The sequence below is a fragment of the Chiloscyllium punctatum genome, chromosome 10, assembly GCF_047496795.1.
Source record: "Chiloscyllium punctatum isolate Juve2018m chromosome 10, sChiPun1.3, whole genome shotgun sequence".
NCBI classification, from domain to species: Eukaryota; Metazoa; Chordata; class Chondrichthyes; order Orectolobiformes; family Hemiscylliidae; genus Chiloscyllium; species Chiloscyllium punctatum.
Genome location: NC_092748.1, coordinates 54135777 through 54278276, shown reverse-complemented (window position 1 = coordinate 54278276; position 142500 = coordinate 54135777). Strand labels below are relative to the sequence as shown.

The 142500-nt window shown below is 39.0% G+C and overlaps 1 protein-coding gene across 3 annotated transcripts; it reads right to left on the bottom strand.

The window, feature by feature from the left end:
• Positions 1–48736: 48736 nt before the first annotated feature.
• Positions 48737–139814, bottom strand: LOC140482160 (endoplasmic reticulum junction formation protein lunapark-like). 3 transcript variants are annotated; one of them, XM_072579170.1, is made up of 13 exons: positions 139738–139814; positions 138646–138751; positions 129047–129088; positions 119798–119985; positions 107350–107408; positions 107175–107215; positions 88369–88452; positions 78304–78355; positions 66866–67081; positions 65507–65612; positions 65226–65325; positions 53004–53162; positions 48737–50560 (listed from the first exon to the last, which is right to left on the bottom strand). In XM_072579170.1, exons 2-13 carry the CDS (start codon positions 138670–138672, stop codon positions 50441–50443), a joined length of 1194 nt encoding a protein of 397 aa, XP_072435271.1. In that variant the 5' UTR covers positions 138673–138751; positions 139738–139814; the 3' UTR covers positions 48737–50440. The 3 variants fall into 3 exon arrangements, with proteins under 3 accessions (XP_072435271.1, XP_072435269.1, XP_072435270.1); XM_072579168.1 differs by having other exon boundaries at positions 65255–65325; XM_072579169.1 differs by lacking the exon at positions 139738–139814 and adding an exon at positions 139406–139645 and having other exon boundaries at positions 65255–65325.
• Positions 139815–142500: the final 2686 nt, after the last annotated feature.

Here is a 142500-nt window from a genome sequence, read left to right as displayed (position 1 = left end):
CTGGATTATCTCTGTTTCTCTTCTTTAACAAAGGAACAACATAGGCCATTCTCCAATCCTCTGGAAGCTGAGGCCAAAGAAGATGCAAAGATATTTGTTAAAGCCCGAGTTATTTCTTTCTTGCCTCCCACAGTATCCTTGTCTACCTTAATACCTTTCAAGATACCCAACACTTTCTCCTTCATTATTTTCACCTACCCAAGATTATTCACATATCTTTCCCAAAGCTCAACATCCCCTATATCCCTCTCTTTGGTGAATACTGATGCAAAGTACTCATTAATGATCTTACCTATTTCCTCTGGTGCCATAAATAACCTCCCTCCTTTATCCTTAAGCGGGCCTACTCTTTCCCTTACTACTCTCTGCTCCCAATATATGTATATAAAATGCCTTGGGATTGTCCTTAACCCTGCTGGCCAACAATACTCCATAAGAGAAAGTGACGACAGCAGATTAATCCACTTTCACAGTGGAGTACAAATGATGCCTTCCCACTTCAAGTCATCATAAGAAACAGAGACCCGATTCCCAGATTCCTGATGAAGAGCTTATGCTCAAAACATCAACTCTCCTGCTCCTCGGATGCTGCCTGACGAATGTGTTTCTCCTGCACCACACTCTTTGACAACAATATTTCATAGTCCCTTTTAGCCATCCTAACTCCCCGGTTGTGCTCCTTCCTCTGTTCTCTATACTCTTCAAGCACTTTGTCTGTTTTAATTGCCTAGACCTTAGGTATGTTTTATTTTACTCAGAAGCTCTGACTGTTTGGATAAAAGCATCTCTGAAAATGCTTGTGAATATTAACCATTTGATTTTTAATGTGCACTGACTCAGAACAAAGTTCAGCATAAATCAGCAATATCAAGCGTAGAAACTTAATGTACAGATGATATGGTAATTGGAAACAAAAATATAGATGTATAGATCATTGCCTTCAGATCTTAGGGGCAAAATGCACTGTTACTCTTGTACAATTGGTATCATTCTCGCCTTCTAACCCATACTATACCTGACTGAGAAGTACTTTGATATTGACAACAGATGCAAAAGGGAGAGAAGTGCTCCCATCCCATCATTACCTGTCTCCCATATAAAAACATTTACTTAAAAATGCATTTGAAAATATCAAAACATACAAGGGGTGAAGGAAGAACATCCAGTAACCACTATGAACAGTGTATATATCTTCAAAACACTCATAATCAGGATCTGGCCATTGCTCTTCACATAAAAATGAATATTCTTGAAAAAAAAAGATTTTTCAAAGTTTTTCAATTTGCAATCATAGTGTCAATTTGCAAGAATAGCAATTTGAAGGGAAAACCAAAACTTCCACTGCATGAAGAGGAGAGTGCCAATTGTTTGGGAGACACAGAAACAGCATGGCCAGCATGGAAACAGGCGCCCTTCTGCTTAATCTGTCCATGCTGGCCAGGTTTCCTAAACTAAACTGATCCCATTTGCCTGCATTTGGCCCATATCCATCTAAATGTTTCTTATTGATGTACTTGTCTAAATATCACTTAAATGTTATAATCGTACCCTATCTCATGCAGCTTGGTCAGTTCTATTTGCTGATGCTTTGACCTCTGATTGTTTCAAGTACTGTCTTAGACAACGCACCTGTTAATGAATCGAATTGAATTGAATTAAATTGAATTTATTGTCACTTGTACCAAGGCACAGTGAAAAGCTTTGTCTGGCGAGTATTACAGCAGATCACAGATTTAAGTAGCATTGATAGTAAATAATAAGTAAACGGTGGCAAAAACAAAATCATAGGTACAGGCGAATGTTAAGAGTTTGTGAGTCCATTCAGTATTCCAACAACAGTAGGATAGAAACTGTTACGAAACTGGCTGGTGCGTGTGTTCAGGCCTCTGTACCTTCTCCTCGATGGTAGAGGTTGTAGGAAAACATTGCCAGGGTGGGATGGATCTTTAAGAATGTTGGCGGCCTTTCCTTGACAGTGGGTCTGGTAGACGGATTCTATAGATGGGAGGTTAGCCTTTGTGATTGTCCGGGCCGAGTTCACCACTCTCCGATCTTAAATAGTACAGTTGCCATACCAGGTAGTGATACATCCAGACAGAATGCTCTTGATGGCGCACCTATAAAAGTTTGCAAAGGTGTTCACCGTCATGCCAAATTTCCTCAGCTGCCTGAGGAAGAAGAGACGTAATTGGGCCTTTGTAACCAGTGCATCCACATGAAGAGTCCAAGAAAGCATGTTGTGGATGACCACTCCCAGGAGCTTGACTCTCTCCACTTGTTCTATCTCTGTGCTGTAAATATCTAGGGGGCACGAGTAACATCCCGCCAAAAGTCAATAATGAGTTCCTTGGTTTTGTCGGCATTGAGAGCTAGGTTGTTCTCAGTGCACAATTTTTCCAGGTCTTCCACCTCCCATCTATAGTCTGTTTTGTTGCCATCTGAGATTCGACCAACTATGGTGGTGTCATCAGCGAACTTGTAAATGGCATTAGTCTGGTATTTGGTGACGCAGTCATGGGTATACAGTGAGTACAGTAGGGGACTGAGTACGCACCCCTCAGGGGCTCCAGTGTTGAGTGTTAGTGAGGATGAAATATTGTCCCCAATCTTCACTGATTGTGGCCTGTGGGTCAGGAAATTGAGGATCCAGTTGCAGAGAGTGGGGCTTAGTCCATGATCACCAAGTTTAGTAATCAGTCTCGAGGGGATAATAGTGTTGAAGGCTGAACTGCAGTCAATGAGTAGGATTCTTATGTAACTGTTCTTGGTGTCAAGATGTTCTAGGGAGGAGTGAAGGGCAAGTGATATGGCATCTAACGTGGATCTGTTAGATAGGCAAATTGGAGTCAGTCAAGAGTAGTGAGGAGGCTGGAGTTGATTAATGCCATGACCAGCCTTTCAAGGCTCTTCATGACCACCGAAGTTAGGGCCACTGGGCGGTAGTCATTGAGACATGCTGTATGAGCCTTCTGAGGCACAGGGATGATGTTGGCTCTCTTGAAACAGGCAGGGACATTGGCTTGCAGTGGAGAGAGGTTGAAGATGTCTGAGAAGATCTTTGCCAGTTGATCTGTGCGTGCCCTGACTGCACGGCCTGGTACACCATCTGGTCCCATCGCTTTCCTTGGATTCACACGAAGGGAAACTGATTTGACCTCTGATGCAGTGACTGTTTATCAGGACTTGTCAGAATAGGTGTTACCTCTCCACCGAAATTCTGCTCAAAGCGAGCATAAAAGCCGTTGAGACGATCTGGGAGGGATGTGTCATCATCTGCTATCTTGCACTGTCTCTTTTTAGAACCTGTGATGTCATTCAGTCTTTGCCATAGTCGCCGGGTGTCTGGGTCTCGAGTTTGGATCGGTATTGGTCCTTGGCTGTCTTAATGGCTCTGCAAAGGTCACACTTGGATTCCTTATTTTTGAGTGGGTCTCCTGATCTGAAGGTCTCATGCCTGGTGTTTAGCAGGTTCTGTATGTCCTGATTCATCCAGGGTTTGCTGTTGGAGAACACCTGGATTGACTTCCTCAGTATATTGTCCTCCACACACTTGCTGATGAACTGTTGACTGACAATTAACAGCCAGGTTTTATTTAAATTTTAAATCAGGCAATTTGACTTTGATAGGTTAATTTCTCATGCTCTGACCAATAAATGGCTGTCTCATACAGGCACAGTGCAGAACATTTGCTTCAACTCTACAAAATAGATGACAACCATTTGCTGGTTAATTTCTGAGGGCAATGTCTTGACCAATCAGAACAAACCTGGATACTAATTGTTATTCAGCATTCTTCATTATAACACTTCTACCAACCAATCAGCACTCCACTTGTCACACAATACAAGTATTGGTGTCCTCTAGAGTTGGTATCCTTGTGAATTGAGCTAATGAGCGCTAGACAAAATGATTGATCATGTGTATCTTTTCTCAGCCATACTCAAGTGGTGTGCCATAAAACATCTACTCATACAGATATATCCAAGAAAGTAAATGTTCATGAGACCATTCTGGGTAACAGAGTTACTGAAATCAGAATCTGAATCGAATTTTGGTTATTGAGGAAAATAGAAATTTTCATTCAATTCAAACTACGCAAACATGAATGCAGATGATGGTTAACTAATCCAAAACACTCACTAATTAGGATCATAGATGAGAAAAGATGACTGTTGGATTGCCCCCATTCACTCTGAGATGAACACTTTAGGAATCACCACTTTGAAAAAAAAATGACAAATAGATAAGATCGATAATATAGATAACATAGATCATTAAAACTATATCATGCTGCTCCAATCAGTAATACTGTTTCTGTCTGCCAACCTTATTTCCTTTTCTCCCCACTCATGGAATCATAGAGTCATAGACATGTACAGCACGGATACAGATCCTTCAATCCAACTCGTTCATGCCAACCAGGTGTATCATGCCAAGAAACTGTTCCTTGTACTTACCCAATAATATTGACTAACCTAGATATTTGCACTGTACATCACACATCTTGATCAGAAGAAACACCCAGCCCATAAAAAATTGATACATCCCATCCAACTATATTGAGGTGACCTGACTGAGACTCTGGCTGAGGTCAGACATTACATTGTAATGAAAGCAAAATACTGCAGGTGCTGAAAACCTGAAAGAAACCCAGAGAATGCCAGAGAAACTCAACAGGTCTGACAGCATTTGTGAAGAAAGAAATAATGTTGCGTGTTCATAATGACTCCTCCTATCCTGAAGAGCTAATATATTACAAACACAAAATAGAAATTACTGAAAAATCTCAGCAGGTCTGACAGCATCTGTGGAGAGAAATCAGAGTTAACATTTTAGGTCCAGTGACTCTTCTTCAGAATTGATAGAGACCAGCGTTCTATAGAAGTGTTGCTGGGCCTGAAATGTTAACTCTGATTTATCTCCTCAGATGCAGCCAGACCTGCTGAGCTTTTCCAGCAATTTCTGTTTTTGTTTCTAATTTGCAGCATCCACAGTTCTTTCAGTTTTTTTAATATATTATAAATCTTGTCTATATGACTCAGTACTACACTATGTGGTTGAACCTAATAACTGTACACCAGTGGGGAATTGAACTTCGGAGTAATTCCGATTTTAACAAACTTTTGCGAACAGATAATGATTAAAGCACTTTTTTAAGAATTAAAATATTCACTTTCCACATTTTTGGAGTAAATGTGGATGTTTGATTGGGTGGGTTTCTGCCGGAAATCCTTGTCAGTTTGCATGTGTAGAAACAACAGCATTTGAGCTCCCCAGGGCTTTTGTGGTCAAATGGCATTCTGCGACTGAATTTCCCAGCTGTGCAATCGAATGGGGGAGGGGTGACACATCCCAGTTTCTTAGTAATCCAGAGAGGTTCCCCCTGATTATTCAGTGGCCTGCCTGTTTGAATAAATAGAACCAGTAAGGGAGGACGGTTCCTTAGTACAGAATTTTCTTCAATCAGATTGTTTAGTGAAACACCTAACCAACACCTAGTTTTCCAGCTTATTTGCAACTACATGAGGAGTCAATTGAATAAAAATACATTGGGAGTTTTAAATATTTCTACAAAATTGAACAAAGATTAGATAGAGTGTTGAATGAGCAGCTCTCAAATAAATCAGAATAGGCTCATGTAACGTTTTAATGGCTGAGGCTCTATAATCAAATTCTACAGATATCCAGACCTTATTTGAACTGTTGCCAATGCTCATGTATCCTTTCTTAAATAAGGGGACCAAAACTGTGCTCCAGGTGTGACCTCAGCAACTCCCTGGTTTTAGAACTAGCCTCTGTCTGGATAATAAAATGTTAACATGTTGTGATTTCCTCATTACTATCATTTACAGTGCCATTTTCAGGTTGGAAATATGAACTGAGTAGAGTGCCACAATGATCTGTCCTAAGGCCTCATTTATTTATTGTCTATTCTGATGTTTTGGAGGAAGGCTCAGTGTAATGTATCCAACTTTGCTGAAGTTACAAAAAAAAGGTGGGAAGGCATGTTGTAATAAGGTCATAAAAAATCTGCAAAGGGATGAGTGAGTGGGCAAAGACTTGACAGATGGAACTTGATATATCTTAATGAAGGCGTGAAGTCATGCACCTTGGTGGAAAGTATTACTTAAAGGGAGAAAATTCAAGAAAGTATGGAGGGATCTGGGTGGTCTTGTGCCTAAAACATGAAAATATAAGCATGCAGGGTACAGTAAGTAATTAAGAAAGCAAATGGAATTCTGGCCTGTATTGCTGGAGGAGAGGGGTTGGAATTTAAAACCAGGGTGCTGATGAGATCACACCTGGAGCACAGTTTTGGCCCCCTTATTTAAGAAAGGATACATTAGCATTGGCAACAGTTCAAAAGAGATTCATTAAGTTAATTCCTGCAATGAAGGGGTTCATTTACAAAGAACAGCTAGATAAGCTAGGCCCTTATTCATTACAATTCTGGTGGAGCTTTCCGAGATGCTTCCTCTAATGGGAGAATCTTGAGCGAGGGGATGTAGTTACAGAATAAACAGACACTCAGAACTGAGGTGCAGAGCAATTTCTTGTCTCTAAGACCTTTACTCCAGTGAGTTGTGGTGACTATTTCACTGAATTATGTAAAAGGAAGTGGATAGATTTTTGAAATATTGATGAATTGAGGGGAATGAGGAGGTGACATAGAGCGGGATTTAAGGCTGGTGAAGATCAACTTTGACCTTATAGAATGTCTGTGCATGTCTGAGGGCTGAATGGCCTTTCCTGCTCCTATTTTTTACATTTGTATGTTCTCTATCCAGGTCAATTTTCAACTAGCATATTATATTACATCTAGAACCAGCCTCTTTGTAAGGTGAAGTAAATTTATATAAGAAGAGCCATGAACGTTGTTCATTTTCATAATGCGAAGCACTGTCTATTCAAATTGTGTGATCTACTCTTTTCTGTAAAGTAATGAGACACAAGATGCAATAGTTAACACTCCTTTCTATTTTGCACAACAAATTGTGAATATTTTTGTCTTTGTCCTTCAGTCATTTTGAACTACCATTTCATATCCAAACAAATAGACACATTATTTCCCCCCAAGGGTTCAGAAGGGCACACTATTTCATTTCTTCAGAAGATTGTTTCCCAGGATTTCAATCTCTCTTGTTAGAGATTACTAAACAGGTTGTATAGAACACTTATGGCTTTTTCATCTAAAAGATTTTCCGACCATAAATAAAAGATTTCTACACATTTTAGTCAGATGTAGGAGAAGGCACCAGATATTAATATCATCTATAAGGCAGACACCATAATAAAAGCAATGGAATCTCAGATGCAGGTAAATTGAGGTAACAGCTGAATCAATAACATTCCGCTATCATAAGCTATGACAACAACCGAACTGTAGATTACAGCACTTGAAAATGACACTTGTACAATCCCAAAACAGCAAATAAAAATCTTTTCTTAATACTTTTGCCACAATGAGCTAATTAAATTGTTAGTCATTTATTTCTAGCTTATTAATACAAACATTATAGAAAGAATATTTATGGCCATCTTAGGGCTAAGTTTTACAAAGAAAATCAGCAAAGTGTCAATTTTGAAGAATTTCAGAGAGGGTTTCTCGCTGTCTGGTTTAGCCATGTGACTTGCACTATTGTCGCCCACTCACTTCATTATATATACACAGTGCATCTAGCTAGCATCATCTTGTGCTGACTAGCAACGGGCGTACTTGACACTGCCATGACCTCCCACTATTCCCAGTGACAGTGTCATAGCTGTGCAGCACCGTCAGTCAGAAGCTGACCTTCACAGTTGTGGTGTTGGAAGGAATGCCCCAGAAATGTTCAACATGGACAAGTTAGCACACTGGATTTCCGATTGTGAACCTTGAGGATGGAATAATGGAGAGGACAACTGTCCTCTTTCCTCAAGAATGCCAAAGGAGACCATGGTGCCCAACCTTCCCATACTGCTGTGAAGTTGTCATGGACAGTCAGTTCTTCCATAACGCGATGGTTAGGCTCTTATGTAACCCCACATTAGAGAAAAATCATGCTTTAGAAGGAAAATCTAAAGTGTTGGTGCTGTAATCACCTTACAGCCAACATATGTTTAAAAAGTTCATGCTTTAGAAACAGCAAGTCAATTCACCAATCGCGTTACAGCAAATTTGCGTTGATGAAATGTACGTTATAACAGAACGACCTGGAGGCCAGTACAGTGTCCACAGCCTGGACTCAATTCCAACAATGCAGAAAGAAAGTTAATGGCACTCTCATGGAGTGGAGAGAAAGTGCCATTATCTTCTCTCTATTATCTCATACGCACTCAAATTCTGCTACTTTACCCAATACATCTCATGATCTATCACTGTTAGTATTGCATGCAACACCTTCTCTCACTCATTGTCACTCACTGCAAGAACTAACTCTGCACTGCCTACTCACCCACTCAGGGCATCTTACTGGCATTCCTCCACCTACACCAAAAATAGCAGCTGTACCATATGCTTTTACTTCACTCAGTACATCCCGTTGTCTGATTCCAGGACAAAACAGCCTACTATAGTGCAGAACCAGATAGGGCGGTGGGGTGCCCGAAATCTGTCTCTCAATCACCACAAGGAGCACGGCTATTTTCCCTGGAGCATCGGAAGCTGAGGGGTGACCTCATAGAAGTTTATAAAATCATGAGGGGCATGGATAGAGTGAACAAACAAGGTCATTTCCTTCATGTAGGGGGAGTCCAGAGCTAGAAGGCATAGGTTTAGGGTGAGAGGGGAAAAATTTAAAGGGACATTAGGGCCAACTTTTTCATGCAGAGGGTGGTGCGTGAATGGAATGAGCTGCCAGAGGAGGTGGCGGAGGCTGGTAAAATTGCAACACTGAAAAGACATCTGGATGGGTATATAAATAGGAAGGGTTTAGAGGGATATGGGCCCAGTGGTGACAAATGGGACTGATTAGTATCGTATATCTGGTCGGCATGGATGTTGACTGAAAGATCTGTTTCCGTGCTGTACATTTCTATGACCATATGACTCCAAGTCCTTGCCCTCGTGCCCTTACTGCTCATGGACGATGCTAAGATTTCCACATCCCAGTAATAATCATTGACAAGCTGTGCTGCTTTCCAATTATTGCCACTGTGAATGTCTTTTTAAGACGTTTAAGCTCCTATACCAATCACTTTCGCTCTTGGTCTCCTGCTGACACCAATAGTGTTTGCAGTGTCTAAGTCCTAGCTCCATAATGGCTCTGACAAGTGAGCATCTGGCTGCATCCATGGACACCATGGAAAGCCAGATCCAACACACTCAGTGTCTGCCAAATACATACGGACATGCACTCCATCTCAGTACTAAAGGCAAACAAACAGAGGGACAAGAAACATTAGTCTCGGTGCCCCTTCCTTAGGAAACAGTTTGGTGCAAGTTGACACCCAGTTGGAGGAGGAGCCACGTACAGTACCCCCCTCCTAAAGTCTCCTCTCAGGACACTTCAGGGGGGCCAGGCCCTTCAGCTCCACTCTCAGACCTCTGTGGGAGATCAACCTTGAGGACAGCGACCCTTTATCTGGTTATATCACACTCAGCATGTCTGGGCACTAGGATACCTACACTACTGGGGTCACCTGAACAAAATTTCAACACCAACAGCTCTACTGTACACAGGTTCCCCTCCACCCCTGTTGTGGCCAGCAGCACTGCATGTGGACATAATGGGAATGCAAGGTAAAATAAGACCTTAGGAGGACACCTAGGTGACATGGATGACACTTCACCATCAATATGTCATCACACTTGTAAAGGTATTTTCACTTTCTATCATCAGCTTTATCAGCAAATGCCATTTTCGTTGGAACTATAAGAATGGGCTTCAAATGATAGCCATCATTGATGCCACACAATATTCTAACTCTTGTCTGTGTGATAGCTGTCTGTTCTACAGCATCCATACCAATATGAACCTTTGTCAGGATTGAATGATGGATTATCAAACATTATGAAGGCTTCCATAACTTTGTAACTGCTTTTAAACAGGAGGAAATGTATAGAAAGATCGAAGTGTTGAAGTTGGGATTATCATCCGTTCCGTAGGCTTAGTGTATCATCCAATTGTCCACAGCAGTGATTTCACGGATCAAGTGGTGTCATCGGTTTACATGATGTCTGTACGCTGTCCAGACATGGTCGAGATGAAAACCTGATGTTCAGCATTCATCTTATTGCTGTCAGTAGCTCCAGTGGAAGACAGTTTTGCACTGTACATATTCTGTACAGTTTACCATGGCATTCTGACCTTTACCTCTGGACAGACACCACTGGCCATCTCTTATCAGCACACCAACTCCATAACCTGCCTATGCCCTACAACCTCCAACTCATCCCAGCCTCCATAACACTCCTTTCTCTAACTCTAGAACATAGCTTCTCATGCATTACCTGGCTAACTTCTCCCGTTTCCTCACCTTTTTAACCATATGATCACTGGCAGCTGTCCAGTTTCCAGTTATCAAACTTCTCAGAATTGCCTCTCCTCTATTTCTTTCTTACTCTCAAACTAGTTGCTAGATCAAGCTATTGGATACCTGACTTACTCACTCTTTTTGCAGTTCAACATTTCTTTGCATGTATAAGGAGTTACAGGCTATTTTTACAAAGTTATTATAACATATTTACCTCACTTTTAATTTTCCAGCAAAGCACCTGCCCTTATTTGCGAATATCTTTGTTTATGTTTCATATTGTTGATTTCCACCAACAATGGTTATCCTTCTCATTGTACCAACTTATTCTCAATATCTAAAGCCTTGTGTTTGGTAGAAAAATGACTTCTCACTGGCCTCACCTTAACAACAAAAATAATTCTTTAAATACTTACAGCAATAAATTTGCCACTTCCATTATTGCTTTCTTTACAATATTGCCTTTCCACCTGAGTTCAAAGACTCCTTAGTTTTACATTCTTCTTTCTGTTTATCACCTTTATACTTTGTATTATTTCAGATATTTCCTTCTTTTTGATATATCTGCCAAATCTACAGTGCTCACTTCCTGCCTTTTTCCTCCTCTTGTTACTGTCTCTTTAAGTTTCCCAGCAAACATTTCTTTGGTCCACTTCACCAGTCTTATCTACTAAATCCAATGCACATAATAATCAAGAAACTGTTCCCACTAGCTACATGTGCATAATCAAACTTGTTCTTTAACAATACTATCCGTTCTCTCAAAAAACTAATTAGCAGCCAGTGCTCAGAGTGTACACAAACTGTTTGATACCTTATCATTGACTGCATTAGACAAATGACAACATTGAAAAATAATGGGTTTCATTTCATGGTCAAAATACTGAGTTATTAATTTAAGGAGCAATCAAAGCTCAAAATCAGAGCAAGTTTTTGTGGCTCGTCATCATTTACTGGCATTTATTTTTACTCTAATAGGTGATGTTAAAATTATTAAAATACCAAATACCACTGGTGATGAAAGTTATAAAGTCTATCGCTATGCTGCGTACCTTGTGAATAGTGTTGAAAAATGCTTGGAATTTGTGGAGAGAGCAAATCTTCTATTCATGACCTTTACTTGAATAATTCATGTCCAACATCATTAGAAACACTCAATGTATGCATTGCATTATTTTCCTAAACTAAGCCATAAACAATAATTCATTAAACCCCCACATGTTTGGACTCAGTAATGAAATTAGAATGGGGGTGTTAAGTTTATATTCTTTTTGAACACATCATTTCCACTGAAGAGTCATCAGTTCAACTGATCTATAAAATTATTAGAACCATTTATCAGAAAAGGTAAGCTGAATCTATACCTGAGCTTCCCAAATTGATCATGCTTATTTTATAATTTCTAACGATGATTTAATACTCTGACATAGCAGAATTCATAAATGTGGAACATGAAAGTAACTTTGAAGACTGGAGACCTCGTGTATTTCATTTTGTTTGAGCCAAATTTGATCAGAGAGAGATCTGGCAGCTGATGACTATAATGTGCAATATTTTATCTAATTATTTAAAAGTTTGTTCTGGATTTAATTTTAAAACACTACAGTTATGTGTTGGGTTCACGATATTGCAAAGGGGAGGGAATGGAAGGAGGAAAGTGGTATGGAGAAGTGACGGGTCGGAAAAGGAACAGAAGAGAAAGAAGGCAGAGAGGAGGGAGCGAAGGCAGGAGAAAAACAGAAAGAATTGATGGAAGATGAAGAGGGGTGGAGGGCTGAAAATGAAGTAGTCATTGAATGCAAAGGAAGTTTGCATTTCTTTGGCGCTTCTCACAACCAGATATCTCAACGTGCTTCACAGCTAAAGAAGAATGTTTGAAGTATAGCCAATTTTACAATGCAGGAAATGTAGCAGCCAATTTGTGCACATCAAGTTCTCATAAGTAACAGTGATAATTACCATGTAAACTTCTTTGTGACATCAGTTTAGGTATAATTATAGCTTACAGAAAACCCCTCAGCTTTTCTTCAAAACACTAATGTGGAATCTTTTTACATCCACTTGATAGGTTAGATGGACCTTCACTTTTAATGTTGCATCTAAAAAATGGCAGCCTGAAGACTGTAGCACTGCCTCAGTACTGTACTAGACTGGCTACCCTGATTTTTCTGCAACTTAAACCTAGAACATTCTGGCTCATCAGCAAAATGATGGAAAGTGACATGGACGTTGATTTCTGGAAGCACTTACTCAACAATAAGTTCATCACAGCTGCTCAGTTTGGTTTCTGACAGGCCTGCTTCAGCTCCTGACTTAATTACAACCTTAGTCAAAACATGGACAAAATAGCCACACTCAAAAGGGGAATGAGCATGGGTGCTTTTGTCATCAAAGTCATAGTTGTTCAAGTAAGGCATCAAGAAGCCCTAATAAACAGCCCTGGAAATCTGGGGATGCCTGTCCCCTCGTTGGAGTCATACCTGGCATGAAAGAAGATGATTGTGCTTGTTGGAGGTCAACCATCCTAAGCCCAACCATCTTGGCCTTCCTTCCATCCTAAGGTCAGACAGGGATGCTTACTGATGACTGCACAAACTTCAACACTGTTTGTAAATCCTCAGATATTGAAAGATATTGTCCAAATGCAGCAAGACGTGGACACATTTATGCTTAGCCTGAAAAGTGGCAAGCAGCAACAGCACCACATATGTGCCAGACAATGTCTATCTCCAGCAAAAGAGAATCGAACAATTGCACCTTGAAATTTAAGTTAAAAATCACACAACACAAGGTTATGGTCCAACAGGTTTATTTGGAAGCACTCGCTTGAGGCGCTGCCCGTTGATCAGGTGGAAGAGACAGCACCTTAAAAGCTAGTGCTTCCAAGTAAATCTGTTGGACTATAAGCTGGTGTTGTGTGACTTTTAACTTAGTCCACTCCAGTCCAACACCAGCACCTCCGAATCTTGAAATTTAAAGCCATTACCATCACTGAATCTCCCACTGTCTATATTCTGGTGGTTACCATTGCCAACAAACTGAACTGGATCAGTCATATAAATCTATATAAAACAAGAGAAGGTCTGGTGGTTGGAAATTCAGTGGTGAATAACTCAGCTGCTAGTTCCTCAGCTTGTCATCATCTACAAGATACAAGCGGGTGATGGAATATTCCACATTTGCCTGTATGAATGCAGCTCCAATAATACTCAAGAAGCTTAACAGCTTCCAGGGCAATGCTTGATTGTCACCACATTCACCAACCTCAATGCTCATTTTCTTCACTGCTGACAGACAGTAGCAGCAAAGTACATTATCTTACAGATGCATTGCACCAACTCATCATGGCTCCTTGGACAGCACCTTCGAAACCAATAATTTTCATCAGTATTCAAGGTGGAGAATACTAAAGGTAACAGGAAAGCAAAATTGTAAGCGATGGACAGAACTTTTAACAGTCTCTATTATAGGGATTTGAAAAATCATGGGTTGAAGACAGAAAGTCTTTAAATAGCCTGTATCCAAAGGTTTTTTTTTAACTGGCTGCAGAGATAGTGGTGGCACTGGGTTGAAAAATTCCAGAACTCACTGGATTCTGGGAAGGTTCCAGTAGACTGGAAAACTGCTAAGGTAACTCCCCCTAATCAAGAAGTGGAGAAACAAAAAGCAGGAAACTATTGGCCAGTTCGCCTAATAACTGTCATTGGGAAACAGTTTGAGTCCATTATTAAAGAAAAAATAGCAGTACGTTTAGAATACCTTAATGCAATCAGTCAGCATGATTTTGTGGAAGAGAAATCATGCTTGATAAAAGTTGCTAGAGTTTATTGTGGGTATAACTAACAGAGTTGGTCAAACAAAACTGGTAGGTATTTGGATTTCCATTATAGTTTTCAGGGATGTCATTTGTTGGATGCATACTAATGACTTGGATTTGCAACTTCCACAAATAGGATTGTATTTCATTTGAGACTTTTGTTCATTTTATGGGATATAGTTTGAGCTCTTTATATCCTCAGGGGCAAGAGGAAACAGGATCTTACCTACTCTCCAGATGTTCCTGAGAGCAAGTCTGAAGGAATGGTGGGAATGATATTTCCAAGAGTGACATTACAGAAAGGCCTTTGGCTGATAATGAAAGAGAAGGATTTGAAAGCAAGAAGGTCAAACTAAACTTCAGATCAAGGTCTGGTACGGACATTTGATTATCAGGAAATGGAACATGAAGCAGAGAACATATCCAGACTCGCCTGTTTGGGGGAAGGGCGGCAAATACAACTTAACGCCAGGGATTTTCATCATTCCGGTGTTCACAGCATTTTTCATTTTGTTTTAGAAAGTGAGCTGTGGTCTGATTGGTTGGTAAGGGGCCTATATTAGGGACTAGCCATAAATAGTAATAGATTCAGAAAGCATATTATAATTTAGAAACTATCCAAGAATAATATTTTTAATAAATAAAACCTCTAACTATTTTAGAAATGGTAGAACAGACAATGTGTTTCTCTTGCATGGTGAGAGTGCTGGTGGATTCCATTGCGAGCCACAGTGAGCACATCTGCAGTAAAAACCTGCGGCCTGAAAAACTTCAGGCTTAGAGTTGATGAGCTGGAATCTGAGCTTCCCAGCACATCTGGGAGGGGGCGAGTTACCTTGACACTAGTTACACCATGTAGCTCAAATATTTCAAATTTTGCCATTGGTCAGGGTGTGACAATAAGTGAAGCAAATAGACAGATCATGAACTTGGTATTAGAGGAACCTCAGCTCTTGATATTGCCCAACAGGTATGAAGTACTTACTCATGGTATTGGTGAGGAGAGAGTCTGCAGTGAAGATGGTCAAACAGGTCCAGGAAGGCACTCAAGTGGAGGGAGCACAAAGAAAGGTAATAGTGGTTTGGGATTCCACAAATAGGGGCCAGATAGCATCCTTTGTGAGCAAGAATGAGGGTTCCACATGTGCATTGACTACCTGGTACCAAGGTGAAGGACATTGAATCAGCTTGAAAGGATACTGGCGAGGAAAGGAGAGGACCCAGGTGTTGTGGTCCATATTGACACCAACTACACAGACAAGAATAGGCAAGAGAGCTGTGTGGGGAAAGTCGGAATAAGGAACAAAATTTTAAAAAAGCACCTCAAGAGTCTAATCTCTGGATTATTACCTGAATCATGTCCAAATTGACAGAGAGACAAGATTATGGAAGTACACCTATAAACACATGGCTAAAGGAATGGTGTGGGAAAAAGGCATTCCATTACATGGGGCACTAGCATCAGTATTGGGACAGGAAGGACTGTACCATCAGGAGAGGCTCCACCTGAACCAATTTGAGTCCAGGATTCTAGCAGGAATGCTGCAGAGTGACCACAAGAATTTCATCCAGATAAAGAGGGTGAGAGCTCAGGAGAGGTTGTTAAAGTTTACAGAGTAATATGACAGGGAGTTTGGAAAGGGTCAGGAATCTAGCTTCAGGCACATTAGATAAGGGCATGACTATGAGAAGGGGGGGGGATGGTGAACACAAACAAGGGTGCTATACTTAAATTGCACAGTATACTAATCAAGATGAATGAGCTTGCAACGCAGATTGAAATTAGCTGGTTCAATATCATGGGTTTCACAGAGACGTGGCGGCATAGGGATCAGCATTGGGAACTAAGAATCCAAGGACACGCATTCTATCAAAAGGCTCGTAGTCCCTGATAGTAGTTATGAACAGGGGGAGGTCACATCTGACAAATCAGTTAGAATTCTTTGAAAAGATAACCAGCAAGTTAGACAAAGGACAGCCAGTGGACATGATCTATTTGGATTGCCAGAAGACCTTTGACAAGCTGCTATACAGCAGGCTTCTAAACAAAATAAGGGCCCATGATGTTACTAGCAAGGTACTGGAATGGATACAGGACTGGCAGAAGGAAAAGGCTGCAGATGAAGAGGTCTTTTTCAGGATGATAGCAGGTTATTAGGAGAGTTCTGTAGAGGTTTGTGTTGGGATCACAACTATTCATTTTATATATTAAAGATCTGAACAAAGGAGCTGAGAGTTTTGTTGCTAAGCTTGCAGATGATACAAAGATAAGTGAATGGACGGGTAGTGTTATGGAAGCAGGGAGCATGGAGACAGGCCAGGAGAGTGGGCAATGAAGTGGCAGATGGAATACAATGCAGGAAAGTGTGAGGTTAAACACTTTGGTAGGGAGAATAGAAGCATAAACTATTTTGTAAATGGGGAAAGGCTTTGGAAATCTGTGGCACAAAGAGACTTAGAAGTCCTAGTTCAGGATTCTCCTAAGAAGCAGATTCAGTTAGCTGTTAGAGGCAAATGCAGTGGTAGCATTCATCTTGAGAAGACAGAATATAAAAGTAAGGATGTACTGATGAGGCCGCATAAAGTTCTGGTCAGACTGCATTTCGAATATCTACGGAAGGATGTGCTGGCCTTGAAGGAGGTCCAGAAGAGGTTCACAAGTACGCTCCCAGCATTGAACGGCTTGTCATATGAGTAGTGGTTATGACTCTGGGTCTATACTCGATGGAATTTAGAAGGATGAGGGAGGGATCTCGTTGATATGTGTGGAATAATAAGAGGCCTGGATGGAGTGGCCATGAAGGAGATCTTTCCACTAGTAGGAAGACTAGGACCCAAAGGCACAGCCTCAGAGTGAAGGAACAATCCTTTAGAACTGAGATGAGGAGGAATTTCTTCAATCAGAGGGTGGTGAATCATTTCCACAGAAGGATGCAGAGGTCAAGTCTTTGAGTGTCTTTCAAACAGAAATAGATAGTTCTTGACTAGTAAGAGATCTCAGGTTACTGCAAGAAGGAAAATAGGTTTGAGAAATATATCAGCCATGAATTAATTGTTAACATGACTCAGTGGGCTGAGTAGCCTAATTCTGCTGCTATATCCTAAGGTCTTATGGTCCTGTTACAGCACGCGACATCGGAGGTTTATGAAGAAAGAGGAATGATGCACAGTCACTTACTTAGTTGGGAAAAGCGCAGTTATGAAGAAAGAAGCAAAGCTACCTCAATGTTCTTAGTTGGCAGCGGTGGGGTGGAGTTACAGATCTGATTAACAGGTTGATTATCCGGCATTCGATTATCTGAATATCAGATTATCCAGCAAAATCACAAGGTCCAGATGCTCGGCTAAACTACATTATCCGGCATTCGATTAACTGAACGAAATACTGCGCACCCATATCCTTTGGATAATTGGGGTTCATCTGTAATTTGTTTAGAATGGGCAGCTAACCTCAATAGGGAGGAACAGGAAAAAGGCTCCATTGTTCATTGCTCCATTGCATGACTTCAGCTCGATGCCTTTTCTATATTTACTTGATGCCCTCTTCATGCCATCGTTAGAAACTTGGTATTTTGTGTGACTGGAAACTTCCACTTTTCAGTTTCTGAACCCTTTGTTTTTAGTTCTGTTTTGTTTGGGATCTATCATCTGTCTCCCACTCAACATTTGTTAAGATTGGCGGGAGGAGTAAACTGGAAATCAAACCCCATTATTCCATGAGTCATACCAAACGTGTAAATGTTTTATTTAATCACCAAACTAATCGATTTACTTCTCTTTACTACTGTTTTCCAGAACAGAAAAGCATTTCACCAGGTTTCTTTAATAAACTCAAAATTTGTTTTTATATACAAGTATATTCTTGCAATAAATAGTCAAATTGGTTAAAAAAATAGAATTAAAATTGAATTTCCTTAATCCTAAAACATACATTCACACAACACAGATCATCCAACTCTGCAGAGATGAAAAGAAATCTAAAAAGAATGCAAATGGGTAAATGTCTCAGGGGACCAAAAGTTCAAACTTAAAGGATCAAAACAGGGACAGGTTTCTCACAGTCTAGTCAACTTCTTGCTAACAAGATTGCAGTACTGACAATCATCTTACTAACGGGAGATCTTTGGGACAGACCTCAAGTTAGGTGAATGTCAATTATAAGTAACATTTCAGCTATCAAAGTCTACTCCAAAGTTAAAGAAAGTGAAGGAACTTTTTCAAATTTCCAGAAGGGAGATCTGTTTCTGTTTGATCTGTTACAAGTTTTCTTCTTTTTCAGGAGAGAGATGTTTCCTCTTGCTGCTAGCTTCTTGGAGGATTGTCCCTTCAACTGACAGGTCTGGGTGTGTACAGAAACCATGGCATTAGTTCAGAGGCTGTTACTAGGTAACCCCCATCTCTTCTAAACCAATTTTTGAAGCAACTGAAGCCATAAAACCCATTTCTTAAGTCTCTTGAAAGCTTTGGTTTGTACTTTTTCAGCAAAGTCATCTGACTGCTACTAAATAACAGCTTTCTTACAGCACCATTAAGCTGCTGGCTTGATTTCCTAAAATACATAGGTTGAATAGCTTTTTTTAATCCAGAATATTCAATTAGTTCCATATTCAAGCTTCCTTCAAATAGACATTTTTCAAGGTTATATATTCCCAACATATTACTTTATCTAAAGATGACTTTCAGTCATTTCCCAGCCTCCTTTCTGCAAAATACTTTTCCTTTTGAATTTTATTGTTTGCATTACTAAATTGCAATCACTTGTATGCTTAACAGTATATTTTCCATTTGACAGTCCCTTTATTGTGAATATTGATTTATGTTTCAGTAAGGCGTGGTGGGGAAGGGGTAAATAGAAACTATTCAGGGTCCCATCTGCTCTGACATGTAAATTTACATCAGCATCATTGCATTCAATGTGAGTAGTAACCTTAAACTAACATTCCCACCTACTTTGGAATCTTGAAGTTGGCAGAATCCTGTCAGCACAGTTACAGGGTTTTCTCTCTTTATACCGTCAAAACATTTTTAAGTAATATGAACGAAAGCCAGAGAATGAAGTTTAAAAACCTTACAGGTGCCAAGTCATTTTTTCCACTTCAGATAAAGAAACTGTCAACAAAATGCTGTGTAATTTATATTTTCTCTTACCTCAAAGGAAGAACAAGAATAATCATGAACAATTAGGTAACCTATAGTTGGACAGTACAGATTCAATATTATGATTTATTTACAGGGATACTTGACTAAGCAGCTGTGCATGAAGAAGGGCTGATGCCCGAAACGTCGATTCTCCTGTTCCTTGGATGCTGCTTGACCTGCTGCGCTTTTCCAGCAACACACATTTTCATGCTGATTATCTGCCCAGCTACTATGTATAAACGAAAATTAGCTAGTTTTTGAGTTAAAATTCTAAAACTCCATTGTAAAGCTGCTAAAAACGAGGGTTTCTTCTGCAAAACACCGCTCCCCACCATCTGTACATTATGCACTGTCTTAGATTGGGCCCAATTTGATCATCATCTGCTGTGGACTCTGGGTCTTAAAAAAAAGATAAAATTTGAGTAGATAATAAATGAATGTATAGCAATCAGGCAACTGATTTATGCAAATCTAGTCAGTTGTGGAATTTTATTTTCCAAATCCCTGCAAAATTCCAAGATTACCACGTAATAAAGATGCACGTTAGTTTATTCACTTTTGCTGGATAAATGGTACTGAAAACATAGGTGTGTAATACCATGTAATTTACACTCTCATGAAAGTGCAAAATACTATGGGAGACCTCTGCCTAATATGCTTTTTTCTCCAACATACCTGAAAGTGTTTGGATCATGTTTTGAACTGACTGTCTCAAATTCCATATTCCAAAAGCAATAATCAATCATAATCATCTAGATGGGGAATGATCAATAATTAAATACCAAGCAGAAATAAAACCTGCTTTGAACTTTAAAATCTACAAAGTAAAAATGGCCCTCAACAAGTCAAAAAAGTGAAGAAATAAGTCCAAAAAATTATTTGAAAATCTTAGCCTGTCAGTGCTCTTGCTCTGTGTTAAATTGAGCATTGGCTACAAGAAATAACATGAATAATGGAAGAAATAAAAATAAAATTGGACATGCTTTTACAATATCATTTCCCATGCTTGCAAGTGCCTTTAAGCAATGGCTGCTGTGGGAAACAAGTGATGCTTGTGTTTTTCCAGAGTTTCAGATGCATCAATTATTAGGTGAAGACACTCAAGACGTCCCTTGTTCCTCTCTAGAACTGAATATATAAATGTAATGTCTTCCTATATGATTCACAAGGCTAACTGTTTAGAAGTTGACAAGACCTGCTATTCATAAGAATCCAGAAATCCAGTCTGCTCTGCTACTCAAATGTACGAATGGAAGGTTGCTGAAAATAAAATTCCTCAGGGAAGCCATTTTGACACTTTTGGATAAGACATCAAAACCAAAATAAAACATACTTCCAACTTTTCATGACAAAGATTTCTTTCAAACATTTTCCAGATTACCATGCATTATGCACGGCATACAAAGCACTAATATCAAATTTCAAAGTGGAATCTACCTTATACAAATTATATATCAGCTACTTTTTAAATTGTCTTGAAAACTCAAGGCTTGACTTATTTAAACAGGTGTCAGGTTCTGGAAAGACAGCACCATTAACTTAGTTTGGAAGAATTAATGCATTTAAATATTTTGCCAAAGAGTTATGTTTTAAGATCTGTAAAAACTCTTTTTAAGAAAGAAACTGCACTTATGAAAACATTTAACACTTCTCGTTTTTTTGGTCTTCATTATTAAAAATTACATCCTTTTTAAACAAACTGTCAACATAGAAAGCTGCTGCCATGTTACGTGCAGTGATTTATTAAAGTCTAGTATTCCAGGTAACTTTTTTTCCTATATTAAGCTAATAAAATAAACTTCAGTGTATATAACATTTCATGATCTTGAGACATCCTAAATTGTCTGGTAGGTAAATTTTTTAAAACTATAGTCATTAATGTTCTGTAGGTAGATGTGAGTCCAGTTTGCATGTAGTAGGGTTCCATAAAGAGCAATGTGATGAATAGCCAAGTTGTTCGTGCTTGTGGATTTCTTTAAGGGATTAACATTAAGCAAAGTATTGGGCCAACTCCTTCACTCATTAAAGAAAAATGAGATGGAATCTTTGCACACACTCACAGAAGAGTTACAGTGCTGAAAGACATGATTTAATAACAGATTATCTCAATTTGAAATCTTGATTATAAGGTGGCACCTCTAACTTTTTCACCTAGCACTGTGAGTAAAGGCAGATCTGGTTGAGGTCTCAGGCTATTGTGAGGCTGACCAGAAAGCCGGAGGGAGACTTATGTTGCCTCCTTTTGGAATCACATGACAATCAGACAGTAATAAAGCCACCAATGAGCCTTCTCATGGAATCAAGGCACTGGGAGCCAGCAGCTCTGTGTTCAGTGATGCTGTGGGGAGGTAATGACTAATATACAAACATCACCGATCAGAATCCTGAGACTGTAATGTAGTTCATGCCACAAGTAAATAATGAGAGGTGTGCGCGGACACAGGTTAGAGTCACAGAAATAGGGGCTAACAAGGGTTATCAATAGGAGATAGCGAGGACTGCAGATGCTAGAGAGTCACAGCCGATAAAGCATAGCACTGGATAAAGCACAGCAAGTCAGGCAGCATCCGAGGAGCAGGAGAATCAACATTGCAGGCAGGACCCTTCATTCATGAAGGCAGTCAACAGGACAATAAGATTTTTTTTTAATTATAAATTTAACTGAAACTGAAACCTTTACCAATGAAAACTAACTGGCTTGCAAACATGCATTAACATTTATAACGTACCCCAGTAGAAACTATTCAGTTTTAATGGGGCAAAGAATAATGAGCTAACAATGTCATTTTGTTACAAAGATCTTTAATGAACTTCAAATTCATTTGTACCATTTATAAAATATAATTGTAGTATAATAACATGTAGTTCAGTTAAAAAGAACCTTTCAGAAACTTGAGGGAAATTGGATTTTCCCCACAATGTTTAAACTTAACTTCAGTTAGAATTCCAAACTGCAGCGTGCAGTTTAAAATTACAATAAGTTATTTTAATATTTTGTCATTTTTATAAAGTATCTTTAGGTAATTTGTACTTCATAATCTACTTAAATAAAATTATTAAAGTTACTAGAAAGCATGCCAATTTCTCCATCGCCTTAAATAATAATGCAATAGTTGATTGTGTTTGTTATGCAGAACCATTATACAAAACAGTTTTTGTTTTTTTAAATGCCCTTGGGTCCTAACAATTAACCACATTGTTTACTGATGGTGATTACAAAAACTGAAGAATTATGGCCATTGTATTTCATTGGTTCTCTGCATATTATGTAAAAATAGTCAACCTTGTCACTTAACCTTTAATGCTATAATATACCAAATGGTAGTTGGATAATGGTAATACGTCATAGGCCAATTTCTGTTTCCGCTCAATATACAGCGTGAGTTGCAAACACGATAATGTTCTCATCAGGGACTCGCTCTCTCTCTTTATGAGCGTGTAGCTGACTAGATTCATAAGGGCTGAGCATCATAAATGCTGCAGCTTTTGGACTTATCCCCAGAGTGGTGAGCATCAAGGCACTCTAGGTGCAAGTATACAAATAATCTTTTTAGCCCATCAATTCAGTACCAATAAAAACTTCCTCAAAGTACTGTCTACCCAGAAAAGAGAGGACAATTGCGGCAATGTGATTAAGAACAGAATTTTCTAAACAATTAACCAATGCAGTTGTAGATTAGCCAGTAGAGACTTGATCTGATCATGTAATTTCTTCCAACAACAGCACATTGAAGACCTTATGGCCCTCAAGCCTTTTTGCTTTTTAATAATGCTGTAGAGGAAAAGTTTTCTTATTATCTTCTATAGTTTAATGCAATGACTTTATGAACAAATACTAAGTAGATTCAAAGCATATTTTGAATTGATAAATATCTGAATTTTTCATCCTAGACTACTATAATTTGAGCATAACAACATTTTAAAGATCAACTTGTTTACATGGATCCAAATAAACAGGTTTCTTCAATGTGTCATCTCCAAATTTACCAGAAATAATTTGATTCAACTACAATGCTGGTCTGAATAGAGCCTGAATATAACACAAACCTTTGCTTCCATGAACGGAAAGTCAAAATTGCTTTATCACCATGCATAGTATGCAATTAGACTGGTGCAACACTGCAGTTAAAGTGTCAGGTCAATGACAGGCCAGTTGCAAGTGATGGATGTCAGCTGCAGTGGGCTAGGGAACCGGTTCAAGAGTGCCACAGTCCCAGAGGCTTCGTGCACTGACTGTCCCATACAATATAACAACTAACAAACCTGGAGCATAAGTATTAATATGACAACCCATAAATGTTTGCAATTTTACTACTTTTGATGCCAATTGAGATCTTTAGTGGACTGAAGCCTTGCAATTTTCAGATGGTTAGACTTGGAGATGAAACATCACCAAGCCAATCTTAAAAATAAATATATATGCTATGTAATCCTTTGGCAGATGACAGTTTTCTTTTGCAGCCTCACTGTTCCTTTGATAAGAGTTTCTATCTTTCTGCCCTTAGTTTCAGACAGAGAAACTAAGATCTGGTCTGCTTTGCTCTGTAGGCCTAATAAAAGGATCTGAAACCTTGCTAGGGAAAGGCAATTGACCCCAAACAGGATTGACAGTCCCTATGAGGTCGACTTACCAACAGTGAACAACCCAACTGGGATTTGTTACAATGAGAATAAACATCCTAAGTTCTAAATTAATTATTAAGAACTCGTCATTAAGTCATGAATTAAGAAAAATAACTAATGAGTATTACTGTAAAAAAGATGCTTAGTCAAAGCTTTTTATCTTACATTCCTCAGGACAATTCAAAAGAATGCTAATTTAATAGACTCTTGAAACCAATATTCATACTGTATGAGAGAAGTGTGCTAATTGGTTAGGAAATGAACACTGATTCATTGACGCATTGCCATGAAACATGCACCAGTTAGATGATGATTGACAATTAACTGAGAAAGTTTGTTTAATTTTTAAACCACACAGTTAACTCTGATTGGCTAAAGCACTCGCTGAGAAATTAACTAGCAATTGGCCATCAACCACTTTGTTGACTTGTAATCGAGGTAGTGCATGTGTAAAAATCGGTCTGTAAAAATCAGGGTTCTTTGCATCAATGTATGTACAGCAGTTTCCACTATAAACAAGTGTACCACACTGTAGCCCAAGTCACAATCCTAAATTGATCGTCAACATAATTCTTGCATAGTCAGGATTTTCTAGCATATTTGTCCAACATCTAATATTGGATACAATGTTGTGGGTTTTACAAGCACAGGCTGGTTGGGTACAATCAGTATCTTGGCGAAAGTGCAGACTGCAGATGCTGAAGATCAGAGTCGAAGAGTGGTGCTGGAAAAGCACAGCAGGCCAGGCAGCATTCAAGGAGCAGGAAAAGCAACGTTTCGGCAAAAGCCCTTCATCAGGAATCAGTATCTTGTTTGTTACAAATAGCTGAAGGGATATGCTGTCTGATACAGTCCATCTGTCTGGGACATACATCCTAATAACCTGCCATCATTACCAACAATGAAATTCATTTACTATATTACTTATTTGTGAGTTAGGTGAAACTTTCTTTTGGCTTGACAACAGTATCCTATTAGGGGTAAACATATTTTTACTTTGTGGTTCAATTAATTTGGGTTTAAGACAAACTGACTAAGGAAAAGAACTGTCTTCAGGAACAGACTTCAAAACTATACTATTTTGCATGCATCAATATTAAAGACTGCCAGGCATATGTACCACACTCTGATCTTATATTAGGCAAGGAAAAATTTATCTTCATGTATGCATATCATGTGCTGACACGCATTCTAGAGTCTATTAATTCTGCCCACACAATGCTATTTATATCCCAAGATATGCACTCCTGTGACATCATTGCAATGTTTCTCCAGGGCCCTAAAATCATTACATAATAAACACCACTTATGGTGCCACTACCAACAAGTCTGTGCTACCAAGACTCACAACAGGGTCTAACAGTCGATGTGATTCTATGTTGGACAATATTTGCTAGACAATCCCAACTGTGCTAACAATTATGCAGACAACCAATTTAGGATGGTTAGATGGGCTCGTAATATGATATGCTTGTGTGTATGCACCTTCATATATTAATATATAGATTACAGTTTGTTGCAAACAGGAAGAACGTGTAAATGTACCGTGCCTGTTTAAACTCAGCAAAATACGTGATAGCCATTCACTGGTTCATTTCTCAGAGCAATGGCTTAACAAAACAAAGTGAACTTGCTTGGTTGAAAATTTAAACATTTGATAGTTAGCTGATAAGCATCATTAACTGACACATTTCCCACAGCAATATCTCTACCAATCAGAATCCACTCACCACCCAATCAGTTCTCTCCTCCCATACAGCATGTTACTTTCACTTTACATTTGTCTTGTATCTTATCTTGACAATGGCAAGATGGAAAGCTTTGACAAAATTTGCCTTTTTCACCAATACTCAAGTTAGATGCTATCAAGAAACTATTAACAGTTTCATGACTCACTGGGACAGTGCACTGGAAATCAACTGCTACCAACCCAGAGTTGTTAAAGAATTTAAAAGTTCTTAAAAGTAGTATGTAACACCCCCAATCTACCTGATTCTCAGATCTAAGTTGAGAGAAAGCATGGACTAGGCTGCTGTACTTAAAAAGGAACCACTATTTATTACAGATTATTAGGCTGTAGCTACTGGTAAACAATTCAACTATGTTAACATCTAAAAGATAAATTCTACAGAACAAAGCTCTAAACTCAAACATACCCTCCTACACACAGACAACCAGATATAAATACATGGGTAGAAGGAAAAATGGGGAAATAGTTCCACAGTCTTTGTTGCCAAGTTCATTGACCTGGTTCTTGCTGATCCAAAGATTTCTCTTTGACCTTTGATTTTCTGAATGCTTCCACTGGTTTGCAAGAGGCACACAGTGGCTGTTTGCCTTATGACAAATCTCTGACTTGTCTAATTCAAAGTCACAACCTGCATTAACTGCTGAAGAAATGTGAGCTTGTTTTCTTCTGGTTTAATGTGACTTACAGCAGGGAACTGAGAGAGGGGTTTTTGGTTGCTGCGGACTGGCTGGTTTCTCTCTGGCCTGAACTAGCTTCCCTTTGTCTTGTGCACAACCCGATCTGTTCAGCTACTTGACAAACAATTACAGGTACCTAGCTGTTGGCAGGCAGTGGGCTTTGACATTGATAATTGGTCCCTTGTCAACAAACCAAGCACTTCACTTGTAAACAACCCTTCAGTTCCAGTTCCGCTGCACATTGGTGGAACCCACAGCTACACAAAGTTCACAAAAGGTATCAAATTGCTTACTTTCAGAACATGCAGCCATCTTTGTAAATGCCCATTTTTCAAAACAATTCTTTCTCATTTCAGTCCACAGTTTATTAAAAACACAAAAAAATGTATTTACAAAATTGAAACATTAATGACCAGGTATTGATGGATCCATGACTTTGTACAGAATTCTTCAAAATGATAACAAAACTTCACAGACCATACATGGACAGATAGTTTCTGGGAGAATCTACACACTGAACACCATTATGAAAGTACCAGTGATAATCCTGGCAGATGGGCTGTGCTCTCATACTCCTGTATTAAAATGAAGCCCAGAACCTGCAGCAGTTTATTTTGATCTGACTGAAACAGACTCCCTTCTGGAAAGGGAAGTTTACTCTTGTAGTGACAAACAGATGAGATCTTAATCCATGGAGGTGGCAAAGTAAATCAAGGAATGAAGGAAACTCTATTAAATAGGTAATATTTTTACATAATTCTATATCAACCAAATGTCATAGAAAATATTAAATATACATCATCTAATGCAACCTAGTAATATATGTGTCTTTTACTATATCAAACATTGGAAGTCAGAATTCATGATGTCTTTGCAATGAAAAAGTTCATGTCCTCAGTGCCCAAAAACTGTAAGTGTAAAAAAATCCACATTTCCCAATCAATTGTTATCAAGGAACTCTTGCTGGAAAATAATTGTGTTGAGAGTATCAAGTTCATTGATGATGTTCTCCATATAACACAGAATCACCTAGGATCACCTTATAAAGAACAGGTAAGATACTGGAGAGTTTGAGCAGCTTGTGACACTGGACTCCAGTTGGAATTGTTCGCTCTCACTGAACCTAAGCAGCTTGAGAAAGTAGGAAGATGGATGAGACAGTGGTTTCATTGATATTACAGGAACAATTTTAACTCACTCACGTGGAATTTAAAACCAATCCTTACAGTTGCAGCAAAACAGGAAAGGCTTTAAGTGTTTTGCCCAAAAGCTTTAAGTCAAAAAAGTGGGTTCAAGGAGTGTCTTTTTAAACAAAAGGAAAGCAAGGTAGAGAAGGATAGGAAGGGAATTCTGGAACCTGGGAGTGCAGCTGAGGCATGGCCACCAATGGTGGAATAATTGTAATTGGGAATGCACAAGAGGCCAAATTAGAGGACGACAGATATCTCAGAGGCTTGTGTGGCTTTGTAGGATAAGGAAAAGCAAGGCCATGGAGCATGTTAAAATAAGGATGGTCATTTTAAAGCTGAAACATTGTTTGACAAGTCAGCAATTAGACATGGGAATGCAACTTACAGTGAACCAAGACATGGGCTGGAAGAGTTTTGGGTGACTTTAGTTTTACAAGGAGTACAGCCAGGAGTGTATTGGAATAATGGAGTCTGGAGTTAACAAGAGCATGGAAGAGTTTCAGGAGCCAATAAGGATATTACAGTGTGGCAATTAGGTGTTGTTATGATAATTTCAGTCATACGTATAGAAAATCAGAAGATCAGCACTAGATTGTACATGACACCAATGCAAACAAAATGGTACACATGATATAACATGATATTCTTGGATAAAATCATAATGATTTATGGAAGGGAAAGCATATTTGATAAGCCTGTTGGGATATTTTGAGGATGTTACTTGCAAAATAGATAAATAAGAATCAGTGGATATTGTGTTTGGATTTTCAGAAGGCTTTAAATAATGTTGTACCCAGAATTTTAATAAACAAAAATAGAGCACAGGGGACAAAGGGTAATCGACTGCTTTTGATTGAAAATTATTTAACAGACAGCAAACTGAGAATAAGAATTAAGAAAGTCAATCTACTCCAGACAGCTTGAAACCTCAATTATTGAACAGATTCAATGTAGAAACTGATAGATTTCTGGATACTAATGACAGTAAAGGATGTGGGTATATTGGGAAAGGTGATGTTGCAATAGATCAACCATTATCTGTTTGAGTGCATAGCAGGCTTGACAGAGAGAAGGGCCTACTCTTGTTCCTTTCTAAAAATGTTTTCAGGTATTTGTTGTCTGATTCTTTTGACTCCTTGGACAAATTCTGCTGTAAAGAAGAAAGAATGATACTCACTTACTCAGGTTTACTTTGAAACTAAGATGTAGACAAACAAGGACTCTGGTTTCCATGCTAGCAATTATTCAAACAAATTCAACTTGCTTAACAAGCAAGTTTTTCCTTTGCAAAGGTAATGTCTGAGCCTTACATTTTTGTAGGTGGATGGGATGACATTCACAAGCAAAATAATCTGTAGAGAATGATTCCTTGAATTGCTACTGAACATTCAGATTAATGACAGAATAGTGAAATTGCAACAAAAATTGCCAAGTAGGTCTTGCATCTGTGGCAGGTTTCCAACTGAAAATCTCTGTTCTAATCTATTTTCCCACCTCTCCACACATCCAATCATACACTCTCTTTCTAAATACTTACATAATTCCACATATATATAAAATGGCGAAATATATCTTGTCTATATCCTTTATACCCAAGTCACAAATTTGTGGAATCAAAATTACTGTTTACTCTTAATCACTTATTCCTTTTAAACATTTTTCACTAATAAGATACCTTATATTTGCTTAGTGACTTTAATGAAGTAAGACAAAGCTAGACATGAGTATTATGGAGCAAAATTAGAGAATGAGTCATATACTTGGGAAGATGTTCAAGTGTTTGGTCAGACTTAAAAGTTTAAGGAACAGCTTATCAATGAAAAACGATAATGAAGCAAAGAGGTTTAAGAAAGAATTTCCAAAGCTTAGGGCCAAGGTAGCTGAAAACAGAGCCACCAAAAGGTGGAGCAATGAAGCGTGAGATGACCAAGATGTTTGGAACTAGATGAGTGCAAATATCTTGCAGAAATGTTAGACTGGGGGAGATTAGAGTGGTTGAGTGGGGCAGACTATGGAGAGATTTTAAAGCAAATATAAGCATTTTAAAATTTCAGGCATTGTTTGCCTGGGATCCAATTTAGATCTGAGACCTCAGGGATGATTGGTGATTTTGAATACATGGCACAAAGGTTGGTTTGGGAATAATACATCACGTGTCAGCACCAGTACAGGGCAAAGCTGGTGCTATACCATTGGGCTGGTTTTCACCTGTGCTATGTTGGGGTCAATGTTTTGTTGATTTTATGGGCAATTTAGCATGGCCAATCCACCTAACCTGCACATCTTTGGAGTGTGGGAGGAAACCAAGTCCACACCGACCCTCCAAACAGCAACCCACGCAGACACAGGGAGAACGTGCAAACTCCATACACACAGTTGCCCGAGGCGGGAATTGAACCTGGGTCCCTGGCGCTGTGAGGCAGCAGTGCTAACCACTGAGCCACCGTTGGCCAATGATCAGCAAAATGATCAACAGGGATAAGTGCAGTGTAATGTATGTGAATGGACAAATGACGAAAAGTTCCAAAGCCAATACAGACAGTAAGTGAATAGGGTGTTCTGCTGCACTGTCTCATAAATCTACTTGAAGAGATCAATGTACTATAAAACAAAGTATATGACTTTCCTTATACATTACCTTGGGTCAGCCCTTAGCTACGACGCTGTGTCCAGTTTTTGTCACCACACTTGATAGGTAAAGCGTTTTTCCATAGACAGAAAGGAGGGTTTACAAAATTGACACGTAAAGTCTCTTGATTATCAAATTGGCTCAGGGCTTAGAAAAGATCTGAAGAAAAATAAATTGACTTAAAACATTATTCTGTTCCTCTGTCTAGATACTGCCAGACCTGCTGAGTTTCACCCAGCACTTTCTGTTTTTGTTTTGGAAAAAGTGTGGATTTGGGTATGTTTTGATTGAGATTCATACAAAGATGGAAGACCAGATTTTATTTGCAACAGATACTTTTGCCTAAACATGTTGAGAAAGAAGGGTCAATTTCAAATAATGCAAAGCCAGGACCAGGTTAAACATCATGAGGTGTTTTATTTCCCACACAGTAACAGACACATGGAATAGGCCCCTGAATCTGTTTCTGGCTACAGGAATCACCACATACAAGAGCTAGATTTAAATACTAGTCTAGTTTCTAACACAAGAAAGCATTGACGGAATTTTTCCAGATTTCTTTTCCTAGCTGGCAAGCATTTTTATCTTTTACCATCCTACACAAGGAAATTATAAAGTAGATAGGAATTCATGTATAATGATATATATCTATTGATGTCTGGATGGACCAGTAATAAATCAGTTTCTCGCTGTTACTTTTATATGTTCTTGAAGTCATTCATAATTTTGAAAGCCTTAAAAAACCCTCCATGAATGTCATTTTTTTCCAACTTGAACTACTTTAGTTTGTTTTCATCTTAATCTGCCATCTTTTTGCCACAAGCTGTCCATTGCTGTAATTCTCACCGTATAATTGTGCCCAAAATTACAAGCAATAACAACTGTATCTCAGAGAAAGAAATAGATCTTGCTCAAGGTTAACGTAAAATCCTTGCTCTTATATCCAACATGTCAAAAGCCAGAACGTCTCTTACCTTTTGCAAGGCATTTTCATCACCTTGCATTTCAAATATCTGCAACTGAAGAGCAATTCTGCAGCATGTTCTTTCCTTTACCTGTTCTATTTCAGGGAACATACTTTATATTTCTCTACACTGAAAGCAATCTGTCATCTACTTTACATTGCTAACCCTTCAAAATGTCTTCCTGCATCTTCCTCAGTTTGCCATTTTTCATGCTTTGTTATCAGATAATATCAGCAGTATGCTCATAACATTAATGTGAATAGATAATAAAAGCTGCTGACCAGATTGCTGGAAACGGAGACTAGGAGCAGGAGTAGATCAATCAGCCCTTCAAACCTGCTCTGGCATTCAATTTCATAATGGCTGATCATCCAACTCAGTATCTTTTTCCAACATGTATCTACAATCCATACTACAGTAATCCAGAAGCATCCATTCATCTCCTCCCCTCATTTCCAAACCTTAGCCTTTCCTCTATCCAAATGGGTCCATCCCCCTTGCCACCATATCTTTTTGTTTTGACACATGGAATCTTGTCAAATATCTTCTAAATACAAAACATACATGCACTGCAAATAGAAGCATATATACAGTAATGATATAAATGCAATTAGTGAAATTAATCAAGCACAATCTGCCCATTACAGATTTATTATAACTGTCCCTGGCTAGCCATGGTCTTTCTGGATGCTCTGAATTTTGGTGGACTGAAAGTATACCAAAATGAAGTGGAGTAACTGTCCCACAATCTGCTATCTTTCCTATGTAGAAGACAATGAGGCCTACAGATGCTGGAGATCAGAGTTGAGTGTGCATTGCTGGAAAAGCACAGCAGGTCAGGCAGCATCTGAGCAGGAAAATCAATGTTTCGGGCCTGATGAAATGCTCAGACCCAAAACATTGATTTTTCTGCTCCTTGGATGCTGCCTGGCCTATCTTTCCTATCTCCTGATTTAATTTATCTCTGTCCTTCAGCAAAATCTAATGTTTCCAAAAAAACTTTTAAATGAATTATGGTTAGTGGCTCCAGTGCTTCCATTCTCATCCCTTAAACTTCAGCTGCATGCCATATGGCCTAGTACTTTTGCTGCAATAAATTCCATTAACCTTTTTCGAGAATGCAGTTGCCTTTCATCTCCAGAAGTGATTCTTTCATGTCCAACTCCGAAACACCTGCTGTCCACATAAGGAATGAAGATGGAAGGGCTAGATCAGCTGTCTTGTCTGTTAAGTCCATTTATACATTGATGTCAAGCCAGTTTAGCATCTGGATACCTCTATGAAAATATATAAAAGCATTTTAGTCTTTGAATGAAATGCTAGAAAACCCTGAGGGGCATAAGAATACTGCACACCACCAATTTTATTTGCGGACATCCGCAATCCTTATCTTGAGTATTAGGTAAGTCAAGGTAACCAAGTTCAGGTTGTAAACACCGGCTCCTAGCAAATCAGCCAAAGCCACAGGCTCAGGGAACAGACAAGGTGCAATTCCAACACCTAGATCAGCGTCAAAGCGATACATATGATCACTTCTAAATCAAGATCTTCAATTAGGATATTCAATCAAAAATTGCCAGAAAGTCCTTAGGTAGTGATGTAATTACATTTACAAAATACTGACTTTGTGCAGAGACATTAGGAGATAGAATCCTTTAATTATGTACTCAGTTTATTTGTGCATCAATCCAGAATGAAGAGTAATGTAGGTGACCTTGTGAGTAACAGAGGTCTCAAAGGATTTTAATGGTTTACTGGCAGTAAGATATAACAGGGCATTACTGTACAACTGCATGTTTTGTAGACAGTCACCACCTAAATTTGTGATTGATGCTGGCAAGTGTTACATGTGCATTGAGTTCTTGGTCACATTACTAGTGAAATAGAATTTGAGCATTCTTGAAGTCCATAATTGAACTGGATAGGTGATATTGGATATTTGTTATATTTCATATATCTTACAACAGGAAACCAACAATATTTGGAAGCTATAAATGAATCCACTGGAATTAAGCTGAAACAGGTCAACAAAATAGGAAGCTATTAAAAAAAAGTTTAAAGGACTATTACACATCTGAAACCATATATTTAATAGAGAAACTAAACATTTTTTTCTAGAGCCAACTGTCGAAATTTAAGTTGAATATGTGTGGAAATATAATAGGGCAAATACTAAACACTGATTTATGAAGTTATGTAAAAATATTACAGTCCTGTAACAGAGTCACCTGTCAACTTAAATGAAGATCTATCAATGGTGATCCTAAAATGTAACAGAGTCACTTGTCAACTTAAATGACAATCTATCAATGCTGATCCTAAAATCCTAAAAACATTGTTAGAGGATTTATTGGTTTAAAAAGTGCTGCTGTAAAATGCTGATAATATTAACTTTTTCCTGACAGTCTATCAAAGTAAACCAAAGACACCAGTAGCATTACTTGACCTTAAAACACTGATTTATGACTTGATTCGCTTCTATAGGTCCATTGCTAGACGACTGGGGTCAGTCATACAACCCTGTCATGATAGGCGCTGCAAGACGTGTCAGAGTGTGGACATAGATACCACCATTACGCGTGGGGACACCTCCCACCTTGTACATGGCAGGTACTCATGTGACTCAGCCAACGTTGTCTATCTTATACGTTGCAGACGAGGATGCCCTGAGGCATGGTACGTTGGGGAAACCGAGCAAAGGCTACGGCAACGGATGAATGGGCACCGCACAACAATCAACGGACAGGAGTGTTCCCTCCCAGTTGGGGAGCACTTCAGTGGTCCAGGGCATTCAACCTCGGACCTTCAGGTGACCATCCTCCAAGGCGGACTTCGGGACAGGCATCAGCAAAATGTGGCCAAGCAGAGGGTGATAGCTTAGTTCGGTACCCATAGGGAGGGCCTCAACCAGGACCTTGGGTTCATGTCACATTACAGGTGACCACCATTGCACGATACACACACACACACAGACTCTCTCTCACACACACACACACACACACACACACACACACACACACACACACACACAGGCACTCCTATACACACATACACAGACGCACACACTCACACATGCACCCCCTCACAGACTTAAGACATTCTACACTCACTACACACATACACTTTGTCACACTCATAACCCCCAATCCAGACAGAAACACACACACATACACACAGACAAAGTCCAAATGCACACATATATTTTGTGGGGTGAATTTGTACTTTCAGGGTTACATTGTACTTTGCTCAAAAACTGCATGAATTCATGTAAAACTCTGTTATCTCACTTTTTAGATTAGAATCAATCTAAACATCATGGCATAGACAGAGATCACAGGGGGCCAACACCTTCAACATATTGTCTAGCTTTCACCCATTGTTAACAGCTAACCTGAGAATGCAACGTTTTTAAAAAAAGGTTTTGTGATTTACACATGAAAGTAGTGAAACAATCATGGTATTCAAACAGATGAAAGACTTAACAATCAATTTTTCAATATATAATTTCAGTTACATCACACTATAAATTTTTGCGATAAATTCTGTGTGTTAGGATCGAGCCCTCCACTATCACCTGATGAAGGAGCGACGCTCCGAAAGCTAGTGTGCTTCCAATTAAACCTGTTGGACTATAACCTGGTGTTGTGTGATTTTTAACTTTGTATACCCCAGTCCAACACTGGCATCTCCAAATCAGGGTCAGTCATGTAAGTTCTATAATAAAGTTCTACAAATAAAACTGAATACAAATTAAAACAATATATAGAATAGTACATTATTACACACACAGAGTGAGGCAGTACATGTCTGCAAGGCAGGAATTCATTTTGTGCTTCCTTTTCTGTCAGTTTCTGTTTTATGGAAGTGAGGGTTGGAAAAGCAACATGATGGGGGCAATAAAGGAGAACTAGGAGGAGATGGTTAATGCGAGTTCAGAGGGATATGAAGGAGAGACCAGAGTGGGAGGAGAGGCAGTGCTGGGGTGAAATTATTACGGTGTGGATAATTGCCATGCTTGTAGGGAAGTTATTAGGGCATGGAAGTGTAAGAGGTCCCAACAAAGGATAATGGAAAATAAATGGCAGACATTAAAATATGGATGTTGGTAAGTAATACAAAAACAGATGGTAAAAATTTCAGCAAGTCCATAAAGATGAAGAAAGTGGTTGAAGTAAACTTTGATGCACTACAGATGATGTTATGTCCAGATTGGAGAGTCAAATTTATGCCATGATCTGGCTGCGGGTAAATAATTTATTTTCCCAGAAGGAGATAAAGTGTGAGATGCCAGCTATTGGCAAAAAGAATACAGCCACAAGTTTGAGGTTTTGAAAAAAATAACAATAAACTTTACGAGACCAAGTTAGAACAGTAATACAATTCACAATATTCATATAACTTCGATACCAACAACCAGAATAAATTTAAGGTAAATACAGGCACAGACAAACTACAACTGAATACCCACACAGCACATCAAATTGAAAATGCAGTCAACTCAGATCCCACGGATGTCGCAACTATCCCCAGATATTAGTGAGTCCCTAGTCATCAAATCTTATTAAAATTTCCAACAGATTCCAATTCTTCTTTCAAAAATATAGCTTTGCAACTTTCTCACTGTCACAGATGGCCTTAATGACTGCTAATATCCTGGTAGTTCACTTTCCCAATTGGGAACCCATGCCCCTGGATTCTGAAAACTGCACCCTAACACTTACTTGGCAGCAAAATTTCAGCTTACCCACAGAAAGCTAACTTCACTGAGCCCTGAATTTCTGCAAACTCAAGTCTTTCTCAGCAGCACCAAGCAAAAATTTGCCTGTGGGCTTATTTCACTCTACTCTCTGCTGCACATAAATGTTAGTGGCTCACTGGCTTCAACTGAGTCCACCTAAAACATTATTATAGAACTTACGTGACTGACCCCAGTCTTCTTGCAATGGACCTATAGAAGCAAATCAAGTCATAAATGTTTTGAACGACCTATTGAAAACCTCTCAGCAAACCCCTAGCCATGTTACCTTATATAAATGACATCTCGGAACTAACGGCTAGACTTTTCCAACCACTCGGACAGCCATGCTCAGACAACAATTCAGCAAAACAAAAGGCCCTACACCCATGTGCAAAACCAAGTAATTTACAAGATTCCATGCAAAGACTGCATGAAGCACTTTATAGGACAAATAGGCAGACAACTAGCAATCCACATCCATGAACATCAGCTAGCCACTACACGCCATGACCAACTGTCCCTAGTAGCCATACATACAGATAACAAGGATCACAAATTTGACTGGGACAACACAATGATCATAGGACAAGCTAAACATAGGACAGCCAGAGAGTATCTGGAAGCATGGCAATCAACAAACACGTAAACCTAGTAAAACACGTAAAACTGGCCACTACAACGAACAACAGAAACCGGCAAATGGAAGCAGCAGGAACAGAACCAAATAAATTACAGAAGACAGTACAGCAGCGCTTCACAGGAGGTTCCAAAGCACTGAAGATGTCACCAAGACAGGGAACAAAACATCTGCAAATCAACTTCCCAGCCCAGCAAACATACCCACAACCACAGCAACTGGCACCACAGCTAAAAATCATTACGCAAAGCTTAGTTTTCATGCTACTGATGCAGTTAAATTTCTGGTCAATAGAGACCACCCAAGGTTTCTAGTGGTAAAAGATGAGCCAATGATAATACTATTGAAGATCAAGGCGAGAAAGGAAGTGTTTTTTTGTTGGAGATGGTCATTTTCTAACAACTGTGTTCCACAAATGTACTGCCACTTAATGACAAGCCTGAATATTACCCCACATCTCCCATCATGCTTCATTTGAGGAGCTGCAAAAGTAACTCAATTCTCTGTATATCAGGGAACATCCCTATTTTTGATCTTATGCTAGAGGAATGTCATTGATGAAATAGCTGAAGATAACTGAACCTTGACCCTTGCTCTGAGGAACTCCTGTAATAAGGTCCTGGGCCTAAGATGAACGAGCACCAATAGTCGCAAACATCTTCCTTTTGAGGTAAGTATGAATCCAACCAATCGAGTTTCCCAAACCTCATTTTACATGTGCTCCTTGATGTCATATCTGGTCAGATGGAGCCATAACATCACTCTGTCTTCAACTCTGGAATTCAGCTTTTATCATGATTGCATCAAAACTATAATGGATAGAGTCAAGTGGAACCCAAACTGAGCATTAAGTATACCATCATCATTGCAAATTGCTTCATAACATTGTCAATGAACGCTTCATTCCTTTCACTCAAGAATTTACCATATTTATTTGATAAAGAACTTTAATCACATGGATACGAAGAAGAAGCTGGGGCTGCTCTTCTTGGGGAAGAATGCCAAGAGATTTGATAAAGAAGTTCAAAATAATGAGCGGTCTGCGCAGAGTAAATAGGAAGAACGTGTTTTCTCTGGCAGAACCTATGAACAGAGAAATTAGGAACAGAATTAGACCACTTCAAGTCATCAAGAGGTACAGCACAGAAACAGACCCTTCTGTCCAACCCATCCTGGCTGACCAGATATCCCAATCCAAACTAATCCCACCTGCCAGCACCCAGACCATGTCCCTCCAAACCCTTCCTATCCATATACCCATCCAGATGCTTTTTAAATGCTGCAATTGTACCAGCCTCCACCACTTCCTCTGGCAGCTCATTACATACAAGTATCACCCTCTGCACGAAAAAGTTGCCCCGATGGTCTCTTTTATATCTTGCCCCTTTCATCCTAAACCTATTCCCTCTAGTTCTGGACTCCCCCACCCCAGGGAAGATTTTGTCTATTTATGCAATCAAAGCCCCTCATAAATTTTGCAAACCTCTATTAGGTCACCCCTCAGCCTCTGACCCTCCAGGGAAAACAGCCCCAGCTTGTGCAGCCCCTCCCTACAGCTCAAATCCTCCACCGTGGCAACATCCTTGCAAATCTTTTCTGAACCCTTTCAAGTTTCACAACATCCTTCCGATAGGAAGACCAGAATTGCAGTATTCCAACAGTGGCCTAACCATAGTCCTGTACAGCCACAACATGACCTCCCAACTCCTGTATTCAATACTCTGACCAATGAAAGCATACCAAACACCTTCTTCACTATCGTATCTACCTATGAATCTGCACTCAAAGGTCTCTTTGTTCAGCAACACTCCCTAGGACCTTACCATTAAGTGCATAAGTCCTACTAAGATTTGCTTTCCCAAACTGCAGCACCTCACATTTATCTGAATTAAACTCCATCTGCCACTTCTCAGCCCCTTAGCCCATGTGATCAAGATCCTGTCGTAATCTGTCCACTACACCTCCAATTTTGGTGTCAGCTGCAAACTTACTAACTATCCCTCCAATGCTCACATCCAAGTCATTTATGTAAGTGATGAAAAGTAGTGGACCCAACACTGATCCTTGTGGCACTCCACTAATCATAGGCCTCCAGTCTGAAAAACAACCCTCTACCACCACCCTCTGTCTTCCATCTTTGAGCCAATTCTGTATTCAAATGGTTAATTCTCCCTGTATTCCATGAGATTTAACCTTGCTAACCAGTCTCCCATGCTAACCTTGTTGAACACCTTACTGAAGTCCATATAGATCACATCTACCATTCTGCCCTAATAAATCCTCTGTTACTTCTTCAAAAAACTCAATCAAGTTTGAGTGATATGATTTCCCATGCACAAAGCAATATTGACTCTCTCTAATCTGTCTTTGCCTTTCCAAATACATGTACAGGCTGTCCCTCAGGATCCCCTCCAACAAATTGCCCACCACTGACGTCAGGCTCACTGGTCTATAGTTCCCTGACTTGTCCTCACTACATTTCCTAAGTAGTGGCACCACGTTAGCCAACCTCCAGTCTTCCGGCACCTCACCTGTGACTATCGATGATATAAATATTTCTTTAGAGGCCCAATCACTTCCTTAGCCTCCCATAGAGTTCTAGGGTACACCTGATCAGGTCCTAGGGACGTACTCACGTTTATGCGTTTCAAGATATCTAGCACTTCCTTCTCTTGGAGATTTTTCAAGACATTTTTCAAGAGGTCACTATCTATTTCCCTACATTCTATAACTTCCACGTCCTTTTCCACAGTAAATACTGATGCAAAAGACTCGTTTAGTATCTCCCCCATTTTCTGCAGCTCCACAGAAAGGCCGCCTTGCTGATCTTTGAGGGGCCCTATTCTCTCCCGAGTTACCCTTTTGTCCTTAATGTATTTGTATACATCCTATGGATTCTCCTTAACTCTATTTGCCAAAACTATCTCATGTCCCCTTTTTGCCCTCCTGATTTCCCTCTTCAGTATACTCCTACTGCCTCAATATTCTAAGGATTCACTTGATCTATCCTTTCTATACCTTACATATGCTTCCTTCTTTTTCTTAACCAAACCCTCAATTTCTTTAGTCATCCAGCATTCTCTATACCTACCAGCCTTCCCTTTCACCCTGACAGGAATATACTTTCTCTGGACTCTCGTTATCTCATTTCTGAAGGATTCCCATTTTCCAGCTGCCCCTTTACCTGCAAACATTTGCCCCCAATCAGCTTTTGAAAGTTCTTGCCTAATACTGTCAAAATTGGCCTTCCTCCAATTTAGAACTGGTCTGTCCTTTTGCATTACTATTTTAAAACTAATAGAATTATGGCCGCTGGTCCCAAAGTGCTCCCCCACTGACACCTCAGTCACCTGCCCTGCCTTATTTCCCAAGAGTAGGTCAAGTTTTGCACCTTCTCTAGTAGGTACATCCACATACTGAATCAGAAAACTTTCTTGTACACACTTAACACTATGGCAGTCCCAATCTATGTTTGGAAAGTTAAAATCCCCTACCATAACCCTATTAATCTTACAAATGACTCGGATCTCCTTATAAATTTGTTTCTCAATTTCCCTCTGACTATTAGGATGGCTTATAATACAATCCCAAAAAGGAGATCATCCCTTTCTTATTTCTGAGTTCCACCCAAATAACTTCCCTGGATGTGTATCCGGGAATATCCTCCCTCAGCACAGCTGTAATGCTATCCCTTATCAAAAACACCACTCCCCATCCTCTTTTGCCTCCCTTTCTATCCTTCCTGTAGCATTTGTATCCTGGAACATTAAGCTACCAGTCCTGTCCACCCTGAGCCATGTTTCTGTAATTACTATGATATCCCAGTCCCATGTTCCTAACCATGCCAGAGTTCATCTGCCTCCCCTGTTAGGCCCCTTGCATTTAAATAAACGCAGTTTAACTTATCAGTCCTACTTTGTTCTTTGCTTTGTCTCTGCCCGTTTTTGATTTGCTTCTGTTCTCAACTGTACCAGTCTCAGGTTGATCTCTTCCCTCACTATCGCCCTGGATCCCATCACTGCACCCCCACCTTACTAACTTAAATCCTTCTAAGCAGCTCTAACAAACCTCCCTGCCAGTATATTAGTCCCCTTCCAATTTGCAATCTGTCCTTCATGTACAGGTCACTTCTACCCCAAAACAGTCATAGAGATGTACAGCACGGAAACAGACCAAATATCCCAATCTAGTCCCACCTGCCAGCACCTGGCCCATTGGGGTGGCACGATGGCACAGTGGTTAGCACTGCTGCCTCACAGCGCCAGAGATCTGGGTTCAATTCCCGCCTCAGGCAACTGACTGTGTGGAGTCTCTCAGTCTCCCAGTGCCTGCATGGGTTTCCTCCGGGTGCTCTGGTTTCCTCCCACAGTCCAAAAATGTGCAGGTTGGGCGAATTGGACATGCTAAATTGTACTATCCTCCACCACTTCCTCTGGTAGCTCATTCCATACAGGTACCACTCTGAGTGAAAAAGTTGCTCCTTAGGTCTCTTTTATACCTTTTCCCTCTCACCCTAAACCAACGCCCGCTAGTTCTGGAATCTCCCACCCCACAGTAAAGACTTTGTCTTTTTATCCTATCCGTGCCCTTCATGATTTTGTAAACCTCCATAAGGTCACCCTCAGCCTCCAGGGAAAACAGCCCCAGCCTATTCAACCTCTCCCTATAGCTCAAATCCTCCAACCCTAGCAACACATCCTTGTAAATCTTTTCTGAACCCTTTCAAGTTTCACAACTTCGGAGACCAGAATTGCATGCAATATTCTAACAATGGCCTAACCAATGTCCTGTACAGCCACAACATGACCTCCCAACTCCTGTACTCAATACTCTGACCAATAAAGGAAAGCATACCAAACACCTTCTTCATTATCTTATCTACCTGCGACTTCACTTTCAAGGAGCTATGAACCTGCACTCCAAGGTCTCTTTGCTCAGCAACACTCCCTAGCACCTTACCATTAAGTGTATAAGTCCTACTAAGATTTGCTTTCCCAAAATGCAGAGATTCCAATGATCAAAAAATGTGAATCCTTCTCTCATACACCAGCTCCTCAGCCATGCATTCATCTGCTCTATCCTCCTATTATTGCTCTCACTAGCTCGTAGCATTGGGAGTAATTCAGGTATTTCTACTCTCGAGGACCTCCTTTGTAAATTCCTGCCTAACACTCTAATCTCCCTTCAGAAGCTCAACCATTAAGTCTATTCTGCCACTCAATAAGACCATGGCTGATCTTATGAACGTGGTCTCAATTCCATTTTCTCACCTACATCCCCACTTCCACCCTCATCCCCCAATATCTCTCGTAATAAAGGATAACATTTCATTAGCTTTCTTTATGACTTGCTCTATCTGCACACTAACATTTTGTGACTCATGAATTAAAACACTTGGAGGTTTTCACCTCAATTCTGTAGGCACACTCAGTTAAAGTAATACTCTACCTTTTTTTCTTCTTGCTGAAGTGAACAACTTTACAATTTCACACATTACATTTCATCTGCCAGGTTTTGCCCACTCATCTAACTTATCCATTTCTGTCTGCAATCTCATGGCCACTTCACAACATGCTTGCCTATCTTTGTGTCACTTGGAAACTTAGCTCTGTGCCTTCACTCCCCTTCAATAATATATTTTAAAATCAACCTACACATGTTATGACACACTTTTGGCATTACTGCACCATAAGATCCCTAATACTCATTTCATCTAAGTTATTGATACAAAATTACAAAAAGCAGAGGTCCCAGTTCAGGCTACCTGCCAATCAGAAAAAGATCCACATATGCAAATTCTATTTTCTGTCAGCCAAAATCCTATCTATGCTAATATGCTTCCACTATACCATCATCTTTTACTATACATAATGACTTTTTATGTAGGACCTTCTCAAATGCTTTCCAGAAATCCAAACACAGAATGTTGATAGACTCTTTATCCTCAGCGAATGTTACTCCTTCAAAAGAAATTCAATAGATTGCATAAACATGGCTTCCATTTCACAAAGTAGGCAGGCAGGAGGCTGGAAGAACACAGCAAGCCAGGCAGCATCAGGTGGTGTACAAGTCAACATTTCAGGTGTAACCCTTCTTGCGGACTCTTTGCGACTACCATGAGTATCAACAACTACCTTGTAGTTTCCAGTTATAAACTTTCATGATCGATTCTAACTACATTCTCCATGACAAACATTAAGCTAATTGATTGTTGTTTTCCTGTTTTCTGATTCACTCATATTTGCTACTTTTTATTCTGATAGAACATTCAGGAATCTAGTGAATTTTGGAAAATGAACGCCAATAAATGTACTTCCTCATTAGTCCCCTCTGTGAAAACACTAGGTTAAAGTCCATCAAGACCTGTCAGCTCTAACTCCATCAGTTTGCTCAGTGCTACTTCTCTAGTGTTTGTAATTCTTACAAGTTCCTCTCTCCCTTGCACCTGATTTACAGCAATCGTTGGAAAGCGTTTTGTATTCTCTATCGTAAGGACAAAAGCAAAATATTTGTTTAGCTCATCTGCCATTTCATTATTCCCCATTAACTCTCCATTCTCACTTTCTCATGAACTAATATTCACTTTACTTTCTCATTTTCTTTTCAAATACCCATAGAAAACCTTGATACCTGATTTTGCATTTCTAACAAAGTTCCTTGCATACCCTAGTTTCTTTCCCCTGATTAGACATAGACATTCTATGTCATTCTTCATATCCTGGCTAATCACCTGAATCTATCATCCTTATAAAATTATATTTTTCCTCAAATTGATGCATTAAATTCATCAGTTAACCACAAATGGTGAGTTTTTCCATTAAAATTTTTCTTTATATTAGGAATAAACATATTTTGAAACTTCACTTAAAAGGTCTGCCTCTGCCTCTTAAATGATTTGTCCCCTAGCCCAGTACCCCAGTTCCCTCCAACTAGCTCAGCTTTCATACCATATCCTGGTCATTGCTACAAATAAGTGCCTTTTCAGGGAGGTAGTTAATGAACCCTGTCACATTACCAAATCTAATATAACCTGCTCTCAAGTCAGTTCCAGTTCCAGACCGGCTCGAAGAAAGCATCTCAAAAGCATTCTAGAAACTCTTCAATCAAGGCTACCATTCACAATCTGACTTTTAAAAAAATTAGTTCACAGGATGAGGGCATCACTAGCTAGGCTAGAATTTAATAGGAGACAGTGAGGTCTGCAGATGCTGGAGATGAGAGTTGAGAGTGCGTTGCTGGGAAAAGCACAGCAGGTCAGGCAGTATCCAAGGAGCAGGAAAATCCCCGTTGCCGGGTGGAGCCCTTCATCAGGAGTCCTATAAAGGGTTCCGGCCCAAAACGTCGATGTTCCTACCCCTCGGATGCTGCCTGACTTGCTGTGCTTTTCTAGCAACACACTCTCAGGCCAGAATTTAATGTCCATCCCTCATTGCCCAGAGGACAGTTATGAGTCAACCAAATTGCTGTGGATCTGAAGTCACATGAAGGCCAGACCAGGTAAGGATGGCAGTTTCCTGAAGCACATTAGTTAACCAGACTGGCTTTACCGGCTATAGTCAATGGAGTCATGATTATCATTACACACTTAATTTCAGATTTTTAAAACTGAATTCAAATTCACCATCTGCCATTGTGGAATTCATACCCAGGTCCCCAGAACATTAGCTGGGTCTCTGGATTAACAGCCCAATGATAATACCATTAGGCCATCATCTCTTTCCAATTTAACTCTAGATTAAAATCATTCATTATTGCTGTCCCTACATCACAAGCATCCATTATTTCTTCTTGCATGCTCAGCCTAGTGTTTACTATTACATGGCTTACAGACCACTCCCACTGGTGATTTATTTTCATTTACTCTTCCTTTTCTCCACCCAAACCAACTCTATGTCCTGGTGTCCCAAAATAAGGACACTTCTAACTATTGCACCAATGCTATCCTTATTAAATATTGCTACTCCTCCATCTTTACATCCAAGAAGAATAGAAAGTGAGGTAATGTATTCAGGATCTTCCATATTCAGGACAAAATCCTTATCATCGTGCAACCAAGTCTTCATAATAGCTGTGGGTCTGGGAGTGACATGTAGGCCCATGCTGGGCAAGGCCGGCAAATTTCCTTCCCTTAAGGATATTAGTGAACCAGATTGATTTTTTTTTAACAACAATTGACAGTGGTTACATGATGACAATTAAGTCAGCTTTTCAATTTCAGATTTTTATTACTGTATATATTAGAGTAAAAGTTGGTCTCATGTAAAAGTCAGCCTCCCAATTTTTGGCCAAAAAATCTGGAATTTTCCATGTGTCTTGTGTAAAAGTCAATCCTAGTTCTTCACAGATAACAGATCAACATTTTTTTCTTTATTAATTTAGAAATCAATTGGACTTCTGCTCATGAAATCGTATTTTGGACTGCAGCATGAATTTCAGCTCCTCAAAAAGTAGCATCCATGTAATAGTCAACCCCATATATCTAAACTTAAAAAATAGTCTAAAAAAAAAATCAACTTTTACATGAATAAAAAGGGTAATTTAAAATTTTATTATCTACATGGTTGGAATTTAATCTATGTCATTAGAACACTACTAGCACAGTGACAATACCACAATGCCACCAGCATAAAGTAATAGACTGGAACTAAACAAAAGATTGGTGGAAAAACAAAAAGTCTGGAATTTTCTGTTGAGAAACAGAGTTAACATCAAGTCCTATGACCAAGCAGTGAGCTCATGGCTGTACAGAGCTATGTCTACCAACATAGTGTCTATGTACACTATGATCCAAAAGCATTACATTCATTTTTAATCCCCCTCATGACCTCTATACACCCATTTGAAAGGCATCCTGAACCGATCAATCAGTTTACTTCTCCTCCCTACAGATCTTGCTTCCATTCACAGGTGAGCACTTCAAACTTGTTAGATCATTAGGCTGTAGCTTCAACTCCTTACCCATCCTAACCATTATAGTGAAATTTGAATCTGTGACCCTCAACCATCAGCCTGGACCTCTGAATTACTAATCATGATATTATCACCATGCCACGACCTACACAGAAAGGATCAAGAATTACAGGATTCCAACCAAAGGTGATTGGCAAAAAGAAGCAACAGCATAAAGGAAAGGCTTTCTCCACGCCACGTGATTAAGGGTCTGAAATGCACTGCCAACAAATATAGTAGAGGCAAATTCAATGAGGGTTTTCAAAAGAGAATCAAATAATAATTAGTAGAGAGTATCATGCAAGTATTATCATATAACATTATTTTAAACAATCAAAAATAGAAAATGACAGAGGAAGAAAGAACTAAATTAGAAATGCACCACAGTAAAACAATGACACTCATCACTCCTGGAATTTGAGTTTTAAATCAGCCCAAGACTAAGTTTTTTCAGTGGCAGCTGCAAAATTATAACATAAAATTCATTCTAACTTGTATCTTTCGCCCATTCTGCCTCTTGAGCCTTCACTGCCATTTGTAAAAGCAGACCACTGGCCTTTACTCCACTTTCCTTTCCTGCTTTCCATATTTCTTGATTTCTTCAAAAATCAAAAACTTGTCTCTATTTACTATATCCCATAATCCACACAAAATTCTAGCACATACGGTTCGAAAGATTCACAATCCTTTAAGTGAAAAGAAATCTCGTATTCCTAAATGATCAGGCTCTTACTCTGACCTTATGTTCCAGACTGCCCAGCTACAGGAGCAAATTGTCTACCCAGTCGAGATTCTTCACAGCCTGGAATGTTTCAATTGGATGACCTTTCATTGTTCTAAATTCCAGAGAATAACAGCCCAATTTACTCAAATTTTCATCCTCAGAATAAATTAGTGAATCTTCACTGCACTGTGGATTACCAGACTAATTTATTGTTCCTTGTATGAGTCACTCCCAAAATTAACATTTACAACTTGTACATCTTTTAAAAAAAAGTTCAGCCTTCTAGTTTTAAGGCCAAACCTCTCATTGCCCACATTGTATTTTATCATCCATCCTGTTGCCTACTCAATGTCTCTATATTTCTTTGCATCTTATATTTCCACCTAGCTTTGTATTGCCAGCAGACCTAATTGCAGTTACATTTTGCTTCTTTGTCTAAGTAATTAATAGATTGCAAATAGCAGAAGCACTAGCACTGATTCTTCATCAGTTAGTGTCAAGTTCTGGAACAGGGTAATATCAAAGCACCATAACCAGGGGCCAGGACTCTTTGGTGCTCACTGTGCTTGGGTCAGAGTTTGTGAATCCAAGCCAGAAGCAGCACGGAGGACTATGATGTCTGTCTTAGTCACAGCCTAGTTAAAAACAAGGACTGCAGATGCTGGAAACCAGAGTCTAGATTAGAGTGGTGCTGGAAAAGCACAGCAGGTTAGGCAGCATCCAAGGAGCAGGAAAATCGACGTTTCGGGCAAAAGCCCTTCATGAGGAATAGTCACAGCCTGTCAACTTGAAAGATGCTGAAGTTACAGCCAATTACTGCAGATACCAGTGTCCAAGATTGCAATGCATTCCACAGACACTTGCACACCACCTGGCCTATTTTGCCTATTAGGAGGGGGAGGTTCACTAGGTTGATTCATGAATTAAGAGGGTTGGATCATGAGGAGAAATTGAGTAGACTGGGATTATACTCATTGGAATTTAGAATATGAATCGGGGAAGGGGGTGGGGGTGTTTAAAGGAACATAAAAAAATATCAAGGGAGTAGATAAGGTAGAAGCAGGGAGGTTGTTTCCACTGACAGGTGAAATCAGAACTAGGAGGCATAGCCTCAAAATAAGGGGGATCAGATTTAGAACTGAGTTGAGGACAAACTTCACTCAAAGGATTGTGAATCTTTGGAATTCCCTGCCCAATGAAGCAGTTAAGGCTACTTCGTCGAATGTTTTTAAGCCAAAGATACATAGATTTTTGAACAGTGAGGAACTAAGGTTTATTATAAGTAGGCAGGTAAGTGGAGCTGAGTCCATGAAAAGATCAGCCATGATCTTACTGAATGGTGGAACAAGCTCCTACTTGATACCTACTCTGGCTCCTATTTCTTATGTTCTTACTTATTTGAGTAGCTAATTACTAATTTAATCAACTAACAGCATGATACAGTCACCTAGCTTGGAAACAGCAGGAGGATAATCACCAACTACTGGAAAGAAAACAATGGATGAAAAGCAGCATTACATATTAAAAGGTCCTTTATTGAAATTTCCAAAATTCTCCACAACCTAACAGGTTTGCTCATGGAGCCAAGGATGCTGGGCATGAAGTAAAAAAAAACACAAAGGTGCGGTTAGGGTGTGTTTCATTGTCAGGTCAGAGCACAAGCACATATCACTGCACTACTAGAGCTGTTAACCAAAACTTGGGAGGATTGGAAAATGAATAAAGAATAAAGAAGGTGGACAGACAAAGGAGGGAATACATTCCACTAATCAGTATTCAATTTCCTGAGGGCAACGATTTATTAAAAATACAGAAAATGAAATTTATTTAATGGAAGTACAAAAACAAGCACATTAAACACCTAATTTATTTAGCATGTTTTTCTGATACTGTCAATACAAAGAAATTTGAGAAGAAACAGATAAGGGGATTTGGGAATGTACATTTATATAAGTCTACTAAAGATAAGCCTCTTTTGATGCTTCATGAAAAGCTCGAACTTAAATTGTATGCACAGTAGCATTTCTGGGTTTCAAAGAACAGTTTCATTAAACAAATTTTTGAAAATACTACAGGAATCAAAAGAACAACCTTATGCCTAATTATGATTATTCAAAAATAAATTGGTTCCTTAGGAAGGTAATTGATTCTGCACATGGCAACAAACAGAATTTGTTACAAAGAAATCTTTAAGAACGTGTCTATATAAACACAAGATGCTATAGTATCAAAACAAAATAACCCATTTAAACAAAAATCACAAATGAAACAAAGAGAATAAATTACAAATTCTGAGGAAATTCAATTCCTATCTGAGTGAAACCCCAAGTCGTTAATTTCCCACATTGTTTTAAATATATAATTAGTGTGTGCATAGTAGACCAGAGGGAGCATTTTCAGTAATCTAAGTTCTTTATGAAGAGAAAAAGATCAACAGCAAGATTTTACTCAGGTAGACAGAAAACAGTTTATTATAGAAGTCTCTCTGCGGCAAATTATTATTACCCAATATCACAACTTTTAAATGGTATACAAGATCACCTTGATTATATCCTGTTAATTGAACATGCTTTATCTTAGCCTCCTAGACATAAGTTTGAAACATCCTGCAATAAATACATGAATCTTGCACCTTGCTCCTCAAAAAAAAAAGTCTTGTACATCCTGAACACTCAACTGCTGCCTGCTTATGTTTCCATCCCAGCATGGCTTGGCCCAATGGCAATTTCATGGACACATTATTACACAAGATGTAAATATATTATTTTCCTCACAACCATATCATTAAACAACAAAATAACATTTGTTGTACATGAAACCTGAAATGCATGCACATCAAAACTGGGATTAAAATCTGAACATACTAGTACAGATCCCAATAGTCAATCACTGAATTGAAGCATAGCTTTAATGAAGCACTTATTTTTACAATTTATTCTAGAGATACTACTTTACCAGAAACTAAATATACATCAGTGTCGAGCAGTGGTCATTCACACAATATACTAAGTGGCAAGCTGGAATTTCAGATTTGAGGAATAAAATTCATTTTTTGACTTAGGTGGAATAACACTTAAAAATTATTCTTTTATGGTTATGAGCATGGGTATTTTAGCATCAACTAAATAAGTACATCAAAGACACAGGATATCTTATTGAGGCATTATTAATTTGATTTTTATATGGGGTAAAGTAGAATTTAAATAGTTTAAAGCACTTAGTAGATGCAAACATGGTAATTACAATTTATTTAACTTTCAAAATTTTTAAAGCGCACATGCACACCGTACAACACCGGGGATAATCCCTGGATCATTATTTTGTCCCTGTAACACAATAGCTTTTCATATAAGCTCAGTAGAAAAATCTGCAATGTACCTCCTCTACAACAGCATGTGAATTCATCATCCACAGACAAAGAAAACACATTATCCAAGTGAACAGTTTTTAAATATTAAATATACAAAGGACTGGGTAACCCTACAACCAAAGGTTCCAGGTTTAAAAATATAAAAAGCTAGATTTTAATTTCTGAATGTAAACATCAAGTCTTATACACCTATCAGACAAGTAAATGTATTTTCCATTAAATTATCTTTTTCCCTAATCCAGCTTAAACCTTTCAAGACTTTAAAGCATTATAAATTAAATAGTCTTTAAAATATAAAAAAAGACCTCTGTCCAAGTAAATCTCATTTCAAGTGAAATAGGGTGAAATGGTCAACCCATTTTAAATAGCAATTGGATTCTAATCCTCCAATTTTGTACAGTACGTCTGAAAACCAAAGGGCGCTGTGACCTGACAACTGAAAAAGCAGCCTTTGCTATTTAATATTACTGGTAATGTGCAGATTTAACACAAAGAATTACATACAGTGAATCTATATATTTTTCTGCAGAAACAAAAAGACTCGTAACGTTATTTTAATACTGACAAGTCGAATTTTTAAATTTTTACCTAATCTGTTAACCCATTGCATTCAACATCTGGCAGAACCAACTGGTATGCTGTTGTGGGAAAATATATAAAAGCTTCAGCTACTTGCTGAGTTGCAGGACACTTTGCCATTCAGTCTCCATCAGTAGACTTTTCAACTTTAGTCATTTCAATATCATTTTCATCTTCTTTTAGTTGTTCCTCAGGCTCTATTTGCTTGTCATCACGTCTGTCAACCTCCACTGAAGTAGATCCTTCTTTACCACTCTCGACTTGATTGGTATCATCGATAGGTACAACATTTTGTGTTTCGGCATCTGCATTTTGGTCTAGAACACAAAAAATGAAACTAATTCATATAAGTTGAATGCATTGACACCATAAAACTTCCAAATTCATTATCTAACTGATCCAAAAGTATATACTAATTACTGAAACAATCTTTTTTTAACCTTTAATTTGCTCAGGGTGCAGGTGAAAATGTTTGCAATGACTTATCCCATAAAAGATGTATGTAGCCTTATTTTCTTTTTCTCGCTAATGCCAATATTTTAATTCTAAAATTTGTTGTTCTAAATTATTTACAATGATTGCAAAGGGTGCTTCCCTCCACTGATCCCTTCCCACATCTAACTCCTAAAGTGAATTTTCAGTTCTTGCAATTAATGTCGCACTGGAGAAGCGCACTGGAAATCATGTCCTGCTGTTCATGGAGAAGTCTAGAAAAAAGATATTTAACCACAGAATTCCCCAATTTACCTGCCATTTGGACTCAAGTTGACAGAAAGCACAGATTAGCTTTCTGTACTTTAACAAGAATAAGAATATATTATTTCATAATAAATTATAACTGTAGATAAACAATTATGGACTGTTGACATACAACTCCCCCTCTATATGTACATACAGAATGGCACAACAAAAAAGGTGTTATGGGTGGAGGGAAAGACTTGGAAAGCAAGTCAATGGACTGTCTCCACAGAGCTGACTGAAGTAATTCTTTTGCTGATCAGAACTCTGTTTCTTGACCTGCCTGCTCTAGGATTTACACTTGTTCATAGGAGGCACAGAGTGATTGGTTCACACTTAAAAGGTCACAGTTACAAGAAACTAATAAAAGGAAAATGAACTGGTTATCTTCAGGCTTGATGTACTTTTCTCATTGTCAAGCAAAAGCAGCTCCTTCTAGCACTCTGATTGCTTCTGACATGAACATTCACACCCCAACTTGTTCAGCTACATAGGAGTCAATCACATACTTGTTGGCAGGCAGGAGGCCCCTATCATCAATACCTGGTCACCATTTCACAAGCAAATCAGTTACATGTTGCTTGCAAAATCCTTAGTCATACACAGTCCCATGGCTCACGTTCATCTGTGACTAGGCTTTCCCCACTGCTAGACTAACAGCTGTGTATAATACAGCATGAGCAATAAGAATCAGCTTTCTGTTTTTAAAAAAAATCCAGTAAGCCTTCAATAATCCTTGGTTTTAAAAATCGTTCTTTTCCAGTTCCATCCACAATTAAAAATACAGCAAGATAAAAAAGGTATGGTCTTTACATTGATCATCAGAACTTGCTGGACAACATACACTGCTATAGTTTAGTGCAAACATCCTGTCCTGGATTACTTGTTTTTTTTCCTAACAACTTCAGATTTGTAACTGAATTACCCTGTAAATGTGTTATAGAAAGCTAGGGCTGGAGTTTGACAACCCAAGATTTTCTCTCAGCGAACTGTTAATGCAATCCCACTTAACTAGTTGAGCTCAGCAAGGGAACAAATTAAACTGTTGTACCTTATCCCTGTATGTGGTAAAAGTCAAATTTTAAGTGATCTTTTTTCTTACACATCCATTGTCTCTCACCAGTTCTCTGTACCAATTCGTCTTCCTCTTTCATCGTTATTGTAGCATTCTTACTCCTTAAATCTTACTGGTTAAGGAATTATACATTTAATTACTTTACACTTCAGATGTCCCAGTGTCATCACTATCATTAGCTTATGCCTCAAGTGAGTTACTCCTCCAGCCATGGTTAAAGATTGGACTTTTCATAGAATTTTTAATCTGGTGTTTTGGGGTTAATATTCTAAGATTGCAATTTTCTCTGAGCTCACTTCCAATATTTGGCAGATCCTCTTCTTGCCCCACTACAGACACCTACTGCCTTATTAATAAAGTTTAAGGAGTTCTTTGCAAGCAAGGAAGCAGACACTGAGTGTCAGGAAGCTAATGAGGGAAATAACAAATGAAGTGGCAGGCAGGCCAATAAACGCAACAGCAACACTATGGAAATACATATATGCTGAGCGGGTGCCGACTTCCTGTTCCAGGCACTAAGCACTGATATCAAAAGCTACCAACTTACTGCTCCAATGCAGCAATGGGCAATACAGTGAAACACAAATCAAGCTAAAGGAGGAAGGAAAATATCTCAGAGTCCCAACTCACATTTTTCAAGAACTTGTACTCTGTTCCCTCACACTTTATTTTAATCTTCAGATTAGGAGACAAAACAAGATTTTTAAAAATTAAAAGTGTGAACTATACTATATACTAAGGTACAAATTTGTTCAAAGTCTAATGCCAGTCTGCAATTTGCTGATTAGGGAGATAACATGTAGAATTCAGTAAAGTGAAGGGATAACATTAAAGAGAATTAAACTGGGAACAAAGCTTTTGAATACTCGAGTAATATATCCTTCATTAATTATAACACATTTGTCAATGCTTTGATTATAAGTAGAGATTTAATCACAAGTATATACCGTTAGCAGGTTGGCTATCATGAACTGCAGACTGAGAGCCAACAGAGCTTTGAGAATCACAACATGTTCTTTTTTCAAAGTTGAAGTCTGGAAGTCTTGGAGCCTGAGGTCGTGTTCTCCGTGCCGGATTAAGAAAGAAGCAATACGCACATCTGAATGCTAGTGAAGGAAACAGAAAGAAAAATTTCTAAGATCATAACACACTTTTTATAAAGTCAGTACAGCACAGAATGAGGCCATGTGGCCCATCCGGTCCATGCAAGCGTGATGAATCCATCTAATAAGATCATAAGCTATCGGAGCAGCATTAGGCCATTCAGCCAGTTGTGTCTGCTCCACTATTCGATCACTTATATGTTCCTCAGCCCCATTCTCCTACCTTCTCCCCATAACCTTTAATCCCTTTATCAAAAGCCAATCAACCTCTGTTTTAACCACAGAGAGTGACTTGGCATCCACAGCCTTGTACAGCAATGATTTTCATAGATGAATCACTCCCTGGATGAAGAAATTCCTCCTCATTTGAGTACTAATGGGTCACGCCTTCACTTGGAGGTTGTGCCCTCGGGTCCTGATCTCTCCCACTACTCTCTCACTATTCTGTAAGTAGCAATGGAGGTATGCCCCGCGTCCTTCTAATTTCCATCGACTGTGGACCCAGAGTCCTCAACTACTTCTCATTATGACAAGCCCTTCATCCCTGTGATCATTCTTGCAAAGTCTGCCTCCAAGGCGATCACGCCGTTGAACAGAAACGGGTCCAAAATCTACTCAGAATATTCCAATGCGGTTTGACCAGAGGCTTATATATAGTCTCAGGAGTACATCTCTGCTAGTGTTCTAGCCGTCTCAAAATGAATGCTAACATTGTGTTTGCCTTCCAAACTGCCAACTGAACCTGCATGTTAACATTGAGAGAATAAGATAAGATTATAAGACATAGAAGCAGAAATTAAGCCATTCAGCCCATCGAGTCTGCTACGCCATTCAATCATGGCTGAAAAGTTTCTCATTCCCATTCTCCTGCTTTCTCCCCAGAACCCTTGATAATCAAGAATCTATCAATCACAGTCTTAAATATACTCAATGACCTGGCCTCCACAGCCTTCTGCGGCAATGAATTCCCTAGATTCACTACTCTCTGGCTGAAGAGGTTTCTCCTTATCTCCATTCTAAAAGGTCTTCGCTTTAGTCTAAGGTTGCGCCCTCGGATCATAGTCTTTCCTACCAATGGATACATCTTCCCAACATCCACTCAGTTCAGGCCATTCAGTATTCTTTACAGGCTGTCACCCTGAAAATGCATTCTCTGCCTTCTGCCAGTCAGCCAATACTCTATCTTGCCCCTAACACTTTGGACCCTTATCTTATTTAGTAGCCTGCTGTGGAGCACCTTCATAAAGGCCTTTTGGAAATGTAATTACATCACATTCACTGGCTCTCCTTTGTCTAACTTGCTTATCACTTCCTCAATTTACTCTGATAGATGCTCTGCAATCGCACCCTTAGTAACAGACTCTAAAATCTTACCAGTGACCGAAGTTAGGCTAACTGGCCTATAATTTACCATCTTCTGCCTCCCTACCTTTCTAAACAGGGGGGTATTACATTAGCTGTTTTCCAGTCATTTGGAACCCTCTTTGACTCCTGAAAGATCACCTTCAATGCCTTCATATCTCCTCAGCTATCTCCTTCAGAATTCTGGGGTGGATGCCATCCAGTCCAGGTGATTTATCCACTTTCAGCTTTCCCAACCACTGCTCCTCAGTGATGACCACTACACTCACTTCTGTCTCCGATCTCTTGAAATTCTTGTATGCTACTAGTGTCTTTCTTTGTGAAGACTGGTGCAAAATACCTAATCAATTCCTCATCCATTTCTACGTTCCACATTACTACTTCTCCAGCCTCACTTTCCAGAGGTACAATACCCACTCTTGCCCCTCTCACTTTTTATACATCTAAAATAAAACTCAAGTTTCTTTTTATACTACTAGCTAGCTTACACTCACATTTCATCATCTCTCTCTCCTTATTACTTGCTTTTCTAGATGTCCTCTACTGAGTTTTAAAGGCTAGCCACTGATCTTCATTACATTATATGCTTTTTCTTTTATATTGTCCCTGACTTCGCTGGTCAGCCACGGTTGCCTCACCTCACCTTTGTATATTTCTTCTTAGGATGAATTTCTGCTGTGCCTCCCAAATTACCCTCAAACTCCTGTCTTTGCTGCTTCACTGTCTCCCATACCTAGGCTCCCCTTCCAATCAACTCTGACCAGCACCTCCCTCACATCTTTGCTGTTACTTTTACTCCACTATAATACTGTTACATCTGATTCCAGTTTCACCCTCTCAAACTACAGGGTGAATTCTATCATATTTCAGTCACAAGCATTTCCTCCACATTCCACCTTCAGTTCCATAATCAAGTCTGCCTCATTGGGCAGTATGGTGGCTCAGTGGTCAGCACTGCTGCCTCATGGCACCAGGGACCTGGGTTCAATTCCAGCCTTGGGCGGCTACGGCTACACGTGTGAAGGTTGCACATTCTCCCTGTGTCTGCACGGATTTCCTCCTGGTGCTCCTGTTTCCTCCCACAGTCAAAGATGTGCAGGTTAGGTGAATTGGCCATATTAAATTGCCCATAGTGTTCAGGGATATGTAGGCTAGGTGCATTAGTCAGGAAAAATGTAGTGTAAAGGGTAGAGGAATGGGTCTGGATGGGATGCTCTTCAGAGGGCCAGTGTGGACTTGTTGGGCCAAAGGGCCTGTTTCCAACACTGTAGGGACTCTATGATTCTCATTACCCATCACTCAATCCAGAATTGCCTGTTCTCTAGTGGACTCTATCACCAACTGCTCAAAAGAAAACGATAATCATTGACAATAAACAAATTCTGTTTCTTGGGATTAGCTACGAACAAGATTTCCTAGTCCACCTGCCTATTGAAGTATCCCATGATTAGTGTAATAGTGTCTTTGTTACAGCCCTTTTCTATTTCCCAATTTATTTTCTGCCCCCCATCCTGACTACTGCTCGGAGGCTTTATGTAACTCTCATCAGGGTTTCTTTCCCTCTGTGGTTCCTCAACTTTACCTACATATTCCATGTTTTCTGATCCTATACTGATTCTTGTTAAATCAATTTAATTTTATAAGCGAAACATACTTCTTTCCCTCTGCACCGAATTCCCACTTTGCCTCCAAAGTCCCCGAACTATAAGCTCAATCAGGCTGTGTCTGGATGTGATCTCTCCCTCCTCATCGTGCAAAGCTTACCTATTCTCCACCCAAAACCCTGCAAATGGAAGAGTTCATGAGCTTAACCAACTCCCTTTTGAAATCATTGATCAGATCTGCATCCAACACTGTAGGCTGCAAAATCTAAGATAATACTAAACACTGCACGAAAGAGCTCTTTATTATATTGTCCCTGCAATCCTGGTCCAAAACATTAAATCTGTGCTTCCTAGATCTTGTACCAACAGCTAATGGAAAAGGCTTTTCATCGGTTCCAAGATTGAAAAACATTCAGGCAAATCTGAACCCTCAAATGCTTCCGAAAGTAGATGAACAAAACTGGTTGGAGTACTGCAGAGTTTTATAAAGGTCCAACATAATTTACCTGATTTTGTACTTGATGCCTCTCTGAAGTCCAAGACCCCATATGCTATGCTAACTTCCTCAATACATCAGATAACCTTCAAAGATCTATGAAATATGAACAGCCAGGTCCTTCTGTGCTTTTACCTTCTTTATAACTGTACTACTAAGTCCATATGGCCTCTCCTTATCCCTGCTGCCAAAATGCATTATTTTGCACTTCTCCATATTAAATTCCATCTGCTCAATCTGTAGCATAACTCTGCTGCAGTATCATTCGAACTGTGCGTCACTCTTCCAACTTCAGTATAATCAGCAAATGTTAAAATTGTACTATTCATTTATGAAAAAACAGTGGTCCTAGCACCAAACCTTGGGGTAACACCATGGCTTTCTGCCACAAATTGCTGCTTTCTGTCCTTAGACCAATTTTCAAAATCAGGCTGGTACTAACCCTCCTTTCCAATGAAGCTCAATTTTGTTAATTAGCCTTTTGTATGGTAATTTGTCTAGCACATTCTTGAAACTGATAAATGTTTGGTACTTCCCTTTCATTTATTTTCCTATTCCTTTTCATATAATTCAAACAGATTAGTCAAGCTCAATCCGATTTTTAAAAACAAAAACAAATTGCTGGAAAAGCTCAGTAGGTCTGGTAGCATCTGTCTTTATTTATCATGCCCTTATTTTTCATTTTTGCTGGAATGTATCTAACCTGCACTTGTAGTAGTACCGTCTTTAAAAAAAAATCAATCGTAGTTCCACTTTATTTCCAATCACTGTTTCAGTTTTCTCTTTTTCCCTTCTCATCCCATTAAAGTTAGCTCTGTTCCAAATTAGATATTTTACTCTACAAGTTTTTCCTAGTTTTTAAACTGTTGCTAATTTAAACCTTATGATAAAATGATCACTTCTACCCATGTGTTCTCCCACAGATACTTAGTGTAGTTGGCCCACCTCATTTTCCAACAGGAGATCCAGCATTGCCTCATTCCTAGTTGGATCGAGTATGCACTTCCGAACTTTTTTGCCAACCTCAAAGTACTCTAACACCTTTTATAGTTCTTGAATATCACCCGGCAGATTTGCTGCTCTATTTCTCTCTCTCACTATCTGGAGACACTCAGTAAGAATGCCCTCAACTGCCTTGATTACTCCCCTTTGTATGACTCTAAATAAATGGATTGTCTTTGCTCACTTTCTTTCCAACACTATAGTCTCTTCATCAATTAGTACTTCAAACCAACATCTCTTTCTTCCATCTAGCTTTCTGAATATTTGAATATTAAGCTCTCAGTTTTTACTTTTAAGCCATATTTGCCCATGATTACGATCATTACATCACAGTACCACTAGTTTATTTAGATTTGCGCTCAGCAAATTTATTCGCAACACAATGTATTTGCATAAATTCACTGTAAAACGATACCATATTTTCCTTCTTAATCTGGTCCTATTCGATGCATTTGTCCTTCTCTAGTACAACTTGGCACTCACTGTAGAAAAGAAGCAGGTGGTGTACAAAGCATTGTTATACTGCTGCCCTTTCCTGTGAGAATTTAAACCCTCCCTAGTCACACTCATGAACCTGCCTATAAACACAATTGTACCACACCTGTTGAGGCACAATCCGTCTCTGCTGAATCAGTGTCTCTGTCCAGAATTGTCCTGATGGCCCAGGAATTCAACACCTCCTGCCTGCATCATGCCTGAAATCAAGTATTAATCCTCTCTATTTCACCACTTCTACGGTTGCTAGAGTAGACCATTGGGAAAAATCCAAAATTACTACTTTTGGAAGTTTTTTTAACCATAAGCCCCTGGTCAAAACTCCACAAATTAATAGGAGTTAAATTGTTTTGGTCCAAAAATCCATTCATTAGCAGCCCACAGCTGACTTTACAATTCGTGTGCTTCACTGAAAGATCCATATTATGACATATTCTCTGGGAAGGAGAATGGTGCCAATGTATTCATACATTTCATGTCATTATTACATTAACGTATACTAAATCATTAGGAGTGCTTAATGCTTGCTATTTGTCCACTTGGAGGACAAATATGCTGTTGCCATTTCTTGATAAGTAACTTCTTGAGATGGAGAGTTCCAAAAAAAAAATGCATTAAGGGTGGGGTTCAGGGGAGGAAGTGGGAGTCTCTTTGATGTCAAATTACTGTCTGACAATGAGAGATCTGAATATGCTAGGTACTATAAATCAGATTCTTGCATCCAGCACGTCCAATTATTGTTGGGTGGTATGGAAGTTATTTTGACAGTAGTTAACTTTGTGTTGCAATGTATCCCCAGGATCATGTTACAGGGATCCATTAACAGATAAGGGTAGTGCATTGTGATAGGTTAGTTAAATCACTGGGAGATGAGCTAATTAGATTAGATTACTTACAGTGTGGAAACAGGCCCTTCGGCCCAACAAATCCACACCAACCCATTCCCCTACATTTACCCCTTCACCTAACACTACAGCAATTTAGCATGGCCGATTCACCTAACCCGCACATTTTTTGGACTGTGGGAGGAAAACGGAGCACCCGGAGGAAACCCACACAGACACGGGGAGAATGTGCAAACTCCACACAGACAGTTGCCTGAGGCGCCTAATGCTGAAGATGATGGTGTTGTACATAGGTTAAATGTGATGGAGAGAACCAGTGTGGCAGATGATAACTAGGTTAGAAAGGCAAAGCAAGCCAGTATGTTTGGGTATGCTAAATTGCAGGAGAACAAAGATTGTTGGGAGTCAGGACGACATTTTGCTAGCTCCCACAGCTTTGATTTTGTAAGATTAAAGCTTAATTTTGTGAAGGATTTTCTGCGTCTCCCGGTAATTTTTTTTTTAATATAGAACATTAAGTGATTCTTCCACAACAGTGGCAATGCTGACTGAACTGGCAGTCTGATGAAGCTTGGAAGGTAACTGGGATACTGCAGCAGGACCTTGCACTTGAAGATATCCAAGCCTAACCCTTGGGAATATGCACATAAATTTGCATGGTTTTAGTAAATGATTCCTAAAAAGGCAGTACATTATCGATCCGGCAGATATACTTAGAAATTCTCAAAATTTCGGCTTGAAAATTCTAAGCAACATTAAATGAATAATGCGTATCTGGATTCTTAAATGATCAATAAAAACATAAGGACATGTTTAAATTGGACAATTCAGAGCATATCACCCCAATAACTCTAGCTAATACGCATAAAAACATTATTTGACAATTACATTTTCATTTTCATAGCCCTCATGCTTTTACAAGATACTAAACCCATTTGCAAGTTTTCTTGTAAACAGATCATTTAGAATGAGGTTAGCGTAATGAAGAAAAGAATTACTAAGAATAACTTAAAATGTTTTCACATGACCACATTTGCCATTCAATCCTACTGGCTTTCCACTTAATTGCAGACCTTCCTTTTGCTCTCCCCTTCCCCTTTTCCAATATTTGCATTTGTTTAAAACCTTATGCATCTCTAATTTTTGCCACTTCTGACAAAAGTAATTATTTGAAACATGCAAGCATAAGAGGTACAGTTACTAAGTTTGCAGATGACACCAAAATTGGAGGTGTAGTGGACAGCGAAGAGGGTTACCTCAGATTACAACAGGATCTGGACCAGATGGGCCAATGGGCTGAGAAGTGGCAGATGGAGTTTAATTCAGATAAATGCGAGGTGCTGCATTTTGGGAAAGCAAATCTTAGCAGGACTTATACACTTAATGGTAAGGTCTTAGGGAGTGTTGCTGAACAAAGAGACCTTGGAGTGCAGGTTCATAGCTCCTTGAAAGTGGAGTCGCAGGTGGATAGGATAGGATAGGATAGGATAGTGAAGAAGGTGTTTGATATGCTTTCTTTTATTGGTCAGAGTATTGAGTACAGAAGTTGGGAGGTCATGTTGTGGCTGTATAGGACATTGGTTAGGCCACTGTTGGAATATTGCGTGCAATTCTGGTCTCCTTCCTATTGGAAAGATGTTGTGAAACTTGAAAGGGTTCAGAAAAGATTTACAAGGATGTTGCCAGGGTTGGAGGATCTGAGCCACAGGGAGAGGCTGAACATGCTGGGGCTGTTTTCCCTGGAGTGTTGGAGACTGAGGGGTGACCTTATAGAGATTTGCAAAATTATGAGGGGCATGGATAGGATAAATAGACAAAGTCTTTTCCCTGGGGTCAGGGAGTCCAGAACTAGAGGGCATAGGTTTAGGGTGAGAAGGGAAAGATATAAAAGAGACATAAGGGGCAAAACTTTCAAGCAGAGGGTGGTACGTGTATGGAATGAGCTGCTAGAGGATCTGGTGGAGGCTGGTACAATTGCAACATTTAAGAGGCATTTGGATGGGCATATGAATAGGAAGGGTTTGGAGGGATATGGGCTGGGTGCTAGCAGGTGGGACTAAATTGGGTTGGGATATCTGGTCGGTATGGACAGGTTGGACCGAAGGGTCTGTTTCCATGCTGTACATCTCTATGACTATTAACTGATTATCTTTCCAGAGAGATGTCTCTCCTGTAGAGCAATTCTAGCATTTACAGTTTCGTATTTATGCATTTTCAGTTCTTTCCTCTATACATTTGACTCAACGTCAAGTTACATGAAACAGATTTGTCCCTCAGTTAGGATAAAGAAATGTCGAGAACCCAGGGACAGAAACTTTCACATGGAGGTGAAATTTCAAAAGATTGAGCATTGTCAATAATTTCAGCATACATCAGGAAAGAATGCTTTCTCACCTGAACATTCATAATACAGTTTCCTACTGAATTGTACTGATACGCTGAAAATTCCAACATTGCATTTCCTACAGTAAAAAAAATTCCTTGTTCAGATAGCCCATTTTTCTCTTGAACCACACCCTTCAATCACATTTGTCATAATTTTTCTCTTGCACATACATGTGTATGCCTTAATTGTCAAACTTTCCCAAAACACTATTCGCAGGACCCCTTAGGTCCAAACATCTGTCTTACACGTCGTCTCTAAGTCTCACGGTGTTGAAAACTCATTATTTCCAAAGACTTCAAAAATGGAGAGTTCCTCACGACCTCAGACATTCCTATTCTCTATATCTACAGACTTCAAATCAAAGCTAGGCATCAGCTAATACAAACATACAATTTATGAACAAGAGCAGTCCATTCAGTCCCATCCTGCTCCATCCAGAGCATGACTGTTCTGGATGTGGCCTCTTCTCCACATTTGCACCTACCTTCCATAACCATTGACTTTTATGATAGTCAAGAACTAATCTACCTCTGTCTTAAAATTATTCAGTGACCCCACCCCCAATGTTCACCAGCAAAGAGTTCAAAGCTTAGAAAACATTCTTTATCCCCATTCTAAATCAGAGACTCTAATTTTAAACTGATTAATTTGTAATTTATCATCTGCATTGTTGGTGATCTGAACTATGGACTTTGAACGTTCACTTTGGTTTATTAATTGTAAAGCACAGCAATGTATGCAGGATTTTTGAGTTAATTACCACAAACTAAAAGCAATATGCATTGCTCAGAGCTGGTAAGTTATTAATGTCTTGAAACTGTTACTGATTATTACAACCAGCAACCTGGAGAAGCCCACAGCACACCAAGAAATGGCCACTGTACATATATGGCAAGCTCCTGTTGAAACCACAGATGATTAACAAAATTTATTCATGGGATATGGAAGTCACTGACAATGGCTGTAATTATTACCCATGACTAATTGTCATTGTGAAAGTGGTAGTGAGTGGTCAGATTAAAAATTACTGCTGTTTAGTGAAGGTATTTCCACTGCACTGTTGAATATCGAATGTCTTGCCCCAACAGCAATATTTTTCCAAGTTTAAGTGTGCAACTCGGACAGCATCTTGCAGGTAATGGACATCCCACACTGCTCCTGTCCGTGTCTCTCTACGCACTGGGGATCAAGAGTTCAGGATGAGCTGGAAAAGCTTTGGAAAGTTATTTTAGCACATTTTGTAGATGCTAAACTCTGATTATGGTGCACTTATGATAGAGGGAGTGAAGGTTTGAAGGGGACGTATCTTGCTTTGATGTGAATCATATGCTTGCTGAGTCTTGTTGTACATTTATCCAAGAAAGGAAAGTACAAACTGTTAAGTATCTGAGATTTGTGAATGGCACTGAATACCACACATTAATAAGCAAGCACCTCCATTTCTGACCCACTATCAGATGGATCACCTCCAATGAAGCAGCTTAAAATCATTGATATTAGAACACTGCCTTGTAGAATTCTTGCAACCGTGCCTTGGGCTAGAAAAGCCACTATAAAATGCTTCCCACATTTATTTTGCAATTCAGCAGTCAGATATGAAAACCGCACGCAAACAAAATGAGGCAGATCATGCAACAAATTATTTACAGAAAGGCGTTATGCCAAAATAGGCATTTCTGAAGTTTAAGCTTGTTTATAAAAATACAAGAGCATTCATTTATCAGTTTTAGGAACCAAGAAACATCCATGAGCTTCTATGTGGCACCAGAGATGTCCCCTCAGTCATAATGGACTGTCAATTAATCTTATTGCAGCAATTTTTGTTTATCATACTGGTGCCTGTTATCTTTCAAGCAACTGTTTGAATACATATGAGAACTGAGTGCGTGGAGACATAACTTTTACATTAAAAGGTTAAAAATTGAGTTATATTCCTCAACTTCAAAGAAAAAATCCTCAATTTTTCTGCTCTGGAAAACGTACCCCTGTTCATGTCTTAGCCTCGGTGGTAAAGATATTTGAATGATGGACCACTGAGGCCTTGTCTAATTCCTATATTGTCCAGTGCCGACAAACAAGCATTTCTAGCAAGATGTATTGAACAATTAATATTGAATCCTATGTTCTCCCCAAGAGAGGCTCTGAGACTAATGAGGCAAAAGTGAGGACTGCAGATGCTGGAGATTAGAATAGAGGGTGTGGTGTTGGAAAACCACAGGTTAGGCAGCATCCAAGGAGCAGGAGAATTGACGTTTCAGGCAAAAGCCTTTCATTGTTCCTGAAACGTCGATTTGCCTGCTCCTCAAATGCTGCCTGACCTACTGTGCTTTTCCAGCATCACACCCTCGACTCTGAGACAAATAACAACAGTAAAACCTGGACAACATTCAGGGTTGGACAGATAAAAAGTAAGTAGTATCTGTGCCATACAAACATCAGGCAATCATTGCAAATGCAGAAAGGTTTACTTTCACTGGCATTACCACCTCTAAATACTTAACATCCTTAGAATGGGGTGGTCACGACTGACCAGAAACATAACTGAGCTAGCCACATAAATACTGCGGCTGCAAGAACAGGCCAGAGGCTGAGAATTCCATGGCGAGCAAATCCTGAATCCTTACTGGTCTAGATGAATGAAGTTTCAACAACACTTAAAGTCAATCCTATTACAACGAAACAGTCTGCTTCATTGGTGATCCACCTTAAACGCTCAATCTATCGACCATCGGGAAGCATGGTTGCTATCTGTAAAAGATGTGCTGTAGAACCTATAAAGGTTTCTTCAACAGCATCTTCCAAACTTTGGGTCTCTAATGCCTTGAAGAATAACGGGAACAAGCAAACAGGAACATCGCCATTTGCAAGCTGCCCTTCAAGTCACACACCAATAAGTCACCAGCACAGGGTCTAATTCCTGAACTTCCTTCCAAACAGTACTCTGGAGGTACATACTCCACACAGTTTGCAGCTGTTTAAGTTGCAACTTCTCATTTTCCAGCATCTCAGGGATAATTAGGGATGGGCAATAAAAGTTGATCTTGCCAGTGAAATTCATTTCTCACAAACAAATGAAAAAGGTAGCAGAACAATAATTATAAATACAGTGCAAAAACTGACCTATGGTGATCATATTTTTCATTAGTCACAAGGAAAATTTTGGGGGTTACTTCTCTGGAAAAGTTGTTTACAATGGATCAGAAGAAATACAGGGAAGAATGCCATCAGATGATGTGATGGAAGGAACAGGTGTCACATCAGAGACTGATACTGTGCAAGGAACGGAAAATACATCAGAGGGTGACCACAAATCCAAAACAACCTTAAAATGAATTAAAGAAGCGGTTAGAAAAAAGTTCTTTACACAGAGGGTGGTTAGAATGTGGAATTTTTTGCCAAGAACATTTGATGAAGTAGAGCTCATAAATTATTCCTAAAGGGAATTAGGTAATTGCTTAGGAAAGGAGAACATAAAAGACTATGGGAAGCAAGCCAGCAAATGAAATTAGAAAAGATGGCTCATGGAGAAAAACAACCAATGACACAGACTTTGGTGGACAAAATGGCCTACTGTGACAGTCCATAACATTCAGTGATTACCAGAGCAGACGGGAAAAGGGAGGAGAACCAAACAGCACACTACACGAAAAGCATTTTTTTGGGAGGTGGGAGGAAAGATGAAATTCTGCACAAGTTGCAGAAGGCTGGAAAAAAATTACCCTCCAAAAGGGCATTAATATGCACAGCTGACATACAGAAAACATATTACGAACAAAATCAATGCAAATGCAGTTTACTTACAGGAGTTTTCAGCTAAACCAAAAGTACTCACTTTACAAGATCAACTCTGTATCCTTTAGTTTGCATAGTACTCACAACTTTTAGTTCAATGTAGTACTTCTTACCAACATATTCAAATTCTTCTTTCAAGGCCATACCATTGTGGGAAAAGCACTGCTGACAAATAAGTGCATATCTGTGAAGATTAATAAAGTATGAGCATTAAAAGGCGACATTTAATAAATTAATGCTTTCAAAAGGTTCAGTGACCCTCAAACCAATTCATTCATATCATTCTAAACTAAGTTAAGTTGTATCCACAGGTTTTATTGATTAAAAAAAATCATGCTTTCACAAAACTCTTTTAAAAAGATCACCTGTTCTGAGGGCCATCACCAACTAAATATTCAATAATTCGATCAACAGCTCCTCTATCCCGAGGAAGGATTGGTCTTGCCAGGGGCGGGCCAGGAGGATGAAGACCTATTAATGAAAAAAATCAAAAGTTTAATGATGAGTGGAATTAACTGCTGATTATTTAAAGACAATTTGTCAAGTTAAAAATGACATCGCAAAGTATTCCAAGCATCATAACGCTGGGCACTACTGAAGACATTTAACTAAAACATGAAATATAGTTAATTTGACACAAGTCAACAAAGATCCTTTAAAATATATCCATATGTTTGTGTAGTTCTGGTTTTATGTTTATTGTTCAACTTAAATTCAATTTTCTTAAATTTCTGACTTTTACCAATTAATGGAAATATCCAGTAATTATGCATGTTACAAAAAGGAGAGGTTGACCAAATATTTCAGCTAATCTACAAAATAAATGTTGTATATTTCTACAAACTTTGAAGGATTTGATGTGTTAAAATGCAGAAAATGTGCACCATGCCAACAACAGTCATCTGATATATGCATCACGTTTCTCAGACCCCTACAAGTTAGGGGTCTGCAGTGTCTTAGAAAGCATAAATACAAACAAAGTTACTGCTGTTTTGCACTGTTGCCAGAAAGAAGCACTGAATTAATAACTTACGAAATGCAATCCTCCTGAAAGAGGCATTACTTTTTCTGCTGCTACTCAAGCCAACAATAATTAATATAATTAAACGTCAAGAGTAATTACTGCAAGATGACTGGTCATTTTTACAAATCTTGGCAAACTCTCAGATACCTGCTGATTATTAATTTACTACCAGATGGAAGCCCTGTGGTTCAACATTTTTGTGTTTAATTGATTTTTGGTCTGTTGAATGATGTGGAAAACATAAGAAGAAAGTACAAATGCAGTTCACGAACTTGATCAGTGAAATTGGTAAGCTAACAATATACTCTCACAGAATTCAAATTTTTACATAAGTTTCGAAAGCTAAAAAAAATTACTACTTTCTGACATGCTTTGTTCTTTAAATCAACCTGTTTGGACATATTTTCACATACCTTTGTGGCAGGTGGGACTTGAACCAGGAGTTTCAGACCGAGAATTAGGGACACTATCACTGAGCCAAAAGGAGTAGGTTTAATATTTTAATAAGCTTAGTTAGATACTTTAAATTTACAAGATGCCAGCTCTGAATACTTAGTGGTTAATTAAATATTGAAGTTTATTTTATCAACTATCTGGCTGAAAGTGTAGAAAACAAAAGGTCTTTCCTTTATCAATTATCTATTTCAATGGTAACCTGGGATAGTGCTAAAAATCATTTAAAATCAAGTGTTCTGTTTACCCATTCCAGGCATTGAGGCAGCTGGAGGTACTGTCCGCCTTCCAAGGGCAGGCGTGTGTAAAACTGACTGTAATGTCTTTTCTGGCGGACCACCAGGAGCTGTTGTGCTATGTTGAATAGGCGTGGGAGCCGGCAGAGGTCGCGGACTTCCCTGTGTGAGGTTCTGTGGAGTGGATGGAACCTGAGCCTTCTGAGTTGATGATCTCTGACGAAGCTCTGGAAAGAAAAATAATCAGAGTTATTCTTAACAGCAACAAAAACTGCACAATCTGAGCACCTGTCACACAAGTAATATCTAATTGAACAAAGCAATTCACAAAATTTCAGGTGATGAGTTTTTAAATTCACCAGCATTCAATTTTACTCACCATAAATGCTGCAATTTTCAAAATTGCCATTTCAATACTCCTTTCAGATGGATTTTACCATTAGACCCAGTAAATGTACGCTTTGAATTTAATTATTCTTAAATCACTATCATACATCAATAATCAACATTTTAACATAAAAGAATCTTGGAATAAATGAATTTGAAAGCAGAATTTTATTTTGCTATCTTACTAAATCAATTTCAAGGAGTTCATGGTTCACAACAATAGATAGTGAAATAAATGTCAAGATTGTGTGACAAATATTTTAAAATTCCTTATACAAATAGGAGAAGTTAACTTTGGGAAATTTGGTTGGCGTGGACAAGTTGGACCAAAGGATCTGTTTCCATATTGTGTGACTCTATGACCTGTTATTTATACATGCCATTGCCAAACAAAAAGGTATAAACTAAAATATAGCTGATTTACTTTCTAAAGGCTGAGATCTGTTCAGGAATAAAAGATGAAACTGCTTTGGAAAATTACATACCTTGATTATGGAGTTGTGTTTATTTTTAAAATAGCTTAATTTATACAAGGCAATAGTAGTCAAATCTGGACTAAAAGCACGCTTTTCATTTACCCTACAAATATCGAACAATTTGATTGATGTGTGAACTGGATGAAGTTTTTTCCAGAAAATTTTGAAAGTAGTTTTACAATAGAATGATCACTGCAAATTACAGAGAGGTGGAATAATGACCTGACACTGACTAAACCTGCCTAATTCATGACAATTCCAAACAGAATTTAGGTGAGGGAGGGAGGAACTGGTTCCTCTTCTTTATATATTACCCCTCTCAACTAGTTGCAACAGGTTAATCTTGTGAGGACAAATTCTTTAATGGATACATTTCACCCAAACCAAATCAACTTAGACTTTAAAATGAGTCAAATAAGCTTTCTTGAACTAACAAAAAGAGCATATTTATTTGACAAAACATGAAGACAACACAGACACAGAGATTAGAAATAGAAGTCTAAAAACAAAAAGTTTTGTTTTAAAAGTTATATGGATCAATCTCCAAATTGATTGTGAAGTGCAGATAAAATGATGTTGCCATTATTGGGTTGCATTAGTACTATTGATGAATCTTGGTTGGGTAGGCTGTTGATATTCCTATTTATTGATTCCTTTAACAGATTTGCCACATTGAGAGAAAGCCTATTTCTGTTGTTCTCTGTGGTGCAAGGGTGCTAACTCTGTTCGCAAACATTGGCTTCCGTAACATACTAGACACACAATAATCCACAACAGCCTAATAACATACAGACTGGTGTTGAAACTCTCTTCTATATATTCCTGGAAGAGGAATTGACAAGAAATGACTCTCTGCCAAGATGGGAGAAAAGTCAGGTAAAAACGAGGTAAAAAACAATGACTGCAGATGCTGGAAACCAGATTCTGGATTAGTGGTGCTGGATGAGCACAGCAGTTCAGGCAGCATCCAAGGAGCAGCGAAATCGATGTTTCGGGCACAAGCTCTTCATCAGGAATGATTCCTGATGAAGGGCTTTTGCCCAAAACGTCGATTTCACTGCTCCTTGGATGCTGCCTGAACTGCTGTGCTCTTCCAGCACCACTAATCCAGAATGGGAGTATAGTCAGTCTCCTTATCATCTCAAGATACTCTCTCTCTATTTGAAGCTTCTATGACAATTTTAGGTGGTATAACCCAATAGTGCCATACAACCTCTGCCAGCTAGCAGTTGAATTTACAGTAGTAGTTTTTTTTAAAAACACATTCTGAAACTAAGGGCTAAAAACACATATAGGGTTTCATGGTTCCAACCTATCATCATAATAGTGGAGAGCTAAAGATATCAGTGTGGGAAATGGAGAGTTCAGCATCTAGATGGCAGATAGTGGTTTTGAAGGATGAAGGACATTTGTACAAGAGGCAGGAAATATAACAGGCTCGAGTAGGAATAATTGGGATACGGATTCCATTGTAAGGAGAATAGACAGATATTTCAGCAGCTGCAGAACTGACACCATAATAGTATGTTGTTTTCCTGGTGTTAAGAGTCAAGACTGTCATTGAGCACCTGCAAGATCTTCCAAAGAGGAAGGAGAACAGCCGGAGATCATGTCCCATGTCAGTATCAAAGAGGAATGAGGTCCTGCAAGCAGTATTCAGGAAGCTAAGAAAAAATTAAAAAGTAAAACCTCAAAAGGTCAGAATTTTAGGATTATTTCCAGTGACATGTGGTCGCAAGGTCAGGAATAAGAGTCAACCAGCTGAATGTGACACACAAGGGATTGATTTAGATTCTTGAAGCATTGGGAATAATTCAGTGAGATCAATACAATCTCCAAAAGGTTGCACCCCAGCAGGCCCAGAACTATTCTTCTCAGAGGGGTGTGCACTTTACGCACAGGGGGAGTTTAAATGAGTATGACAAGGACCGAGACCGAAGCAGGACTACAAAAAGGAAACAAAAATGAAAATGAAGCACAGAGAACTGAAAACAAAAGTGGAAGACAGCGGGATCAAGTGATAGCAGCAAATAAGGTTACAGCACAAGATAAAAGTACAAAAATGTCAACAAGGATTTAACCTCCAGTCTGAATTTTCTGTTATAAATCACGTGGTTGTAGGATTGAGCGCTCTTTGGACAATGCCTTCAAAATAAAAGGAAGACCATCATATAACCTGTTATGAAATCTGCCTGACAGCAAGCTTGGATGGTTTGATTGTTAGAGAAGATGATGTAAAGTATTTACACTTGAGAGACAATGGGCAGCAGCTCACATATAAACTGTTGATAGGCAGAATCTCCAATGTCCTGCAAAAACATTGAGAACAGATTGTAAATGAAACAGTTCATTTACTTGTGAGATGAGAGTGTATTGGGGTCTAGAGAATAGCTAATCAGTATTTCTAGCTGGATACAAGGTCCATGTTATTCATACTACTAAGGATATTGGTTCTGAGAGGGTATCATTTTCTAAGATGATCAGATTGACTGGTCATAACCTTGAGAGGGAAGGTAGTTGTATACAGCATGGTGCTGTGGTTCAAAGCACAAGATTTCAGCTGGGAACTTGCGTTCAGACTAGAATGACCATTTTATGAGAAGTTGAAATGAGTTTGGAAGATGTGCCTCAACAGTGAAGCTGGTGGAAAAATTTGCACCAAGAAAAGACACGTATTAAACATTTCCAACCTGGAAAAGGAAAAGACCAGAAGTAAACTCTCAGCAGTTAAGAATTATTTTGGACTGGTTCTGAAAAAAATAATATCTGCATAAAGGGCAGTGTAATAAGTACTTAAGAGTAGATTATCTCAGTTAAAGTTCTTTTCTGTACTTTAAAGTATAAGGTGCCTACAAGAACAAAGTTAGTCAATGATGTTTTTAGTCTGTTTTAATAAATGCCTTAAAGCATGCAGCTTTGATGTACCATTGATTTAGACATTAACAGGAAGTGCAAATTTATTTTTTTTTTAAAAGTCATCAGTCTCTATTGGCACAATACTAAGTCATGACTGATGAAATAGAGTGTAAGTATAGGGGACCCTCTGTCTAGACTATTTTACACCACCTGGCTGCTTACTCAGATATACCAACAACAGCATGAAAGTAGTATTTAGGGAGAATAAAAGTATAAAGCAAGAATAGGAATCAACCCTATAAAAGGTGAGTCATAAAAATTATGAAATTGTTTGCTAAGTGGGTGAATTTTTTTTGTTTGAATAAGTAATTGAAAAAATGCTTCCAGAAATAAAATAAAATCTAGTCAACTTACCTACCCCTAGTTTGATGGAGAAACCATGTAAAATTATTCAAGTTGTAATTTAATATCTTAGATGCTACATCTTATAAAATCGAGCATATTGCATTTAATCATGGTCATCAAGCTTCCAGTGTCATACTTAGTGCCCCACTGGTTAGCTACTTCTCACTTTACTGGAAGGTCAGCACATTTAACATTCAGAAGAATATTATTTGTCTTAATATTATAATTTATTTTGAAGCCCCAAAATTAAAATTTATGTCAATTCACATGATTCAGTATTAGGTATAATTTTACAACAAGCACTTCTAAATCCTCTTTTCTAAACTGAATTCCGAGTGATTTTATGGAGTTGTAGGGTTGTCTTCTTTTAAGCCATTGCTTCCCAACCTATTTCTCTGTGACCCAATTTCAAGCCTTGAAAATTGTTGTGACCACTTAACTGAGAGCAGGTAGTGTTGAGACAGCGAGGCTTATAGAGCAGGAGCACAGCTGCTATATCTTGATCAGAGCTCTCCTGCAGCTGACCCCCATTTTGGAGAGCTATTTTATGCTTCTTTTACATACTGATATAAAAACTGGAGACAATTAGGGCATCTAAGTACGCCCTTTGCATCTTTCGTAAGTACATTCTTCAAGATATATTTAAGATATTCTAGATATCCTTGACCAACTTTATTAAGTTGTTGACTAACAGACTTCAAATGCTTCAAAGAAATGGTAGTTGGTCTGAAACCTTAGCAAAAGTCCCTTTAAGCTGTGCAGCCACTCCAAGGGTCTGTACTTTGCAATCACAGCACTGATTTCTGCTTCCAAGAGTTGTTGCCACACACAAACCTTGGAAGCATGCACAGGAAACAAAATTCATGGGAATGTTGGTGGTAAAGATCAAATTTGAGATGCAAAAATCAGTCTTAATGATTGGTTTGAATAGGAGTACATAGGTCAGCCCTCAGAGCAAAGCCAACAAGACATGAAGACGACAGAGGGGCTGCAATCAAACTGGAACAAAGTACACATGCTCTGAAATTGTTGGGCTCAATGTTGAGTCCTGAAAACTATAAAATGCCTAAATGGAAATGACATGCTATTCCTCCACCTTGTATCAAGTGTCACTGAAGCACTGCAGCAAGCCTACGACTAAAATGTTAGCATGAGAGCAAATGGTTTTGAAACAGCAAGCAAATGATAGACATGGATCACTCTTACAGAGAGTGTTGAGGTGTTTCATAAAGTGGTCATCCAGTCTGCGTTCGGTCTCACCATTGTAACGCAGAGCCCATCATGAGCTACAATTTCAGAAAACAAGTCAAATGCTGCTTCATCTGGAAGGTATGTTTAGGACTTTGGCCAGTGGAGAAGGGAGATGGGAAATGGGCAAAGTATTACACCTTCTTGATTGCATGGGAAAGTGCCAAAGGGGGTCAGGAAGCGCTCAGTGAAGGAGGAGTAGACTAGGGCGATACAGAAGGATATATCCCTGCAGGGCTAACCTACTGGAGGTGACAAAGGTGGCAGAGGATGATACTTTAAATGCAAAGACTGGTGGTGTGGAAGAGGATGACATTGGGAACCCTATCATGGTTCTGGGAGGGAGAGGAGGGGGTGAGAGAAGGGTTCTGAGATATTAAAGTATTAACTTGCTCTGCTGACCTGTAAGAAATCGGATGCCCAGGGGGTAGGGTGGTATGCCTCAATCTTACAGGAGAACGTAAGGAATTAACATGGTCATCCCTTGCTATTCAGAGCCATTTGCAACATCATCCCCTGTTCAGGATCAACAAGAACATTGTAGTTTAAATTCTGACCGCGTCCAACAGTTACTAAAAAAGTACAATTTACACCAGGTTGTGGCATTAAAGAATGATTTAATCACATTATCTCTGGAAATGATGTGATCACTACATTGTGTCTTGACTGGCATATGACTCTGGGGGTTGTCTTTTGGGTGTTACTGACTGTAATGTGAAACTCTGGTACTGTATAAAGGAAGGACTGTTTCTTTTGTTCAGAGTGATCTTTTGACTCTGCTCTGCAAGCCCTGTGAAGCGTGTACGGGTTCCTCCAAAAAGCTTGTACTTGCTCAATAAAATTTGTTGTTCACAGAACTTGGCATATTGCAGTTGCGTCAAATGTCAACCAATGATGGGTAGGACACATGGAGAGTGACATCATTGGAACAAGGAGGGTCTTGGTTAAATCTGTTCCATCATTTTTCAGGTCCCTATTGTTCTAAATGAGAGTTCTATCTGACTCTAAATATTTACACTTCCTCTCATTACAGATGCTGTCAGACATGCTGAATTCCTTCAGCATTTTGTTTTTATTTCAGATTTCTAGCATTTGCAGAATTTCGCTTTCACTCTGACTATAACTCATCATGTACATTCAACTTTACCATTTGGGTTGCAGCAACAGCAAATGACACGGCTTCTCACTATGAACTGTTTTCAAAGTATGTAGCTGTTGACAGATATTTCAGAACACTCAGAAAAAGAACATTCCAGTGAGAAAGAAAAAGACTCAAAAAGAAAGCTGCATTTTCATGACTAAAATCATAAGTAGAAATTGGCCATCCAGCCCAATTGTCACACCATAAATCATGGTTGGTTTGATAAGCCTCAGCTTCACTCTTTTGCTTTCTCCCCATAACACTTACTAATTAAATTCTAAAGACGTTAAATATAACATTAAATAGAAGAAAAGCATTTGCTCTGCAAAGATTAGTGACAAGTTAGAAGACTGGACAGAATATAAAGAAAAACAAAGAATGTTTAAAGAGGAAGAAATTACTATGCAAAAGAAATCAAGCCATAAAGATCACAACAGACAGTTAGAATTTGTACATTCATTTAAAAAGGAAAACACTAACTAAATTGAGCATTGGTCCTATAGACACTAAGGTAAAAACAATGACTGCAGATGCTGGAAATCAGATTCTGGATTAGTGGTGCTGAAAGAGCACAGCAGTTCAGGCAGCATCCAAGGAGCAGCGAAAATCGACGTTTTGGGCAAAAGCCCTTCCTGATGCCTGAACTGCTGTGCTCTTCCACTCCTACAGACACTAAGTCTACAGGAATTAATAATGGAAAATAAGGAAATTGCAGATTAATTGAATTTTGCATTTGTCTTCCAGATAGAGAATGCAAATAACATCCCAGAAATAATTGGGAAGCCAGACACAACAGGGAGTGGATATACACCCTGCCAGTGACAATACACAGTGCAGTACATGTTTTAGAACTGTTGATGCATTTGATCTAATATTTCTGGGTTGGAAGCAATCAATGTTGGGTCACTCCATCACTGAATGGCAAACCAGTAAGAATTGGAGGTGAATACCTGAGTGGCTGTTTCATTGATACCTAAAAAATATGCATCAGAAACAGCTGAATCACATTGTGCCACCTTCAAAAACTGTAAAGTACACAGGAAAAGTAATGCCTTTGAGGGGTTGTATCAAATGTGAATATTCAGTTATACCGTCAGTCTGAAGACTTTTCCTTATGGTGTCAAAAGAAATTTTCCAGATTTATTTTGTGAAGAGAAAATCAAACTCAACTGGGCTGAAGTAAATTGCTTGTCAGATTCTAAGACAGATCTATCACAAATTCTAAAGAAATTTGTCATTGTTTTCAGTGGGGTTCTGAAAAGCATGGAAAACACCTCAATCAAATTTAATATAAAGGCTGAAGACTGAGAATCAAGAAAAAGATTGCAATGCTAGATTAGTGCTAAATTTATGCAATCAGACTAAAGATCTGGCAGAATTAGAGATACCGGTCAAGAACCTGTAAATATGATTGATTTGGTCATCTTTATCATCCCAGTAAAAGAAAGATGGATCAGCATGCATTTACGATGATTTTAAGGTCACTACAAATCTAGTGCTGTGTGATGAGCAGTAGCCTTCACCTTTAATCACTGACCTATTTGCAGGACTAACTGGATGCAGCTTTTCGGTAAAACCGGCCTTAGTCAAGACTATTTCCAGATGACTGTAGATCCTGAATCACAGAAATATATGACGACTGTAACACAAAGACTGTTCAAATACAAGACTTCCATTTAGAATCATATCTGCGCCTGCACTATTTCAATGTACCATGGATCAGACTTTAAGTGGACTGGAAAGAGTCCAATGTTACCCAGACAACATGTTAGTCACAAAAAGGAATAAATAACACCATCTCCACAATTTAGATGCTACTCTGCAAACAAACAATTATGGCCTAAGAATAAGGAAAAAGGCAAATGCAATTTTTTTTTAAAATCTGCCATCAATACGTAGGTCAAGTAATTGATGATAAGAGACTACACAGGTGATCTTCAAAAGTAAAAGCCATAAATGAGGAACCAGCACCTAAAGGTGTAAACCAACTACAGCCATTTTTGGATTTGCTAAAAGTACTAGGGAAAGTTTGTTCCAAATACTCCAACCATTCTCAAGCCATTGCACAACTTAGTATGCCAAAATAAGAACTGGAAATGGAAAGATCAAATATGAAAGAGCCTTAACACAAGCCAAAGAGGTTTTATTAAAGTTAGAAATCCTGATCTATTATGATCAAAAGTTACCATTTACAACTAGCATGGGATACTTCACTGTATGCACATTACTTTGTGGCAAGATCACAGGAACAACTCCAGAACTGAAGCCAGACGTCATGGAGGAGCTATCCGTTGAAGCAGGATATCTCCTATGAGGAACAGTGCCAGTATTCCACCACAGCTATAAAAATATTTGTTAAATCAAATTGCTAGAATGAAGGTAATAGCCAAAGTTATTTTTGATGGCCAGGGTTTGACTCTGAAATTGAGAAGAATATCTGCAACTTGCACAAGAGTTCGCAACCCATCTCCATTAGCACCATTACACTCAGGGGGATTGCCAGAAAAAACCATGGCAAAGAATCTATATTGATTAGATTGGATATTTTAAACAGCAGATTTTCTCAGAGTTGATGCACATAGTAAATGGCCTGAAGCTGCCATCAAGACATCACCGTCAGAGAAAACCACTGATCTTTGAGGTTTGGTTATCTGAAACAACTTGTTAGTGATAATGGTCCATAGCTTATTTCACAAGATATTTTATATCAAAAACACCACAGAATTCAATATCTGCAATCCATTCCTTTTCAGCCAGCCACAAATGTCTGGCAGAAAGATTTGTTCCTCAAAGATAAACATGAGAAGAAGGATCACTATCTAAAAGACTGAGCCAATTTTTGTTAATATACCTGAACACAATCCAGCTAATAGCCATTGTTCATGCTAACGCATTAATTGCACATGGTGTTTGATTTGCTGAGACCACCCTGACGAAAGGCATCATTGTCAGGAGGCAACAGAATCAGGTTTTCCAATAAGAGAACATGGCTGAATCCCACATTTTCCAAAAGGTCAAGAAGTCTTTGCGAGGAATTACACCATTGGCAAGAAGTTGGTATCAGCCATCACTATAGTACAGGCTGGATTAGTTTCTTATAACTGTATTGATGAAAGACAACTTAGCACTGAGAAGGTGTGCAGATCAATTCTTGGCATCCAGAACAAATATGCCAGTGACAACATGAACTGAAGATCCACAATACCTTTGCCAAATCCAGCCTTGGCTGATTGTCTGGGTGGTGTTTGCATGCTCTCCCAATGTCTGCGTGGGTATCCTTTCACAGTCCACAAATGTACAGGTTAGGTGTATTGGTCATGCTAAATTGCTCTATATGGTTAAGGGATTCCTTAGACTCTTAACTAAGAATAGAGTCAAACATTGCCAGGGATATATAGATATGTGGAATTGAGTCCATGCCCAGAACAACCATTATGTTATTTAATGGTGGAGCAGATGCAAGCTACCAAATAGCATGCCCCTGCACTTAATTCCTATGTTATAATATGTATGGTTTCTGTCAATTAGAAAACTTGACTGATAAAATTCTTTAGGCTGCATCATTGAAGTAGGTTTAAAAAGAATACAAATGAAAATACAAAGCAACACCAATATCATTGGATCTAATGATACTTTCCTTGTAACAACAACTACACAGATACGGCACTCTTAATATAGTAAAATGCACACGGCATTTCACAGGAATGCTTTTAAACAATATTTAAAACTGAACCACATAAGGATTTACAAAGATAACTATTCAATTGCTTGGTCAAAGAACTAAATTTTAGAAAGGAGGAAAGATGGATGGAAAGCTTCAAGGAGGGAATGTCAATGCTTACTTGAGGTAACTGCAAGGATGATTGTCAACAATGGACTAATTAAAAATCAGGGAGACACAAGAGGCCATATTTTGAAGAACAAAGAACATTACAGCATAGGAATAGACCCTTCAGCTCTCCAAACCTGAGCCAGCATATTTTGCCCTTCCATATTACAACTGTTCTGGATGGAGGTACATCCATCCAGAACCTCAACCCGAGCTACAAATCTTCTCAAAACTTGCTAATATTACAACTGTCATTATTTACAGGATCTGTATCCCTCTATTCTCTTCCTGTTCAGATATTCGCCTAAATGCTTCCCGAATGCTGCTATTGTGTCTGCTTCCACTATCTCCTCCAGCAGCGCATTCCAGGCACTCACCAAGCTTTGTGTGAAAAACATGTCTCGCACATCTCTTTTAAACATCTCCATCTCCCCAACACCATCACCACCTCGAACCTGTGTCCCCCTAGTAAGTGAACCTTCCATCCTGGGAAAAATGGTTCATACTTTCCATTCTATCCATGCTGTTCACCGTAGCTAAAATCCCCTATATATCTTCTGTACCCTCTCCAAAGCATCCACACCCTTCTGGTAGTGTGGTGACCAGAACTGTATGGGAAAGGAGTGTGGGAGGCTACACAGAGATAGTGAAGGGTTAAAAAACCATGAGAAACTTGAAAATAAGGATGAAAACTTTAAAACTGAAGTGATAAACCGGTATCACAGGTCAGGGAGTTTGTGCTAATGAATGAAAATAATATGATGTAAGCTCAGTTACTGCAGGAGAGGTTTGACTAGGCTCAAGTCTATGGAATGATCATGTTTAGCAGTAACTAAAATATTAATTATGGTTTCAGCCACAGATGAGCTGAGACAGAACAGCCAATAATCATTTGCGACTAAGCATTTAGTTAAACAAATCTGGATGGCATGCTGTATTAAAGTAAAAATATCATGGACAAACTTTTTTAAAAAATCAAATAAATTGCTTTTATTCCCTAACTTTCAACTCCATTTTGATAAATTAAGCTGTTATACGTTATTAACAACATGGAAGCTACATTTGTGGATTTATCAGAAAAGAATATCTTGCACATTAAAGGCTTACCTTGACCAGGTCTCGGAGTAGCTGGCATTCCAGAGGTCAACTGATCAAGTTCCTATCAAGAGAATCATTAAAATGTAATTAAATTGTATTAAATTAGACCAAATATTATTTCTGAAACCTTAAACATAAATCAAAATTGCACCTTTCATATAGCATATAGCCAAAGAGCAGAGAATTGCAATTAAATCGGTCTAAGCTAGACTGAAACTAGATTTAAAAGTCAATGGACATTATATGGACTTGGCGCACTTGCCCCTTTAAACTGCTAAGAAATTAAATATTTCAAAAAGCATTTAGCTCAAGGAACTAAGAAGAGCAAATATTTTCAAAATAATGCAAATTTCCAGTTCTAAGCTCTGTTTTTCAGAGATTTGAGCAGTCTGGTGTGTGCTTGATTAAAACAAGTCTGGGAGTGCTAAACAGCATGAAGATATATGCTTAAGGTACTGAAACAGAGGGAGATTAGACAAAGAGGAAAGCAGGCTCTTGCTTCACAATCAATATCAAGGAATCATGGAGAGAATGAACATGGCATCTTATTGTATCACGAGAACAATGCAATTTAAAATTAGTGATGCAGGGTTTAAAGACAAACCATGACATATTTATGAAATATTTCCAAATGAGGACCGTCACAATAATGGCTAGTTTTGGAGTTCATAGGCTTAGGAATCTCTCTTACCCCACTGGTCAAGTGTTAAAATACAAAAGAACCAGGATATCCCAAACATTGTACAGCCAACACAGAATAAAGAAGTTTGGACTTAAGGAAGGAAATAAATTCTGTTTCTTTGAACAGATTGCTGAGGAGATGATAAGGTAGTATTTGCATTACAGAATTGGAGCTAGCTGCAAGGACATACTTCATTGTTGCCTGGTCTGAGACTTGCCGTTATTAATCTAAAGATTGGACTATGTCTGTATAAAAATTAATAAAGCATTAATATTCACACAGGAACTAAAAGTAAAACTGATTTTAATCATGACATTAACTGCCTTTACATAAATCAGATATTAAAAGCAATGAATAGATTATACAATGATTGGATAAATGCATAGCAACTTCACCACTTGATACTGATAAATTATAGACTCATGCCCACTTAGAATGAAAGATTCTGAAATGATTTGCTAGCAGCTTTTTTAAAACTCAACACAAAAGAAAACAAGTCATTCATCTCACAACTAATTGAGATGTTGCTCAGAATAGCTGCTGCATTCTACTGTATTGCAACAGTGACTTCAACTGTAATTAACTGTTTTAAGTACCTTGACATGTTAAAATGACACAGAAATCCAGGTATATTATCCTGAAGCAAACACCAATTTTTTTTTGAGACTTAGGTTGATTTGCAAAGGTTTAAGCTCCTTTTTAAGTTTTAGCTATGGAATATTTATTTAATATAACTTGTTTGAAGACAGCTACTTAATTCTCACTTTAATTATTTTTGACACAATTATAAAATTCCAATTCATTTACTCATGCTCTTTCATTCAAGAAAGGGAGCCAGAAATCCATACGTAGCCAGGTCTAAATTTGACTCCACTCCCAGACTACATGGATGAATCTTTGTGTCTGTGAAATCATCTAAGTTACCCGGTTAAACACTCAAAGTCAAAATAAAATTAAACATATCAATGCTGTAAATACTCTTCACCAATACACTGAAGTTAATACCAAAATTGGAAAACTACCCCAAAAGCCAGCCAAGCAGTAATTTGGCTTGGGCGCACACTCACCCGAGGCAGAAATACCAATCCACATTGGTGTTGAATGAAATAGCCACTGAAGACAAATACCAGCCTCCATATTGCGATGCATATTGTTTATCAGAACCATCTCATATTGGAGAATTTCAGGATTCATCCAGCATCCCATTCATGATGTAAATTACCATGATCTGTAATATCATGACTAAGCATATTCCACGTTCTTTGATAACAATCAAATGTACTGACTAAATTTAGTTCAATGTGGAGTGACAAGACCAGTATTAGGCATATCTTGGCACGAAGTGTGAACTACTGCTGACATTACACAAGACTACTCGTATTTTGATCAAGGCAAGAACCTAGTTATCCTGCAGCCAACTGATCAGAACAAAACACTCTAATCCCATCACACATTTCGCCGCTCAACAAACATTCTCTTCCTCAGCTCTGGTGCAGCCAACGTACAAGTGAAAAGGGGACAGACTGAAGTGTTTGCAAGTGTGAACAAAAAGGATCATATGTTTTCTACTCAAACCCCTTAAATTCTCATCATGTGTGTCCAAACACTTTGGTTCATCATTAGTGACATTAAAAAGCAGCTCAATGATCAGACATGGCAAAGACCAAGGCCAGACAACTCCCTAGCTACAATGCTAAACATCTACTCCTTTATCCAAGCTGCTGCATTACAGCTACAATACTAACAAAGAACTGGATATCTAACATCACCTAAGTAGAGCGTAACCACACAAACAGAAAAATCCAACTTTGAACGATTGTAAATCCATCAGTGTCTTCCTGGTCATTAACGATGGACGGAGTTATCAGTTGTCCCATAAAAAGACAGTCATTCCACTGATGCTCAATCTGTTTCTAACAAAATTTAACAGTTCCAAACCTTCAAATGCAAGAGTTGAATGCCTGAGGAGAGGTGAGAGTGGCTGGCAAAGATATAAAGGCAATATTCTACAATTAGACGTAGAATACACCACTAACAAAACTAAAGTCATCCGTGCTCAAAAGAAAAACCATCAGTAAGCTACAGACATGTCTGGTACAAAGAATGATGACTGTGGCTACCCTCATAGCCCCAGGATCATGATTGCAAGAATTCCTCAGAGCCTGGGGTTGTTTGGTGACTTCTCCTGTGCTCAGATAATGAATTATTAATAATTATGAATTATGAAGGGATAATTCAGATCCATTCATAATTGAGAATTATGAATGGATCTGAACACCAGAGAATTCACCAAACAACCCCAGGCTCTGAGGAATTCTTGCAATCATGATCCTGGGGCTATGAGGGTAGCCACAGTCATCATCCTTTGTACCAGACATGTCTGCAGCTTACTGATGGTTTTTCTTTTTGAGTAAGCTACAGACATGAAGTAGTTTACTCAAAAAGTAGCTTCTTTTTGAGGAGGCCCTCCCGGTGTCTACAGGTGCTCTGGTTTCACCCCAAGTCCAAAGATGTGCAGCCTAGGTGGATTGGCCAAACTAAATTGCTCATAGTGTCAAGAGATGTGCAGGCTAGGTGGATGAGCCACGGAAAATGCAGGGATAGGGGGTGGGATGCTCTTTGGAGGATCAGTTTGGACTCAGTGGGCTTCCACAGTACTCCTGCTAATGCATCAATTCCCTATCCACCCAAAACAATCAAATCAAATCAATGCACTGACCAAAGTTAGTTAAGGATCGGTTGCAATAACGAATCAAGATTACTTCAACAACACTTCCCTTTCTTACCTTCTACAAAAAAAGACAGGAACTAAATGAACATCTTCAGGATCTTCAAGTGCCCCAGACACGTCGTATCAGTCCTGCGCCATCCCTGGGTCAATCTGCTAGAAATCCCTATCTAACATTATTTTATGAGTACAATCAGTGGTTTAATAGTTTCAGACAGTGTACCACCAACACCTAGGAACAACCAAGTATGGACATAAATACTAACTTGCCAGTCTCAGAAGCACGGGGAGAAAGTAAGGACCGCAGTTGCTAGAGATCAGAGTCAAGAGTGTGATGCTGCCTATCGGGCAGCTTCTGAGGAGCAGGAGAATTGATGTTTTGAGCATAAGTTCCTGATGAAGAGATTTTGCTCGAAACATCGATTCTCCTACACTCGACCCCAGTCTCAAAAGCATTCATAGTACAAATAAAATGCATCTTCATTTACTGTATTCAAAAGGCACCAACTCCTTCATTTAGAGTCACATTCATAGAGGTCTATAGCACAGAAAAAGGCCCTTTGACCCATTCAATCTGCACAAGTCAAATACCTAACTATTCAAATCCAATATTCCAGCACTTGGCCCATAGCTCGGTGCATGCCTTGGCATCCAAGTGCACATCTAAATATGTCTTCAATATTAGAGGTGAATATTTCCACCTCTACCACCATTACAGGCAATGAGTTCCATTTTCCCACCATCCCCCACTGAAAGAAATGTATAGATTTGAGTGGTGCTGGAAAAACACAAAAGGTCAGGCAGCATCCAAGGAAGAGGAAAATCGACGTTCCGGGCAAAAGACCTGCTGTGCTTTTCCAGCACCACACTAATCTAGACTCTGATCTCCAGCAACTGTAGTCCTCACTTACGCCTAGGTGAAAAGACTTTGCTACATCCCCTGCAAACCTCCTGCTCCTTATCTTAAATCTATGCTTCTGGTCATTGATCCCTCCACCAAGGGAAAAAAAATTCATTCCTGTTAATGCCCTTCATAATTTCAAGCATCTCAATAATGTCACTCCCTCAGTCACTTCTTGGGCTCCAAGAAAACAACCCCATCTATCCAATCTCTCTTCATAACCAAAACTCTGCAAGTCAGGCAACATCTGAGTAAAACTCCTTTGCAGCTTCTTCAATGCCATTATATCCCTCCTTTTATGGGGCTTCCAGAATTGCACACTTATTCAAGCTGTGGTGTAGTCAACATCTAGTATGGTTCAAGCATAAACTCCCTTCGTTTAAACTCAATGTCTCAGCTAATAAATGCAAGTTTCCCATATGCCTTCTTAACGACTTTATCTACGTGTCCCTTATGCACAAGGGACCGTTGCACATAAGATCCCTCAGATCCTACTGTTCAGAGTATTCCCTTGCTTTGTTAGCGCTGTCCAATTGCGACATCTCACACTTATCTCGATTGAATCCCATTTGCCACTGATCAGCCCTTCTACCTGAGCAAACCGTCTATATCCCCTTGCAATCTAAAGCTGTCCTCTTCAATTTATAACCCCAATTTTTGTATTGGCTGCAAATTTACTGATCAACCCTCCTACATGCAACTCTGAACTGTTTATGTAAAACAAAAGCAGAACCCCAATGGACACAGGTTTCCAATCACAATAACAATCTATGACCATCACCCATTGCTTCCTTTCTGTCAGAAATTAACCAAATTTCCTTGGATCCCATGAGTTATTGCTTTCGCTGCCAATCTCCCATGCGGGACCTTATCAAGGCCTTGATGAAGTAACAGACAATCATGCTAAAAAGGGGAACCACCTAAAGCTTTCGTTTCCTTCACAGAAGCTCATTAGCTTGTTGTACAACTTCAGCTAAGAACAGATTTCCAGCATTTACAATTTCATTTTATTCTTTCAGAATTAAACAGTTACGTACATAATAATTATGAAATATGTGATTCGTATTAGCTCATAGCCATGAATTTATAATAGTCAGTATATAGGATAATGACAACGCAGTTACCATCAGGCATACATACTTACATTCTTTAATACTTCAGATTTAAAAAGTGTTACATGGAACTCTATTCCACTAAGTGAATGAATTATTATTCTCTGCTCCTTAATAATTTTATGATTTTAAAAGGAATTTGTTCAGGAGAAAAAAAGACTTTTGTTTTTGCTGAAGTCAACAAGCAGCACAGTGGCACAGTGGTTAGCACTGTTACCTCACAGCGCCAGAGACTCTGGTTCAATTCCCACCTCAGGCAAATGTCGGCGTGGAGTTTGCACATTCTCCCAGTGTTTGTGTGGGTTTACTCCTACAGTCAAAAGATGTGCAGGTCAGGTGAATTGGCCATGCTAAATTGTCAGTTAGGTGAAGGGGTAAATGTAGGGGAAATGGGTTTGGGTGGGTTGCTCTTCGGACGGTTGGTGTGGACTTGTTTCCACACTAAGTAATCTAATCTCTAACATTCCAGTATTGCATGTTTTCTCCACAATCCCCTTAGAACCACTGATATAATTCCAATTTCATTTTACATGCAAAGAAGAGATCTATTGAGATCCTGTAAATACAGAGAAACTGAAACTAAGGGAGAGCTTTACATGTTAAAGGAATTTGATGTTGAAAAAGAAATTGTATGGCTCAAACATCATGTAAGGGATTGCTTACTCATAACTAGAAGATCCAACAGAGAGATGTAACATGGTCATCTTGTGATGTGGCCAATGGGTGGACATTTCTGGATCGACAGAAGATCCAGAATTATGAAACTGAATTGGCGTTAAGAGGACCACAGTTTTTTTTGGCTGGAGGTTTTAGAACTACCTGACGTATAAAATGCAAGATGGTGTACATCAAGGTCAGCCTTTCAGAAGGTCCCCACCTATACAATGGACCAGAACTGGTGCCAATACAGGAAAAACTGTCAGTGTTATCAGTATTCACTGTCATTATGCCAATGAAACAGGCAGTCACTTCAAAGTACACATACAGAAACATCCAGAAATCTGCTGACATTGATTCTACACTGTTCTGAGGAGGGATGCAATGTTGAGACATCACACTTAGATTGCAATCACTTGGAAATCAATTGAACTGGCAGCAATCATTCCTTAACTGCGCATCTATTTTTAAAAACTCTTGAAAAGCTGACGTATTGGTGAATTACGACAAATGACAAACCACCACAAAAACTGAAATAAAAGGTAATGAACAAATATATTAAGGACAAAAGGGTAACTAGGGAGAGAATAGGGCCCCTCAAAGATCAGCAAGGCGACCTTTTTGTGGAGCCACAGAAAATGGGGGAGATACTAAATGAATACTTTGCATCAGTATTTACTGTGGAAAAGGATATGGAAGATATAGACTGTAGGGAAATAGATAGTGACATCTTGCAAAATGTCCAGATTACAGAGGAAGAAGTGCTGGATGTCTTGAAATGGTTAAAAGACGGATAAATCCCCAGGACCTGATCAGGTGTACCTGAGAACTCTGTGGGAAGCTAGGGAGTGATTGCTGGGCCTCTTGCTGAGATATTTGTATCATCAATAATCACAGGTGAGGTGCCGGAAGACTGGAGGTTGGCAAACATGGTGTCACTGTTTAAGAAGGGTGCTAAAGACAAGTTAGGGGACTATAGACCAGTGAGCCTGACCTCGGTGGTGGGGAAGTTGTTGGAGGGAATCCTGAGGGACAAGATGTACATTTATTTGGAAAGGCAAGGACTGATTAGGGATAGTCAACATGGCTTTGTGAGTGGGAGATCATGTCTCACAAACGTGATTGAGTTTTTTTGAAGAAGTAACAAAGAAGATTGATGAGGACAGAGCAGTAGATCTATATGGACTTCAGTAAGGCGTTCAACAAGGTTCCCCATGGGAGACTGATTAGCAAGGTTAGATCTCATGGAATACAGGGAGAACTAGCCACTTGGATATAGAACTGGCTCAAAGGTAGAAGACAGAGGGTGGTGGTGGAGGGTTGTTTGCAGATGATACCAAAATTGGAGGTGTAGTGGACAGCGAAGAGAGTTACCTCAGATTACAACAGGATCTGGACTAGATGGGCCAATGGGCTGAGAAGTGGCAGATGGAGTTTACTTCAGATAAATGAGAGGTGCTGCATTTTGGGAAAGCAAATCTAAGCAGGACTTATACACTTAAATGAGAAGGTCCTATGGAGTGTTGCTGAACAAAGAGACCTTGAAGTGCAGGTTCATAGCTCCTTGAAAGTGGAGTCGTAGGTAGATAGGATCGTGAAGGCGGCCTTTGGTATGCTTTCCTTTATTGGAAAGATTGGGAGGTCATGTTGCAGCTGTACAGGACATTGATTAGGCCAATGTTGGAATACTGCGTGTAATTCTGGTTTCCTTCCTATCGGAAAGATGTTGTGAAACTTGAAATGGTTCAGAAAAGATTTACAAGGATGCTACCAGGGTTGGAGGAATTGAGCTGCAGGGAGAGGCTGAACAGGCTGGGGCTGTTTTCTCTGGAGCATCTGAGGCTGAGGGGTGACCTTTTAGAGGTTTACAAAACATGAACATCGACTAGCCACAAAAAGACATGACCTACTATCACTAGTATCCTTACATACGGATGAGGAAGGACACCACTTTGACTGGGACAACACATCCATCCTAGGAATAGCCAAGCAGAGATATGCATGAGAATTCTTAGAAGCATGGCTTTCCAACCAGAACTCTATCAACAAACACATTGACTTAGATCCCATTTATCATCCCCTGTGAAAAAGAACAGGAAGTGACATCAACATAGGAAATGATGTCACCACAGGAAATGAAATCACCAACCCAAGGAAACCCAAACACAAATAGAAAGCGGGCTACACCACCAGTGCTTTATCCGGAGGCTCACTGAAGATGTTACCGAGACGAAACATTAGAAAAAACGAACCTTCCAGCTCAGCGAGCAAACCTACATCCAAAAGAATTCTAATTTTGGTTGTACACTCTATCCTATCTTCAGCATATTTTTATTATTTATCTCTCTTATCTTATTCAATTCATCTTTTATAGTCCCACCCAATCCATTAAACTGGCCATGCTTGTTCATCTTATTGACTCTTACACTCTCCTCACATTCAGACACACTGCTCTGTTCTACTCACACTAGCCCTTATCGCACCATACTAGTCTAAACCCTCCCGAGTGACACAAGCAAACCTCTCAAGGATATTGGTGCACTTTCAGTTCAGGTGCAGTCTGCCCTTTGTGTATAGGTACCACCTGCCCTGGAAAAGACTCCATGAAACGTAGCCATTGTGCATTCAAGTACAGAAAGAAATTTGTGTGAATAAAAACTAACTAGTTAAACACATGACCTTGAGGTTGCTCTGTTACTCAGTGAGAACAAGGCTGGTCCTTTACATCAACGTCTTTTTCATTGAGCAATCTCCAAATTCCTCAGGTTCCACGTAACAATGTGTGAACGGGCTTAGCCTTGAATATTCTCAATGATTTAGAATACATTGCTGTCCAGAACAGAAAATTCCAAAGATTCATAACACTAAGAAATTTCTTATCATCTTCATCCTAAGTGGTCTGAAACGGCCCCTTAACGTTAGATTTTGCATTTGGGGAAAACAATTGTTTTGTATTTACTAAGACAAAACATCTCAGTATCTTAGATGTTTCAATTCAACCTTTCGTTCTTCCACTATCTTTCTTCATATGAAAACTCTAATTCCAACAACATGCCATTAAGATTTCTCTGCACCATCTGTAAGTCGATTATTTTCTCCCTGTTATGATCCCAGTTGATGGTAACACTGAACAAGCCGTATCACAAAGACAAACCCCAGCTTGATGGACCAGAAGTTTCATTTTTTAAATTGATTACTATGGTCACTTCCTTCCTGATGGATTCCCACTTTTTCCCTGTGACTGAAGAAAGTTTACATTAGTGTGGAATTCATTTTTCTTACTCGCCTCGTGAAATTTGGAAAATAGGTGCACGCATAATCTCTACCCCACTGCTTTTAGAAATGTAGATTTAGACCTAAGCTTTTAATTGGTCCAGTCCATCTTTCCTAATATTAGCTATTGGAAGTTCTTCATTCTTGCTTGATCATTGATGCTCCAATACTTCTGGCATGACACAGTTTTGTACCATGAAAATATATCAAACAAATAATTTGTCTGTCATTTATTTCTCAGTATTATGCCCATGTCAGGCTCTCAGGGACATACTGTTGCTCACCTCTTCCTTTCCATATGCTTGCAGAAGCTCTTACAAACGTTTTTTTAAACATCTTGCTAATTTACTCTCATTCAATTTTCTCCTGATATAATTATTTGTTTATCTTTACTGGCTTTTCAAAGAGATGAAAAATGTTGTGCAAAAGATTAAAAACTCAGCATAAAAGAACTGATTTAAACTATTTTAGCCCAATGGAAGCAGGGCATTGTTGCATACTGTGAATGAAATTCATGTGTAAAATACCAGCTATTGAAGCCTGTTAAATTCCATAATAGCTCATGTTGAATAGATATGCAGATATTTAATAGCAGTTTATCTGCAATAAATTAAAAACTGAAAAATTACCACAGCAGGAGGCAACTTATTCAAACTTAACAAGGGAAATATGAAGACGAATATATACTTCTCTCCTTGCACATTTTTGTTTAAAAACTTACTGTAGCTTTCTTGGATTCTGGATCAAATCTCTCCAAAATTAGCTTTGCATTCTTGTATGTCTCCTTTTCCATGACCTCTTCAAGCTATTGGGAAAATATGTTAGAGTTACATATCAAATATTGGTCATATTTATAACACTGGTTATACTAGTTTGAAATAGTAATATTTGGTATGATTCCACACTAATGGTATTACTGGATAAGTCAGCTCCCAAAATGAAAACTGGTTTTATAGAACATAGGTTTTTATTTACTTAGTTAATGGATGCTTAATCACCAAGGCATTTTCACACATGGCTGCAGACTTACTTTAACAACAGAACAGAATTTGATCACTCAAAAGAAATGAAAATAACAAAGGCTAAATCTTACAATTTTTGACTTAAGTCCAGTTGCACTGGGTTTTTAGGAGATGTCTCACCATATCTTACCAAGGCACCTAATTATATCTAATTGAAATGTGCACTCAGACAAGCAGACCATCACAGCCTGGAGCTGCACTGCAAAATTCCAGACATTTGCCCCAGATATGGCAGACAGGGGAAAATGAGACCTCAGCCCCAAAGTCCTGCTGGATGGGAAGGCATACATGCACTCTCCTTCAACACCACTAGGACCAACAGTGGAGGCATCGACATCAGGTCCTTCCAGCCTGATCCAAGGTTGTCACCAGGTCAGTACAGTCCGAGCATCTGGAAAAATGACCAGCAATGTAGGAAGGAAGTCAAAGACTTTCTGTTCTCTGCCAACATAAGTACCACTTTTTTTTTTGCTAATACCTCATATTTGCCTGATCTTTGCTGCTATACCCATTCCCAAAGGTTCATGCTCTACCACTCTCATTACTACCTGCAATGCATCTTTTATTTGCTTTCACCCAACACCACACCTGAAACCACGAACCCGAGATGTACTTTGTGATGCCTTCTTATTCACCTGGAACACCTCCCAACCTGCAGAAGCAACAGTTGTGCCAGCCAATTTTAATCTCCTTTAACACCTGCTTCTTTCTCATTTCAGGAAGAAAATTGCCCAGAATTGGACAAAAAGAATCAAGGAGGGCATTGAGATCAAGATTAGAGTGGTGCTGGAAAAGCACAGCAGGTCAGGCAGCATCTAAAGAGCAGGAAAATCGACGTTTCAGGAAAAAGCCCCTCATCAGGAATGTTCCTGATGAAGGGCTTTTGCCAGAAACATCAATTTTCCTGCTCCTCAGATGTTGCCTGACCTGCTGTGCTTTTCCAGCACCACTCATCTTGACTCTACTCTCCAGCATCTGCAGTCCTCACTTTCGCGAAGGGTATCAGGATGCCAAACATCAGGCTGCTCACCCCCTTGAAAAAGAACTGGTCTCAGGTTGTCATGGTGGCATAGTGGTTAGCACTGCTCCCTCACAGCGCCAAGACCAGGGTTCAATTCCAGCCTCAGGCGACAATCTGTCTGGAGCTTGCACATTGTCCCCAGGTCTGCATGGGTTTCCTCCAGGTGTTCCAGTTTCCTCTCAGTACAAAGATGTGCAGTTTAGGTAAAATGGACAAGCTAAATTGCCCATAGTGTTCAAGGATGTGTAGGTTAGGTGCATTAGTCAGGGGAAAATGTAGAGTAAAAGGGTAGGGGAATGGGTCTGGATGAGATACTGTTCAGTGTCGGTGTGGACTGGTTGAGCCAAAATAGCCTGTTTCCAAACTGTAGGGATTCTATGAAAAACCCCAACACTGACTGATGGTGGGGTGACCATGACAAACCCCAAAAGTAGTATCAGCCACTACCCTGGACCTATTAGAACCCTCTAAGCAAAAATATCTCCTTTGACATAATAGAGAACTGTTGACAACTGTGATAACCTTCCTTGTGTCCATAGTAAAGGACAACGCAAGACAGGCATGTTGCAAGCACCCACGTAGGCTCACGCAGGTGTGCACTAGGACAGTATGCAAGATGTGTGACCATGAGTGCACTGCATCCTTGTAGCAACAATCCATTTTTTGCCTTTCACATACCTAAAAAAGCTTTTACTATCCTCCTTTATATTTTTGGCCAGTTTACCTTCATGCCTCATTTTTTCTGTGTATTTCCTTCTTAGTAATCCTCTGTTGTTCTTTAAAAGCTTCCCAGTCCTCCGTTTTCCCACTTATCTTTGCTATGTTATACTTTTTCTCTTTTAACTTTATATGTTTCTTAACTTCCCTCGTCAGCCACAGCCACCCATGCCTCCTCCTAGGACCTTTCTTCCTTTTTGGAATGAACTGATCCTGCACCTTCTGCATTATACACAGAAATATCTGCCATTGTTCCTCCACTGTCATCCCTGCTAAGGTATTGCACCATTGAACTTTGGCCAGCTCCTCCCTCATAGCTCCATAGTTCCCTTTATTCAACAGAAATATTGTCACTACCGATTGTACCCCCTCCCTCTCAAATTGCAGATTGAAGCTTATTGTATTATGGTCACTACTTCCCAATGGCTCCTTCACTTCGAGGTCCCTGATCAATTCTGGTCCGTTGCACAATACCAGATCCAGAATTGCCTTCTCCCTGGTAGGCTCCAGCACCAGCTGTTCTAAGAATCCATCTCGGAGGCACTCCACATCCTGATTCTCCCAGTCTACCTGATGTTGAAATCCCCCATAACAACTGCAGCAACATCTTAGAGACAGGTCAATTTCAGCTCCTGATTCAACTTACATCCGACATCCAGACTACTGTTTGGGGCCTGTAGATAACTCCCAAGAGGGTCTTTTTACCCTTAGAATTTCTCAGCTCTATCCATACTGACTCTACATCCCCTGATTCTAGGTTCCCCCGCACAAGGGACTGAATATCATCCCTTACCAACATGGCCACCCCACCCCCTCTGCCCGTCAGTCTGTCCTTACGATAGCACGTGTAGTCTTGAATATTCATTTCCCAGACCCTGTCCACTTGAAGCCACGTCTCAGTTAGCCCCACAATATCGTATCTGCCAATTTCCAAAAGAGCCTCAAGCCCATCCATCTTATTTCTAATGCTTCGTGCATTCATATATAGTATTTTCAATTTGTTACTGCCCTCACCCTTTCCATCAACTCCTATTTCACTCAACCTTACAGCATGATGCCTTTTAGAGTTTTCTGCTTCATTGATACAGTTGTCTTTCTTGACTTCTTGTTCTAACTTTCCCTTCAATTTCCTTCTTAAACATCCAGTTTGTTCCCTCCCTCCCCCCTATTACCATGGCTGTGTGATGTCAGACTCTTCCGCTCTGCCTCCACGCCAGCCTTTGATTGACAGACCTGGCCGCCTCGCAGACTGGCAGCGTCATCTGTCTCTACTGTTTCCAAAAGATTCAACTTGTTCCTGACAGGTACTTCCCCCGGGGTCTCTTGCACCCGTCTCCTCTCTGCCTTCCTCATCATCTGCTCTCTTCTGGTATGGTCGGTGTAATAACCTCGCTGAAGGTCTTGTCCAGAAAGATCTCTCGGATGAGCCTAAGGTCCTCGAGTTCTTTCATCAGTGCTGCAATATGCTCTGTCAGTAGCTGAACGTGCACACACTTTCTACACTTATACAAGGTAACTTATTCCCTGAACTGCCCTGAAATCCTTCTCTAGGAGAGACATAACAGTGTGGGGTTTAGAAGCCAGTTATGTCTTCTAAACTGAATAACTTGCTTCAGAATTTAATTTTTAAAGGAGGTGCTCATCCCAAATTCTTCTAAACTGAAAACAAAGCCAATGACATGACATGTCTTAAGATGACTTCTACTTGTCAGAAGCACCTAGTTATAAAAAGGAGAGTTTGCTGACACCACTGACTGTGGGCAACTATGCATGTGCACTCATGGGAAACACATGGTTCCAAGCACTGATGAAAAGTAAGTGCATATTAAATTGCCTGTACATCTATGAGCATTAGTAAAAAATGCATCAACTCAAAAGACTGAAGAAAACATTAAGGCCGATGGGTGGATGCTGAGAGCTAACAAAAGAACAGCAATGCTTTCAAATATATCAAAATAAAAAACAAATCAGCTGGAACCAAAGATTCAGCTTTAACAGTAGCAGGGAATAACTACCAATGAGGCCTGGCTACAAGATGGACTAAAGCTTGAAGGCGTGCAAACAGGCTAACTGGCATGCAAAAATACAGCATTGATGAAAAACACTAATAGTTGAGTCACAAAAGCTCCAAATTGATTTACCAGTGTTCAGAAAATAACCTTTTACTAAACTGTAGCATAGTAGATATCAAAATAGAAGATCAAACCCACATGGAATTATGGACTAAATAAGCATCTGGACTAAAACGCTGACATCAATAACGTTGGTTATGTGTTTTGATTACTATCAAATAGTTACATGTTGTTCATTAATATAAAACAAAGAACTGCAAATGTTGAAGATCTGAAACAAAGCAGAAAGTGCTGGAAAAACTCAACACATCTGACAGCATCTGTGAAGAGATTCTGTCAGACATGCTGAGTTTCTCCAGCAATTTTTGTTCTTGTCTTGTTCTTTAATTTTTTTTAGGACAGAACAGGGCCACCAGAGGTATCACAGCAATAACATTGATTCTGGAATGAGTGGTTCTGGAAGGCCTCACCATTGACTTTGGACCTCAAAGTCTCATGACAACAACTCAACACTAGCAATAAAAGTTTAGCTTGTAATTGGGGTTATCACCCTCCAAACTAATTCATTGATAATTATTTGTAATGATCATCACTTGAAATACTCAACAAGGGCAGGAATGGTACAGAATGTTCGTACAATGTTCATCGTAAAGAGTGAATCTACAACATCACAACTGACTGAGCAGGTAGAGTCTTAATGAACATAACTAGCATACCAGGCCTGCAGTAAGTAGAAAGAAAACCAGCTGAAGGAAAAAAGTCCATTTGACATCATTCTCACTATTCTCACAGCAGAGGCGAGTGGTGAGGTAGAGCTGGTGTTATCACCATTCTTACGAAAATAAATACTGTGGTTTCTGATGGTGCCACTCAGGGGCAGCATGACCTAACCACCAGCTCTTTCAATCCTCCACCATTGCTGAACTATCAAACTGTGTATTTAACATCCAATACTGGATTCCTCCCAGTCAATATGGGAAACACTAATGCCATCTTTTATGTTCAACCCAAAATTTGTTCTCCAGCTGTAGACTTCCTGGCAAAAGTCAGATTGATGCCACATTTTGCCCAAAGAACAGTTCCTTACCCTACATTTGCATTATCACCATCTATTTTCACCTACCTAACATTCCTCAGATTCATGTCCATCACAACTCATCTACTAATAACACCTCATTCATTTCCTTATCTCCAAACTGGACTACTCTAATGCACCCTTGGCTGGCATCTCACATTATGCCTTCCGTAAACTTGAGGTCATCCAAAATGCTGCTGTTCGTGTCTTAAATCAAAGTAAAAATCTATTCGCCTGTCACACATATGATCAGTGAACTATATTGACAACTAGAAAATCAACGGCTATATATTAAAATTCTCAACTTGGTTTTAAAGTCCCTACATGGCCTTTCCCCTCCCTTTCTCTACAATCTCCTCCAGTTCCAAATACTCCAAAATATCTGAATTTCTCAACTTCTGGCCTCATGAGTAACTCCAATTATAGGCACCACATCAACAGTGGCTGTGTGTCTTTTGCTAGCTAGCTCCTAAAATGCTCTCTACCTCACTTTCCTCCTTTAAAGCAATTGTTAAAACCCAATGCGTGACCACATTTCTGATCATGTGACCTAATATCTCCTTATATGCTATGCTATGTTCTGCTTCATAACTGCTCTATGAAGCATCTTGTGACATCTTATTGTACTTATACAGCTTCTGATAAGAATTCTGGTTCTGTGTTAAGACAAAGCTAAATGATACCATGATCAACAGCTCAGAAGCAAAGATCTGTAGTTTTACTATATACAAATGTGAACAGGATGGGTCAATTGAACAACGAACCAGAGCGGGTAGGTGCACAAAGATTCCGGTCCTCAATGGGCCAGGCGATTGTTGAAATTGAAAATCAACTCATTGCAAATTCAATACCTCATTTGACACACAGCCTGGCTCATCCTAAACACTAACCAGGTAGGGGATGGAATCAATGTCAAGGATATGAATAGGGTGGTGGTCATGTGGACAATGGAGGAGGGGCAGCTAGCAGATTTCACGTAGGTCTATGAAGAATTTCCTAAAGAACACTCCATGACTCTTTAAAATCCATGCTTCTAATCTGGACACTCTGGGTTCCATACAACTCCAGGACTGGCCTGACAAGGAAAGTGCACTTGATTTGTAAGTTCTTCCATTATGCCAAGGGAGACAGTAAAAGCAGGAGAAGTTCTTGGTCAGCCATGGGACCAAAAATATAGTTGGATCGTCCACTGTCATCTTCCAAATTCCAGACTTCAAGGTGCCTGCTGCCATAGCAACTCAGGCCTTCTGAATGGTTTGTAACACACCACCACTAAATGTTCATATATACACACACACATTACAGAACACTTCCCAATTTCAGAGGCAATAGAGGGGAAGGAGCAGGCAACAGCCTTTCTTGCTCAGTTGTGGTTTAAGTAAAAGCAGTTTATTTTTGGACAAAAAGGGTTTCAATTATTCCCTTTTGTTTTTTTTTGACAGATAGAAATATTGGCAGCTACTGCAAAGCAGAGTAAAAGTGCAAGAGCATGAAAGTAATTACAAGAGAGACCAACCTCAAAATGGACAAGTGATTTCTTAAGAGGGTTCCTTTCTGATTAGTGAAATCTACTATTCAGTTATATTTTGTCTACCTGTTTCAAATTGTCCAAACTACCTTTTTCATCAGTTGTCTAACAATGGGGAAAATCTAATAACAGTGATTGGGATACTGGGACAAAAGCAGCGAAACAGTAAACCAGTACCAATTCAAAAGTGGGTGGCAGTGTGTAGAATACCATTGGGAATATGATGCGTTGGTTCAGACGTAAGAATTGAATTAAACTTATGTTGAGTCCCACCTTTGAGGATTAAAGGACAAGTAAAATGAATAGATAAACATTGATCATGACAGAAGTTATGAAGTAGCACAACAAAGAAAATAATTGAATTTGCATGCACCTATAGTAAATTTCTATTTGTGTGGTATTTTGACTGCTGCTATTGTAGAACACAAACCATTGTACTTCAATGAAATTGAAAAAGAAATGCTAAAGAGTAAGATATTCCAAAATCCTCGAAGCTTGCTAATTGTACTCAGCAGCTTCATAGTGAAGAAATGTCAAATATTGCTAATTGTTTAAATATAATGAAGAGAATAATTACATGCACCTACTTCAATAATGGAATGTACAAAAATCTATCAGCAGTCATTATTGAAAGTTATTAGACATGACAGTAAATGACAGGCAATTCCTCAGATTTATTTCCTCATAGCACTTAATGCTATTAATTTAAAGAAGGTTGTTGGCAGAGTGCTTTAAGAAATAAAGTCTGTGTGCCAATTAACCGCTGTCAGCATTGATTTTAGATTATTTATTAGCAGAAGCAATTAGCTTGGTGCAAAGCACCGCAAAAGCTCAATAAAGGCAAAAAGGAGCAATGAAAGTCCTTTAATGACATATAAAGGCCAATATCTCATTTGCTTTACTGTTAATCTCAAACCATCAGTGTGGAGAGAAATTTGCAATTTTCTTATAAGGCGAGACAAAATTAACAAATTAAAAATAAACCCATTTCCAGCATTAGCACAAGCAAGAATCAACCATTTGAAAATTGAACAAATTTAGTTTGATCTGTTTCAATTTATGCTGATTGGAATTAGTTGCAGAGAGTACAGGTCCCAGTGAACTGACAAAATTTAAAATTGATGCAGAGAAAGGAATAGAACATCTGCTAATGGGGCTTACACAAAGCAGAAAGGACACGGTTTTAGAAAAAAAAAAGACAGATGGGAGGAACTGGCAATGCACAGTCAAATCAGATCTGATTCTTTAAGAATGCTCTCACTGACAAAGTAAACACTGGAATTTGGAATCCATATACAAAATGCACAAGCAGCACAAACTGAACTCATTGGATTTCTGCCCTTTGTTGTCAATTGTAAATTAATATTTACTAGATTTAATCATAAGGATAGTAAACCTCATAAAATGATTGTAAAAGGGCATAGCTGTACAAAATGATTGTCTGGAAGGGACAGACATCATAAATTCCATAAAGTGCAGTTTTCATGATAATGCTACTCAGTCACTCAGAATGCAAAAGAATGATGAGATATTTGGCTTGGTTAACAATAGATTTTCATGGTCAAAAATGATTAAATCTTTGCAGTGAAGAAATCTTGCTAAACGTAATAGATTTAGAACAGAACTAATAGTTCAAACTATACATTTCTGAAGAGTTGTGGACCATCAACAGCAGAATTGCATTCTGCTACAATCTGTAACATAATAGTGCACACAACCAAAACCATCAAGCCAGGAAATCAACATTGGTTCAGTGAAGAAATTCAAAAAGCTCACCTTGACCAGTAATAGGCAGATCTAAAATTGAGATGCAAATATAGTAAGCTACAATATAGGGCTATTTGCTTTTAAAAAGGTCAACGCAGCAAGCTATTAGCAATTCCACACCTAAAGGATCAGATCGAAGTTTGGCAGTTCTGTTAAATCCAGTGAATAGTGATGGATAATTAAATACCTCCGGGGGGGGGGGGGGGGGCAACATCTCCAATGAACATCCTGATATTCAATGAGAGGGAGCCCAGAACATCAGTGCAAAAGCAATTCAAACTGTCTACCACTTCCTACGAACATTGGAAATAAGAACAGGACTAGGACATTCATTCCATCATGTCAGTCCTGTTCTTCTATAAAATCATGATTGGTCTGTCCCAGGCCTCAGATCCTCTAATGTGCCAGCTCCTCAGACTTCGATGTTTCATTATCTCAAAACTCAATCTACCATCACTTTGAATACTTTCAGTGATCTATTCCAGCGAGTTGAGCCTAAAGAATTCCAGACTTTCACAGCACTCAGCAGAAATTCTTTCATATCTCCGTTTTAAATGAATGTCTTCTAATTCAGTAACTATGACTGCCTAGCTCAAGATTCATCCACTAGTGGAAACATCTCACCATCTTCCCTGTCAAACATTCTCAAAATGTTATTTATTTTAATAAGATGACCCCTCATTCTTGTAAGCTTGCATGAATAAAGGCCTACTCTGCTTAGCCACACATCATAAGTCAACCCCTTCATCACAGGAAAAAGCCTACTGAATCTCACTTGACTGCCTCTAATGTCAGCATATTCTTTCCTCAATACGGAGAACCAAATTGGACACGGTATTCTGGGCAAGGCCTCACCAACACCCTGTATAGTTGTAACAAGACTTTTCCTATTTTTAAAAACCAAGACTTAAATTACATTTGCTTTTTAATTATTTGCTCCATCAGCAGGCTAACATTTTGTGTTTCATTCACAAAAAAAAGCTAGATCCCTCTGTTCTACATTTTTTGAAGCCTCTCTCTATTTATAAAATAGTCTGCCTTTTAATCTTCTTTCTACCATGGTGCATGACCTCACACTTTCCTACATTAAACACTATCAATCAAGTTTTTGCCCACTCACTCAACCGAACTCTATCCCCTAGTAGGTTATGCATGTCCTCATCACAATATGCCCTCCCAGCATCCACAATCCTTGGGTTTTCTATCATGTCTTAATCTGGGCTTTCTTGGCCTGCAAAGCTCAAACTTGGCTGCTCACTGGATAAACTCAGCAACCAGAAGTGCATAAGTACTCTCAAATAAACTAAAAGATAGACTCAATTTGGTTTTGTTTTTGTTCTGGCTATCTTAATTACTTCTAATTAAAAATTTCTCAAGAGAGCTTTCCAGTGTCTAACTGGGTAATATCCGGTACTGGCTGAAAAATCTGTTTTCTATTAAACATTTTTGTAGGACATTGAAATCCATTAATTTTCTCCTATAAAATTAGAGCACCTATTGTTTCTTTGCTAGTTTGTTTCACAACTCTACTAAAGTTCTACCTCATCTTTCAGTTCTGGTGAAGAATTATATCCAAAACATTAAATTGGTCTTTAACAAATGCTGGAACCTAAGCTTCAGACGCTATACGCAGAGGGGAGAAATTAATCTGAATGCACTACTCCAGGAGGTAGAGACAACCCTTAAACTAGGCACTTAGAATCTGATCTGCAGTCAGAGAGAGGAGAGTGTGACAATGTAAGGTAAGTATGGGAATCCAAAAGGTAACTCTAGAGGAACTTCAATCCTTTCACTTGTCCAGTAGGTTTCAAGTTCTTGCAGATTGTGTGAACTTGAGCAAGGATTGCAGGCAGGATGAGAAAACAGACCACAGCACAATGGTGCAGAGAACTATTTGAGTGGTGAACAGTTAAATGAATGTATTTAAGAAACTGAATATTATTTAAGTGGGGAAAGACTGCAAAAGCTACAACACAGACAGGTTTGGGGATACTCATGCACAAATCACAAAACGCTAGCATCCAGATTCAGCAAGTTATCAGGAAGGGAAATGGAATGTTGGATTTTACTTCAAAAGGAATCAAGTTTAAAAAGAGAGGTCTTGCTGCAACTATACAAGACACGAGTCAAACCATAGCTGGAAAACCATGAATAGTTTTGGGCCTTTTATCTAAGGAAAGATACAATGGCATTACAGGCAGTCCAAAGATGATTCATGGGGTAAGAAGGGACTGTCTTATGAGGAAGGTTGTGTTGGTTGGGCCTGTACTCTTTGGAGCTTAAGACGAATGAGGGTGCCCTTTTTTTAAATGTTCAAAGTTCTTAGATGGGGGGGGATCCAAGATGGCAGCGACCCAGTAAGTCTGAGTCTATAGTACTCCTCCCAAGGCTTGGGTAAAGTGGGTCACCCACCCCCACCACACTCACCAAATCATTTAAAATAGCTGCTTAATTTAATTAGTTGCCTAGTATTAAATTTAAACAATCTAATTTTTAGTAAAAATGACCAAAGGGAAGGGAGTCCGTAGCTCTCAGCAATCAGGACCCCCTCCCCCACCCTCTCCAGCTGCAGCAGAGGCGTCCACAGCCGCCCCGGGAGACTTAGCTACGGTGGCAAGCCTTGTGGAAATCATCTCTAAGCTCGATGCAAAGATTGACGCTTTCATTGAAGAATCCCGAAGTCGATGGGACTCACTCTCGGCCGCGCTGCAAAAGCACGACCGAGACATTAAAGAAGTCGAGCGCCGAGTCGGAGGGGCGGAGCTAAAGGCCGCGACCTCCGAAACTACAGCGCAATCGGCCGTGGATTGGGTCCGGACTCTCGAACAGCGAGTCCGGACCTTAGAGAATCACACTGATTATCTCGATAATCAAGGTCGTCGAAAAAATATTAGTTTGCTGGGCCTTCCCAAATGGGAAGAGGAAGGCCAGTTTACAGCGTTTCTCGAGCAGTGGCTGCCACAGCTTTTAAATCTGGAGGCTGGATCAGGCCAGGTAAAGGTGGAATGGGCTGACCGGGTCGCAATACGCGGGTCCGGCTCGAACCAGCGCCCTCGCCCAGTCCTGTTCCGGCTGCAGAGCTATAGGGAGAGGCAGATACTCCTAGAAGCTTCTAGAAATCTTGGAAAAGATTCCCAAGCCATGATCTATAAAGGATTCAAGATGATGTTATTCCAGGACTTTCCCCCAGCTCTGGTCCGAAAGAGGAAGGCATTCGATGAGGCGAAGAAGCGTTTAAAGGACTTAAATATTCAGTACTCCTTACGCTACCCAGCGACGCTACACTTTAACCATGAAGGATCCATGTATAACTTCGGATCGCCAGAAAAGGCTAAGGAATTTTTGGACTCTCTTAGATAAATTGTAAGAGACAATGGATGTTGGTTTGCCTTTCCCCCACTCCGGTTTATATCCCCTCCTTTTTCTTTTTTCTTACCTTACTGTTTATTATTATCTTGGGGGTGGATAGAGGGATTTACTTATTTGTTCTCTATTTAACGATTTTCTCCCCCCCCTTGGGGTTGTTTTTTTTATTATTCTATGTATGTATGTGGGTATGTATGTATATATGCCAGGGGTTTAGTTAATGCTGGTGGGGGGAGGTGGTCACCTTATTCTATTTTACCTCTGTCTCTAGGAGTGGGGTTGTTTTCCCTTGTTATTTTGTATTATTATATTTAATTATTATTTGTTGAGGTTGTAATTTTATAGTTATATATGTTTATACATGGAATTAACATTACCAAATATATCCAGGTGTTGGTGTGGGGGTGTGTGGGGGGAAAGAGGTGTCGGGTAGGGTGCTCATTGTTAACTCTAGCTTTGTATTATATCTGAATTCTCCTCATCTTATTGAGGAGCACCTGGGTCAAGGGTGGGGCATTGGTTGGGAGAGGATACGATGGACCTTTGGAAAGGAAACACCCCCTGGGAGCAAGGGGGAAAATCTCCATTTAAATAAGTTTTTTTTATTATTTCGAAATAGTTTTTTATTATACAGTTGAGAATGTATTAGAGAGCCTTTATTTTTGTGAATTTTATATGCTCTATGCTCGGGATGTTCTGGATAGGGTTTCCCCTCCTGAGGGGTCGCTGATTTGCTCGGATGATTATGGTTGATCAGTCGGTTAAGTGGTGCATCTGGAATGTCAAGGGGAGTAATTCGCCAGTCAAAAGGAAGAAAATATTATCAAATCTTAAGAAAGAAAGAGTTGATATAGCTCTCCTACAGGAGACACACCTGTCAGATAAAGAACACTTGAGATTACGACAGGGTGGATTTGATCATGCCTTTTTTCTTCTTTTAGCTCAAAAAATAGGGGAGTTGTTATTCTTGTTCAGAAGAATTTCCCTTTCAAAATCCTAAATCAGATAAAAGACGAATCTGGACGATATATTTTGATTAAAGCCCTAAGAAATGGGGAGGAATATGGGATTTTAAATTTGTACTGTTCCCCGGCACACCCCTTTTCAAAATTGATGGCTCTTGGTGCCCATCATACAATTATAGGGGGAGACTTTAATTGTATTCCCAAGAGTACTGCAGGAGTATCTCCCAGATCTAGACAATTGGTGGATCTGAACAAAGAATTAGGATTAGAAGATGTATGGAGATGTCTTCATCCACAGGGCAGAGATTTTTCTTTTTACTCCAATCCACATAAATGTCATACCAAAATTGATATGATTTTTGCCCCCTCGATTTTTTTAAATTCTATATCATCCTGTAAAATAGGTAGCATAGCAATTTCCGACCACGCTGCTGTATATATGGAAACCAAGGCGAGGAACAACGGGACATCCACCTCGGCATTGGCGTATGGACCCCTTCCTAATGAAAGATAGTAAATTTGTAAAGTACTTCTCTCAAGAATTTAAAACTTTTTTAGAAATTAATTTAGGTACGACTAGCAACCCATCAATGACGTGGGAGACCATCAAAGCTTATGCGCGAGGTTTGATCATCTCCTACTCAGCGACCCAGAAAAAAATTAAAAGGGAGAACAACAGCATCTGCTCGAAGCTCGCTTAAAAGCAGCTGAAACTGCATACGCTGATAGACCTTCTATTATTAAATTACAAAGGATTACGGCCTTTAGGACAGCTCTAAACACTACGCTTACCCAAACGGCTAAGAGGGAAATATTATTTGCAAAACAAAGATTATATGAATTTGGCGACAAACCGGGTAGATACATAGCATTTCTTGCAAAGAAAAAAAAAAGGCTCCTCAAACTATTACGTCTATCAAGGAAAGTACGGGTATTTTGACTCATGATCATAGAAAGATTAATGCAATCTTTAGAAAATTTTATTCTGATTTATATAAATCACAGGATTGTGAAGACAGGACTAGGAGGATGCAATCATTTTTAAAAAATTTGACCTTTCCGGGCCTAACTCCGGAACAGGTATCGGTCTTAAATGCTCCCCTAACAGTCCAAGAAATACTTGACGCAATCAGGCAACTTCAGAGCGGTAAGACACCTGGCCCAGATGGTTTTCAAGCTGAATTCTATGAAGAATTTACAGAAATATTGGCTGGTCCACTTATGGACATGTATAACTATGCATATAGTCAGGGCTGTCTCCCGCCTTCGCTGAAAGAGGCAAATATCTCTCTTATCCTTAAAAAAGGAAAGGATCCAGAAGATTGTACGTCATACAGACCAATATCCTTGCTAAATGTAGATTTTAAAATCCTTTCTAAAATATTAGCATTGAGACTAGAAAGGGTACTGCTACATATCATAAAGGAGGATCAGACGGGGTTTATTAAGGGCCGTAGATCATCCAATAATATTAGAAGGGTTTTGAATATGATTCAAGCCTGCCATCAGGGAAAGATATCAGGAGTAGTAGTTTCATTAGATGTGGAAAAGGCATTCGATAGAGTTGAATGGTCATATTTGTTTTACACATTGGAAAGGTTTGGCGTTGGAAAGGTGTTTACCAAATGGGTCTGAACATTGTATAGTGATCCCAAAGCAGTTGTGGTTACCAATGGATTAGGTTCGGATAGCTTCAGTGTGGGTAGGGGCTGCTGTCAGGGATGTCCTCTCTCGCCATTGTTATTTAATTGAACCACTAGCAGAAGCTATACGAGCTGATCCTAATATAACGGCCCCGAAGATTGGTACAGGCAAACATAAAATTACCCTTTATGTAGATGATGTTCTTCTATTCCTCAGTAATTCTCTGATGTCCATACCTCGCTTAATCCAAATTATTAATACATTTAACATATTCTCAGACTATAAAATTAATTTCTCAAAATTGGAGGCAATGCCAATGGGTGGCCTTGCTATGATACCCCACTTAGTGGACGGATCCCATTTTCCCTTTCGTTGGTCCCTGGAGGGTTTCTTATATTTAGGCATTTTTAATACCCCAGTATTTGGTCAGTTATACAAGGCTAACTTTGTGCATTTACTGGAAAGGATAAGGCAGGACCTCCAGCGATGGGAAGACCTTCCAATTTCTTGGCTGGGTAGAATAGCACTAATTAAAATGAATGTCCTGCCCCGTCTCCTATACCCTATGAGAATGCTTCTGGTGATGCTGCAGAGGCTGGCACTACGTAAATTATATGGCTGGTTGGGTTCCTTTATCTGGAATCATAGACGGCCCCGCATTAAGCTGAAGAAGCGACAGCTTCCACAGGCAAGGGGAGGATTGGACTTCCCAGATTTTAGGAAATATCAGTTAAGTTCCCTATTAAGTTACAAAGCTGATTGGGTCTTGTCTGATTCACAATCAATCTGGCTGGACATCGAGGCTTCTCAAGTAAAATACCCACTTATTAACCTTTTATTTTCAGACAAGAGGAAAATCATTACGGATCACTGTAAAAACCCTATAATATTAAACACAATTAAAGCTTGGAATATAATGCAGCAAAATGAGGGCAACTCACATAAAACATCCCCCTATGCGCCAATAGTGGGAGCATGGGGATTCCAACCGGGGTTTACAGATGCCACTTTTAAACTCTGGAGATCCAGGGGTATCTAATGTCTAGGGGACATATTTAAAGATGGGGTCTTGGTGTTTTTTGAACAGCTATATCAGAAATTCGGATTACCTAATGGAGACCTCTATCGATACTTCCAAATTCGAGACTATATACAGAAGACGACTACGTTATTAGATAGTCTTTATAAATCAGATAGAGAATGTAGAGTACTACGACCAATGGGGGTATCCTCCTTCAGTACTATTTATCATTTACTACATGACGAAGTACCGGGAGATATGGACAATTTGCTTAAAACATGGGATCAGGATTTGGGACTAGAGACATTTGGAAAACGCCAGAAGAATCACCATCTGTAACAGAACCCAGGCTATCCAGCTGAAGATACTTCATAGGGCCCATATAGCACCGGATCAATTGGCAAAATTTAAGGCAGGAGCATCTCCAATGTGCCCCAAATGTAAAATAGAGGTGGGCACTCTTGTACATTGCCTATGGACCTGTCATAAGATCTGTAGATACTGGACTAAAGTAGCAAGTACCCTGACAGAAATTTTAGGAACGGAAATTAAAGTGGACCCTGTATCTCTCCTCTTGGGCTTTTCGAACTTTCCCTCCCTGGACGTGTACGGGAAGAGACGATTTTCTATTCTCTCTTTCTGTGCAAGGAAAAATATTTTGGTAAACTGGGTGGCTGAGGGTTTCCCTGGACTTTCAAATTGGCACAGATTAATTATGGAACGTATTCCCCTTGACTTCCTTACAAATATGCTGCACCGAAAGACCGAATTATTTTATAAAATACTGGCAGCCCTTCTTGAATTACATAAATACAGACATTTCGGCTATCCTAACAAGGGCTTTTATTTAATTGAGATTACGAACCTGGCTGGTCCGGGGCCCTTTAGGAGAGGAATCCCGCACGAATACGGGTTTTGTTACATTTGATGTTAACACATTCTGAGCATGTATCTCACTAACCAATTTCTATGTTATCCGTTGTTTTTTTTGTTTTTTTTCTCTCTTATTTGAATAATGTAAGAGACTTAAATATACACTCTGGTTAGTTGTAGGTTAGATTAGTAGTTAGTTGAGTTTTGTTTTTTTTCTTTCTTGGTATTTTTCTTTTGTTAAATTTTGGCTATTGTATATTTAAGATTTAATTGTATATCAATGTTTGTACTTGAGAGTTTTGTTTATTTTTGTAAACTTGTAAAAATGTTAAATTTCTAATAAAAATATCTATTTAAAAAATTCTTAGATGCTTTGAGAGGATAGGTGCAGACAGGTTGTTCCACTTGTGTGAGAATGTCGGACAATAACAAAATAAGGGATCACCTATTTAAGACAAGGATAAGGACACAATTTTTCTCCACATGTGGAATTCTTTACCACAGAGGGCATTAGAGACTGAATCATTGAAAATCTCTCTCAACCTTGAATACACTTAATCAGCAAGAGAATCAAAGTTTAAGGAGAAAAAGGAAGGAAAGTAGAGTTAGAAAAATCAAAATGTCACTGAATGGTAGAGCATACTCAACAGGCTAAATGCCCTTCTTCTGCTCCTATGTCTTGTGGCGTTATTTGTAATAAGTGGTAAGACAGTTAGGAGTGTAGATATAGTTCCCTTTAATTGAGAATGCCTTGAGTTCTGAACATTGACAAGTGCCAGGGTTAAAAATGTAGTTATAAAAAGCTTAGAGTGGTAAGGGAAGGAAAGATTCCAGAGGTTCTAAGAGAAAATGATCTTCCTCATTGAGCCTACAATGTCAATTTGATTGAATGCAACAGGATTAAAATTGTATACATCTCTCAAAAAAAAATCAACAAATTATATTAATCCCATAAATATAAATTTACTAATAACCCAGATTTCATTAGTGAAAGTTCAGTTTATGAATAACTCAGCCTTACATTTGACTGTTGTAAACTTATGATGTATGTTTAAGTTGCCACATGGAACAAAAGTCAACTGTGCAATGTCAGCTAAGTATCCATAATTTTGGCACAACTGTTAAAACTAATAAAGTATCTCGCATGAGACACTGGACATAGAAACTAGTGTCAAAAAGCCATTATTAATTGCTTAATTGAATCGATCCTACAAATTCATCATGCTAACCTCAAATATTCAAATTATTTTTGTTGTGTTTGACAAAAATAGGCAAACACAAATGACCACATTGAATGACCGAGTTACTAATGTAATTCTTACAATACTCAGTTTATTTCACTGCACCTTCCACCTAATAATAGTGAACTGTCAAGACTATATGACAAGTGACATAAATGACCACTCAGCCAAAATAAATACCTACAATCATTCAGTTAAATGAGTTTCCATTTTCATTGCTACTGATTCTGATCAAGTTACTGCCTGACTAAAAGCTAAGCTTTACTTAGGCAATTGATCACAAAAAATATTAATGTTCAAAAGAATGGTGTATACTACTTTTATTCATACTTCTCATTTGTCTTTTTTTTCCTAAAACTGGAAAAATATAGGCAGATGGAATATCTTTTCTGTCAGTCTGATTTTTCACTTGTCTTGCTTTACCCAAATTGATTTATTGTTTTCCTTGTGGACAGTCATGGTTGAGGATACCCTCAAGATAACTAATGCACGACAGCATGTCTATTACTAGCCTGATAGCATGGCAGTTCCTGTTCAAGTCTATGCAAATTTTCAAGCAGACAAAAGAGACTGTGCAATAGCTCAAACTGTAAACCTCTGTCCTACACCAAATTTGAATTGGATTTGATTAAACATAAAAGTGCACTATTCCATGGTTACCAATATTGACAAACAACTAAAATGCTTAGTATTTATTTCACATTAGAACATTATGCTTTGGTTACAATTAGTGAAGAAACACAGGAAAAATATATTAAAACCAAATGGACAAATGCTATTTGGATGGTCACTTAAATCACCAATAAATTAGTAAATAGAATAGATTAGATTACTTACAGTGTGGAAACAGGCCCTTCGGCCCAACAGGTCCACACCGCCCTGCCGAAGCGTAACCCACCCATACCCCCACATCTACATCTACCCCTTACCTAACACTACGGGCAATTTAGCATGGCCAATTCACCTGACCTGCACATCTTTGGACTGTGGGAGGAAACCAGAGCACCTGGAGGAAACCCACGCAGACACGGGGAGAACGTGCAAACTCCACACAGTCAGTCGCCTGAGGCGGGAATTGAACCCAGGTCTCTGGCGCTGTGAGGCAGCAGTGCTAACCACTGTGCCACCGTGCCGCCCATCATCAGGATGATGCCTCGAAGTAAAATAGTTTTAAAGGAAGCAGAAACAGAAAAATGTTTTAAAGATAGTACTCACAATTTTCTTCTTTTGTACTTTTAAACCTTCCAGAGCTTCACCTGTAATAAAATTTTAAGGGTGAGCAGTCCTGTAGTTTTCAAAAATAACCAGTGGTAAATGTAATGAAAAAAAGACAGTGTATAAAAAACAAATCAGCTTTACGTAATTTCAAAAGAGACACTTAAAAACTTACTGTTTCTTTCAGTTCTTTTGCAAAAGAGCCAAATCAATATTTTTCGTATTAACCACACCCTGAAAAACACAATCATCATGAGCAGCATGTAAACATGACAACAACTCAAAAAAATAGGCAAAGTAAACTTGAACTAAACAAATAACCCACTAGAACACAACACAACAGTACACTATTTCCTAATTTACTTCAGTGTGCAAAGTCTTGTCCAAGGATATCTGCCAGAAAAAGGACAGCTATCATTACTGCTAGATGACTGAGTCAGGGTGTTAACTTGTTCAAGTTGCAAAAGGTTTCACGATTGTCTTAAAATATTCATTCTATAAATAATAATCCACTGAGACCCAATGCTAATATAACACGCTTACTCAAAAAGGGAAGGAGGCAGAAAATAGGAAATTACAAATCAGTTGTTTTAACATGTGTTGTGGGCAATTATTAGAATTTATTACTAAGTAATAACCAAACATTTGGAAAGTCAAACTAAAAACCCTGACTTTGATGGATTGATGAGGGATAAATCATATTCAACTAATTTGATAAAATTCTTTGAAGATTTAATAAGCATTATGGATAATGGGGATCCTGCAAGATTCAATATATCTCAACCTCCTGAAGGCATTTGATAAGCTGCTGCACAAAAAGTTAATACCAAGGTCAGATCACATGGAGTAAGGGTTAATTTATAAGCTTAGATACAGCATTAGCTAACCAACATAAAGCAGAGCATCAGGATAGATGAGTCATTTCTGGTTGGCAAGATGTAACTAGTGAGGTGCCCCAGGGTTTGATCCTTAGATCACAACAATATACAATTTATCTTAACGATTTGGATGTGGGAATAGAAAGTAATATAGCCAAATTTGCAGATAACAATAAAATGGGTGGGAATGTAAGTCGCAACAAAGAAATAGGGAATTGGTAAATGCATATGGATTGGTTAGCTGAATGGGCCAAAATTGGCAGATGAAGTTTAATGTCGATAAAATGACAGAAATTATCCATTTTGGTGAGGGGAATAGAGAAGGCAAATTATCTAAATGAAGAGAAACTTCAGACTGCTTCAATGCAGAAGATCTTGGTGTCTCCGTGCATGAACTGCAGCAAAATAGTATGCAGGAACAGCAGTGGAATTTTGGTCTTTATTGTTAACAGAACAGAGCAAGGAAGTTTTGCTGCAACTGTGCAAGGTATCAGTGAGACCACACCTGTAGTAATGCGTACAATTTTGGTCACTTACATGAGGAGAGATATAGTTGCATTGGAGGCAATTCAGAGGAGGTTCACTAGATTAATTCCAGAAATGGGAAGTTTTTCTTATGACTAGAGATTGAGCAGGTTAGGCTGAAACAATCTGGTGTTTAGAAGAAAGAAAGGAGATCTAATTGAGATATCTAGGATTCTGAAGGGATTGGCAATGTTGACAGAACGTTTCCTCATTTGGGGCAATCTAGAACAAGAGGTCATAGCTGTAGAATAAAGACAGCAAATTTAAAAAAAGATGTGGAGAAATTACTTCTCTTAAAGTGTTGTAAACCTATGGAATTCACAATCCCAAAGTGCAGATGCTGGGACATTGTTAATTCAATCGGTCTCCTCCTAAAATTACTCAGTCTCCTCTGGTCCAAGAAAACAGCCCCAGCCTTTCTCATCTATCATAACTAAAACTCTCCAGGTTAGGAAACATTCTACTTTAAATCTTCTCTGCAAACATTCCAAAACTGTACACAATACTCTAGCTGTGGCCTAACCAGCAATTTGTACTGTAAATGTGGAGTCCCACATCAAGCATATCTACAGTTCCCTTCACTTATAGAATGAAAAATTTTAAAACAGAAGCCTGAGCCTTGAGTTTTGAAATGCTGAATACGCTTCACTGAAACAACTTACAAAAAATGGAAGTTTGTTTTTTTTTCGAACAAAACAAAAGGCTCATTGCACCATAAAACTCCAATCTATGTGCCTCAGCAGTATATTTGGCACAGAACACTCAAAAGCACAGGTCAAAAACTTTAAATTGAAATGATAGCGGCAAATTTGCACTTCCATCTGGATTATCTGAGTTCCAAAGAACTGTAACAACAATAATTACTGTAATGATACAAAAATCAAATCATATGTCATTATTGTAACTGTTTACATGCAAAATCTATAGTTCCATAAACCTATAGTTACCAAGTGACAATGACAAAAAAAATTGATAATGAAACGGAAACTTTAGGTAACGATAATTAAATCCACTCAGCCACAAGTTCAGAACCAGGAGAAAGCTCCATCCTTGCAGATACTAAGCTAGTGGAAACGACATATCATTTTCTTCAGATTGATGCAGAGAAAGAACAACAATAAAATTCATCTTGCAGCTTGACAGAGTTGCTTTCATCTAGCAGCATTCTGGTCAACCTCAAATTTATTGCTTGTTTTTGCTTAATGTAGTTCAGCATTATACAAAGATAAACGGACAAGGTGCATTATGGTAAGTAGCATATTAAAATGCATTCGGTTCCTTATCTGAAGTTAAAGCTGAAGTTTTGAGATGCCTTACATGCAACAAAAGATTATTCTGATCTCATATTGAAAAGCAGGACAAAAAGAAACATTTCATGATCCAGACAGATTGAAGAAATATGTTGCATTCATAGAGTTTGAAAAAAAAAATAGATTAATATTAGCAAGTTTCGAGGAGATTTGTAGTTCAGGTTGAGGTACCGGATGTAGGTTTGTTCGCTGAGCTGCAAGTCTCATATTCAAACATTTCACCACCATACTAGGTAACATCATCAGTGAGCCTCTGGTAAAGCACTGGTGTTAGTGACCTGCTTTGGATTTAAGTGTTTAGATTGCCTTGGGTTGGTGATGTCAATTCCTGTGGTGATGTCATTTCCTGTTCTTTTTCACAGAGGTTGGTTAATGGGGTCAAAGATGATGTGTTTTGCTTCTAGGAATTCTCACGTGTCTCTCAGTTTGGCTTGTCCTAGGATGGATATGTTGTCCCAGTTGAAGTGGTGTCCTTCCTCGTCTGTATGTAAGGATACTAGTGATAGTGGGCAATGTCTTTTTGTGGCTAGTTGATGTTCATGCATCCTGCTGGCTGGTTTTCTGCCTGCTCATCTAATGTAGTGTTTGTTACAGTCCTTGCAAGGTATTTTGTAAATGACATTAGTTTTGTTTGTCGTCTGTATGGGGTCTTTCAAGTTCATGAGCTGCTATTTTAATGAGTTGGTGGGTTTCTGGTCTACCATAATGCTAAGAGGTTTGAGTAGTCTGGCAATCATTTCCAAGATGTCTTTGATGTAGGGGAGAGTGGCTAGGGTTTCTGGACGCATTTTGTCTGTTTGATTGGGCTTATTGCTGAGAAATCGGCAGACTGTGTTCATTGGGTACCCGTTCTTTTTGAATAAACTGTGTAAGTGATTTTCCTCTGCTCTTCGTAGTTCCTGTGCTGCAGTGTGTGATGGCTCATTGAAATAATGTTCTGATGCAGCTTCGTTTGTGGATGTTGGGATGATTGCTTTTGTAATTCAGTATTTGGTCCGTATGCGCTGTCTTCCTGTAGATGCTGGTTTTAAGTTCCCCATTGGCTATTAGCTCGACTGTGATATCTAGGAATGGCAGTTTGTTGTTATTTTCCTCTTCTTTAGTGAATTTTATGCCAATAAAGGATATTATTGATGATATTGAAGGTTTGCTCGAATTTGTTTTGCTTAGTAATGACAAAGGTGTCATTCACATAGCTGGCCCAGAGTTTGGGTTGGATAGTTGACTGAGCTGTTTGTTCGAGTCTTTGCATTACTGCCTCTGCTAAGAATCCTGATATCGGAGATCTCTTGGGTCTTCTGTTGGATTGTCTGTAGGTTTTATTATTGAAAGTGAAGTGGGTGGTAAAGCATTAGTCCACTAGCTTAACAACGTTGTCCTTGCTGATGAAGTTGGTGGTGTTTGATGTATATGTCTTTGGTTCTTCTAACAGCGTAGTCAGTGCTTCCTTGGCCAGGTTGATGTTAATGGATGTGAACAGGGCTGTTACATCAAAGGAGACCATTATTGTATCCTCTTCTAACTTGGTGTCTTTGGTGTTCAGAAATTCTTGGCGGAGTGGATGCAGTGGTGGGAGTCTTCTACCAAGTGTTTTAGCTTTTGGTGTACCTCCTTGGCTAATCTGCACGTTGGTGTTCCAGGTAGTGAGATTATGGGACTGAGGAGTGCTTCTGGTTTATGAAATTTTGGGTAATCCATAAAAGCATGGTGTGTTGGATCAGTCTGGTTTCATTTTTTTGGAAGTCTGTCTTATTTAATTCTCCAGATTTCTGAAGTCTTTTGAGTAGGATTGTGATTCAGTTCTGTAGTTGTGGGGTCTGGTCTATCGCCACCTGTTGGGAAGTGTCAGTATCTGCAAACAATGCATTAGATTCCTCAATCTAGTCTCTTCAATTTAAAATAACTGTCAAGCAGCCTATTTTCTGTATCATCTCTAGTACCTTGACATCTTACTTAAAAGTTTCATGCTTAGAATTGGGTACGTGGGGCAGCATAGTGGCTCAGTGGTTAGCACTGCTGTCTCACAGCACCAGGGTGTCAGGTTCGATTCCAGCCTCGGGCGACTATCTGTGTGGAGTCTGCACATTCTCCCAGTGTCTGCGTGGGTTTCCTCCAGTTGCTCAGGTTTCCTCCCACAGTCCAAAGATCTGCAGGTCAGGTGAATTGGCCATGCTAAATTGCCCGTAGTGTTAGGTGCATTAATCAGAGGGAAATGGGTGGGTTACTCTTCAGAGGGTCGTTGTGGACTGGTTGGGCCGAAGGGCCTGTTTCCACACTATAGAGAATCTAATCTAAAAAAAAACTAGCCACAAAAACACATGACCCTCTCTCACTAGTATCCTTACATATAGATAAGGAAGGACACCACTTCGACTGATACAACACATCCATCCTACGACAAGCCAAACAGAGACACGCATGAGAATCCCTAGAAGCATGGCATTCCAACTGGAACTCTATCAACAAACACATCAACTTGGACCCCATTTACCACACTGAGAAAAAGAACAGGAAATGACATCACCAACCCAAGGAAATCTAAAAAAATCCAAAGCAAGTCACTAACACCAGTGCTTCACCATAGGCTCATTGATGTTATCTAGCATGGTGATAAAACATCTGAAAATGAACCTTCCAGCTCAGCGATCAAAATTACATCCATATGTTAATATGATGAAAAAGTTTCCATCATTATATACAAAACATCTAAATTGTTTTAACATTAAATTCAAAGTTTGATGAACAATAGTATCTTCAAAATGGGCAAGTGCACTTAAACAGTCAGCGAGGGAGACACACACATACACAACCCCACACATCCACCCACCACTGATTTGGCCTCAGGGGATACTGGACACAATTCTGCAATGACTCAAGGGAAAACATCCTAGTTTTGCATATACAAATAAGGGCAACTGATCAGATATCAAACTACATATCTGAGCTTCAGAAGACACTAAGCACATTAAGAATTAACTAGCAATGGAAAAAAGCCAGCTCATAGTAAAACAATATACAACAAAAAAAAGCTAAACCCTATTAAATTGCATTCATGTTATTTATTCTGGGAATGTGTCACACAAGGTTACTTATTATTGGCAATCACAAGCTGCCATTTCGAAATTTATGGTTAGCCTACTTCGTGAGGCCAATAGAGAGTTTCAGGAATTGAACTAATAACCATACGCAGGGGTTGTGGGCTAAAGTGCTAATAAACAAAAATAGTGGACTGACAATAGCGTGGATCCTGTAGCTGCTCCTAAGTTGCAGGTTTTCTTGTATAATTCCTATGGTTTTCACATTTCATAACTATAAAGATTTTTATTTTGAATCATTTTGTAACTCTTGTAGAAGAGTTTGTTTTTAAAAATGGAGATTGTGTGGGTCGGACCTCCATGTTTGTCAAGTATCGATCTGTGGGCAGATATACTTCCCCCCCTGTTTAAAACTTAAAAGATTTCTGTAAATATACGTTTAAAACAAAATAATAGAAAGATTTCATTTTTACACTCAGAGGAGAGATATTTTTGACAGTGTTTGACAAATTTTGATCCACAGTAATTTATTTTGACAAAAAAAATTTACATTAAACTAATACGTGAAGAAGGAGAGATAGTTTGCACAGCCTGTGGACAGGCTTACACATTGATTGCTCTGGAGAGATTTTTTTAAATCTGGAGATTGAAAACTGAATGTTGGATTATTTGAGGAGGAGTCATTTTTCATTGGTTCAGCTAAGTGTTTGATTGCTTTTTATTATTTATTTGTTTAAATTGTTTTATGTGCTTAATATTAATTCTGTGGGGAAGGAAATGTAGTTTATTTTTAAATGTAAGGTGCTATTGAGAGCTTTTTAGGTTTAATGTCTCTGAGGGCATGCATACAATAAGACATTGCAAATTATGACTAATAGATTTAGAGAAGTGTTTACACAGCAGGATAAGTCAGATAGATGGTCAATTGTCAAGAAAGTTAAGAAGGTAGTTCAGAAGGGTCAAGCAGTTATTTCTCTCTCAAACAGGTATTTGCTTTGGGTACTGTTGAATCTTATATTAAATGGGGTTTGTCAAGATTAAAAGAATAATTTTTACAAGGGTCTGTCCAGTTAGGGGCGGAGACTAGAGATTCAGTGGCAGTCAGTGTGAGTCTAAGATAGTATGTTGCTTTCCTGGTGCCATAGTTAAGAACATCTCAAAATAGTTGAAGCATTTTGTCAAAAGGAAGAGTAAGAAGTCAGAAGTTGTTGTGCATATTGGTAGGAATGATGTAGTTAAGGAAAGGGTTAAGGCTTTGCAGAGTGAATATAACTGGTTAAATAAAAGTTTAAAAAATAGAACATCAAAAGGAGTAATCCCTAGTTTATTTATAGTGCCAAGTTCTAATGAGGGAAGTAGTCAAAAAGAGATAGATAAATCAATGGCACAATAATGTAGGGATTCACTTTCTTGGATCTTTAGGATCTCTTCAGAGACAAAAAGATCTGCTCAAAAAGGATAGATTTTACCTGAACTGGAAAGGGACCAATATACTGGCAGGGAGATTTGTTAGTTCTATTTTAGGAGCCTGTAAGTGTTCAGAGAAGGGGGGGGAATGTAACAGTGAAAATTGAAAGTAAGAGGAAGATGATTCTGAATCAGAAAAGAGCAAGTTAATTAGAAAACATAGACAACCACAAGTCAGGTGCGACAATCACCTGATGAAGGAGCGTCGCTCCAAAAGCTAGTGTGCTTCCAATTAATCCTGTTGGATTATAACCTGGTGTTGTGTGATTTTTAACTTTGTACACCTCAGTCCAACACTGGCATCTCAAATCATCAAAATTAATGGTATTGTAGACAGTGAAAAAAGGTTATCTAAGATTACAATGAGATTTTGATCAATTGGGTGAATGGGCTGAGGAGTGGCAGATGGAGTTTAATTTGGATAAATGTGAGATATTGCATTTTGGTTAAAAAAAACAAGGGCAGGATTAATACAATTAACTGTGGGGCACTGGGTAGTGTTTTAGACAGGGGTTCGGTATATAGTTGTTTGAAATCTGCATCACACGTAGACAGGGTGGTTAAGAAGACGTTTAGCATTCTTGCCTTCATTGCTCAGATGTTTTAAGTATAGGAGTTGGAATGTCATGTTGAGATTCTACACGATATTGGTACTGCCTCTTCAGGAGCACTGTGTGCAGTTCTGGTCATCCTGGTACAGGAAGTATATTATTGAACTGGAGAGGGTTCAGAAAAGATTTACCAGGATGTTGCTGGGAATAAAGGTTTCACATGTAAAAATAGATTGGAAAGGATGGGACTTTTTTCACTGAGCGTAGAGGTTGAGGGATGAGCTTATAGAGGTTTATAAAGTCATGAGAGGCATAAATAAGGTGAATGACAAAGATCTTTATCCTAGAGTAGGAGAATTCAAAACTAGGGGTTATATGTTTATGGCAACAAGATAGATTTATAAAGGACATGGAGGCAACTTTCCCTTTTTTTTCCTGACAGTTCATGTGTGGAATGAACTGCCAGAAAAAAAGTGGTAATGCAGGTGCAGTTAATGTTTAAAAGACTTTTGGTTAAGTTCACAAATAGAAAAAGTTTGGAAGAATATGAGCCAAGCGTAGGCAGGTGGGACTAGTTCAGTTTGGGAACAAGATTGGCGTGGACTAGTTGGAGCAAACTGTCTGTTTCTATACTGTACAACTCTATGAATCTACTTGGAAGTTGTGGTGCTCCCATGCAGTTTCTGCTTTCATCCTGAGTGATGGAGCTTACAGATTTAGAAGGTGCAGTTGAAGAAGCTGAAGTGCGTTTTGTAGAATGTATACAAAAGTCACAGTATCCAGTGAATAGGTAAAAATGAATGTTTAAACTGGTGGATAGTGTGTCAATCAAGTAAATGGCTTTGTCCTGTACAGCGTACAGCTTCTGCGCTTACTGCAGCTATACCTATATATGCAAATGAAGAATATTCCAAGATACTCTGAACTTGTGCCCCATATATCACGAAGAGATTTTTGGAAGTCAGGAGGTGGGTCACACCATAAATCAATCAATCAGTTACTGATCAGTGACAATCTCCTGAATGCTGATGGTGAGAGATTTGACAATTATAACTAATTATCAAAAGGAGCTGATCGATATCCCTGGTTCATGGTTATTGTTTAGCACTTATGGGGTGCAAATATACTCATGTTCCTTACCTGAGAACTGTGCTTCCTGGTTACTAATTCCTCCAGTAATGGAAATATTTCTCCTTATCTATGTCCCTAACAATTTTGAAGACCTCAATTTGGGTAACACCTTAGCCTTCTGGGTTCTAAAGAAGCAACTCTAGTCTATCAGTGTCCCCTCATAACTGAATCACTCCAGTCCAGCTAACAACCTGATGAATCTCCTTTGCACCCTCTCTAATACAACGACACTTTCCAATAGTGTGGCAATCAGATCTGCACACTCCAATCATAACCTAAATGTTTTATACAGTTCTATCATAACTTAATTGCTCTTGTATTCAATGTCTCAACTAATAAGGCAAGTATCCCATATGCCTTCTTAACTACCTTAGCTACTGGTCATGCTGCCTTCAAGGATCTATTGACATGAACACAAAGTTCACTCTGATCCTTTGTACTTTCTCAGCTCTTACTACTCAGCATAGACTTCTGTTTCTAGTTAGTCCTCCTAAAATACATCACCTTAAACCTTTCAGGGTTAAATTCCATTTGCCACCGTACAGCCCATCTGACCAGCTCATCTATCTTATCCTGTAGCCCATGGCTTTCTTCCTCTTTATTTACCACAACACCAATTTTCATGTTGTCTGCAAATGTACTAATTATACTTCCCATGCTCGATGTTAAGATCATGAGTGTACACTAAAACAGCAAGGGTCCCAACACTGAATATTGTGGCATGCCACTGGACAGACCTTTCAATCAAATTTGCAAAATTGCTCTGCATTCCTTTTGCACTTAACATCATAACAGACAGGCATGCAAGACATTCTCAAAAACCTTTCTGAAGTTATATAAATGTTTTGGATGAGAGCATAAGAGGTACAGTTAGTAAGTTTGCAGATATCACCAAAATTGGAGGTGTAGTGGACAGCGAAGAGGGTTACCTCAGATTACAACAGGATCTGGACCAGATGGGCCAATGGGAGGAGAAGTGGCAGATGGAGTTTAATTTAGATAAATGTGAGGTGCTGCATTTGGGAAAGCAAATCTTAGCAGGACTTATACACTTAATGGTAAGGTCCTAGGGAGTACTGCTGAACAAAGATACCTTGGAGTGCAGGTTCATAGCTCCTTGAAAATGGAGTAGATAGGATAGTGAAGACGACGTTTGGAATGCTTTCGGCTATTGGTCAGAGTATCGAGTACAGGAGTTGGGAGGTCATGTTGCGGCTGTACAGGACATTGGTTAGGCCACTGTTGGGATATTGCTTGCAATTCCGGTCTCCTTCCTATCGGAAAGTTGTTGTGAAAATTGAAAGGGTTCAGAAAAGATTTACAAGGATGTTGCCAGGGTTGGAGGATCTGAGCTACAGGGAGAAGCTGAACAGGCTGGGGCTGTTTTCCCTGGAGCATCAGAGGCTGAGGGAAGACCTTATAGAGGTTTACAAAATTATGAGGAGCATGGATAGAATAAATAGACAAAGTCTTTTCCCTGGGGTCAGGGAGTCCAAAACTAGAGGGCATAGGTTTAGGATGAGAGGGGAAAGATATAAAAGAGACCTAAGGGGCAAAATTTTCACACAGAGGGTGGTATATGTATGGAATGAGCTGCCAGAGGATGTGGGGAGACTGGTACAATTGCAACATTTAAGAGGTATTTAGATGGGTATATGAATAGGAAGGGTTTGGAGAGATATGGGCGGGTGGTGGCAGGTGGGACTAGATTGGGTTGGTATATCTGGTCGGCATGGATGGGTTGGACCGAAGGGTCTGTTTCCATGCTGTACAACTGACTCTAAATGTTGCAATTGTACCCGCCTCCACTAGTTCCTCTGGCAGCTCATTCCATACACATAGGATCTGAAGGCTAATTTTCTGCAGAGGATGCTTTTTAAATCTTTCCCTTCTCACCTCCACTTTAGGAAAAAGACCTTGGTTATTGATCCTATCATATCCCTCGTGATTTTATAAGCCTCGATCAGGTCACCCCTCAGGCACTGACGCTACAGGGGAAAAAAAGCCACAAACTATTCAGCCTTTCCCTATAACTCAAAACCACCAGTCCTGCAAAATCCTTGTAAATCGTTTCTGCACCCTCTCAAGTTTAACAGCATCCTTCTGATAGAAGGGTAAACAGAACTGTACACAGTATTTTAAAAGTGGTTTCACCAATGTCTTGTACAGCCACAACATGACATCTCAATTCCTATGCTCAATGCACTGACCAAAGGCAAGCATGCTAAATGCCTTCTTCACCACCCTCCTGTCTACCTGAGACTTCACTTTCAAGGAACTACATACCTGCATTTTACATCTCTTTGTTCACCTCTTCAGAAAATTTATTAAGACATGACACCCCTAGTCCTCCTATGCTGACAATTCTTTATTAATCTTAGTTTCTCCAAGAGGAGGAGATTAATTCAGTTCCTCAGAATTTTTTCCAATTGTTTCACTATCACTGACATTAGACTTATTGGCCGGTGCTTTCCTGGTTTATTCTTATGAGTCTTTCTGAATCATGATATCACATTATCTGCCTTCCAGTCCTCTAGCATCCCTCCTAGGGTCAGAGAGAATTTTAAAGATCAATGTCAGTGCCCCTGAAATCTCCCTTACTATACACAGTAACCTGAAATACATCTCATCTGGGTCTGGATATTTATCCACATTCAAGCCCACTAAAAGTATTAATATCTCCTCCCCATCAACACTAATATTTTTGAGTAGATCAAAGTACCCCCACCCTTTTTCTGTCCCCATTTTTCTCAAGCTGTGAAAATCTTTACAGAAAAAGGGCAATTCAGGTTTGGTGTTGCACTGTGCAATCAAGGGAGAATAGGCAGACTTTTACTTAATAAAGGAAGCAAACATTATAGGGATAAGGCAGAAAAGTGGAGGCGAGGATTATCAAATCTCATTGAATGGTGGAGCAGATTTGATGGACTGAATGGCCTACATCTGCTCCTAAATCTTATGATCTTATAGCTGATCATCAGCCCAATGATTTGTTATCACAGGAATAGCAAACGGTGCTGTTTACTGTGCAATCATCAGCAAACAGCATGATTTCTGACCTTATGTTGTAGAGAAAAGGTCACTGATGAAGCAGGTGAAGATAGCTCATGCAGGAGATAACCCTGAGGAGCTTCGTCAGTAAAGGCCCTAAGCAGTCCTGGCAGAGCCCAAACTAGGTTGACAAACATAATCTCAAGTTCCAAAACATGACAGTTAGTTCAGATTTAACTATTTCATATAAATGTTGTTAAAGTAGGGAATGGATAATCAAATTAACAATGGAAGAGAAAAACATTAACAAATTCAATCAAAAGATGGAGAATTTTTAATAAATTATATCTGCAGGAAGTATAACAGCCAGAGCAGAGTGATGTTTTTTTTAAAGCTACCAAATCTATTAGTACATTCCTACTCAATCAGATGATTTCTTCCAGGCAGTACAAGAATTTCAAAGGCACTTTTAATGATTCAGATGTTAACCTTTTAATTCACTTAAAATAGGCTATGCAGTTCATAGAATCCGGAAAAGAGAGACAATCTTAATAAAATTAATTCACTAAGTGGGGTCTTCAATTATTAGGTATTCACTTGTGTGGGCTACAATGTTAGTATGGCATATATTTTTCTAGCTATAAAATGTATAATTTTCAGCAATAAAAATAAAACTGGACTATGAAGACACCATTCTTCAAAGTGATCCAAACTGGCAATAGCCAGATTACTTACAGTAAGGGAAATAAAAATCCTGGAAGCGCCAAAGTTAGTCGTGCATCCCATTCTTCCGGAAAGCACCACATGTACACAATTATAAAGGTTATGATATAAAGTGTGGATGAATACAGAACCAGTCTTCCAATCCAGATCTTCTGCAGTCTTTGATTTTTTTCCCTGAATTCTTCCAATGCATTTATTTCCTATCAATCAAAAAAAACTTCATTCAAATTATAGAGAATAAAACAGACTAAATTATCAAAAAGATTAGTTTTAGACAAATGGATCAAACAAACAAACAAACAAACAGGTAGACTTAAATGCTAGTTTGGAAATGTTCCACTACGTACAAGTAGCACTGCCGCTCTAATACTATACTGCCAACATTTTTGATCTCATTTGGATAACAGGGGTTACATTTTGTAATGCTACCTTAAAATATGATTTGTCACAATAATAGTTATCAATCCTGCTTCTCAAAGCTGAATTTTTCTCAGACTGCAATCGATCAAGTTACAAAAGAAATGGGAACAACATAAAACATTTTATGCATCCCATTATGAAAACAAATTAAGTTGCTAAGTTATTTAGCTCTAAACGAAAATCTTTTTTCAGTCTGTTTATGAAACCTTCCAAATTCAAAAAGTTTTGCATCCCCTAGAGAAAAATATATTTCAAAATGCATATCTTACCATTTGAAGGAGTTATTAGTAACAGATCGCAACTTATAGAGAGACTGTATATCCATTATTTTTACCTGACCCTTCTGATATTACGTCCTTTCTGAAATGCTACTTAAACTTCTACTTTTCACCTTTCATTTGCAGCAGCATGCACACGATTCTTATTCCTTTTTCTTTTCACTTGTCTATTTGTTCTTATACAATTCTATTCTCTCCCTCCCATTACTTAAAACAGAAAATTTCCAGCTATTTCTTTTAAGCCATAGCATAGTTCTCAGGCAAAAGTAATCTAACATGTTTCAAGGCAATTCCTATCTACAAGACTTAGTAATAACTTTGTTGATAACATTGACTGCCATGTCAAAGCAGTGGGTGAGGGGCAATAATCCAAGAACAATTTTTTTTAAAATCCAATGTTGTACACTTGTTTAAAAAAATCTCATGTCCAAGCTAAGCATTAAGTTTATTACCTTTAAGTAGTCATGGACAAACTACAATCGAACTGTCTAAAGGTAATAAGTTCCAAGGCTGCAGACTTGGATGCTTACGATGTGGAATTCCTTTGGCCAACACTACCAGCCCTGACAAAAGCCCTTCCAATATTAAAAATTGCCATAGATGTACCAGATCATAATGTGCTGGTCAGAGATGACTGGTAGTGGTTTAACTAGAGGGTTACCACACCTCAGGCAAGGCGAGAGCCTAAGAAAGTGACACAGTAACCTCGGCAGTGCAGGAACTGAATACATGATGTTGGCGTCACTCTGCATTGCAAACTAGCAATCCCAGCTAATTTAACTGAATGCCTTGACCTTCCTTCTACCAATGCTGCCTAACACTCTACGATTATCCTGGAAAGAAAAGATAACCCATTATGTATTTTGGCTTTCATAAACAATTGCCTCCCCGCAGGCCTCTTTCAAATCTACCAGTCTCATCTCTCCCCAAAACAAACCACTGTTTACCCTTTTAAAAGTCAGAGTTAGACAGTACAGAAACAGACCCTTCAGTCCATCTCTTCTGCGCCAACCAAATATCCGAAACTGATATAGTCCCATTTGCCACATTTGGCCCATATCGCTTTAAACTTTCCTATTCATGTACCCATCCAGATTGGGCCTTTTAAATGCTGTAATTGTATCCACCTCCATCTACCATCCTCTGCATGAAAAGGTTGACTCGCAGGTCCCTTTTCAATCTTTCCCCCATCTAGTTTTAGTCTCCCCTACCATGGGCAAATGACCTCAGCTATTCACCCTATCCATGCCCCACATAATGTTATAAACCTCCCCTTAGCCACTGACATTCCAGGAATAATAGTCCCAGCCTCTCCCTCTCAACAGACCCTCCAAACCTGGCAACATTCTTGTAAATCTTTTTGGAACCCTTTCAAGTTTAACAACATTGTTCCTATAGGAGGGAGACGAGAATTGAATGCAGTATTCCAAATGGGAACTACCTAAACAAGCCATAAGTGCACCTTTGCTCAAGACCTTGAGCACATTGTTCTCACTACCGATGAGGAAAAGACCATAATTCCCTGTTTGCTACCTCTTTTTTTAAATATTAGCTACCCTCCAATCTGTAGGGACTGTTCCAGAGTCTGTGGAATCTTGGAAGGTGGCCATCAATACATCCACTGTTTCTATAATGACTTCCTTAAATACTCTAGGATGCAGATTATGAGGCCCTTGGGACCTATCAGCCTTCAATGCCACCAATTTCCTTAACACAGTTTCCCAACCAATAATGATTTTCTTCAGTACCCTCCTCTCACTAGACCCTGTGTTTCCCAACGTTTTCAGGATGTCACTTGGGTCCTCCATTGTGAAAGCAGAACCAAACCATGTATATAATTGGGCTGCCATCTCTTAGTTGCCCATTATAATTTCCCTGCTTCTGACTATAACAGACCTACATTTGTCTTGACTAATTTTTTCCTCTTCACATACCTTAGAATCTTTTGCAACCAATGTTCCCAGCAAGTTTACCCTTGATATTTCTAAATTCTCTCTTGAAACGTGGGCATTATTGGCTACCCAGCATTCATTGCCCATCCCTAGTTGTGCTTGAAAGGGTGGTGGTGAGCTGCCTTCTTCAATCACTGCAGTCTACGTACTGTAGATTGACCCTCAATGCTACTGGGGAGGGAATTCCAGGATTTTAACCCAGCAACAAAGCAAATGCAACATATTTCCAAATCAGGATGGTGAGTGCCTTGGAGGTGAGCTTGTTGGCAGTGGTTTCCCAGGCATCTGCTGCTCTTGTCCTTCTAGATAACAGACGTGGTCTTGGATTAAATGCTGTCTGAGGAACTTGGGCAAATTACTGTCATGCTCAGTAGCAGCAGTGTGTGCAGTCTACAAGAAGTATCAGTGGTGGAGGAAATGGATGCTGATGCATGTGGTACCAGAGATGCACTCATCTATGCAAGTGGGGAGTATTCACTTACACTCCTGATGTGTGTCTTGCAGATGCTGGACTGGCTTTGGCAAAACAGGAGCTGGGTTATTCACTGCAGTATTCCAAGTCTCTGACCTGCTTTTGTAGCCATTGTAATTTTGCAGTGAGTCCAATTGAGTTTCTGATCAATTGTAACTCTCAGGATGTTGACAGTGGGGGATTCAGTTATGGTAATACCATTGAATGTCATGGGGTGGTGATTAGATTATCCCTTATTGGATAGAGCCATTACCCGGCATTTGTGTGGCATGAAAGCTACTTGTCACTTTTCACCCCAAGGTTGGATGTTATCCATTTCTTGCTGCATTTGGACATGGATTATTTCAGTATCCGAATCATAAATAGTGCTGAACATTACACAAATATCCCTACTTCAAACATTATGATGGAGAAAGGTTGTTGATGAAGCAACTGAAGACAGTTGGGCCTAGGTCACTATCGTGAGGAAATCTTGAAGAGATATCCTGGAATGGAGATGACTAACCTCCAACCACAACCATCCTCTTTTGTAGCAGGTATAATTCCAAGCAGTGGAACATTTTCCCACCCAATTCCTACTGACTGCAGTTTTGCTAGGGGTCCTTGATGCCATAATAAGTCAAATGCAGCCTTGACATCATGCTCTCACTTCTGGAATTCAACTTTGTTCTTATTTGAAGGTAAGGCTGTAATGAAGTCTGAAGCTCAGCAGCCTTGGTGGAACCCAAATTGGGAATCAATTAGCTTATTGCTAACCAAGTACTGCTTGATAGTACCGTTGATAACTCTTTTCATCACTTTACTGATGATCAAAAGTATGCTGTTGGGGCACTAAATTGGCCGGGTTAGATTTGTCCTGCCTCTTCAATAAAGGACATACCTGGGCAATTTCCCACACTGTCGGGTAGACAGTGTTGTAGTTACACTGGAATAGCTTGGCTAGATTTTCAGCAAGCTCTGGAATACATCTTCAGTATAATTGTTGGAGTGTTGCAGTGCCTGCAGTCTTTGCAGTCTCCAGTCATTTCGGGAGATCATGTGGAGTGAATTAAATCAGCTGAAAACTGGCAACTGTGATATTGGGGACCTCTGGAGGAAACAGAGATGGACCATCCACTCAGCATTTCTGGCTAATGGCAAGGCAGTCACTCTTACCTCACTTCTGGAAGTCAGTCTTCTCGGATTAAGGGTACAATGAGGTCAGGAGTTGACAGGAACTGGTGAAACCCAAACAAAGCATCCATGAGCAAATTATTCCTTTACAAGTGCTGCTTGACACCATTGTCAATAATCCTTCCAGTATTTTGCCAATGATCACGAATAGACTGACTGGGTAGTAATTAGCTTGGCTGGAACAGTCCTGCTTTTTGTGCACACGACATACCTGAGCAAGGTTTCCACATTGTTGGATAGATGCCAGTGTTGTAGATCTTATTATTTCTGGGGCAGCAGTCTTTAGTATTATTGCGGGAATGTTATCAGTATTCAGACCATTTACAGAATCCACTGCCTTCAGCAATTTCTTGATATGATATGGATTGAATCAAGTTGTATGAAGACTGGCATTGGTGATGCTCGGGACATCAGGATGAGGCTCAACAGATAATCCATTTCTTGCTTCAGCTCAGGATGGATGCAAAGGCATCAGCTACGATGTCACAGATTGTAAACGGCATACCATTTTGCTAATGCTAATAATGCAGCATCTTAGATATATCCTTTGTCTTCAGCAAAAGGAGTTCCATGGTATATATTTTTAAAATTCATTTCTGGGTGTGAGCATTGCTGGCTGGCTTGAATTTATAGCCTTCCCTAGTAGCCCTTGAGAAAGTTCTGGTGGGCTGCCTTCTTGAATCACTTCAGAGCACCTATTGTAGGTTGACCAATCATGCCATTTGGTAGGGAATTCCGGGACTTTGGCCCAGCATCAGTAAAGGAACAGCAATATATTTCCAAGTCATGTTGGGGAGTGGCTTGAAGGGGAAGTTTCAAGTGGTGATCCTATGCATCTGCTGCCCTTGTCTTTCTACAGGAAGTGGTCATGAATTTGAAAGCTGCTGTCTGAGGATCTTTGGTGAAATTGTGCAGTGCATTTTGTAGATAGTACACACTGCTGGTACTGAACGTCAGGGAGTTGATTTTCATGGTGTGGCATCTACCTGACTGTGGAAAATTTTCGAGATATGTCCAGTACATAAAAAGCAGGACAAATCCAACCTAGTGGATTACTGTCCCATCAGTCCACTCTCGGTCATCAGTAGAGGTTTGCTTTAACCTGCATGGTGTCAAGCATCTGAAGTGTTGTTGGGACTGCACTTATCCAGGCAAATAGGTAGCATTCCTTCACTCTCCTGATTTGTGCCTTATTGATGATGGACAAGCTTGGGGAGTCAGGTGCTGAGTTACTGGACACAGCATTCCTAACTTATGACCTGCTCTTGTAGACACTGTGCTTACATGTTGAGTTTCTGGTCAATGGTGACCCCAAGGATGTTGATCATGGGGGATTCAGTGATGGTAACACCATTGAATGTCAAGAGGTGGTGGTTGAATTGTTTCTTATTGGAGATGGTCATTGCCTTACATTTGTTTGACATAATGTTACTGGCCACTTGTGACTGAAGCCTGATATCATCCAGATCTTGTTGCATTTGAACATGGACTGCTTCAATATCTGAGTCGTCGTGAATGGTGCTGAACATTGCGAAATTATCAGTGAACATCCTCACTTCTGACCTCATGATGGAGGGAGGGTCATTGATGAAGCAGCTGAAGGTGAATGGTCCAAGGACACTGCCCTGAGGAACTCCCACAGAAATGTCCTGGAGTGGAGATAACTGATTTCCAACAACTACAACCATCTTCCTACTTGCCAGATATGACTTCAACCAGCAAAGAGTTTGCCCCCTCACATCCACTGATTCCAGTTTTGCTAGGGGTCCCTAATACCATACTGTCAATTGCTCTCACTCTCACCTCTTAGCTCTTTTGTCTGTGTTTGAACCAAGACTGTAATGAGGTCAGGAGGGGAGTGGCCCTAGTAGAACCCAAACTGGGTGCCACTGAGCAGATTAATGCTGAGCAGGTGCTGCTTGATATCACTATTGATGACACTTCCTGTAACTTTATTGATGATTGACAGTAGACTGATAGGACAATAGTCAGCTGGGTTGGATTTGTTCTGCTTTTTATGTACTGGACATATCTGGACAATTGTCCACATTGTCATGTAGATGTCAGTATTGTAACTGTACCAAAACAGCTTGGTTCGGGAAGTGGTAAGTTCTGGAGCACAAGCCTTCAGTATTATTGGCAGAATGTTGGCAGGGCCCAAAGCCTTTGCAATATCCAATGCCTCCAACAATTTCTTGATGTTACATGGAGTGAACCAAATTGGTTGAAGACTAGTATCTAATGCTGGGGACTACTGGAGGAATGCTGGAATAATGAATGATGTCCTCCACAGGAAGCTGAAACTTCAGCTTCGGAAGTTGCACTGATCACTCTGACTGACATGATGTGGATTGAAACAATCATTACAGATAGATTCACATGGTTACAGCTCATCACTACTTGACACATCATCTGGCATAGGCTCATCTGACAGTATGCTCTTTGTGACTCAGCAGTGTACCCAATAATGGAGCTTCTTAAGTTTTCTGAATCAAGGTCAAAATCAAGAAGTAACATTCTGTCAGAGTTGCAGATGCTGGTGAAATTGTGATAACCAATAAGTTATCTAGATCTTGCTTCACATGCAACTGTAACATTGCTTTGAGTCCGAAGTTAACATCAAGGAGTCCGAAAACCCCTCTGCCTGACTGCACATCATTGTGCCCCCATCTTGGCAGTCTGTTCCAATGATGGAACAGAACCTTACCTCAGGATGGGAACAAAGAAATCTGGGGTACTATTTCAAATTCATACTCAGAACCTTTAAGGTAGTCACTTCAAATTTATTGGACAGTTTTTTCAACTTGATCGTCAGTCTTCAATGCTTATAAAGGAGCATTTTTCAGGACCCACTTGGCTGATCTTGCCTAATATATGTCCTGATTCAATATCAGTCTCATTGCCATTAGGCCTAGTTGATTTTCTCCTGACTGTTGAAATTTGTAGTGACAGCCTTACAATAGAAGGGCTCTGTGGATTACTTCAGGTGGTCCTAAAGTACACTATTGAATAAGATCAGCTTTAGGAAAATATGGAATTGTATCTATGAAAATTGCTGTAAGTTGTATGATTTGTATCAAATTTCTAGAGTTAGCTCAAAGATATAGATGCTCCAAAAACCTAACTGAAATATAGCCAAGGAATACCAAATGAGCCAAACATCGAGCTTCAACTCCCAATTTTACTGAAGTCCCAACATTATCCTCTCAGCATTGCAAAGGCCTCACTTCTCATGAGCCATTTCAAACCAAACCACTCCTCTCCAGTACTACCAAACTACAGAATTCCTAATCCGACGCTACAAAACTCAAGCCTACATGGGCAGTTTTCAAACTTGAACACTAACTTCCGTGATGCTACCGAATCCCAGTAGAACTCCTCTTGCCCATGTCGCTGAACACTAAGATCTGCTACAAACCACAAGGCCCTCCACAGTCTTGCTAAACCCAAAAGGATATCACAACCATTTTTGCCAAATTTCACAACTAGAATCTTCTGACAGCAGATTCTAAATCCATCTAATCCAAGATTTGTTAAACTCCTTAGCCTTCAGATGTCAACTTTTCTACTTCACGTGTGGTGCATCATTCCCAATAGGCTTAAAAAGATATAAAATGAAGTAGATACAAAAGAGGAACAAGTGATGAATACTCTGACCAAATCACAATGTGGTTATCTATTAATTTTTAAACTCAACTGTCACACACCAGGTATTACATCGCCAAATTTCTGTATCATATTTTAAAAGAAAAGTTAGCCTGTTTCCAACAGGAATCACAGTTACTTATTTTTTTTAAATAAAGCAAGAAGTCTGACTTCTAATGACAAAAACAAGCAGCTGCTGAGTTAGGCACAGCACTTTCAGCTGGAAGGTGTATATCAACATGCATACTATTAAACTTTAACAGAGTAATGCATTGTAAGTTATATAGTTCAACTTCCTTGTATTTGTACAATAATGTATCCACTGAATCAAGATAACCACAGTATAATAGTTCAAAAAAAGATACATTATGCACCCATCCATCTTATCAAATTGTTACAACTTCAAGTTTGAAACTATATGTCACACTATTAATGGATAAGTTCAAGTGTCATTTTTGTCACTTACAAATAATATGCAATTTGAAAAATTGTATTTCTACTTCAGGCATTTGGCTTTTCCGAAACCTTTTTGGTGCTTCAATTGGGTCCAGTGGCTCACTAACTTGCTTTGGAAGTGCATTATTGCAGGTCCATTATCAATGGTAGATTTTTTAAAATGTCATACATGCTAAGCAAATTGCGTTCGCAATAATTCACACGTTGCCGTCATTTTTGACACTTTACTAAAACCTCAATGTATGGTGAAAGAAAGTTCATGTTTAACACTAGCATAGACTTGCTGGGCTACTTCTGCATTGTTCATGCTATAGAATTATGTAAATTTGTCAATGAATAAACAGAAATTTTCAGGTAGCATCAAGTTCGTTCAAAAACCTACCAACTGACTATCAAACAGCCAATAACAATACCTGGAATGTTGACAGAAAATAAATGAAAAGCTGATTTGAAATATCCTGGAGCGCTTTTTGCCAACAGTTTTTTTTTCTCCTCCCCCAACAGCAACCCCCCCCCCCCCAAATCAGCCACACAAACAAATTGGTGACAAACTTTGAAACGTAAAAACCCAAATAATCCACAAAAATCTTTGAAACTCAAAGTATAAAACTGCTTGCTTATCTGAAATGCACAATATTAATTCTGCCCAAGTCCTAATCTTCTAATGCTGTCAATTCCTAAAATGGCCACTCAATCCGAATTGTTGCGCAATACTTACTGCAACAGGGGTTCTACAATTGCGATGAAATTTTAAGTAGTAAACAACCCTAGAGATGGAGTATTATACAGCTGCAAACACAAGAAGATCTAAAATCAACCAAAATAATGATTTATATTTAGAGAATGTAAAAGTGAAGAATGGTACCTTGTCAATTTTTTCTAATACTTCTATAGTGGAAGGTTTTGCCTGCATTGGAAGAAACAAAAAAAAAGTGTTAAATAAAAATAGTGAAATATATTGATATAACATGTTTAAATGAATTATACTGTACATTACTATGAAAATAATTTATTGATCCTTTTACTATGGGTGCACCCTCTGAACAGATGAGTTATGTTTGAAAGTAAGATACCCTTCCAATGCAATGTCACTTAATAAAAGCTAATTACTGCGGATGCTGGAATCTGAAACCAAAAGAGAAAATGCTGGAAAACCTCAACAGGTCTGGCAGCATCTGGAAGGAGAGAAAAGAACTGACATTGAGTCTAACTGACCCTTTGTCACTTAAGTTTGTTTAGGATGAAACAGTATCAGTCGTCTATGCAGGCATGTCTATGACTTGATTGCACACTGCATTATAAAATGACAAGTTATATGACATCGCCCCATGCATGAGTATCCTCTTCAACAAAATGTTAATATACTTAAAAAAGACAAACACTATTTATTGATATTAAAGCTTACTGTCAGTCTTATATCAATATCCGCGTAAATTTGCAGATTTATTTTTGTTACAAGCACAGAAAGGGGGAAAAAAACTGCAGTTGGCATAAACTTTTAAACTACACAGCATTCCATAGCTCATCATGTTTCCACAAAAGGACCTAATTAATGCTGGAATAAACAAATAATTCTTAAAATTCCCACACAACAGAGTGGTTTTGTTGACTCCCAACTACCAAGGCAAACAAGAGTTTGAACAAGGAAAGCAAGAAAACAAAGGGAACAAGGAAGAACATTGAAAAAAGCAGCATCCATTCAGTCCCTTAAGCCTGTTACACCATTCAATGAGAGCAGTAAGATGTGCTCAGTTGGTTTTAAGAGACTGAGGAAGCATTGTATTGTGTGAAGAGGACAGCATGATCTCATTTCCAGCTTCTTTACGCAACACATTAAAAATGTTACATCTTTCATTAATTAAAAATTAATTTGATTGCAGAATCCACAACTGTTTGTCTGGTCATTCATGTAACATCTAATTTCTATATCAATTACAACAAAATCCTGTTTCACTTTTTGAGGTACTAAAGTGTATGTATCACATAACTGGCCTGGTTGGTTCCCATTTCTCTACAAACAAAAACCAGGAGCCTCGACTGCTACACCAATTATGCAGACTAAATTTAAATATATTTCAATAAGATGACACTGACATGGCATGAAATATGGCATTAATATATTAGTATACTTGATTCTTCACAATTTATTTCCAGTCAATTTAAATAAGGTTTTGTCATAAAGGCAGGGAGTAAACTGTCCTAATGTTCATGTACTTACAGAGCACTGTGAAAACATAAGACACACTGAAAAGGTCACCAATATGATAGTAAACAGCTAAGGCAGAGAAACTTGCAAGTGTTAAGAAGCGTCAGCCAGCATGACATTAAGATGTTACATTTGGCTTCACTGCCCCAAAGTTATGAAGTAGTGAAAAAGTATAAAGGAACTCCTATGCAAAGATCTGGTTCAGCTGCCTACTAAAAACAATTAAGAGGCTCAAATACAAACAAAAGCTACTTGAAGACTAAATGGAAACCAGTGCCTGTGGACCTGCACACAAGGACAACGCCATGCTTAGGGGAGAGAGAAGATAATAAATTGCAAAGGGAGCAAGATAAGGAAAACAAACAAATCAGAGTGGAATTGAAACAAAGTTAACAAATCATTGTGATAAGGGTGACAAATATAACAGCACCACTGTTTTTACTCCTCTGGATATCGCTGCAACTCTGGTCTCCTTCGTACTGGAAGGATGTTGTGAAACTTGAAAGGGTTCAGAGGAGATTTACAAGATTGCTGCCAGGGTTGGAGGATTTGGAGTATTGGGAGAGGTTGAATAGGCTGGGACTGTTTTCCCTGGAGCGTTGGAGGCTGAGGGCTGACCTTATAGAGGTTTATAAAATCATGAGGGGCATGGATAGGGTAAATAGACAGTCTTTTCCCTGGGGTGGGGGAGTCCAGAACTAGAGGGCATAAGTTTAGGGTGAGAGGGCAAGGATATAAAAAAGGCCTAAGGGGCAACTTTTTCACGCAGAGGGTAGTACGGGCATGGAATGAGCTGTCAGAGGAAGTGGTGGAGGCTAGTACAATTGCAATACTTAAAAGGCATCTGGATGGGTATATGAATCGGAAGTGTTTGGAGGGATATGGGCCGGGGCTGGCAGGGGGGACTAGACTGGGTTGGGATATCTGGTCAGCAAGGATGAATTGGACCGAAGGATCTGTTTCTGTGTTGTACATCTCTATGACTATAGGATTCCAAACTGTTCACTGACCAGTACAAAACTTGCATTGACTACTTGTCAAGGAAAACTCAATCTGAAAAGTAAATGCAGGAAAAGACATAATAAGCAGACAAAAAAAAAAACTTAGTTCTGTCGAGAAAATCAAACCAAACTGTTTTATTGCTCCTTCACATCAAACAATTAGGAACTTAGCGCAGTCCAGCTAAGTTCCCCTCTCATTCTTTGAGGAAAGTAATTTTACTGAACAAAGTGCAAAGAATTGAACAAAATAACCCAGCTGACTTTACTTATTTTATTCCCTACAGTGTGGAAACTGGCCCTTTGGCCCAACATGTCCACACCGACCCTCCGAAGAGGAACTCACCCAGACCCATTTCCCTCTGACTAATGCACCTAACACTACAGGCAATTTAGCATGGCCAATTCACCTGACCTGCAGATCTTTGAACTGTGGGAGGAAACCGGAGCATCCAGAAGAAACCCATGCAGACAAGGGGAGAATGTGCAAACTCCACACAGACAGTTGCCCAAGATGAGAATCGAACCCAGGTCCCTGGCGCTGAGGCAGCAGTGCTAGCCACTGAGCCACAGTGCCACCCTACGCACCCAATTCCAAGCATGAAACTTTTTAGTAAGATGTCAAGGTACTGGAGATGATACAGAAAACATTTATCAGAATCAAGAACGAGGGACTTCAATTACATGAAAAGACTCCAGAGGTTTGGCTCAATCTTAGCATTGACTAAATCAATAACCAAAATGTGAAATGAATGTCTTTTTCTTGAACAGGAAATGCAAAATGCTGAATAATTGTCATATTGTTGCTGTGCCTTACCTTAAGCAAACCAAAAGCTCATGCCATGCTTCCTTCAACTCAAAGCTCAATTTCTCAACATTCACCAGCTTCAATCTCCAAAAACAAACCTGTCCATTACTCTCACAAAAAAATTCTAGAATAGCAACTCACTGACCTTTAACAAAAAACCAAAGAACTGTGCATGCAGGAAATCAGTGATAAAATTAGAAATTGCTGGAAAAGCTCAGCAGGTCTGGCACCACCTGTGGAGAGAATTCAGAGTCAATGTTTTGGGTCCAGTGACCCTCCTTCAGAACTTCTTCAATTCTACTGGACCTGCTGAGTTTTGCCAGCAATTTCTGCTTATGCATCTCATTAACTTTCCTTGGCCACCTGTCTTGCAGCTTATGAATTTAAAAATAGTCTCAAGCCTGGATTATATGATTTGCTGCTGATCTCTAAGAAAGTGGCTCACAAATATTCAGTCATCTCCATAATGTGGATTTATCTTTTGCAACATTTGAATCTAATATCAGATCAAGGGAATCTCCAGATAGTGATGTCATCAAGCTGGATTTCGTACGTGTAAACAAGGACCCTTGGGGAGTTGCTGCAACGCATCTTGTAAATGAAATACGAATGTCACTGGTGAAGGGAATGAATGTTAGTTGTGGTGAAAGGGGTATCAATCAAGTCGGCAGCTTTTTCTTGAATGGAATCAAGCCTTGCAGTCAGTAGACTGGCTCGGATTAGTTAGGTGATAAGTTATACGCTTGCAATTCCCAGCCTCTGACTTGCCCTTGTAGCTGAACCAGTTCAATTTTTGGTCAATGCTGGTAATGGGAGATTCAGCAATGGTAATGCCAATGAGCATATGTGGGAGGTGGCTACAATCTCTCCTGGTGAATATGGTCATTGCCTGGCACTGATATGGCAAGTAAGATTCACTGTCACTCTGACCTTATAATGGACACAAGATCATTCAGGTGACAGCTGAAGTTGGTTGGGGCCAGGCTTCTTCAAGTCAGTTAGTGACATCCTGCAATTGAGGCGATTAGTCTCCAACAACTACAAGCCTTTGTACTAGAAAAGACACAGTAGGTGGAATTATAGCCCCATCCTACGATACCCAATGACTCCTGTTTTGCCAAGGATCGTGACATCACACTTGGTCAAGTGCATCTGGAATGCAGCTTTTTTGTCCACATTTGACCAAGGATGTAATGAGCTCAGAAGACAAGTGGCTATGGCAGAATCCAAACCGAGCATCAGTGAACAAGTCATTGCTGTGAAAATGTTATGTGACATCATTGTCGACAAGCCCTTCCCTCTGTTGGCTGATGATCAAGGGGAAGCTGATGGGATGGCATTTAGTCAAACTGGATTGGTCTTTTTTTTTGAGTGGTCTGGACATGCCACGTTGTTGGGCAAATGCTAGTGTTTTAAATATAGTGGAACAAGTTAGTCAGAGTCTATGCTACTTCTGGATTATGTCTTCAGTACTATTGCCTGAATGCTGTCAAAGGCCATAGCCTTTTCAATGTGCAATGGTTTCAGCCATTTCTTGACATCACGTGCAGTGAATTAAACTGGTTGAAGATTGGCACCTATGATGTTAGAACCCTGAGGAGGAGGATGAGATTGATCATCCACAACAATTCTGATTGAAAATAGATGTAAACTGTTTCAGCCTAGCCTTTTGCACTGATATGCTGGATGAAGAACCATCATTTAAGATGATAATATTTATGAAGCACCCACTTCCTATTCGTTGTGTAATTATCCACCACCATTAATGACTTGCTTCTTGAAAATCTCCCTCAAAATCTGAAACCCTCAATCAGCTTGAAGGACAGGGGCAGAAGATACACGGGAACACAGCATCTGCAAGCTCTCTTCTAAGCCACACACCATCCCAACTTGAAACTTTATTGCCATTCTTCATTGTCAACAGTTCAAAATCCTGGAACTCACTGCACAATAACACCAGACGGCCTGCCTCAGATCAAGAAAGCAGCTCACCACCATGGTCTCAGGGCAATTAGGGATGGACACTTAGCCAATGGTGCTCACATTGTGTGAACAAATATAAAGGTATGGCTGGACTGAAATATTTGGATTGAATACATTGATTGTTGGGTCACTGAGCTCTGATTATCACATTAAAGTTGTCCCATGTATGAACCAGGTTGACACATCATTTCTTAGTATGCTTAAACCTACCCCTTGCAAGTGCCATGATAATAGAGATTGTGATTAAATGCAATTCCGAATCGGTTGGTGCACAGTCCCTCCAATGCCAAAATTGAGCTGCTCGCTTGATTCAGAATCTATTTACTACCATCACCTTGCACAGATACAGTCTGGCAAGACCAGGTAACATGTGAACTCTATGGAAAATTTCAGCTTTATTTATTTACAAATGTTAATGATTGATTTGCATTATGATCTAGCATCCAATATGGTCAAAAGTTGGGATGCTCACTGAAGACTGCACCATGTTCAGTATCATTTGCCACTCTTCAGATACTGAAGCAATCCCATGTCCAAATGCAGCAAGACTTTGACAATATCTAGGTCTGGCAACACTGGCAAGTATTTACACTAACAAGTACCATGCAATGACCACTACCAACAAGACAGCATCTAACTAATCACTCCTTGACATCCAATAGCATTACCATCACTGGACTGCCTGCTGTCAACCACTGACTAGAAACCAAACTGGGCTATCCATATAAATACAATGGCTGCAAGAGCCAGAGGATAGGAATCTTGCAGCAAGAAACTCACTTCTTAGTTTCCCAAAGCCTAGCCACCATCTACAAAAAGCACAAGTTAGAAGTGTGGTAAAAAATTCCCCATTTGCTTGGATGAGTGCAGCCTAGCCTTTTGCACTGATATGCTTGATTAGAACCACATCCACATACATTCATTCCCTCCACCACTGGCACTCATTCACAGCAATGTGGTACTATCTATGGGATGCACTGCAGAAATTCAACACCACTCCTTAAACAACACCCTCCAAACACACATCTACTACCATTTAGGAAAGCAGATCATGTGAACACCTACACCTCTAAGTTTCCTTCCAAGCCACGCACCTCATTGTGACATGGAAACATATCACCAGTCTTTTAGTGCACTGGGCCAAAGTCCTGGAACTCCCTTCCCAGCAGCATAATTGCCAATCAAATCAACAGCATTGGCTTAAGACGACAGATCATCACCATTTTCTGAAGTGCAACTGGTCATGGAGACCAAATGTCAGTCTAGCAATGCCCACAACCCATGAATATTTTTTTTTAAAAAAAGGTGCTTTCTTCCCCCTCTAACATTCTGTGCTCCTCAAATTGTTCAGTCTGAAGCTAGCAAAAATACATTCTAAAAATAACTTCCAATATGAATAACTGAATTTTAAAAATGGATTCCACGTCATTGAACAGTTTTCATACAGCTAAACAAAGACATCACATCATTGAAACGGTGCTGGAGAAATTCAGCAGGTCTGGCAGCATTTGTGGACAGAGAAACAGTTATTGTGATGAGTCTTCTAGGAATCTTTTTCAGAATGAGTTTATGGTTTATTATTACTGTTTATCTCTTGTTGTTTTGGCTTTGGAAAAAAACTTTTAATAATTAATGTTGAATACTATTTATTTACCTGTGCAACATTAAATTGTCTTTTGGTTTACAACTTGTCCAATTAAACATTATCGTCACAGCATACATGATATTCCCGCAAGACAAAGTCAGTAATAAGTGTGTCCTTTTAATTGTGGAGTCTTTTGGCTAGGTATTGCATAGGTACATCAATTCATAAAGAATACACAAAGTTTTCTTAAGTGCATATTATCTACACAAAAAGAAATAAATTGTATGATCTACAAAAGAAAAATTTAATTACGCAAACAGCTGGGGTTAAAAGACTAGATTTGCAAATCCATGACAATCTCTGTTGTTATCACAATAAAAACAGAAACATAGAGAGCAAAGTCAATAAGTTATGTTCAATCGAAACAAATTAATCATACAGTCTTAATAGGAGCATGCTGTCTAATTTGGGCATCACACTTTCGGAGGATAATGAAGGTTTACAAAGGGTACAGGAGAGATACACTAGAATTACCCCAGAGATGAGGAATTAGTTACATAGACAAACTGAAAATGCCAAGACAGCCTTCTCTGCAGTAAGATAAAGAAAGAGGAGATGTAACAGGTGTTTAAAACCTTGAAGAGTTTAGGTAAAATAAATAAATAAATAGAAATAGTTTCCAATCAGAAATCAGCTGATGGCCAGAGGGCACAGATTTAAAATGATTGCCAAATGAACTAAAGGTGACAAAGAAAATTGATTTTACACAACGTGTGGTTAAGAGTTGAAATGCAATTACCCATTTACGTGGTGGATAGAAATTTATTCATAGACTTCAAAATAGAATTGCAGAATATATGAAAATAGAATACATGAAAGAAAAAAAGTTTATAACTGGACTTCTTTCCAAAATGGCTGGCACAGACTTGATGGGATGAATAGCTTCTTTGAATACTATGCTATTCTGTTATTCATTGACAGCATTTGCACAGAAGTAATAATCTAGATGTAAATTCATAAGTTTTAAGTTAAAAGAATATTTGAGCTGCACTGGGCAATTCAATATATTTTAATTATAACAAATATGTCAAGTCAATATCCAAAGATAAGCTCTGGCTCCAAACTCCAGAAGCAGGTTGCAAGTTGCAACAAGACATCATTAGGCTTTAGCAATTAACCTTCAACTAGGTTACTTTTTAAAATACCACAAGATCATATTGAATCAATGCTGTTGTTTCTTTGGGAAGTAAAGCATAAAACAACATTGAACTTTATTGAAATTAAAGCCAAGTGGATAACACAAAGAGGCTATTTTCCTGTGGGGTGAGTATCACTAGGGTTTGCACTATATACAACATGAAAAATTACCAGGATCGTGTGATTGAAATCAATTTGTTTGGACAGTCACTTTTACGAAAAGATGCCTCAATATCTTGCCATTACATCTATTCTCCCTTTTAACAATGTTTTTTTGTGAAAAGCATCAGATTTGTTCAACCGTCCCCTCCAAGGGTCAAATGCGTACCTGCAATATTCTTAAAAAGAACTTCTGTTAGAATCCATCATTAGGTTCCAATAACAAATTATCTAGATTTTAACCGGAGGACAAAACCTTACAAGAAAATAACATTTTTGTTTCCTTTAATCCTTTAGAATTAAAAACAAGCACAAACAAAAACATATTCTTATTTATTCATCCCAAACTATCAGACTTGTACTCAGTTATGGTATTCTATCAAATCAATGAACAAAATTTTTTGTAGCAAAATTAGTATCAGCAACAGCACCAGATTCATTTTGGTGTTCTTCAAATTTCAAAGTCCAAGTAATAGTCAATTAGACAGAGCATTTCACATTTAAAAAAGACTTTCTACCACACCTTCAACCTCACTAAAAAGCCAATAAGGCTGTAAATAGAATTCCCAGAAATACTTGTCAGACACTCCCAGCAAATTGCAGTCATGAATAAAACAAGCATAATGGAATTACTCTTCCTTTAGGCCAAGCCAGTAGCCAGTATACACATCTTGCATATCCTAACACCAATGATTGCAATACCTACTCCACATACAACAGAGGAAGAGAGAGAATCCCTACAGTGCAAATATAGGTCATTCAGCCCACTGAGTCTGCACCAACCCTCCAATTGGCATCCCACCTTTTCCTCATCACCCTACACTTATCATAGTTAACCCACCTTGCCTGTACACTACAGTGTAATTTAGCATAGCCAATCCACATAGACTCTTTGAACTGTGGGGGGAAACTGGAGCACCCAAAAGAAATCCATGCAGACACAGAGAGAATGGTTCTTCTGACACATGGTAGTGGCCTGCGTTGAAGCAAAACCTGCTCTAGAAGTATGTAATAACTTTTCTGAACAGAATGATTAGAAAGTGCTTGCAAAAGTTCAAGATGGCTCACCAGCAGCTTCTCAAAGTAAATTAAGGATGGGCAAAGGCTGGTCTTGCCACCAAAATTCTCACTACACAGCTAATAGAAGAAAAAAATCCAAAATGTTATGGATGGTGGAAACCTGAAATAAAATTAGAAAATAGTGGAGAAACTTAGCCAGTCTGGCAGCATCTATGGATAGAGGAAGGGTTAACATTTCAAGTCCAATTCAACTCTTCTTGTGCTCTGAAGCATCATATTAGACTTAAAGAGTTAACACTATCTCCTCCCTCCCACAGATGCTGAGACCTGCTGATTTTCTCCAGTTATTGTTATTTTTATTTTAGAAAAAAAGAATCAGCATTTTAAATTGACGACAGTTAATTTACATCTAAAGACTTGCCTCAGCAATCATATTTCAAAACATTTAGCTATTTGCATTTTTAATAGCAAGTACATAATTTGAATTGAAATTCAACTGTTCACTTACCCTCCAACAAGAAAGCATCGCTCCCATTTTGATGTTAATCCAGTTGCATGCAACACAGATAATCTAATCAATCTATTTATATGAAGGAACGTGAGTAATTCTGGACCTGTGGAAGTAACAAGTTCATTCATCAAAATGCAAATTAAATAAATATTTACAATATAGGATGCAAACTATATTTAAAATAAAGTTGCACATAACAAAGCATTGACAGCAATCTCATTTCAATTCTGGAATCAACATTTGCAATTTTAGTGGCCAGTTATATAAACATCACTTTAGCAAAATGTAAATATGCCCCTTGGAAAGTAGCGTACTTTTTACATAAACTAAAAAGGTTTAGTTAGTTACATTTTCTTCTTCGTTGCCATCATAAGAAATACTTTTTTCACAGCCAACAGGGTACTCCTAAAGTATTGTCAGTTTTGTAATATTAAGAAGTACTACACATGGGTTAAACACATCAAAATCCAATAAAGAGCAATAAGTAAATTACAAGGTAATCTGTTTATACACAGATACTGAATGAGGGATAGACATTGGGCAGGTCAAAAGCACACCTTTTCAAGTGCCACGGAATCTTTTACGCCCATCTAACCAATATCACGATCAGGTTAAATATAAAATAAAAAAGCAGAGATTGGCTACTTTCGCAATGACACAGAGACTGCTGTTATAATCGAGCTGCAAATATGGACCGGGTGTCAAAACACCTTCTGAATAGATTTAAAACAAAACAGCTCATAATAACGAAGCTCACCTTCAGTTTAGAAACACACGCATTTCTGTACAATATCTAGGCCTCCAGAGAGCACAACAACCTTCAGGCTATCAGTCAACTCTGACTTACAGCCGATTCTATGGCAAAAACATTACTAACACTGCCGAGGCCTTCCCAGAAGCGGAGAGCGTCTCCTTGCCCGGCCCGGCCAGGCCCGCCGTCAGGCACCTCTCAAGAAGCAGCTCAAGCTGCATGAGACAGCATATGATCCGTCACAACTAGAACGGCTAATCAGAAAGAAGCTAAACCAAGGATTCGAACCCGAGCAGAGCGGAAAAAAAACACCATGCCCGCTACTGCAATCCACTCACCTGGACCTCCAGACTGCTTCCCCTACCTCCAATAACAGCACAACCTACTGCGCAGGCGCACAGCCTGCCAAGGCGCCTTTCACCTTTCACCCGTACTCTGCCGTCACGTGATGTTAGTGGCTCGTTTCAGTGGCTTTAGACCGAGGGAAAGACACAAAGCGCAGGAGTGAGGGTAAGGCACTGTGCAAAGAAGGAAAATTCACGATAAACAGATGATTTAGTCATCTCGTACCAACCAAAAAAGCATTCAAGTGTTAAAATCTACTTTCCAATCTGAAGTAGTAATTGCATTGCAAGACTACTGTATTCGGTTTTCTTAAAATAATGAATTAATGTTTTTCTACCTCTTTGCCTATAATTATGATATAGTTCTGATTACTCCATCGTCTTTAATTTCGTCTTTGTTATTTTGTTGCCCGAGTCGGAGGAAAGCAAAAGATAAATAAAACATTTTTGGCAGTTAGTTAAACTCGGAGCTATAGTTTTGTACATATGTTGATTTTGTTCGCAATTAATATTTACATCAGCGTTGTGAATTACGTTCAAATGTTTACCAAATTTGGCTCAAAGTCTCCATTTTTTAACAACTACAGTTCTAATTTTTAAACATAGCGTGCATTCATCGATTTCGTTACTAAATAGGTACCAAATATGAAATGCTTGCCCGGTGTTGATGTTATAAATTATAAAACGTTCAAAATGATTGTTTCCTGATCATTCTTTTGCTTGAATAGATTATAAAATAATAATATGGATGTCGATCCAGCTGCAACAACGTTACGGATGTTGCTCTTTGAGAGACGAAGTTTCCATTGAAATTCTCGTCATTTATTGTCTGTATTTGTGCACATTATAGGAATGAAAACGGGACAATCAGCAGTTATTCAATATTTGCTGTAGTTTTTTTAGAGTAGAGATTTCAGTAAATATTTCACTTTTAAATAAATGTATTGAAATATTAATGGTAACTCTCCACCCAGGATAGCAAAGCCTAGCTACATTTTACTTATAAAAATCGTTTTTTTCTTTGAATTTCCAATAAATATTTATTTGGGAAGTTATTTTAATTTATTGAAACATGTCCACATAGAGGAGTTAGTGTAATTCTTGTAAAATACAATATGAAACTAATTTTGTGACCTCCTTTATGGTCGTTGATCATGTAAATATTTGCAATGCGGGAATGCAAGATTTTGGAGTACAGATCAATACTTTGAGGTTAGTTAGTAGTTTATTTTTGTTTTATTTTGGGCTAAAATGGAATTGTGCAAAACAAATGATCTCCCAAACTAAAATCTAAATATAAATTATCTAACATCATTAAACGACGGGTTTGCAAACTGCATTTTTTTAATTTGTACGAGGTAATTACCTTTAAACTTTTTTAACATAAAGCATAGGTGTTTTAATTGGTCCTCAAATTGAAGAATCCCCGTGTGTGTTTCTTTATCATGTAAAAGATACATTGTTAAACATTATGTTTGTGCAAACACTGGTGAGAAAGCATTTTAATAAAAACGAAAAATATATGATTTGTTCCATAATACATTCCATAATTTCATTTACTCCAGGGGAATATTACTATTCTTTCTTCAGTATTCGGGCATCCAGTCCTCGGTATTCAACAAAATGATCAATTTAGGAATTTTAAGTAATCTATTTTGCCAGTTTCATTTATTTTATTTAGTCTACTGATAAAGGGAAGAACGTCAGGTGAAGTACACTAGCAATGTAACTTAATAGATTCTGGAAAACGTTTCAAACAATACAATTATAAGCACAAAACATAGTAATCGCACCACTTAGTTTTTTTTACGAAATGTGTTATAAAAAAGAGAGTTTATATTGAAACAACACTGCAATTGCCTGATAAAGGAGCAGGTGGCATCCATTTCGTTAAAAAGCGTATCCTTTAAAGAAAAGCACACACCACGCATTTGAAAGGGAGAGCCACGAATCTAGGTATAAAAAACAAAGGCAATGCATGTTACCCCGCCCCCAACCTGAAAAGACCCATATTTGCATTATGTAATATCTGAATTCAATCAATACATTCCACGGCTTAATCGCCTATAATACAACCGTGTGTGCTAAATGATATTGTGGCATTTGATGCCCCATTTCTGAAATCAATAGCAAACTTTAGAAGTGACTTTTGTGAGCAGGTCCTATACTTTCCGCTGTTTCTTGAGCATGTCTCTGTATAAATGCGAGTTATAGTTGTCATCGTCTGGAAACATTGAAACTCCATTCAAGATTGAAGGAATGTATCTTCCGCGCTCGCCCAGTGTTTGTTTCATAAACTCACTTTATTTTGTCACAAAGGAAGATACTTGCTATTTTTGCCCGCAGCTAGGTCTGTAACCCGTCTGACATTCATTCAGTGACATGCTGAGTGCCCACTCGTGGCATCTGGTTTGCTCAAAACGCAACCGACCTCTTGACAGGTTTCATGGACGGTAGAGACTCCAATTGAAAGTGACGTCTATTTCACTATGTGACTCTACAAAACATAATGTTCTGCTTTCAATAAGTAATCTGAATTTCCTAAGTTGTATACTTTTATTCGGCACGTGATTTCTCTAGTAAACAAAGAAAAAATGCTCAATATTTTAAAATGTAAAATTTGAGCTACCCTAATATGTGGCGTAATGTGCTGAGTAGGCTAGTCAAAAAATACTAACTACCTGTGTGGGAAAATAACAACAATTAGTCCGATAAGCGGAATTTACGGTGGATTTACCTTTAAAAGAAGCAATGACC

Coding starts and splice junctions, on each gene's coding strand:
- LOC140482160 (XM_072579168.1), bottom strand. CDS start 138,672: ATGGGAGCGATGCTTTCTTGTTGGAGG. Junction 107,409..119,797: donor GGATTTTTATTTCCCTTACT/GTAAGTAATCTG, acceptor TGTGTTTTTCAG/GGTGTGGTTAATACGAAAAA. Junction 78,356..88,368: donor CAGAATCCAAGAAAGCTACA/GTAAGTTTTTAA, acceptor TTCTCTTGATAG/GAACTTGATCAGTTGACCTC.